The sequence below is a fragment of the Equus przewalskii genome, chromosome 25 (assembly GCF_037783145.1).
Source record: "Equus przewalskii isolate Varuska chromosome 25, EquPr2, whole genome shotgun sequence".
Taxonomy (NCBI): domain Eukaryota; kingdom Metazoa; phylum Chordata; class Mammalia; order Perissodactyla; family Equidae; genus Equus; species Equus przewalskii.
This window is the reverse complement of record NC_091855.1, coordinates 37,444,888-37,585,651: the sequence shown is the minus strand read 5'-3', so window position 1 is coordinate 37,585,651 and position 140,764 is coordinate 37,444,888. Positions and strand designations below refer to the sequence as shown.

The 140,764-nt window shown below is 51.9% G+C and overlaps 2 protein-coding genes, 4 long non-coding RNA genes and 1 other non-coding gene across 13 annotated transcripts; 4 read left to right on the top strand and 3 right to left on the bottom strand.

Annotated features, from left to right (window-relative positions):
• Window positions 1–14,013: 14,013 nt before the first annotated feature.
• On the bottom strand, window positions 14,014–23,812 carry GLRX5 (glutaredoxin 5). 2 transcript variants are annotated; one of them, XM_070594626.1, is made up of 3 exons: window positions 23,444–23,812; window positions 14,950–15,040; window positions 14,014–14,656 (listed from the first exon to the last, which is right to left on the bottom strand). In XM_070594626.1, exons 1-3 carry the CDS (start codon window positions 23,733–23,735, stop codon window positions 14,650–14,652), a joined length of 390 nt encoding a protein of 129 aa, XP_070450727.1. In that variant the 5' UTR covers window positions 23,736–23,812; the 3' UTR covers window positions 14,014–14,649. The 2 variants fall into 2 exon arrangements, with proteins under 2 accessions (XP_070450727.1, XP_070450726.1); XM_070594625.1 differs by lacking the exon at window positions 14,950–15,040 and having other exon boundaries at window positions 23,444–23,806.
• Window positions 23,813–24,046: 234 nt separating this feature from the next.
• LOC139079457 (uncharacterized) lies at window positions 24,047–26,505 on the top strand. 2 transcript variants are annotated; one of them, XR_011533151.1, is made up of 4 exons: window positions 24,047–24,292; window positions 25,563–25,735; window positions 25,880–25,996; window positions 26,109–26,505. It is a non-coding gene; the product is annotated as an uncharacterized lncRNA (long non-coding RNA). The 2 variants fall into 2 exon arrangements; XR_011533152.1 differs by having other exon boundaries at window positions 24,166–24,757.
• LOC139079483 (small Cajal body-specific RNA 13) lies at window positions 24,982–25,256 on the top strand. The gene has a single exon (XR_011533177.1). It is a non-coding gene; the product is annotated as a small Cajal body-specific RNA 13 (non-coding RNA).
• A 2,242-nt stretch (window positions 26,506–28,747) lies between the features above and the next one.
• Window positions 28,748–32,341, bottom strand: LOC139079459 (uncharacterized). The gene is made up of 2 exons (XR_011533154.1): window positions 32,216–32,341; window positions 28,748–31,955 (listed from the first exon to the last, which is right to left on the bottom strand). It is a non-coding gene; the product is annotated as an uncharacterized lncRNA (long non-coding RNA).
• On the top strand, window positions 31,474–35,641 carry LOC139079458 (uncharacterized). The gene is made up of 2 exons (XR_011533153.1): window positions 31,474–31,672; window positions 31,997–35,641. It is a non-coding gene; the product is annotated as an uncharacterized lncRNA (long non-coding RNA).
• A 3,411-nt stretch (window positions 35,642–39,052) lies between these two features.
• Window positions 39,053–139,186, top strand: SYNE3 (spectrin repeat containing nuclear envelope family member 3). Of its 5 annotated transcripts, none has more exons than XM_070594169.1 (18): window positions 39,053–39,070; window positions 76,482–76,637; window positions 84,354–84,526; window positions 85,830–86,139; window positions 94,166–94,327; window positions 96,362–96,709; window positions 100,529–100,665; window positions 102,918–103,092; window positions 107,520–107,702; window positions 108,696–108,839; window positions 109,706–109,840; window positions 112,935–113,096; window positions 113,237–113,409; window positions 113,875–114,004; window positions 115,476–115,637; window positions 118,537–118,686; window positions 119,720–119,758; window positions 131,306–139,186. In XM_070594169.1, the coding sequence occupies exons 2-18, from the start codon at window positions 76,494–76,496 to the stop codon at window positions 131,504–131,506; spliced, it is 2,928 nt and encodes a 975-aa protein (XP_070450270.1). In that variant the 5' UTR covers window positions 39,053–39,070; window positions 76,482–76,493; the 3' UTR covers window positions 131,507–139,186. The 5 variants fall into 5 exon arrangements, with proteins under 5 accessions (XP_070450270.1, XP_070450267.1, XP_070450271.1 ...); XM_070594166.1 differs by lacking the exon at window positions 39,053–39,070 and adding an exon at window positions 39,854–39,976; XM_070594170.1 differs by lacking the exons at window positions 39,053–39,070; window positions 131,306–139,186 and adding exons at window positions 39,854–39,976; window positions 122,631–123,139.
• LOC139079396 (uncharacterized) lies at window positions 60,735–72,760 on the bottom strand. Its single transcript, XR_011533006.1, has 4 exons — window positions 72,329–72,760; window positions 71,041–71,170; window positions 65,232–65,439; window positions 60,735–63,468 (listed from the first exon to the last, which is right to left on the bottom strand). It is a non-coding gene; the product is annotated as an uncharacterized lncRNA (long non-coding RNA).
• Window positions 139,187–140,764: the final 1,578 nt, after the last annotated feature.

Below are 140,764 nucleotides of genomic sequence, written 5' to 3'. Positions count from 1 at the left end.
GCTAACTCAGTGAACACCTGAGTAACGTTTTCAGATGTAACCAATTGATTAGCGCATAGATGAACATCAGGTGACTTTGGACAAGGAGCAGCTTGCCCAAGGTCATTCTACACAACGATCCCCCCGCAGCGCCCCTACTGTGTGTGGGTGATGGTTAGTGCTACTACAAGGCACGGAGGTCAGAGGTCATTCCCAGGGACACTGGTACAGGAAGGAGGCTGGAACCCAGGCAGGAAACCCCAGCTCAGAGACTGGCTCCAGGTAGATGAAAGAGAGGGCTTAGAACAGTTTCTCTCTTGGCGTGGACCTCGAAAAGTACAGCGAGCCAGGCGGGAGCTTTTAGGGGCGGGGTTGATGAGGGGTCCGAGCTGTGCAGTGAGCAGGTCCACACAGCACGTCGGCTGTGTCCTGTGAGCCGGTTTCTCTGTGTGTGTTTGTTTCCCTGTGGTCACTCCTGAGTCTCTAGAGAAGCCTTTGCCTAAATGCTCCAGTCTTGACCCAGCCACGGTAACGGCACCCCAGGAAGGGCCATGGGGCCATGGGTCGTGAGGCCGGCCTGGTAACAGTGGAGGAGGGCTGTCAGGGGTTGACAAGAAATGGTCACTCGGAGAAGAGGGTTGGGGCTCCGAGCCCAGACACCTGGAGATCCTCCTCTGTGTCAGAAGTCCCCAAGACCACCTGAGAAGGACTTGCAGGACTCAGAAAAGCTGTCACGAGGTTTATGACAGTCAAGGGATACAGATGTCTTTAAAAGCAGAGTCCAGGAGAGACCAGGCAGGAGCTCCCAGCTGCCCTCCCAGTGCAGTAGCACAGATGGCGCTTAATTCTCCCAGTGACGATGTGACAACATGTGCCCAGTCACCCAGGGAAGCTCACAGTGTCCAGGGTTTTGATTGGAAGCCAGTGTGTGATGTTTACTACTTAGCTACTCAGTCTCCAGCCCCCAGAGGCCAAACTGATACAGCATGGCCCGGGGCAGGAATACAAAGACACTCCTGTGAGGCAGGGTACTCCTGTCCTAGGAGTCCAGTCCCTTCTGTGAACTGTGCAGGGTCGTGAACACTCCAGGGCTTTGCCGCACACTCTCACACGCCAAGCTCACAGGCTCCTGTTTCACGGCATGAAGGAAGATGGCAGATTACTGCACACAGGCCCACGCCGGGCTGGTCTGTGGGAGGCAGGAGAAGAGACTGGTTAGTGTGATGGACACCAAACCACTGCTCCAGCCCCCGGGTCGGCCTGCGGAACCCGGCAGGTCCACGTGCTGGAGACGGACCCGCCTACACGCAGTCCAGGGGCCAGTCCGGCACCATCTGTGCCCCTCCTGGAGCTCCCGGCACCACCCGCGCCCCTCCTGGAGCTCCCGGGCCGCCCTCGTGGTGAGCCTTGCTCATGACACAGGACCACTGGAACGCACGCCTGGAGACAGAGCAAAAAGGAAGCCCACAGTTCAACCCAGAATACTCCACACCAGCGATTCCCGGTCGTCTGTGGCACCTTCCAGCTGGTCTTAAACCCAAATGGAGCCAAGTTCCTCCAAGCACTCTCCCCAGAAACAGTGAGAGGAGTCCCAGGCAGGGAGCAAAAACAAAGGTGTGAAGTGGACAAGAGACACCCCAGGTCCCATCCCCACAGGTGTGGGGTGAGCACACCTGTGTCCTCAAGGAAAACAGGAGCCACATGATGCTGTGCTTGGAACCACGGGGGCCACAGAAGTCTGAGACAGGAAACCCACAGCAGGTCCCCGGAGGCCCTGAGGTCTGCAGACACCTGGAGGAACCCAGGTGGATCCCTGGGAGGATACTGGATGAGGTCCGGGGTTCCAGCAGCCCGGAGGGCCGGCGGGTGGCGGGGCCCAGCCCTGCCCAGCCAGACAGCTCCCATCGGTGCTGTCCATCACACACAACTTTCTAGGCTCCCCCTGAAATGTCCTTGGTCTATAGAACGTCTCTGCTGGCTCCCAGGAGAGCTGTCCCAGCTCAGATTGGAGCTTCTCCCTGGGATTCCCCACTGCTCCCCTCTGTTCTCAGTGAGAAGTCGACAGCCAAGCATAGCACGAAGTCTGCTCCCATGACCCCTCCAGGCTCATGTCCCTCTACTCCCCGCTTCATCCCTGCTCCACCCATGCCCCTCGATCTTCACATCCTACTCACCAATCTCCAACAGGACCCCTCCTTCCGCGGCCTTGCTGCAGGCTGCTTTCTGTGCCTGAAGTGCCCTCCCCTGCCTAGGGCAGCCCTGGTGGGGACTGATGAAGCCCAGGCAGCCGCTATCATTAATGATCACCCTGCCTTGCGCAGAGCCTAACTGGAAGGTCCTGGATGAGCTGGAGACAAGCCCCATGTAGCAGGAAGTTGCTGGCTAAACCTAGAACCCTCAAATGGCCTGTTAAACGTTGATGTGCACGGGGCAATGGGGGCCACCTCTAACACGTGTGGGTGGGGACAAAGGACAGGCCAGCCCATGGCCTTCCCCTCCCCTATCCAGCACCCGGAGGGGCCTGAGTGCTGACACTGAGCTCCGTGTTCAGACTCCGTCCATGACTGCCCCCAACCCTTCAGAAGGGTCCATTCCCCCGGTGTGATGGCACCATCCTCCGTTGGGAGCATAGACTGGGTTAGAAGCTTGCAGGCACTGGAAGCAGATCCTGGGCACTGGGGCAGGGAATTCCCAGGTCCCAGTTACCTGTAGGACAGGCTAAGGATGGAGAGAGCAGAGGCTCCAGGTGGGCACAGCCCTTTGTCCCCACCGACTCATTGTCTGCCCAGCAGGGGAGCAACTGGAAGGGGCCAGAGTGGGCTCCTACCCTGGATGCAGGGTCTAAGGGTGGCTGCAACTCAGTGGAGCCTCTGACTTGTAAGGAACACTGACTGTGCAAGCCACACGTGTGCGCACACACACATGTGCAGTGTGACACAGCAGGGCCTGCCACACACTCAGAGCCAAAGTTCAGATCCTGCTGTACAATCACCGCTGGGCACAACTAAAGACCCCAGGGGACGCTGGCCACTCAGATGAGCCACCTCCATCACCTCAAACCAGCATCATCAGGGTCTGGCCTTGATGGGACTCAGGTGCAGAAAAGATGATGAACCAAGGAGCGCTGTCTGATGCTGCCCGGTGCTGCCAGGGTCATTGTCCTCCAAGGCTCAGAGCGAGTACCACCCCCTCAATGACACCAGCCCCAGGAGACCCCCCTGCTTGTGCCTCCCTGGCACGCTAGCAGGATCTGCTCTCGCTTTAGAATTTTCTGTGTACTCGACCGTGGCCCTCACTAGAAAAAGAGGAGCTGTGTCTTACTCAGAATTGTCCCGTCACCTATCCATCCACTCAGTAAGTAATACTGAGCATCTCCCACACGTCACGCATGAGTCTAAGCAGTTGGAATGTATCAGGACACAGAGCCGAGACCCTGGGCCTCGTGAAGCTTCCATTGCTGTGATGCAGTGGACACTCATCAAAGGTGATTCAATGACAGGATGTGAGAAATAGACCAAAACGAAAATGAGTGTGTGAGGCTGGTAGTGGGGGTGTGAACTGCTTTCTGACTGAATTTGACAACCTGTAAATATTCATTTCTCTGACACACGCTGTCTCTTAGAATCTACTGGTATTAGTTTCCTGGGGCCACGATGACAAAGTACCACAAACTCAATTGCTTAAAACAACAGAAATTTATCCTCTTACAGTTCTAGAGGCTGGAAATCTGAAATCAAGGGGTCGGCAGGGCTGTGCTCCCCCTGGAGGCTCCAGGGGAAGAACCCTTCTTGGCCTCTTCCAGCCTTTGGTATTTGCTCACATTCTTTGGCTTGTGGCCACATCATTCCCATCTCTGCCTCTATCTTCTCATCACCTTCTCCTCTGTGTCTACGTCTCCTTTTCTGTCTCTTATAAGGACACTTGACATTGGATTTAGGGCCCGCCCAGATAATCCAGGATAATCTTCCCATCTCAAGGTCCTTAACTGAATCGTATCTGCAAAGTCCCTTCTTCCAAATAAGGTCACATTCATAGGTTCCAGGGACCAGGATGTGGGTATAGCTTTTGGGGACCACCATTCAACCTACTACATTACCTTATGGCAAAACCTCTCCTATTTAAAAATTTTTAAATAAAATAAACTTTTTGCACAAAAATCTTCAGTAGAGCATTAAGCTTCTAATTGAAAACAGCCCAGCAGTTAAACAATAGGAGGATAATTACACAAACTGTGGTACAACACAAGATCAATTATTGTCACAGCCATTAAAAACATTTCTAAAAGTTTCATTCATAACATGAGAAATGTTTATACTGTAATATTGTAAGTAGAAAAAGCAGAACATAAAATTGTTTTTACAGCCCGATTTCAAATCTGTAAAATTATTCGAAGGATGATAAGCAGAAGATGCCTTATGAAAAGTATTTATCATCAGTGAGTGGGATTATTGGCCCATTTTTTCCTTCCTTCTACTTCTGTGTTTTCTAAATGAATGCAAATTATTTTTATAATTGAGCACATTTCGAGAAAATTTTGTTTAAAAAAATATATATGCAATTAAACATGGTGATTGACTACCCACATTTATTTTGCCTTCCTCTCTAAACTGAAAGGAAAGTAAAGCAATAAGAAAAGACTCAAAATAGATATGTGATAAATGATATGAAGCCAAAAAGACAAGAAGAAAGAGCGCGGAGACCAGAGATGTCAGCAAATCTTGAGGGGACGGAAAGCGTGGGTGGAGAGGCTGCACCCCTGGAACCACAGAGGAGAAGGGGCAGCCTGGAGCTGAAGGCAGAGCATGAGGTTGAAGTAGGGACGTGAAGCCAGAGACCCACAGGACCCCTCCCACTCCTCCACCTCACCCAGTGGGTCCACCTCCCACCCTGGGGACTGGGAGACAATGGATCCAGTGTAGGGGTGGGAGGCCCGGAGCTGAAAACCAGACAGGCCAGTGAGAATTGGCTCTCTCATTAAAGAGATTGCAGCCTTCTATTCCAGCTTCTAGAAGACAGACAGGCTCACACCCCCTGGGTGGGACGGAAGATTCCTCTCTGGAGAAATTAAATGGCGTTAGAGAAGACATGTTCAAGTGTTGATGTTTGAGATATGAGAGTTCACCAATCGAAGGCCAGCTCAGCATCCAGTTCAGGGAAACCCACCAGGCAGCCAGCCCCTCCGACCTTACACCTCCTCAGACGCACATGCACACACACCCACACACATGCATGCACACACAGGCACAGGCACACGCACGCATACCATCTCCAAGACCCTATTCAATCCCCAGCCTCTAACCATCCCTTAATTCTCAAATGTGAGCTGAGAGCTGAAGGTCTCCAGCTCAGAAGAGAGACCCAAATAGACCAACAAAGCAGAAACCTGGAGGCCCAGGGAGAATGCAGACACTTTGAAAAAGAGTGGCTTAAAAAAAAAAAGCTGTAAGTAATATCCTCAGAGTTAAGTTATTGCATCCTTGAAGGATACAGGTAGAACAAGTGGCTATGAAAAGGGTTAGTTCACACTCACCAGGATGGCTACTATCAAAAACAAAAACAGAAAATAGCAAGTGTTGGCAAGGGTGTGGAGGAATTGGAACCCCTGTGCACCATTGGCGGGATTGTAAAATGGTGCAGCTGCTGTGGAAATGGTCTGGCAATTCCTCAAAAAAATTAAACAGTTACCATATATTCCAGCAATTCCACTTTTGGTTACATACCCCAAAGAATTGAAAGCAGAGTCTCAAAGAGTTATTTTGTACACCCACGTCCATAGCAGCATTATTCACAAGAGCCAAAAGATGGAAGCAACCCAAGTGTCCATGCACCAAAGAATGGATAAACAAAATGTAGTGTGTGCCTACAAGGAAATATTATTCAGCCTCAAGAAAGAATGACACAGGCTACAACACGGATGAGCCTTGAGGCCATTATGCCATGTGAAATAAACCAGTCACAGAAAGACAAATACTGTATGGTTCCACTTAGACAAGATACCTAGAGTAGTCAAATTCACAGAGACAGAAAGTAGAATGGTGGGTGTCAGGGCTGAGCTGAGGGAGGATGGGGAGTTGCCTGATGGGTTTAGAGTTTCAGTTTTACAAGATGAAAAGAATTCTGGAGATGGGTAGTGGTGATGGTTGCACAACAATGTGAGTGTGCTTAATGCCACAGAATGATACACTTAAGAACACTTAAGATTTTATCATATTGCAAATTATTGGAAATAATTATTTTAAACAGCTGGCAGAATTAAAAGAATGGAAGATCCATGCCCTAGTATCAGCCAGTAGAGAGGTCTTCCCCAACGACCCAATCAGAAAACGTTTGTCTCTTTCTATCTCCTTAACCTGAGTTTTTCCTTCTTAGCTCTTAACCCACCTAACCAGTTATTGATCCACTTACAGCTGTTTTCTCTCTCTCGCCAACTGGAATATGAGCCCTGTGAGAGCCTGTTCTGCATTGTTCACTGCTCTATCCCCACACCTGGGACCGTGCCCAAACCAGGAGAGGCACACGGAAATATTTATGGACAAGAGGGAAAAAGGAAGGTCAGAAAAATCTCCCAAAGAGCAGAACAAAAAGATAAGGATTTCAAAAATAGGCAAGAAAAAATAAGAAAACTATGTGGTCCCTCTAGGAGAGCCCACATCTGACAAATGTCACTCAGAAGGAGAAAGAATAGGAAAAACTAAGTATAGGAATTCCCAAAGAAGTCACGGGAAATTTTCTCAGAACTGAAAGACAAGACTCTCTAGCTTGAAAGCCAGTGAAAGGGGAAAAACAAAAAGATTAACATCAAGGCACACAAGCCAGGATAAAGAAAAGATCCTAAAGAGGATCTTTCCTAAAAAGGAAAAAATAAAGCATCAAAGGTCAGGAATCAGGAAACCATCAGACTTCCCAGCAGCACACTGGAAGCTAGAAGGCAATGAACCAATGTCATCAAAATTTGGAGGGAAAATATCTTCTGGCCCAGCCAAACTACCAAATCTGGCACACAGGCATAATAAAACCTTTTCAGACAAGCCGGTCTCAGAAATTGGACCTCCTGTGCATCTTCCGTAGGAAGCTTTTGCAGGATGTGCTCCAGCAAAGCAAAGGAATAAACTAAAAAAGATAAAGACACAGGACATGGGGAACAGAGAACCCAACCCAGGGAAGACATGAACGGAGTCCAAGAATGATGATAAGGCAACCAGAGGGCAGCTGGGGTGTTCAGGACTCTAGGAGGGTAGGAGGTGGGGTGGAGGGATCGGGGAGAGGGGCTACCATTTGTCTGATGCTTCTGTTTAGAAACTGTATTGATGACCATTTGGTCAATCTCAGAGCACTGAGTAAAAACAAAATATGAAATCAAACACAAAATAATCTTAAAAGACAATCATTAATCAAGGGAAGGAAAAGTTACATAAGAAAGGAATATAATATTTGGCTTATCAGTGAAAAAATATAGTCGTAATAATGATGAAAACACTGACTATCGATTTAGCCAAAAATTGTTATAACTGTATGGGGACTAAGGGAGAAGTGGGGTGGGGGGATGCTGGTGATGATGCAAGAGCACTGAATCCTTTCCTAGGAAAATGGCACAGAGGGGAGAGAATGTCTGAAATTGATTAGCAAAGAAATAGCAATGGAAGCATACTATTAAGTAATACGGATGTAAATGGTGGAAGAAATAGCTCAAGAATGGAAATTGGTTGCCTCCAGGGAGCAGGACTGTGTGTCAGAAGGTAAAAGGCAGGAATTTCTAGTTCTCATGATCAGTTTTTTAGTACCATTTGACTTTAACTGTATGCATGGATTGTCTTATTAAAGTAGAAATTAACTCATTGTTTAAAAATTCAGGGGCAGGCCCCGGGGCCAAGTGGTTAAAGTTCGCACGCTCCACTTCGGCAGCCCAGGGTTTCCTGGTTCAGATCCTGGGTGCAGACATGGCACCGCTCATCAGGCCATGCTGAGGAGGCATCCCACATGCCACAACTAGAAGGACCCACAACTAAAACATATACAACTGTGTACTGGGGGGCTTTGGGGAGAAAAAAGGAAAAATAAAATCTAAAAAAAAAAAATTCAAATGACTGGGGCCTAAAAATGTATACCTTATGGGACCATGTTGCCAACAAACAGAGGGGAGAGAGGGTGAACTGTGACAAAGAAAAGGCCCAGGGGTTGACAGAGGAGGGAGGGGGAGGTGAGGGCTGGACAGAGGACATGCCCAGGAAGTGAGAACTCGAAGCCTGTCCCTTAGGAAGGACAACAGGCGGCTCTGAGTCTGTGCAGAAATAGGTGACGGGGCCCAGGGCGGTGTCTGAGGTCGGAGGGGAAAGCCCAGCAGATGCTGGCGAACCCTTTGTAGACTGCTTTGCACCAGGGCAAAAACGTCCACTTCCTGCCGTTTGGAATTTCACCCAGTGAAGCCCAGCGGGACCTCTGGCCTGGCCGCATGTCCACACAGCACACAGGGCCCAGGGGTGCTTCTCCCTGGGCTTTGTTCGCGCTGACCATCTGATCGCCTCTGCCCAGCTAGGCCTGCACCGCTGTCGCCCATCTCAGAAGGAGGACTTTCACCTTCTTACGTACTTACCTGTGGATGGCCAGGGGGACTTCAAAGGCCCCGGCCCCCTGGCTGTGGGTTTCAATGGGACATGAAGGTCAAATTCGGTGGCAAGAGCAGTCCTTACTCTCAGGGCTGCACTCCCAGAGCCAGTCGCCAGGGCTCCACCGTGGTGCCCTGCTGAGGATGCTCTTATTTGGTGGGCCTCTGAAGTGTGATGCATGAGGACCACGGCTCAAGCGCCAGCCCTACTACTCACTAGGTGGTGACCTTGGACAAGTGACCTGACCTCTCTGAGTCCATTTTACCATCTGAAAGGGAGAGAGAATACCCCACATTCGCAGACCTTTTGTGATGAGTAAAGAAGGGACCTAAATTTCTAGCACAGGGCAGGGACTCAACAGAACTTTGTCCCTGAGCCCTGTCCACTCACACCAAGTGGCACCTACCATGACCCTCCAGGGAGACAGGTGCGTGAGTTTCCTGTTGCTACTGTAACAACCAGAGACTTGGCAGCTTAAACAAGATGAAGTTTTTATCTGACGGCTCTGGAGGTCAGAGGTCTGAAATCACTCACTGGGCTGAGATCAAGTCCTGTGCTCCTGCTGGAGGCTCCGGGGAGAATCTGTTTCCCTGCCTTTCCCAGGTTCTCAAGGCCGCCTGTTTTCCTTGGCTCACGGCCCCTGCTCCATCTTCAGAGCTCATTGCTCCAACCTCTGCTTCCGGCGCCACATTCCTTCTCTGACTCTGATCCTGCCTCCCTCCTATAAGGACACTTGTGATTACATGGGGCCCCCCGAGACAATCCAGGATCATCTCCCATCTCGAGGTCCTTAATTACACCTGCAAAGCCCCAGGTTCTGGGGACTATGACATGGACATCTTTGGGGGCCATGTATTCAACCTACCACATCAGGTCCTTTGAAAGTTCGCTAAAACTGTAGTGGGTTGGACAGGTGGAAGGGAGAACATCCTTTGCTCTCACCTCTGGAACAGTGCTCTGCTCTCCCAAGAATCACTCTAAGGAAACTTCACTAAGGAATCATGGGGAAAAGATAAAAAAGAAACAAAGCCAGAATAATGGGAACATGCTGCTGGGGTCCCGGGATTACAGCTCACTGGTAAAATTATTGAACTGCTGAAGTTCTCCTCCAGATTCCATGGATTTTGACACCTGTGCCAGACCCTCCCCCCCACCTCAGGGCAGGAGATTGGGGGTGCTGGCCCCCGGCTGAAGGCTCCCCCAGGCCAGCCTGGGTTTAGAGCAGGAAGAGGTCCTATCGCACAGTCTGGGACTCAGCGTGCACCCCCCGGAGCTGGTTCATCTGTGGTTGCTGATTATCAAAGCTCACAGCCGCTCAGGACCAGTGACAGACACACTGATAATCTGGAAATACTGTCTACATTCATCACCTAACTTCCTATGAACCGGGGGACATTTCTACTTCTTTTGTTCTGGCTAAACGTATCCCTGTTAAGATTGGCAATTAGGCACAGTGGAACCCAGTGCCACAACGCTTGCTACTGATAAATTAGAATTAGCTCAAGGTTAAACTGTCTTCTTTGAATCTTAACTCCACACCACGGAAGCCAAAGCTATCAGCTCAGGAAAGACTTCCCACCGTATGAGATGGAAGTAATATTTAATAAAAAATAAAACTCAGTGGCAGAAAGTCAAACCATAATCTTAGGCAAGTAATTTACTGGGAATTCTTTCTGTCTGAGGCCCTCCTGTCCCCAGGAGCAGCTGGGTAATGGTACTCTCCACTGAGAAGACCATCTCAAGTATTAAACCTTGTCATTTACCTTCAGAGATGATTCTCCACGCTCCGGGAGCAAGCAAACATCAACAATGGTCTGTCAGTAAATACGGACTTCTCTCTACCCTCTTAGCCTTCAAATGACAGTGAATAACGTACACAATACCCACCAAGTCCAGATGTAGCCCAAGGTAACTGGAGAGGTTGACTCATCCTGAGAGCTCATCCAGGCCAGGCTCTTGATGGGGATTCTCACATCTAAGCCCCATGACAAACCTCACGTAGGTGACATTCACTACTTTCCTGTTCAAACGAGCAGGAAAAGGAAGTCAACAGGTCGAAGGTCAGGTTCACACCCGGGAAGAGTCGAGATGAAAATCCTGGAAGTTCAATCCAATCAAGCTCTTAGCTACTGCCCTCGTCCTGCTAGACTGGTAAACTGAAATAACGTGACACTTCTTGTGACTTATCCGAAAGGAATAAGAAAGGGAGTTCTTCACTCGTTTTTTATTTATTTTTCTGAGCCCTATGTATGCTAGCCATAGGCTGGTCCCTGAGTGAAGCCAAGAGAAAGGCAATGACATCCTGGTGTGACGCACAGAGAAAGGGGCTGTGGGAGCCACACGGGGTCAGGGAAGGCTCTCAGGGGAGGCGACCCCAGGAGGTCTGTGAGCAGGGGCATGAAATGGCCAGTGCGGTGTCTGTGGAAGGCCCTTCTGGCTGCTGTTGGGAAAGACCTTTGAAGCAAGGCACCCTTTCTGCAGCACCTTGTGCCGTAGACCCAGGCCCACAGCTGCCAGCACGAATGCCCACACGGCTGCAAGACCCACAGTGACGCTGCTCTCGGGGAACACGACGGGGCTGTGACTTCCTGTAAGTCCCCAGGGTCCCTGTGTGTGTCTCGGCACCTCCTCCCTCCTGCCATTCCTCCACTCTCCCTCAAACCCGCTGTCACAGAGTTCTTACGTATAACTTGAAGCTATTTTTTAGATTTACTAAACAACTCCTAAGTGGAATAGGAAATCTAGTTTTTTTTTAACCTATCACTTCTGCTACTTTTTGTGTAACCATCCACCAACATCTATTTTTTCCCGTCAGCGACTCTCGGGAACAAACTTGGAAGCCTCCTCACCTCTGGTTTAAATTTACTTCAACAGAACTTTGCCAACACAAAGGTCATTGCTCTGAACTCAGCACAAGCTCTCCTGTCACAAATAACGAGGGACCCATCTCTCAAGACACTTCTCTCTAAACATCAAAGTAAGCCATTTAATAAATTTATAAGGATTCTCTCAAGCTGGTCGCTGTGGCTTTAATAATTACAGGAAAGCTTGATGTCCCACATTCTACACAAGTAAATTCAAGAGGGCTGATAACAATAAACCCAAGAAACTTCTTAAAAGTTACCTTCTGTCCTAAAATATAAAACTTACAGCTTAGGGGCTGGCCCCGTGGCCGAGTGGTTAAGTTCGCGTGCTCCGCTGCAGGCGGCCCAGTGTTTCGTTGGTTCGAATCCTGGGCGCGGACATGGCACTGCTCATCAAACCACGCTGAGGCAGCGCCCCACATGCCACAAGTAGAAGGACCCACAACGAAGAATACACAACTATGTACCGGGGGGCCTTGGAGAGAAAAAGGAAAAAATAAAATCTTTTAAAAAAATAAAATAAATAAAACTTACAGCTTAAATGAAGGGTTATGACATTTATGTAACTACTAACTTAGGGAACAAAAACTACCAGAAATCGTACAGATGTTTAGTCTCCTAAAATAACTTCATTTACCCCTAGAGGGTCTAATAACACAGTACTATGAAGTTGGGACAAAAATCCAATAAATCACAATGGGACAAGCCAAATGTACTGGCCTGGAGAGCTGTGAAGCAGACCTTGCATTTCTAAACAGATGATGTGTGATATTGCTGTTTGTACAAGGAACTTGGTGTCACTGTTCTAATTATCACAGTGGATTCTAATTATGCAGATCATTAAAATTATTCAGACTGACTTTAGATAGCATCTTCAATTTTCCACTAGGTAAAGATTTGCTAAGCATATAGAAAAAAAGGATTAATTGACTTCCAGAAAGAACATTGCCCTTTCTCGTAGAGCTCAGTGATTCCTGAAACTTTTAAGCTCTCTGCTGCCTGATATGATCTCACCACGATTCATTAGCATCTGAGTCAAAGTCTTCACTGGGCAGTTCTCCCCGAATCCCAATATTCTGCGAGTTTCCTACACTGTTTCCCTCCTAAGAAGTTTCTCACCATTTCATTTTTCAGATGAACCTTAAGGGTATACAGGCAGATCTAAGGAAAAGCCAGAAGGAACGAAGTGAGGCAGAAGGCCCTCACGGCACACCACACATGAAGGCGAGGCACAATTCTGCCGAGTCATGTGTGTGCCCCACGGCCTGGGCTTCATCCAGGGACAGGATAAAGTGATTTGTTAATGGTATTCTTTCCAAAGGACAAGGTCACAACCTTGGCTCGGCCGTGCGTGGCAACAACACAAGAGAAACCTTGCGCACATGGCCTGCCTTCCGGGGCCCTATCATTTCTAAAGCAAAATGGTTCAGGTGGGTGAGTTCAAACCTCAAGATTCTACGTCAGCTCTTGGCTTAGAGCCGACACAGGTACTGACGGGATGTAATGTACAATCCATGTCTAAAAAGCCTTTTTGGGACAATAACCTGCCTTTCTTTTCCCTGAAGCCCTGAGCTCCGTGATTAGCAGGGGCTCACCTCTAATCAGCCAGGGCAGCCCCAGCAAAGTGGGGGTGGGGCTGCAACTTTCCCTCCTTTGTTCTGGGAATCCCAAAACCTCTGGAGGGGAGGGCGGCAGGAGAGCAAGCTACAAGAGGGCCCCTAGGTCAATGTTTACCCTACACAGTGAGCATTCTCAGTAGACTAACAACAACACAGAACAAGCCTCTAGAAAGGCTCTGGGGAAATGAGCCATCCTTCTTTCCTTGTCATTTTTGCCCTTTTCATTAAAAAATGCATCCTTCTTCCTACTTCTGCCACTGTAAAGATGCAATTCCAAATAGACGCTCTGTTTGAGCCCCCAGAGATGAATGAGGGTGTCTGGGGATCCAACGGCACATGTGACGGGATGGGCTTTCTCCCCATGAAGCACTGTAAAGCTCTCCTCCAGCTCCATCACCACGGTCTCGGGATGGAGAAACACTGAGTCTTATAAAAAGATACCGTCTACCGGAAGAAATCAGAACACAGCTTGATGGCAAATCTTAGAGAAGAACATGAGAATCCTAATCCACTCAATTCCTAAAAACAAAAGGTCACAGGTACCAAAAGCCCTTATAGACTGATATAGACTGAATGTCTGTCTCCTCAAAATTCCTATATTATAGACACCTAACCGGCAAAGTGCTGGTGTTAGGACACGGGGCCTCTGGGAGGCGGTCAGGTCAGGAGGGAAGGGCCCCCATGAATGGAATCAGTGCCCTTATTAAAGGGACCCCAGAGAGCTTCCTAGTGAAGACACAGTGAGAAGATGCTGTCTAGGAACCAGGAGCAGGCCCTCACCAGACACCGAATGTGCTGGAGCCTTGAATTTGGACTTCCAGCCTCCAGAACCGTGAGAAATAAACGTCTGTTGTTTATAAGCCACCCGGGCTACGGTATTTTGTTACAGCGGCCTGAACGGACTAGGACAGAGACTTGCTATTCAGAATTAACAATTCACACACGGTATCCCTGGGTTGGCAGTTTATTTTAAAAAACAATACCCAGTTATCACATTTTCTTCTTTGTCCATCATTTTTCTTAACAGAACAAGTTATAAAAAACTTGGGTGGATATATCATCTTTGCAGACCGACACATTCGCAGAGGACTCGTGAATAATGATGATTCAAAAGCTCCTAGTTTTACTCCTGAATCAGGCAAAGAGCAAAGGACACTATAAGAACAAATTTTGTTTATAGCAAGATCATGATACAACATTGAGTTACTACAGCGCAGTGCTTATAATTCAGTTCACAATGGAATATTCTCAGCCCGACAGCAGACACACTGAGATCGCCGACCGCTCACGCCGCAGGCATCGGCGCAGGCAGCCGTCGGGACAGTGAAACCCAAATCGCTAAGGCTTCTCTGGCAGTGAGTCTCTGAGCCCAGGGCTCCCGAGCGTCGAGCTCAGGGCGACCCGCGCCGCCCTCACTTGGAGTCTTGGTCTTTCTTCTCATCTAAAAGGGCGGAGCGGATGCCCAGCTTTCTCAGTTCTTCCACCAGGTCCCCGTTCTGGTGCATCTGCAGAAGGATGTCACAGCCCCCCACGAACTCGCCGTTGAGGTACACCTGCGGGATGGTGGGCCAGTTGGAATAGTCTTTAATGCCTGCGGGGAAAGAACACTCAAGCGTCACTTAAATGGTCAAAGCCGAACTTTTCACAGCAAAATACGTTTTCTACCCACTCCTGGCAGAACACCAGGCGTCCCTCCCTCGCTTCCGCCATCCTTGGGGAACAACATGTTTGCTACAAAGAGAACAAATGGACGGCTGCTTAAACCCTAACTCTTCCAGCGACAAACTGCAAGACCCCAGACAAGTGACTCAACCTCTCACCCCGTTTCCACCCTCATCTCACAAGGTTTTGATGAGAATCAGGGATGTAAGGCTCGTGAATCACCTGGCACGCACTCGACACTGGGTTAACGGCAGAGAACTTGACTGGTGGACGTAAGTCTCACAGGATACACAAAGCCGTATTCTCCACGCATCTGCCAGTCACGTTTCCAGTAAAAGAAACAAAGAAACGCCACAACTTCATTTCCAAACGGACCACTTAGCATGGATCCACCATGTCCCTCTAGGGTGGTAAATGCCACCAGTTATTCACGCTCAAGACGCTGAGTCACTGGTTTTTATCTCTAATAATTCTTTCACCCAGAGAACAATCCCTTTGCCCTGGCCACAGACGGCAGCCCTCGTCCTAGGTAGCCCCTCGGATGGGCCATGCACGGGGCAGGCAGTTTGGCTCAGCACAGAACTCGCAGTGAGTGAAGTGAAGGAGAGGCCCAAAGCTCATTACGGCCCAGGTCCAGGGCCAGGCGCAGGGCCCCAGGGTGAGTGAGACCCTCTCCCTGCTTGCAAGCTCAGAGCACACAAGACACCAAGTGGCACGCATGTGGTCGGTCCCATGTGCGAACGGCTTTGAGGACACCCAGAGATGAGGGACATTCTGTGACACAGCAGCCATGAGATTATTCTGTTCAGTCTGGGCCACGAGGATGACGGTTACAACAAAATCACAGGAAAGAAATGTGCTTTCAATCTTAAGACACAAAAGATTACTCTTTTCTAGCATTCCTCTGCACCATTCTACCTCCTTTTCTACTCGTATGTTGAGAGGAAACATACTTTTTAAAAGATATCTAGCCAATAAAACGTCTGTGCTGGTTATGTCAAAAACAGAGGATGGTCAAAAGCATGACATGTCATAATTAATCACTATAGATTATATATGATATTTTATATGTATATAGATAGGCAGATATTTTTAAACGGCCAAAACGAGCATATAAACAAAACAGAAAAGTCAACAGATTCCTCAAAAAAAACACAATATTACACAAATTAACAAGTTGATCAGGGGCTGGCCCCATAGCCTAGTGGTTAAGCTCAGTGTGCTCTGCTTCAGTGGCCCAGGTTCGGTTCCTGGGCACGGACCTATACCACTCGTCGGTGGCCACGCTGTGGGGACAGCTCACATACAAAAGAGAGGAAGATTGGCACAGATGTTAGCCCAGGGCCAATCTTCCTCAGGAAAAAAAATAATAAAATGGTCAGGGCCAGCCTGGTGGTGCAGCAGTTAAGTTTGCACATTCCACTTCAGCAGCCCAGGCTTTGCCAGTTTGGATCCCAGGTGTGGATCTATGTGCAGCTTGTCAAGCCATGCTGTGGTAGATGTCCCACATATAAGATAGAGGAAGATGGGCACGGATGTTAGCTCAGGGCCAGTCTTCCTCAGCAAAAAGAGGAAGATTGGCAGCAGATGTTAGCTCAGGGCTAATCTTCCTCAAAAAAGACAACAATCAAATGGTACTTTCTGTGTAAACAAACTAAAAATGCAAAAACTGGTTCTTGATATCCCATCATTTACTATCAAACATTTATTTTCCAGATAAAATTACAATCCGAGTTACATCACAAATAATCGTACCAAGATACAATGTGCTTTTCTCTTTTAAAAAGTCACTGCCTTCTAAAAACCCGTGACTTTGTTCTAAATTACAGCATTACAGAAGGCTCCCCAAGCCAACCACTTTATCTTTCTTCTCCAGACTTCACATGTGAAGAAATGGTTACAATGTTATAGGTCCTGAAAAGTACACTTCTTTCCTTTTTTTGAACTTTTTTTCCATTGTTGAGGTACAAGTGACATATGACATTATATTAGTTCCAGGTGTACAACATAATGATTCGATATCTGTATACGCTGCAAAATGATCAGCACAACAAGCCTAGTTAACATCTGTCACTATACACAGTTAAAAAATTTTTTTTCTTGTGATGAGAACTTTAAGATCTACTCTTTTAGCAATTTTCAAATATACAATACAGCATTGTTAACTGTAGTCACCATGTGGTACATCACATTTCTAAGCCACTCTGGGTGTCTTTAAAAAAGTCAGCTAGAGGGATGGGAGTTCCCAATAAAGGGCAAACCCCATTACCCAAATAATACGAAATATCTAGAAACACTAGAATACCCTAATGAAGTCAGGTTTTTCATCATTCTGATGTTTAGCGCTACATACTGACTTAGCACGTAAGTTGTGTATTTGGGTTTTTTTTTTTAACTCTATCCTCAAATACAAACAGTCTACCAGAACTTATTTTATAATGATGCCAGTTAGAAATCTTTTCTGACTTTTTATGATGCCTGAGGGTTGCTGTGGGAATTAAGAAACGTTTAAAGTAAATATAAACTTTTAATTCTTCTAAACTTTCTTACATATCTTTTACATTTATGTACATGAACTGTTTACACACATATATTATATCTGGGGGTTTCCGCAATAAATAATATATTGTGTTAAGCTTTTCATGACTATAAATATCTACTGATTTCTTTTGATGAGTGTCTACAATTTTTGAAACATATCAAAAATGAAAATAAATTTGTGGTCTGAAGGCCACCCAAAACCACATGTTTAATCCTAAAAAGTACAATTTTTTTAAAATAAAACCTTTGCTGAGTAAAAGAATGAACTGCTGTCATCAATCATTTTTATGGTACCACAATCAAAGCACTAGGCTTGTCTCATTCATTAGACTGTATGTTGTCACAGACCATTCGTCCTGACTATAAGGGAAGAGAAGGGTATGTCACCAGAATCAGTCCTTACCCCCAAAACTACCAAAACAAGTGGGCTTTCCGACCAGCCTAAACATCCCACACACAGAGTCACGCGCGAGGGAGAGTAACTCCTTCCAAACCCCGGCACGTGGCCGTCTTGCCCAATAACTTACATTCCAAGAACTTAGAACAACCCCACCTTAGAGCACATGACGGCATGTGACGTTACTCAAGGTGCCTACTACCTGGTAATTGATCAAAATTAAACTCAACTGCTTCTTTAATTTTTAGATTAACAAGCGTCACAAGCAGCTGGTGTCAAGGCAAAGCTTTGGCATCTGTCTTAAAAATTATGCTATTTTTCATTTTTAAAAAGTATGAGTTTAAATATTTACGAAAATATCCAATTGATTCCTATAGAGTGAAGGGAGACATTTTCAATAATAAAAGACTACTGTTCATAAGTTGAAAACTAAAATGAATCCCATTGATTCACAATTAATTGTTTAAAGATGGCTAATTTCCCTCACATCTTAATTTTCAAAAACTGTTACTTACAGTGATAATTCTCATAAATATCACTTGGAATAACTCCGAATCAGAGAGAAACTCGGAAATGTGAGAAAATCATACCCGAGAAGGGATTTTAATGACAATCACATTATATAGATGATAGTGATTAGTGATTCGATTTGGAACAGAAAATGCTGACTGCAAAGTTTGCGTAACAGGCTAACAGGGGAACTGGGAGCTTGGCGGCTGTCTTCCGAAATCAGTTCCACGTACATCTACTGCTCCACCAAAACACATGACGTCAGGCCTGCAGGAGACAATCTGAGCTGAAGGATGGAAAACAGCAGACCCTCAAGAGAGGAAAAACGGAGCCCGGTGACAGACAGAACAAAGTGTTGGCTTACGGCTCAGGGCACTATGGCCCGCTATCTTGTCAACGTAGCAAAACATCTGCTACTCTCTTAGCCTCAGTTTCCTTACCTGCAAAATGGCAGTAACTCCATGCCTCACAGACATATTATGAAGATGAGGTGAGATATACTTGGTGAAATGAATTAAGCTCCCACAATGCCAGGTACATGTGGATACTCTCTCCATGACCACGTCTTCTGCCTCACCCTTCACAGTGATGCTTTTCGGAGAAATATATGCAACAGAGAAAGCACAGGGAAAGAATGCAGGATCCTACAACTAGAATATACAGCTACACACTCGGGGGCTTTGGGGAGAAGAAGAAGAAAAAAGAGAGAGTGCAGGAAAAATACCAATTAAGTATGCCATGCAGTATAAAAATACCCCCTTTCTGAGCTAAGGGTGAGTGAGTTTCATATTCTTTATGTGTTTTACATACATAATCTCATTTAATCTTTACAAAAATCCTTCAAGATACAAATAATTATCCCTGTTTTACCAGCATGCAGTGGAGCCAGGATTCACATCCAGGTTTCTGGGGTCCAAAGGCCCAGGTCCTGACCCCCAGAGGCAGCCCCTGGTCTGCAGCTGGCACCTGCCATCCCGCCCATCAGCTCCACTTGCACTACACGTGGATCTGCAGTATTTGGCAGCATTTCACACTTTAACATTTATATACACAAATGGCACTGTGCCACAGTTACCATTTTACAAATTGTTTTTTGACTAAACACTGCATTTTTTGAGAATTAGTTGTATTCAACACATCGAGATCTAGTTGATTTTATCCACAATCTAGTTTTCCACCATATGACCATGGTTTGTTGATCCAGTCTGCTACTAGTATTCCAAGATCCTTTCTGGCCAATTTTTCCTCATTACACGCAACACTGCAATGAACATCCTTACGTGTCTTCTAACTCAAGTGCGGGCGTCTCTCTCTCTAGACAAAGGGATGGCAAACTATGGCCTTTGGGCCAAATGTGCTCCACTTCCTGTTTTTGTAAATAAAGTTTTATTGGAACTTAGCCATGCTCATTCATTTACGTATTGTCCCTGACCGCTTTCACTCTGCAACAGCAGAGTTAAATAGTCCTGTGTCACTTAATGACGGGCCATGTTCTGAGAACACATCCTTAGGCGATTCCATTGCTGTGCAAACATCATAGAGTGTACTTACATAAACCGAGATGGTTTAGCCCACTACACGCCTAGGCCAAAGGGTACTAATCTTATGGGACCACCATCGCATAGGCGGTCCATTGTTGACTGAAAGGTCGTTATTTGGTGCATGACTGTAGGTAAAAACAGAAACCATGCAATCCACAAAAACGAAAGTATTTACTCTCTGGCCCTTCACAAAGGACGCCTGTCAAGCCCTGCTCTAGCTCTAACCCAGGAGAGAAGCAGCTGGGTCTTCAGCTATGCTCACCTTCACTCCTCCAAAGTGTTGGTACAATTTTACACTCCCACCTGCAGCGTATGACACATCCACCACACACACACATAACTTATTATCCAACTTCTAACATTTACCTATGACATTGGTTTTTCACTATTGCCTTAAATTCCCTGACACTGGAAAGGCTGAGCATATTTTCAAATGCTTAATAAACACTCAACAGATACTGCTCCCGATGCAAGGAATATAATGGTGATCTCAACACGCAGAAATTTATGAGTGTTTATAATGTTCTCAAGAGCATGGAAGAGAATTTATGATATGATTTTAAAAAAGAAGCATTTCCTTATTCATTAAAGTGCTCACAGAAAGCTTGCTCTGCACAAGCAATATACACAGCACCCACGCAGTGGCTTAAGCCACGTTCCCTGCTCCCAGGAGGGCACAATACCATGTACAGACATGCATGATCTCAATTGCGCTTTAAAGAAACTGTTAGAAACTAGGTCCAAATGTTAATATTGGTTTTATACGGAATTAGAGGTGATCTTCGTTTTCTTTATGTTTTCAGTGTTTCCGAGTGTCTTTAACGAATACATGTTACTTTTATAACTGAAAATAAACGATATTCCTTGTTAAGACCAGGATTAGGATATGGTGACACCTGTCTACTGAGACCCGATCGCTTTGTGGCTGTCTCCCGTGTGTACTCCAGATGAAAAGGAGACGGGAAAGACCCTGAGAAAGGCCAGAACCCAACGCTGCCTCAGGGTCGCCTCTGTTTTGGGTCACAGGCTGAGACCTCTCTGCCATCACATTCTCTGGACGCAGCGCCCGGAACAGGGAGACAGTGTCTGAGGTCTTCCTCCAGCTTAGGCCCTTTGTAAAGCACAGCCTTCTTTGGCCCGAGAAAAAAGGAAAAGCCAATTGTGCAGGAGCCCCTCTCCTGTTACTAGAAATGACTGGGAGTCTGGGAAGCTGCAGACATCTCTGGCTGGCAAAAGCGAGCAGCAGCCAGCCTGTCAATCTCTCTTGGTAAACTTAAAGGGGTAGGGAGCAAAGAGGTAACAAGTCTTCATGTTTTAAAGTCTTAGCCCGGCTAAGCTAATCCCCACCAGGGGAACATGCTTACACCACATCAGCCCAGTCTGAAGGCCGATATCTCACCAATGTTTACTTTTCTAAGAAATGAAAGAGGTGTGTTATGTTCAATAAACATACGCATTTATTAACCAGAATAACAATCTGATGAAACTCAATGGTCAAGAAATCGAAGGGTTAAAGTCCTGTTCTGTTGTTTGAACACTTAAGAACCTAGGCTGGGAAGCCAGACATACAAGATGGAAGACGGAAACATAAGTGCTGGGAGGAAACATTCTTATTTCTGCTCCGACTTTCAGCTGATTAGCTATATTCCAGAACAGCCCACCTCCACTTACATTGAACAGGAGCCAGAAATTCATAAACCAGAGACCCTCAAAACTTGTTTGCAACTTTTTTTATAGTGTTTTTTTAATTGAGGTCACAGGGGTTTATAACATGAGGTTCAGGTGCGCATGATTATATTTCAGCTTCTGTACAGACCGTGCCACCTTGGTGGTGCTCACCACTAGAGGTCTAGTTGCCATCCATCACCGTACACCTGTGCCCCTGCTGCCCTCCCCCACTTCCCCTCTGGTAACTACCAATCTCCTCTCCCTGTTTGTTTGTTTGTTTATCGTCTACATATAAGTGAAGTCATATGGCAACAGAAATTCCATATGATCCAACTATTCCACTTCCGGGTCTTTACCCAGAGACACAACTTTTTACTAACCGCCATGCTGGCAATCTGCAGGGGCCCTGTGGCAAAGTTCCAGCTGGAAGATTGCAGAGTAGTGTCTTATCTCTTAAGCAGGGAAGCTGCTACTAGATAAAGACTGCAGATCCCCCTGTAGTGAGAAAACCCCAGAGCCTAGCAACTGGTGGCATTCCAGCAGGCCAGGAAGACAAGCGATCATGCGCCTAATATACAGGAACATTCTATGGACCTGCTGATGTCAACCTGCCTCCTCCACTCCCCCTTGTTTCTACCTACCAGAACTAAGAGTTTTGTAAGGATTAGATAATGTGGGAAAAAATACTTTGAAAACCATAAAGTGCTAACAACAAAATAGCTTCCACTTAGAAAGTGCCTCCCATGTGCCAGATGAGATGACAGGCACTTTCTTTCCTCACAAAAACTCTGCCAAGTTTGGTTTCCTTATCCTCACGTTAAGAAAAGGAAAATGCAGTTATGTGACTTGCTTAAGGTTGCACAGCCAACAGGCCGCAGGCCTCCAGCCCAAAGCCTTCCAAGACACCAGCCTCTCTCATCAACGGAGGAATGACTATGATTGATGATTTCAAACGTACAGCAGTAGTTCTGAATGTAGAACAACAAAATGCAGAATTCTAAAAGTCGAACAACATGGAACTTGGTGTCTTAAAAGACTCCTTTTAGAACACTGTAACTAAACATGAGCACTAGGCTCAGGGAGACGCAGGGACTCCATCACTGAAAGTCTCTAACTGGAATGCAGGGCCCTAAGGCACCCTCCAGGAGGTACAGCACAGCCTCCCCATTTCTCCACCAGCTCTGACCAACGCTAGGCAAGCAGACCCAAAGGCTCTTCTGGCCTCTTCCTCCTCCCCCACTGAGATAAAACGGGAGACTGCAGTAAGATTAAAGGAGAACGCAAGGGGTGTCAAACAGAAAAGATGCTAATTAGCTGTCAGGGCCCTCCCTCCTCTCCCCGGACCAATGAAAACCAGCAGGCCCTAGACCCTGACTGGCCCCATGCTCCTTGAGTTCCAAGCTCGAGTTAGCTAGGGCCCATTCCTCCTCCCTCTCCCCACAAGCCTCTCCAAGCTCTAGCCCCCACAAATTCTCCCTGTCCTTGAGTACCTAAAATCAAACTTCATGCCTTTTTCTCCCACGCCACCAGATCCTAAGACGAATCCGACGGCTGTGCCAACCCCCCACTTTAGCAACAACAGAGGCTGGTCCCTGACACCCTGAGCCTTGAACCATGAGATGTCAAGCCTCTGACGTCATGAGCCTTAGACAAGAGCAACCTCTGCCCTTCCCCGACTAGCGAAGGCCCCGCCCCCACCCCAAAGTGTCCCCGAAGTGCCTACCTCCTAGTGATTCTTACTGTATCCCTCTTTGCCGGGCGGGGAGTCAGGCTGCTCCCCCTCCTCGGACTCAGCCAGTGAACTCGCCCCAAAACGCCTCATTCAGCTCAGCTTGCGGACCGGGGACTCGCTACGACTTACCAACTGCCCAGGGTGGCGACAGTACCAGACCTCCGGATCCTCAAGACCCAGATCAAGTGGATCACGCTCCGACCCCAGACCCATAACGCCCTATGGGGAGCACCCCGTGCCCTAATCCCGCTCGAGCCCATAAACGGACCCTCGCGAAGACCCCCGCCCGGCAGAGCAGCCCCGTCCCCGCCCCCCGCAGGCCCTGACCTTGCCGGAGCTGGGGGTCGTCCAGCACGTTGTAGGCCGCGTAGTCGCGGACGCCGTGCAGCCGCAGGATCTGCACCACGGCGTTGCTGAAGCCGCACTGGGGCTGCTCCGGCGTCCCCTTGAGGAAGACCACCACCTTGTCCTTCTTTACCATCGCGTCCAGCTGCTCCGCCGAGCCGCCACCGCCGCCCGAGCCCGCCGCCCGCACGCCCGGGCCCCGCAGGCCGCCGCCTCCCGCGCCGCGCCCCCAGCGGAGCAGAGCCGCCGCTGCCCGGCCCACGGACCCGCTCATTCCCGCGCGCTCGCCGGAGCCCTCGACAGCCCGGGATCTCCGCTCGCCTCCCGGAGCCTTCCCCGGCCCGCCCCCCGGGGGTCCTCATTGGGTGGCTCCGAACTGCGCTCCGTGATTGGAGGACACTGGCCCGCAATTACTCTCTTCTACCAATCACGTTCCTCATCCCGCCCACACAGGTTAGAGGCGGCCCTTACGCCCGACCGCATCTTTCAGCCTTACTATTGGCCGTCGGCAAACACGGCTTCAGTTGATTGGAGAGAGTGGGTGTCCGTCAGGGTCACGCTCCGAGGCAAGGAGAGGCGAAACGAGGGGTAAGACGACTTCCCTCCGGCGGGTAGACGGGCCTGCTGGGATACTCCAGGATGACTGGGAAAGGCACGGGGCGGGGTCTCGCCGTCCGCAGAACGCCGGAAACGGAGTCCTTCCAGACGACTTCCGGTTCCGGTGTAGGCGGTGGTTGAGTTGCCATGGCAGCGCGGTTGGCAGGAGCCTGGTTGTTGCATCAGGGCGGTGGCCGGCCTGGAGCAGGCCTGGGCCTGGCTTTCCCAGCTTAGGTGAGCGACCCGGGTGCCTCCGTAAGGCCGCGGCCGAATGCGGCTGCTCGTGGCGGGAGCGGGGGCCGGGCCGGGCACTGGCGGCCAGGCCTGCCCGGGGCTCCGGCGTCCGGGCCGGGACCACGAGTCCCGCCCGCCCACGTGGGAACACAGGCACGATCGATCCCCGTGGCTCCCGCCTCTGGCGCGCGACGATTTCTCTAACACTTTCATTTTAAAAGTTTGTCAAGCGCTCTCGTTTGTGTGATCCGCGCTGGGTTTGGGGCTTCGCTGACTTTCCAGCTCACCTAAGCCCTTAGGCCTAGGCCCAGGGAAGATTTGTTGAGTGGAGGACTAAGAAGGGAGTTGGTTTATGGGACAGATGTTCCTTGAGCAGCTGCTGCGTGCTGGACATGGCGCCAGCGCGGGATCTTCAGGGCGACCTGGGGCCCGAAGCTTGGAGTCAGCGTGAGAAAGGAGAAGCAGGTACAAAGCAATGTGGGGGTACAGAGGAGAGAAAGAAAGCCTCGCTAGGCCCATTGCTGTCTCTTTTCTCCATTGTACTTATTGCTCCTTGCCATGCATTTATTAGGTTGTGTATTGACTTCCCTCCCAGGCACTCGACTTAATTCACTGCTATACGAGCGTGGCAGGTGCACGAATGGGTGGCATGAGTGATTCCGGAAGAGCAGGACTCAGTGAAACCACCAGATCTGTAGTCTTGGAGCTGCGCTGGGTTGGTGGTACCCTAGAGCACACCAGACTTGCAGAAAAAGCATACTGCAGAGGAAGCTGAGGCATGACTGCTCAAGAGCCAGCAGTGCCATGTGCAATTTTCCTCTGATAGTCACTGGGTACTGTTGCCACGGTGATGATGACTGTGCCGTGTCCTTATCTATCCGCCAACAGTAAGAGAAACCTTGCAGTCGAGATATTGTTTAACAGATGGAGTGGTTTCTGTTGGACACTAAGTACTGCTACAAATGACTTTTTAAAAAACCCTATGTATTTTAGAAATGGTTTTAGAGGTGACCTGTTTATGTTTTGGAGGTGCTCAGAAAATTAAAATCAGAAAACTAGTGCATGTGCTGTCAGCAAATGAGTGTTCCAAATAATCAGTCATTCGGCCCGAAGCTTGAGGCTAGGAAACTGAAGATAAACTCCAGATGTTGCTCAGAAGTGCTCCTCGTGCGTATTTATTTCATCCCCGTCAGCGTTATTGATGTTTGGTAGATTTCTAATGTGGGACCCAAAATGGATCAGCTTCCTAAAGAATCCTTTTTTTCCCCAGGTTCCTTGATTCCAGATAAATCAGAGGAACAAGCTTCATGAACAAAAATATATTGGGAATGCTGTGGCACTGCAGCGTGACTGTTGTTTCGGAAGTCTAACATCTGGCACGCTTAACAGCTGAGAATATATTATTTCCGAAAGCACCTAGCTTTTACTCATGCTTATAGTATAGTAAGTTCTTTTTTTGTTTGTTTGAGGAAGATTAGCCCTGATCTAACATCTGCTGCCAATCCTGCTCTTTTTGCTGAGGAAGCCTGGCCCTGAGCTAACATATGTGCCCATCTTCCTCTACTTTATATGCGGATGCCGCCACAGCATGGCTTGCCAAGCAGTGCCATCTCCGCACCTGGGATCCGAACTGACGAACCCCGGGCCACTGAAGCGGAATGTGCGCACTTAACCGCTGTGCTGTGCCACTGGGCCGGCCCCCTAGTAAGTTCTTTTTTTTTTTTTTTTTAATAAATATTGGTGATTCGTTCCCAAAAACCTAATTGTTTATTGCCTCCTTTAAACTGTCTAATTCTGCTTTCGTGTTGACTGGAAGAGGGAGAGGAATTCGCAGACTTGTGTCGTGAGGACCCGGAGCGATCCTGAGGAGTTGCAGAGCTCCTCCCTAGTGTGTAGTCCTGGCTTCGGAGGCATAGTTGTCAACTGTTATTGTTAATAAGTTGAGAGTACAGCTGTCATCAGAGATTAAGGGTAATCCTCGAGCAGGAAGAGTACAAAGCGTGTGTTTTTCAAAATTCTGGGAGAGTGCTGCCTACCACGGAGCGTGGCGAGAACATGCATGAAGTGTCAGGATGTGGGAAAGCATGTCGGCTCTCTTCCAGGGACCTCAGTGATGGTTCGAGCAAAGGCAGGAAGACCAATCATGTATCTGAACCGAAGAAACTGAAACAGTACATCAAAATTCAGGTGTTTAATAAAAATATAAAACGTGATCTCTGTTGAACATATTCCTTTGTCTTTGATTTAGAACTATTCTTGCAGTATTGCGTCAGACATCAGTGATTTGAAGCAGCAAAGAAAATAGTATTTGAAATATTTCTTCCAAACCACATGATTCGGGCATTTTATATGATTTGGCCTTTTAGTTTTGAGGTTTCTCTTTAGAAATTCTGTAATGAAAACATGACAAAAATATACTTCTTAAATAAACAATTGTCAAAAACTATACTTATGCTCAAATGTATTTGGGTGTTTAGAACACGTACGTAGATAATCTATGTCAGTGTGTGATCTCTCCCTTGTGGACATTACTGAGGGGGTGCGGGTGGGAAGTACACAGAAACTTATGAGAAGCCTGGGATTTTGGTCACAAAATGTAATTAGACCCCAAACTAAATAATCAGGCCATGTAAACATGCTGACTCGGGCATCCTAAAAATGTTTTTCTTTCCTGTGCTTATTGACAGATAAAGCTTTATTGATTTGATAAAATTTCTCTTCCACCCACTCCTCCAAAAGCAAATTCACGCTTGAATCCATAGTTACGAACCTCACACATTGGAGATCGTTTCTTCCTATGTCTCAGCCCTAAACGAAGAGGCGGGGTCGCTGAAGCTAAGAGGGCGCTTTCCTTCCTGACTTCAGTCTCCAAGTCTGTGCTGCGTTCTGACAAAAGGTGTGTTTCTGTGCGTAGGACATGCCCTACAGAAACGTCTCGGTCCAAGCTGGCCAGAGCTTCTCTAAGTGTCATTTTCAGGGGAAAGTGGCTACTTGGGTTGCACAAGGGGTTGAGCCACCAAACCTCCCTGAACTAAAATACCATTTGGGACCCAGAGTTCCGTAGACTCCAGCTGGAACCTGAACCTTCTCTCTGCTGTGACCGAGCTCTATCCGGTAATTTTAAAGCACCACTGCACCCTGGAATTAACTTGATCCCCCAGCGACCCTAAAAATAATGTCATGTGAGAAACCAAGGCAATGCCCAGCCCTCTAAGAGAATGTTCGATAGTCTCTAATGCAAAGAGAGAAATGCCCTCTGGATGTTTACTGCGTCTATCTGACGAGACAGCTGGCTTTATAAATACTTCTCTAGCCATGGGAGCGGCCTCAGTTTTGCTATCTCTGTTTCCCACATCGTGTAGAGACGGGAAGCAAGGCCCCCTTAGGCCCTGCTTGCGCTGTATCACATAGGTCCTGCTCTCCTCGTCTGGGTAAAATGAAGAGACATGCTGTGCTGTGCACTGGGTTCATTCAGTCTAAAACAGACCCTGGGAGATGCCGATGAAATCAGATTCTCTGAAGAAGCATTTGTGAAAGTCCTGGATGCCACAGCAGAACCTGGATTCTGGTCTCCACACATCTTAGATTTGGAATATAGAGGTGTGAGGCCTGGTTCCAGTCCTAAGCATCACTAAATACTTAGGAGTTCTTTCTGATTCTCCTTAGAATTTTCCACCCCTGCTCTCTTCCTCTGCCTGGATTTGTGAAAAATGGATTTGTGATGTCTGCAAAAGGTTATGCTGATTTCACGATGTCTTTACGTAAGGGCTGCAGGGTTTTAAGGAATCTATTCCGCTGCTCCTGAACATTTACCCCCAAATAATGCCATCTTCCATGTGTGGAATACTATCTTGTTCTTCAAACAGGTTTTGTGTACATGAGTTACATCAACCCTAGGATGATGGTTCTCAGCTATTTTGGTCCCCAAATTATGTTCTCTGTCCAGTGTTTGTTTATAACATCTTTTGGCAGACTTGAGCAGTTGGGGTTCCTCTGTAAGTTTTGTTCCCCTCAAGCGCTTTTTAGCATTTTACTGCTGAATCCTAGCATCCCCAGGAAGTCCCGCATAAAATTAAATATTCCTGAATTACCTTCGCTGGCCCTGCATGTGTGTTTATTGGATGCAGATGTGATCTTTGTGCTTTGTGAAACTAAAATGACACCATTTCAAGCCAAAACTCCAATGGAAGAAATAGAAACCATGGCTTTTTCACTTCCGAGAGTTCAGTTCTCTTATCTCCGTGCTTCTTTTTCACATTGAGGACTGAACTCCTTGGCTCTGGCCCTTTAAAACCAGACATCTGCTGGACTTCGCTCTATTGAGAACATTATTTTATTCTGAAAGAAAGAGCCCAAATCCTGTCCCTCTAAGGTAACATTAAGAATTAAGTGGTAATCATAAAACACGTGAAGGCTTGATTAAAGGTAGTAAAAGAACTGTTGACTTTCCTCAACTGTCTGTTTAATGAAAGACTTTAATGTTTTGCATCGTGTGTTTCTCTTTTTATCAGCACATACTTTCTATAACGCAAACTGTTATTACACTCCAGCAACTTCTGAGAAGGTGCCCAGACCACAGAAGATGAAAAGCTGGGAGCCAGTGCTGTTGTGTGTCAGACCTGTTATGAAGATTTATCTGTTACCAGAAGTTTCTGTCCCCCTCTGATAATCACTGAGTTCGCGGCCAGATGAACATTTAGACCGTTTTATTGTTTTCTTTTCAATGATTGCTAAGATGTATTGCCAAGGCCGTAAATACTCTTTATGATGAGTCAGGATTTCACTTCGTACTTCAAACTTTGAGCCTTAATAACTTCATGCCTTCAAAATTAAATCTTGCTGTCATGGGAACCCGTCACTCCAGGCTTCTTCAACAATTCATCTAGCCAAGGAAGAAAAATTCACCCCAGTTTCACAGAGGTGGTGAGGGGGCAGGTTGGAAATGGGATAAAACATTAACTGTTCGTCTTGTTTTGCGGGAAAAGATCGGAGGATTTTAAATATATTTTTTCTGCATTCATGTCCAGAAAAAAATCCCATTTGTTAATTCTAAACTTTACGCTTTCTGTAAGTGTAACCTACTAATTAACTGATATCAAATTTATGTGAGCCAGAGTTTCAGTTAAAGACTATATTATAAATCAATTATATTCTGGGGAAAAAAAAAAGGAAGAGGGCAGCTTTTTTCATAAAGCCCACTTGCAAACTTGAGTGTCTGTGAGAATTTTGTATGAAACGCCTTGAGGAGAAGGTGACCCTTGCAGGCCCTCTCCCCTCTCCAGACAGACAGTGATCTGGCATCTTCTTTTCCTGTCCTAGCCCGTCCTGGGGCAGTCTGAGTGCACGTCAGTCCCCTTGGTGTGATAGTCCCATCGGTTCATCTTCCTTCTTGCCAGGCAGCAGCACCTCCGAGAGGTCACACATACTGCTGGCCGCCTGGGGACAGGGCCGGTAACGTCCTCCTACTTGAAGGGATTTTTGCTTATGTTCAAAAATAACACAGCACGTCCTCTTTCAAAATCATTCTGTCTTTGGAGAAACTTGGAGCATGCCATGAGTCTCTGCCTCACCCTGCGGGGCCGATAGGGGGCACTAGTCCATTTTACTTGGGATGTAGGGCCTGTCGTTACACACAAGCTCTGGGAGTTAATCAATTTGCCCAGTTCTAGGCAGAGTCTCAGTTCTCCTCCAAGGCCTGTTCTTATTTAGGGAATGGCTAACTTCCTTAGTTTTTTAATATTACAGCCACAACAGATTGGAAGCAGTAAATTTAAAAGGCTGACACTAAAAGCAAGAAGATGCAATGATCTATAGGTTAACGGGAGATTTAAAAAATTAAGAAGCAGACATTCTGGGGCTTTTTTTCTTTGAACAGCAGCATTCCGGGAGCATTTGCTGTCAGCGGGGCACACAGCCCCGACACATCGCTGCTCCTTGAGCTTCAGAGACGTGTATCCTCATTCCAAGTCTCTACCAAAAGGAAATTATAGTCCACGGGCTTTGGTTAAGAAGTCAAGGAAACGTAGTATATATTAGATTGCCAACAAAAATTACGCACACACACGTGGCTTAAAGGAGTTACGTTAAAAAATAAACTTCAGGGGCCAGCCGGAAGTGTAGTGGTTATTAAGTTCGTGCACTCCACTTCGCTGGCCCAGGGTTCACAGGTTCAGATCCTGGGTGCAGACCTACACATCACTCATCAAGCCATGCTGAAGTGGCATCCCACACACAAAATAGAGGAAGATTGGCACAGATGTCAGCCCAGGGCCAGTCTTCCTCACCAAAAAGAATAAATAGACTTCAGAGGAATACTTTCTTCCCTCATTATGCCAGATAAACACTTTTATTCCGGTTCTGTTGTATACCTCATATTAGTCCACGGAAGCACCTTAAAAATACTAAATTGGTGGTGAGGGACTGAATGATACTGGCATAAAGTTGAGTTTTTCTAAATTGTGTGAACCAAATGTTGGTCTTGAGAGAGCTCAGCCAGCATTAGGTCTGGAGACAGACATCCATCAGGCAGTTTTGTGCACGCTGTTGTATTGTTCAATCCAGGATGCACAGTTAGAGACATCGCAGACTATAACCACTGTGCAATCCTACCCCCCAGCCCTATTTCACTGCTGCTAGGGCCCAAAACTCTTCAGGGAGTGTGTGTCTCATAGAGGCAATCTACTGAAGGGGAGATTTTTGCAAATGATATATCTGATAAACAGTTAATATCCAAAATGCATAAAAAACACATACAATTCAATATCAAAAAAACAAACTATTTTTTTATGCCTCTCTCCTCTACCACTGACCATTAGCTTCATTTTTTTGCTCGTGGTCCTTAGCACTTTACCTGGTACTTAGGATATACTCAATGCATAATTCTTGATTGAGGAACATGTAACATGGTGAACAACACAGGACAGTATTTCAGAAATCCCAAATTGCACGAAACTCATAGTATTGGCCACAGATGCCATAGGAGGTGAAGAAACATTCGACCAGGGAGCACCCTCAAGCTCTGTGCCGAGCAGTAAACAGAGTGGAGTAGGACACTCCCACAACCAAGGACAGAAACAAGAATATCACTAAGTACTTGGGGGGGAGGCTGTTTAAGGGGAGTAAGTCAGGCCTCAGAACTCAGGGAAAGCTTAGTAGAGGGGGTGGCGCTTGAACTGAGTGTTGAAAGAATTTGCAGGGGAAGGACATTCCAGAAAAAGGAAACAACCAGGGTAAAGACACAGAGGCCCACGCACAGGAATGCTGAGTCGTTTCTTTACAAATGCGGACGTGGACATAGCTGAGGGCCTTTGGATTCCATCCTTGGCATGAGAGAAGGTCACGGAAAGAGTGGACGCTGCAGATTCTTGAGAGATGATCCTGGTAGGAGTGGCGAGGGGGCATCGGAGGTGGCTGAGACGCACGGAGGGAGGCTCGGTGCTTTGAAGGCGGGGTTGATGGCATTCAGCGACTGGCTGGATGTGGGGAGGGGGCTGGGAAGAAGGTGGGGGCTGAGGCTTACCCCCAGGTTCCTGGCTCTGGCTGGTGCTCCTGTTTGCGGAGGCTGGGAAGACAGGGGAGGAGGAAGGAAGGGGTGAGTCATCATTACTCCTGGACATTCGGAGTTTCGAGGAATTGGAGGGACATCTAAATCACCAGGTTACATCTGAAATACAGGGGAGATGATTCAGATTATTGCCTCTACAGATGGGTCCTAACGATAAAAGAGATTTGGGCAGGGCGCTGGAGAAAGAGAAGAGAGCAGAGAAGAACCCCGGAGAAGGTATGCGGTTAGGGAAGGACAGGCGGTGAAGAAGCCTGGAAAGGAGGCAGGAGGAGAGACGGGAGCAAGCGCTTCCAGGAAACATGGCCTCATCAAGGGTGTCAGAGGCCACAGAGCCGGGCCACTAAGGACCCAAGCGTCACCTGGATTTGGCAATGGAGGTAAACCTGGCTGTGGGCTGGAGCAATCGAGGCATTCCCTGACCCTCTCAGGGTCTCTGCACCGTGAAGGAGCCGGTCCGGGGCACGGTAGTGTCTTCTGGCTGTGACTTGTGTGTGCGCATGCATCTCTGTCGTAGGCCATCCCAGAGTTTGTAAACTGAGCCGACATGAGCCGGTCATTTTGCCCAGATTTTGCCAGTGACACAGCAAACACACATTTCATTTGGGGTGATGAAACAGGCTTGATTACCGAAGCGAGTGAACTAATCCCACAGCAGAGTGTCAGCAAAGACCCTTTAAAGACCGAAGGGCACCAGGTATGTGCACTGCCTTTTCTCCAGCCTATTTAGGGGGCTGCTCCTGTCTGCTGAATGTGGCTTTTTAATTAGCCAGGAGGTACATTTCGGGGCACTTGCCATTTTCCTCTGCCTACCAACGTTACAACAGCAAAGAAGAAATTCAGGATTAAAGTTCTTTAAACTCTTAGACCTCGTGCTGCAACTGTTGCTCTTGCAAGGACTTGAGGCAGTCAGTGCGGAAGACATCTGTTCTGCGTGTGTTTGGGGCCAGTGCTTTGCAGCAAGATTCTAAGGTTTTGTGGAATGAGCTTCCTGCAGTGTAGCGGCCTCCTGTGCTCGGGGAGCTTCTTGGACCATCAAGAATTGTCATCAAGAGCAACAGGTTTTATGCAGACACGTGGACCTATCTGACACAAGCCCTGCCACTCCAGGAAAGGGATCGGCTGCACCCCTACTGTGGGTTTCCCCAAAGCATAGAGCCCCGCCGGCCCTCATGGTGATGGGGGCGGGGGTGGGGGGGCGGGGCGCGTGTCACAAATGCCCTGCACGGGTTCTGCTGCCCTAACTCGGGTGCCAAGGCGGCACCTCTGCATGTCAGCCAGGCAGGGCTCAGAGGCCTCCCCAGCTTCCTGGGCGCGCTGCCTATCACACAGCGCTTCTGATATTATCACATGCTCAGAACGGCCAAGCCTGCCAAGAGAAGGAGAGAGCACTCCATCAGATCTCAAAAGCCATGTCTCCAGGGAGCAAAACAATGAAAGGTTTCTCTTGCTCCTTAGCGAAGAAGGTTTCCTTACTCATGGCCTCTTCCTGAGTTGGTTTCTGTCGCGAAGATTTGTTTGCACCCATCATAATTGGAGGGTTTCATTTCCCATAATAGCACACACGTGCACAGAACTTCAAGTGTGCAGCACATTCTCATCGTCCTTATTTTCTGTGATTTTCATGACAGTTCCTACAGGGAAGACAGGGCAAGAACTGGCCCCATTTTCTGGATGTTGAGACATGGGGAGGGGAGATGGTGCACCCCGGCTCAGCCAGCTGGGGAATGGGGAGCTAGAACGAGAGGCACCACGCAGGAGATTTTCACCCCATGAGCTTTTCACGCCGCCAGCCCACCCCAGGGTTGGCACCACTGACGTTATGAAGGCTGCATTTAAGTTTCAAAACAAAAACAAACAAATAAGCCGGACTCCCAGTGTGCGGTAGTTCAAACCAAAATGATGACGCTGGAAGGGCAAGTGGCAGTCAGCGCTGTGGCTGAAGAGCAGGTCACAGCTCACATGTTCAGCAGCCAAGGAAATAGCTGAGCCTGGATGTGACTTCCCCCACATAGAGCAATTCAGAGAATACGAAACCAAGCTCATTATGAGAAATGGGCTCCGCCAGCCCTGCCTGTTTTATGGTATATATAAAGCCAGGACTCTGACATTTCTCTTGCTGCATATGAGGGTAATCAGCATAACTGGAGGGTTCTGCCCTGCTGTTTACACACACACACACACACACACACACACACACACACACACAGAGCCTCGCAGGCTGGTGCTCTCCCTCTCACAGCAGACTTCCCACCTGTTACTAAAGCTGCTGCTGTTCTTCGCAAAGTACTTTAATTTCTCCCCACTAACCTTACCCCATAAGGAACTCATCTCGTTAATGAAGTCAGAGCCGAGCATTCTGAGTTCAGTGTAGCTCTATGCAAAAGCATAACCTAAGAAACAGATTAGAATTTAATCATGACCAGCAAATGGTCCTCCACGATTGCTGCCAGACAGACAGAATGCTTAGTGATTAAGAGTGTGGGCCGAGGCCAGACTGCCTGGGTTTGGACTCTAGATCAGTCACGTGACAGCTGTGTGACGATGCAAAAGATACTACCCTGTCTGTTCCCTCGTTTGTAAGGTTAGATAACAATAGTAGCTACCCTGAAAGGTAGTGATGAGGATTAAATGGGTTGATATGAATGAAGGCTTAGGACAGTGCTCGGCACATGGTAAGCCCTTGAGAAATGTTAAATATCATTATTATTCTCCATCGTTCAACACAGAGCTCGCATCTCACCTTATCCAGAAGGCCTTCCCCCGAACGCCTGAACCGTTGCACTCCTCTCTCTCCTATTTCTGGATTCTTCTGAGTCACTTCTGTCCTGTGCAGTCTAACGTTTGATGACGTGCAGTGCTGTCCTGTTATTTCAGTGTTTCACTCTTAATGTTGCTTCTCCAGTAGATTGTAAATTCCTGATGGTAGAAATGATGTAGTTTGTATTGTTGGACTTGCAAAGCTCATGGCCCGGTCCTGAGCAGTTGCTGGACATGTAAACATCCTTGGAGTATGTGCATCACTATGAGTAAGTAGGAAAAAAATCTGTTGATGTGGTATTGTATATGGGTACCATAACTAGCAGTTACAAGGTAGAGTGTGAAGAGTTATGTTGACACAAAAACCTACACAAAATGTTTATAGCAGCTTTATTCATAATAACCCCAAACTGGAAACAACCCAGATGTCCTTCAGCAAGTGGATGGTTAAGCAAACTGTGATATGTCCATATCATGGAATACTTCTCAGCAATAAAGAGGCACGAACTGATACACACAGCAACCTGGGTGAATCTCCAGGGAATTACGCTGGGTGAAAACAGCCAGTCCCCAAAGTTTACATACTTTATGATTCCATTTATGTAATATTCTTGAAATGGCAAAACTGTAGAAATGAGAACAGATTACTGGTTTCCCAGAGTTAAGGAGGGGATGAGGGCAGGAGAGAGGACCAGAATGAGGGATCCTGTGGTGATGCAAATGCCCTGTATCTTGATGGTATCAGTGTCAATATCCTAGTCATGATATTGTACTATATAGTTTTGCAAGATGTTACCATTGGAGGAAACTGCATACAGGGTACGTGGACTCTCTGTATGATTTCTTACAACTGCATGTGAATCTACAGTTATCTCTAAATCAAATATTTAATTTAAAAAGACACTTAAGGCGTTCCCAACAGAAACAGGAAGAGTAGATTGAGTTGCCCATTGATGGGAGAAATATGGCAAGACCCTTTTAGAAGGATTTTATTTTTCTAGGAATAAAGGTTGTTGATTGCACTTTAATATTTTTGTGTCTATTAGTCCTTATTCCTTGGAGTACAACAATAGAAGTGTTTAGTTATGTTAATTGATGTTGTTGTCGAATACAATCAAAATTCACATCGATTTTTAAATTGTGAGGAGTAACTTAGAGATGATTTTCCAATTCTCTCATTTCACAGCCTCGGAAACTCAGAAGTGACCCAGTGTTACACAGCTAATTAGTGGCCTTGACAAGGACCAGAACCCAGTCATCCCAGGATCGAGTCCTGTGCATCTGATGCACTTTTTATATTTTTATTTTATAAAAGCAGCACAATTAAGTGTACCTAGAGGAACATCCTGAAGTATTCCAGTTCCTGCGCTTAGTGCTTGAGACGACTCATTGCCACCCAGCAGGGTGCTCCGTTCCTGGGTGGCAGCTGCCGGTGGGGGAGGCGATGGACCCAGAGAACTGAACAAACCAGGCTGGTATGGATCTGCTCATCCTACGAGCACATAGTAGGACCCAGCGGGAAAGGGCACACTAACACTTGGCGAACTGGCAAAAAAGAAAACAAAGAAGAAGCTGAGAGCAGAGCCAGGATGAGAACCAGCTCCCCATGCCCAGATCAGGACTTCCCTCACGGGGCACGCCAGAAATGGCCCCCAAAGCGTGAGATTTTCATCTATGTTTAGCCGGTAGCACTGAAGTCATCACTAAGGGGGAAGCCAGGCTAGGGAAGGAGAAATGGGAGCATAAATTTCCAGAACACCAATTACCACCCTGGGACGCTGTGCAGGGCTCCTCCTTCCTGCCCTCTTGCCTCAGTTTACCCACTTGTACAATGAGGGGTATTGTACAACAAGGGGTTGGATTAGCCAGAAGAGGCATTCCAGCTTCTGTTCTTTTTTTTTTTTTTTAAAGATAGGCACCTGAGCGAACATCTGTTGCCAATCCTCCTTTTTTTCCTCTTCATCCCCCCTAAGCCCCCCAGTACATAGTTGTATGTTCTAGTTGCAGGTCCTTCTGGTTGTGCTATGTGGGATGCTACCTCAGCATGGCCTGATGAGTGGTGCCATGTCTGTGCCCAGGATCCGAACTGGTGAAACCCTGGGCCGCTGAAGCGGAGCGTGTGAACTTAACCACTCGGCCACGGGCCCGGCCCCTCCAGCTTCTGTTCTAATCTTCCTGTGACGACTGAACACACAAACAACTAAAAATCATGCTCACACAATAAGACTTGTACGGGGTGGCCACTGACACTAGCTAACCAACAGCAAATGCGAGACAGACCTGAATACTTTCCCCAGACTTATTCAGCTGGCCCTGCTTCCCCATGAGCGGTGGTAGAGATGCTGGCTCCAGGGGAAGAGACATGGGGAAGCCGCAGTACAAATTTTGCTTTCTGAGAGACATTTTGTACGATACACAAACAGCCCCCACTGCCAAATGAGTCAGAATTTCCGAATGGCATAATTTTAGAGCATTCTTGCGGTTCCTTTTCTGGGCCACTTCTGAAAGGGAGGCCTGGGGGCGGGATTTCCTGTGCTCCATTCCAGACATGACAGAGGGGCGCTCCCTCCATCCTTTCCCCGAATTTTCTTTCGAGATAAATTTTCATTCCCACTCCTTTGTGTAGCAGTGACTGATGCTGAAGGCAAGTCGATGTTTTTATAGCCTTCCTGGTTGGAAACTCCCTCCAATTCTCCCGCATTGCTTATTCAACTTTCTCCCCTTCTGCGTGGACCGCTCTGGAGTGGCAAAAGACTGCCACAGAATTAACAAAAAATAAGGTCCTCTTTCTATGTCAGGCTTTAGAAAAGCAATGGGAGAGTGTTCTGAAAAGCACCAAGCCCTGTAAAGCTAAAGATAATAATAATAATCACAACGAACTAATATCTGCCTGGTATTTTGCAGTTGATAAAATATTTTCATCACACATTTCTCATCTATGAAATATTATTGTTATCCCCATTTAACAGATGAGAAAACCAAGGTTCTAGGGGGTTCCATGGCTTGCTAAGGTTCGCTCAGTTAAGTAGGGAGAGCTGGGCCTGGAATTTGGGTCGCTCAGGTCTGAACTGGTGTTCTGGGCCACATGAACCGTGAGAGACTGTTCATCGCTGTGATGCACCCGGAAGCATTGCGCAGTGACCACCTTGGGGGTAGTAGTCTATGCCTCATTCTTCTCCATATTCCCAGGGACTAGCACATAGTAGGTGCTCAGGAAATGTTTGATGAAAGACTAACTAGCCTTATGCCAGAAACCGTACTGATCATGCTATACCCAGAACAGCTCACCTGAGCTGGGTGCTCACAATGCCAGGCACAAATCCATCAAGATAGGTTCCTATGATTAGACCCATTAACGGAAGAGGAAACCAAGGATGAGTAAGAAGCTGAAAGTTGCAAACTTGGGCAGTTGGGCACCAGATCTTGAGCTCTTTACGCCCAGCTGCACCGAACCATCTCTTACTGCAGCAAATTGACTTCCCACGGCTGGCCGGCCGCTCCACCCTCCCAGCAGCATGGCGGGGCCTTCCAATCCTTGTGCAAATCACCTGACCTGTTTGTGTCTTTGCTTCTGTCATAAGACAGAACTAATTAAACTTTTGCTAACCACCCGGAGGATCTTTCAGAGATTTAATGAGGAGATACATGTGAGAGCATTTGGAAAAGCAAAGAGTATTACTCAAATTGCAAGCATTATAATAATTATTTATCGCTGTCCACACCTGCAGCTTGACTGTTGTGACCACAACACCTGAGGCAGCATCTCAGATGGTGTCAGGATGAAAAGGAGAAATATAATAGGACAACAAGGACCAGTCAAGGGCGAGGACGGGAGAGGCCCTTTGTGTGTATCGCCTCTGATCCTGTGAATAATTATAGCTTCATAAATGGGTCCTAAGTTAGGAGGTGTGGCCGACCCTCTGGCATTCCAACTCACACTAGGCATACTCCAGTGTTAATTCTGGGTTTTGGCATCCTTCTTCCTTACCCTCATTTTGGAAAAGACACACGCGCATACACACACACACACTCACACACTACTATCTGATTTAGAATTTAATCGTTCTCTTAGGACATGGATTTCTACACTGATTTATTCAACAAACAGTGATGGAGGGCCTGCCACCTCACTAAGAAACAAGAGGAAAACACCTTCCGGGAAGCATTCCACTTGGGCCGGTTACTTAACTCCTCAAGCGCAGCCTGTTTTTCCTCATGTGCAAAACGGCCCAGCCGCACAAATTGTGAAGACTGGAGTCCACACGGTCAGTAGTTCTGTAAATCGTATCCTTCTTTAGCGGCTCGCATCCCCATCCAAAGGAGGCGGAACCAATCATGCAAACATGTAGTTAGTAAGACAAAGATCAGGGCTGGGGCAGAGGACAGTTCAAAGGGCCTGAATACCCCAGGAGCTCAAAGGCACCGAGGCAGATAAGATTGCGACATTCTGCTGCAAGGTTAAAGAGGCGGCGGAGTCGCAGGAGCGGGGGGGCTGGGGGGGGGGGCGGCGGACGCGTGGGAGGATGTGTCTGTTGGGAGGGGCGCGCAGGAAGAGGGAGGGTAGGCACATTCTCGGACCCTGGATTTGTGGGAGGTTCAGACTACAGTTGGGATTCACATTCCTTGTGGCTCCCCCCGCCCCATCGCCTCTGCTCTGCACCCTGCGGGTCTCCCATCCGAGCCTGGGGCCCAGAGATCCCGCGCGTGGTGGCTCCGGGGACTGTGGGGCGGGAGGGGCCGGATGGAGCGTCCCAGTGTCAAGCTGGCTGATAGGTGTCACTTCCTTCTTGGATTTCGCGCCTCCGGGAGAGGTGCCCCTGCCTTTGCCCCCACCTCAGCTCTGAGAGGGCGAGACCTGCCAGCCCCCCCCCCCCCCCCCCCCCCGCCAGCCTCCTCCCTAAGTCTGGACGCGCAGAGGAACCCCCTCCTCAGATGCAACTTCCCCCGGCGGACAGGCAGCTCCGGGCCATCCCAAGGATGACACCGGGCGGAGGCAGAAGTGGGGCCGGGGCTCGGGGCGGCTCCAGGGCCGGAGAGGGCAGCCCTGGGCGCGAGGATGGGGAGCCCCTAGGACGGCGCTCCCTGCCCCCGGGGGGTCTGCGATAGGGCGCCGGCCAGGCTGGGGCTGGGCACCGGGGGCCTCTGCCGCGCGCGCGGGGCCGGGCGCGTCCCTCTCCCGCCGGGCCGGGTGGCGCGGCCCCGGGGCGGCTCCCGCGGCGGGTCCCCGAGGGGCTGGGCGGGGGCGGGGGCGAGTGTCCGGGCCCCGCCCCGGCCCCGCCCCGCTCCGGAGCCGCCAGGGACGCAGCGAGGAGGGCGGCTCGTCCGATCGGCCCGCGGCGCCGCGCTCCTGCACGCTCCGGCCGGTAAGTGGCGCGGGGCGGGGGGCCGGGCGGGTAGGGGCCTCAGCTCCCCCTAGCCGTGCCGCGTCCCCCAGGGATCGGGGTCGCGGAAAGTCGCGGGGACCTGGGGAGGCGCGCCCGGCGCGGGGGCGGGGGCCCTGGCGTGACAGCTGCGGGCGGGCGGGTATTTTTAGTTTAAACCCGGCGGGTCCCTGCCGCCTGCGAAATGCCGAGTCTTTCCGCTCCCCAATCCCGGAGATTTGGCCCTCGAGAAGAAGCCGCGAAGCCCTGGGCAGCGCGTCCTCGCGGGCGGGGCGCCGCCTCCAGTCTTCGCTCTGCTTCCCCTTGGGGCGAGCGGACCTGTCACCGCGGGCTCGTGGCAGGCAGTAAGGCGGGCAGGGATACGCGCTCTTGGCGACCACGAGCTCGCTCCGTAGTGGCTGAGAGAGCCCAGAGCCGGCAGTAGGGAGGGGAAGTCGCACCTGGCAGGCTCGGTTTCGTTCAGACATCTCCTGGCTGTGCAGCCTTGTGCAAGCCTCTCAGCCTCTCTGAGCCTCATCCCACATCTCTAAAGGACGAGGTGATGAGGCCAAAGATCTGGTTGCAGGGCCAGAGGGAGCCCCAAAGGGACGCTGACTCCCCTTAGGGTCGTCAGACCTTAACTCCAAACAGTGGACCTGGTGGAAGGGGCCCGGTGGTCAACCCAGGAGCGGCGCCCACTCAGCCTAGCTGACTTCTGCTTCAAAGCTCTAAGGCAGGGACTCCTGCTGGGGTGGGGTGATAATGAATATTATTATTTTGTCACTTCGGCCCTGAAGCTCTGGCCCAAAGCTCCCGGGTCCCTGGTCTCTTTCACCCTAAAAGGGTTAACTTCCTCTTGGCCCAGTGAGGGGCCTTCCACAGGAGTGAGGGCAGGAGGAGAGAGGTGGGCAGGGACTGTCCTCCCAGAGCATGTCACAAAATCACCACCCTTCGGAACTTAGCGGAACAGCTTTCTTCATCCACCAAGAGGAGAGGAAACAGGCCCAGAGAAGGGGAGTGATTTACCCAAAGCCACACAGCCAAGAATGGAACCTGGTGTCCTCAAGTGGCTGGCCCTGCCTCCTGCACAGCTGGGGCAGCCAACAGCTACCAGGGGTCAGGAGCTGGGAGGCCGGAGGGGTGTGCCGTGCCAACGGGCTGTTTTGCTCCGTTTCCTGTAACCGTGCCCCAGTGGGGCTCTCTGACACGTGTGGGTCTGCACATTCCTCAGGCAGGACTGCACTGGGCCGGCTGACAACCACAGCTGTGCCAAGCCTGCTGGCCCCAGGGGCATCATTTTCAGCCGAGAGGCCCCTCTGAGGGCAGCTGGAGGGGGGAGTGGGCTGGGAAGACATTTCTGGAACTCGTGTCTTTTGGGGGGGGGGTGGTCTTGAGGAGAAGGCTTCGGGATTGCTGGTGGCCCAGAGGGGAGTGATGAGAATCTGGGTTCAGGTTTCTGCCTCAGGCCTCCTGCAGGCACCCTTCAGGGTGAGTCTGAGCTCCTTCTGTCTCCATGGGAACAACCCTCTAGCCAAGTACTTTGCATGTTCTCCAGTGGCCTTGGACCTGACCAGGCCTGGGTGGTCCCTCTGTCTGGTGATGCAGAAACCTGGGGCTGGGCTGTTAAAGGATTCTGGCCTGGCTGCCCCGTGACCTCTGCGCTGGGGAGGCAAGACTGGGCAGGTCCCGCACAACCTGCAAAGCACCCTGGAGCCCCTGGGAGTCCAGAGAGCAGCGGGGGCCCCCATGTTGCCCAGCTGTTAGGAATGGGGTGGTCCAGTCCTCCCTTGGCTGAGGGAAAGTTGCTTCAACTTTCAGATCTTCAGTTTCCTTCCCCAAGAGGGGATTAACCCTGGCGCCTGCATCATAGGTGCCCTGAGAATTCCTTGAGACATTCCGTGAATAGTGCTTTGTATGCTGTCAGACACAGCACATGCAAGCAGTTGTCACAGTTTGGGGTGATGGGACCTGGTTGGGACACCTGAGTTCCCTCTCCCTTAGCTCTGTCCTTTCTCTCTGTCTTAAGGTCCCCATGTCTGTCAAATGGTGAGCGGCCTTGGATCATCTCCCTTGGAGCCCTTCCAGCACTGAAAGCTGGTCCTTGACCCAGGCAGAGAGATATGACAGGGGGGCCTGCAGGGGGTTCAATGTGTCTGTGGGCTCTTCCGAAGCATTTCCTGTCTCCCACCTCTTTGATTCTGACAGCCAGCAAGTCTGCTATTGCTGGCCCGTTTATAGATGGGAAGACAGATTCAGAGACCAGGAGTGGTAGAGCCAGGATTTGAACTCAGGGCTTTTGCCTTGTTGCTCTTCATTGCACCACATAGCCTATCTCAGACAATGGACAAGGACAATGTTCTACATTAATCATCGCAAGAACAGTACTCAGGAGGCAGCATCCCCATCATCATTAAGACATTGGTATTTCCTGGAAAAAAACGGGTTCTGAACTTTTTTTTCCCTATAACATCTAAACGTAGTCCAATGGGGCCACCAAGAGAGGAGCCTGGGAGGAGCAGATGGAAGTTAGCGAAGTGTCTGCTGACGCTCTCCACCCCCCAGGGAATCCCTGCTTCAGGATTGAGGGATGTTATTCCTGGGATGAGCAGCTAGGGAGTAGATGGGGACAGTCCTGGCAGCTGAAGCCTGAATTTTGTCATCTTTGAAATAGACAGGAGAGGCCCCCACACCTCCCTGGGGGCATTGCTGTGAGGATAAATGAAACAATGGGCGACAATGCTCCGCAGAGTGCCCAGCAGGGCTGGGATACACCAGAAAGAGACCTTATCATGGTTTTTATTACTAATCCTCCTAATGTAATTGTAACAATGTAACGCGGCCTTGTACCTCTCGCCTGGATTTCTAGGCTGCAGATTCTGCGTAGGGAATCCCAGAATGTCCAAAATGCTTTGAAAGACTGGGCAGGGAGCTGCTGAGGGAATTAGGAGTCTCAGAACACAAGCAGGCTGACAACCAGTTGTTCAGGGGTACACACGTGAGAAGTAAAATGCGGCAAAAAGCAAGCAGATGGTTACCTTAAGTGAAAGTCAAATATCACCACGGGGCGGGGCGAGAGGAACTGGGATTGGGAGGGTCATGGGGGGCAGTCACTAAGGGATTCGCCTGTAATTATTCGTAAGTACACGTATGTTTTACGCCCTCCTCTAGACATAGATCCTGTTTCACAAATTTAAGCAGGTTAAAATAAAAGACAGGGAATGATAATGCAAAATCAGGGTGGTTATCTTTGTTACAAGAACAGGGAGGGGCCTGCTCCACTCTTAGCCGAGTCCATTATGTTCTGTATCTTCTGTAGAGTGGTGGGCTTATGGGAATTTTAAAATATTTTTTGCTTCATCATTTACAAATAGGAAATATGTATACATTATATACAATGTACAATGCATTATATACAATAACTTTATATACATTGCATGTATTGTATATATATTATGTATAATAGTTGTGTATATACATTGTATATATTATATACAATAATTGTGTGTATATACCTTGTATATGTTTTGTATACATTAGATACAATAGATGTGTATATACATTGTATATATTATATATATACAATAATTGTGTGTATATACATTGTACATGTTGTGTATATATTATATATAATAGTTGTGTATATACATTGTATACATATTATGTATATTCCATTGTATGTATCAAATCTTACATGCAAATACAATTAAAAGATAATATGCAACATTTTCACAAAGCTCTCTTAGAAAATCAGACTCTTCCCACAGATTCAAATGTTAATCTGGCTGGATTTGAAAAATAAAACAAACACAAATCCTGTGGCATAACAGACACATGATTTCTCATTCGGGAGAAGTAATCTCCCTCTTCTGAAGTCACACAACCGGAAGATGACATTCACACTTTATGATCTCAGATTATCAACAGGATTTTAAGTCCTGCCCTAATGATTTACGCTTCTGAATCAGAAAATCCTGACCTGTTGGAGCTGGGCGGGACCTCAGGTCACCTGGGCCAGTCTGCAGGGAAGTGCCCTGGCCAAAGTCAATATCGGGGAGACAGGTCCGGAAGACAGTCGCTCTCGGCTGCCACACCTGGGTGACTGTCATCAGGACACCACCCGCCATACCCATGCTACTACTGTGACGAGGTCCACAGCCTCCTTGGGCCAGGCAGGAAATGGGTGGTATACCTGAGACTAAACTGATGTGATCATTTTAATTTGCAAAAGTCAGATGAGAGCTACGACATGTGATGAGTGCACGCTTCTAGAGCTTCCATGAACAGAAACTTCGCCAGAGGAAATAGACAGGTAGTGCTTAGCATCTCCTTTCCTCCACAAAGCCCTCCCAGGAGAGCTTCTCGGACCCCTGCTCTTTGCGGGGCATGCTTGATGTTAAGTTATCAGAACAACGTAGTGCCGGGGGTATGGTTATTTCTGTTTTTCGGTTGGGGAAACAGGCTCAGAGAGGTTAAATGCCTTGCCCCGAATCACATGGCAGGAAAGTGATGTAGCAAGATTTTCACCCAGAGGGAGAACTGAAAAGATGAGAAGCTTTTGTAAGAGTGCTGTCTTGTGAACGCATCCCTCACCCTGAGAAGCTGGAACTCCAGTGACCCAGCCCAGCCGGAGGGTGACTGGGTGTTGTCCTCCCAGCTGTCAGATCGCAGAAGGCTCTGGAGGCTGAGGGCTCTGACTGCCATGCTTCCCTCTTAGTGACCGAGCTGCTCTGTTTTTGAGAAGGGCAGCAGTGCACTGAGCACTGGGGGACTCCATGCCCTTTGTGGCCCTGCTGCTTTCAGGGCTCGTTTTCATTCCTGGCTGCCTTCTCTCTGCCCAATTCAAAGGTGTTTTCCAGGCCTTCCCTCTGCAGCGGGGCCTGGCACGGCCAACGGGGCTCAAAGGGCCGGTGTGCCAGGACCGCTGCTTCAGGTGGTGGTTTTCCCGATGCGCAGTGGGCACGGAGGCCACCACTGTGTCTCGGCACGTGTGGCAGTGGAGACCTGGGGCCAGGTCCCAGCCCTGCTCTGTGTCCTGGGGCCAGTCGCAGCTCTGAACCCATTTCTCATCTGTCTGACGGGGCTGGTGTTACCTCCCTGTAGGGCAGGGCTTACGTGAGAACCTGATGGCAGAGAACTCTAGACGAGTGAGGTAGCTTTCAGAGGCTAGGAAACAAACCCTTCCTGTATGCGCCCAGAGAGACGGTGTGTGCCATGTTCTAGAAGTATTTCGAAGTGACAGCTGCAAGGGAGAATAAGAGAATGCCAGAACCAGCCAGAGCCTTAGAGATGATCTCGTCTGAGTTTATAATTTTACCTATGGGGAAACTGAGTCTCCACGAGCAGAAATGACTGGCCCAAGTTTCTCAGGTGCCTTGGGGCCCACCTGGGAACTGAGATGTGTCTTCTGGCCCCTGGGCCACTCTTTCCCTTACAACCACCTTTCCTAAAAGCCCGCATAACACCACTAGGGATGGCGGCACGATGACACGAGGAGGCTGATCTGTCTTCAGGGTTAGGTCCACCTGGTCATCACCAAGATGTGGGTGGAATAGGGTGGGCCACCGTCGATGGTTGAGCTCTCATTAAGCCAAGAGTTTTATTTGAGATGTGAAAAGGGCTGAGCCCCTCCCAAGTGACATTTGCTGAGATCATACAGCAGGCTGACTCACTGGGGTAGCCTCGTTGTTTCAAAGAGCTTGGCCCCTCTGTAATGATGGGAGGAGCCTGCAGTTCGTCAACGCATTTGACCTGCATCTGGGCCAGTCTTGGTTTCTGGCCCTTTAAAATGGGAGGTTGGAGTCAGGAGATCTCTAAGGTGCCTCGAAGTCTGGATGTTCTCTCATCTCAGAACCACAGCCTCGCAGTGACTGTCCGAGGACCTTGCATCTGGCCGCTGCAGTCTGCCCCCACCCCCCAGGAGGGGCCAGGTCACCTAAGCAGGTGACCCCTTGCCTGTCTGCCTCCAGTGGCTCCTTCTTGCTCTGAGGATTAAGCCCCAAGGCCCTGCCTACCCGGCTGGCATTCCCTGCTTTCTACCACCTCGGCTACTCCCAGTCCCACGAGGCCCCAAACGCATCCTGATCTTTCCTGGCTCCAGACCTGGGCTCCAGCTGTTACCTCTCCCCAACCCTCCTCCTCTCTGCTCCTCCCACCAACACCTGGCTAGACATCACCTCCTCCTGGAAGCCTTCTTCAGCCACCCGCCGACCCCCCAACAGGGCTAGTGGTTACTGTTTTCATGTCCCATTGCATTTTGCACGTGATATTTAATTTTCGGCTTTTGCATCTCATTCCCCACTAGACTGTGACCTCTTGGAAGCAAGGTACAGGATTATCCATTCTCACATCCCAGCTGGAAAGATGTCATTGCTATCATTTAATGCAAAGGTTGAAAATGCACTTTAAAACTCACAACCCCCCAAATGAAGTAGACAGGGCAGATCCTGGTGATTCCCAGGACACGAAGGAGGAAGGCAAGCTCCCGAGTCGTGAGCCGAGGCTGAGGAGAGAAGCCAGGGCTCAAGTCATCTCCCCTGTGGCCCTCTTCAGAGGCCCATCCTCTTGAGAACTGTCCGTTTTCCTGGGCTCTTCGGGGCCGGTCCTGGAGCTCTGCACATGCCTCTTGGCCTCTCAGGGACTCAGACCTGACGTTCGGTCTCTCTCCTGAGCACGCCACGTTCTCCCACTCGGGACCCTCTTGGCTCTTCCCTCTGCTGGAGTGCCTCCCCAGGCCTTTCTGCGCCCGCAACTTCTCTTCATTGAGCTCTTAGCTCACAGTGTCGGCCTCCAGGGGACCCTCCTGCCCACACAGTAGCCCCCGTCCCCTCTGCCACCAAGCTCTGACCCGTCACCCTGTCTTGTTGTCTCTCTAGCACTGATCACTTCCGGAAACTAGCTTAGTTGTTTATTTGCAATCGAGTTTCTCTTCTGTCTCCTCTACTAGAATGTAAACTCCACGAGGGCAGGGAATTATTTCTGTCCCCAGAGCCTAGCCATAGTAGCTGTTCAATAAATGTTTGTGGAATGAAAGAATGAATGAATGAATGAATGGATAAATTGATGGAGTGGACTGGGCGCCATCTAAGATTCCTGGTTTATCATAACAGCCAGCACCTACTGGATGCCAGCGTTGTTCTCTGTGCTCACTGCATTTCCTCTCTTTGCCCTCACAACTCAATGAGGTTTGCTCTGATATTCCCATTTTACAGAGGGTTAGAGAGGGTTAATAACTGTCCTCGGCTACGTGGCAGTGGAGCTGGGAACTGAGCTCAGATTGTCTGATCCCAGAACTCCTGCAGGTGACTGTCAGCCTGCCCTGGCCCCTGCATGCTGGGAGTGCAGTGGCAGAACTGGTGAGTCAGACCCAGAACTCGGGCCTCCTCACCAGGCATCTCGTTCTCTCTCTATAGTCCCTAATGGCTCCCACACTGCCAGGCCATTCCTCAAAGGAAATCCTTTCTGTGTGGCCAGCGTCACATGGGCCCAGCAATGCCACAGGTTTTCCAGAGCCGGGGCCAACCCTGGCGCACCCCGCCCTGTGCACCTGACCACACCCTTTTCTCACTGGGTCCCAAGGAACTCCCTCTGCCGCTTGCTCACTAGTGGTCAAGGACTTGGTGACCACAAGCCAGCCATTGTAGTTTGGATGTGAGCCAGCTGGCGTTGCCAGGTTAAATTCCTTTCTTCAGGGCCAGGCAGCGATGGAGCCTGGCTTACGTGATTTGCCTATTTATCTGTTTGCTGATTTTGAACTCAGCTTGGCTCAGAAGTAATTTTAGAAAATGGATTTTTAAAAAATTCCGTCTTGCGGTGTCTCTTCTCCCCACTTCCTTCTGGGTAAAACCACCTGCATGTGGGCGGGGCGGGGGAATCGGGGGGCATGCCAGGTGCCCCCGGCGCAGTCCTTGCTTGTCGATGTACTCCTTTGCGGAGGTGAGCGGACGGCCCCCTGAGTTCCTGTATTTGCCCCTACAGGAAGCAGCGGGGTTAGACACGCAGCTCTTAGACTGAGCCGACTTTGGTTTGGGAGCCAGAGAGGCAGGTGTTTTCAGCTGGGATCTGGGCCCCTCCACTCTGGAAGCTGTGTGCCTTGGGCAACCGCATTCCTTCCATGTGCTGACACTGACTGAGATGGACACAGAAGGAGGACCCTGTGGGTGGGAGGAGTCTGGTGGATGAATGGGTGCTTTAAACAGACTGTCCCATCCTGGGGTTCGATGGCTTGGAGAGAGGGAAGCTCAGGGGGCTGGGAGGGGCCCCAGAAAAGACCCTTTAATTTTATAGGAGGGCACAGCCTTTCTGGGCCTCAACTTCCTTCTCTGTAAAGGAGGGACACATGCCCCACTCCTCACCATGCTGGGTGTGTGTGAGCATGCATTGCAAACTGCAGCCGCCCCCTCCCTCCCCCCGGAGCTAAGGGGTCGTTAGTGTGGTTAGTTTAGCCCACACAGCAAGGTGTCCTCTGTCTTCCTACACAAAGGACAATTAGACCTTCCACTTTGGCTGAGTTCCTCTCTGCTCCTGGGCCTGAGTTTGGGGCCAGCAGCCTGGAATGATGGAATCAGACAGACCTGGGCTGGCACCCAGGTTCTGCCGCCTGCGGTGCAATCTTGGCAAGTCACATCACCTCCATGGGCCCGGCATACTCCCCGGTCCCACGGGGCTGGCCCCCCTTCCCTGCAGAAGCTGCTGTGGGGAGCAGATGCACTCACAGATGTAGAGGAATTCCCAGCTCCAGGGAGGGGCTTGGTCCCCGCCATGCTGGCTCTTCCATTTCCAGCTTCTCTGAGCACTCGCCATTTTTCCGACGTGCTCCCTAGCCGGGCAGTTATCTTTGGTGACAATGTGGGTCACTTGGAAGGGAGCTCGGTGCTTCCATCAGCCTGTGCCGTCAGCACTCGCAGGAGCTGAATTGGCACAGCTGCTGGGGAGTCAGCCCTTGGCTCCGGTGTTCTTGGCTGAGGCCTGTGCTCCGGCAGGTCCAGGGCTGTGATGGGCTAGCGTCAGCCCAGCCAAGCCTGTCCCCTTTGGGGGGCTCTTATTGTGGTGTACAGGGTGCAGACCACGTATCTTGATCACTTCCCTCCCAGCGTCCCAGCCATCCCTAATGACCATTGCGACTTTCTTCTTTTACAGACTTGATTTATGGAAAAAAGTCAGTGTCACCACACTAGGCCCTTTTGTCTCCCTCCCAGTCCTGGGCTTGGGGTCCTCCTCCTTAAACTAGGACAGATCTCTGCGTATGGACCGGGGGCTACTAGTAACTGCCAGGATGAACTTGGTGCACAAGCTCAGAGCATCAAGTGACAGGGACTCCCTTCTCCATCTTCCTGTCGACTTATCTCTTCATCCTTCTGCTTATACGATGTTCTCATAATCTCCTGGCCTCCCCCTTATGATAAGGGGTGAATCTCTGGACCTGGGGCTCCTTATCTGTATTTTTGAAAAGCTCACAGCTGATTCTGATGCACAGGGATGGTTGAGAACCGCTGGACTTTGTCAAAAGTCAGGAGAGCGTCTCTGAGTGATGCTAATCTGCTTCTAACAGCTCCCTAACTAACACTTGCCCCTCTCTCTAACTGTGGGCAGTCTGCAACAGCACCGGGCAGAGTTAGATAAGCTGTGTATATTCATGGTATTTATTCCTTATGATGTGCTATGCGTGCCAATTGAGCCTCACCCTGGTTTTCTAATTAAGGTAAAGATAAAGTCTCCTTTTAAAATACATTTAAGTTTAAATGGGTTGAAGTTAAAAAAATTAACGAGAAAAAATAGTAGTGCAGGCGTCCCTGGATGTGGCCAGAATCATGGGTGTGATGCCCTGGTGGCCAAAGTGTGTGAGAACACAGAACTAGGTGACTTCAAAGGGCCCCTCCAGGCCCGACATCCTGTTAGATCCCAGGGGCACTCACCCTGGGCTGCCTCACAAGATGGACAGATAACCAGGACTGTTCACGCCAGCCACCTGGACCCAGGGGAGCCAGGGTTAGCAGATTTGAGGGTGACTGCGCAACAAAAGGGCTTCTCAGTTTTGCTTTACTCAGCGACCTGCCCCCCGCCGTGAGACGGTCCGGCTGGTTCCCTCTGTTGCCTGTGTCTGCCCCGTCTCCACCTCCCCTGGCTCGTAGCGACAACCTCAGAAGCTCCCTGTCCAGCACTCAGGGTTACTTCCCTGGAGACATTGCTACATAAACTTGGCAAATGCAACATCAGGACCTCAGCGTCCGCAGGGCCCTGGCAGCCCCATTGGCACATGGGCGAACCGAGCCATGGAGGAGCCCGCTGTCCCAGGGCAGCACCCAGCAGTGCTGGTCCCAGGCCTGACTTCTCAGATGGAGAAGGGCCCCCGCTCCCTGCCCCCAGACCTTAAAGTCTCCAGAAGGGAGGGAAACAGAACCAGAACTTCAGGGAACAGACCCTGCCTGGCCCTGGCTGGCTTTTTCTGCTCGCGTCCAGTGGCACGGACCTGTTTCACTGGAGAGTTGGCAGGTGCGTCTTCTTTCTGAGTGGTGCTTGAGGCTCCTGTTGTCTTTTAACTGGACATGTCTTTTAACTAAGGAATCATATTGTGGCCCCCTGGCAAGGGTGGAACCCGATCCAGGGTCCAGCCGTGATTCAGATGCTGTCTCAGAGGGCATGGGTGGGTGGCTCCGACAGAGCATCCTTCACCTTAACAGCAAGCATATCACCTAAATGTCTATAAGTCAGGGAAACTAAAGAAGGAGAACCTTCATGAAGGCACAACTCTCAGCATTTGGAAAACTTTGATCAGTCCCCATTCTGGATATCAGGGGTGGCATACTATTTGCTGAAAGGAATAGTATGGAATCTTCTAGATTCCCAGACCTGGAGGAATGCTGGGCTGACAGGCAGGTTTGGAATGAGGTATTTTTCCTAAGCCGATTAATAGCCTCAGTCTCTGGAGCCTCTAGAACAGAGGTTGGCAAACTTTTTCTGTAAAGGGACAGAGAATAAATTTTTCGGGCTTTATGGGCCACACAGTCTCTGTTGCAATTATTCAGTTCTTTCATTGTATCTAGAAAGCAGCCATAGACACTATGTAAATGAATGGGTGTGGCTGTGTTCCAAGAAAACTTTATTTATGAACACTGGAATTTGAATTTCATGTAATTTTCACCGGTCACGAAATATCACTCTTCATTTGATTTTTTTTCCAACCATTTAAAAATGTAAAACTCATTGTTACCTGGAGAGCTGTGCCAAAACAAGCAGTGGGCCACGGTCTGCAGCCCCCTGTTCTAGAAGCCCCCTCCGCAGTGGAGGGTGGGCCACCTTAGAGACTTGAGTAACTCACTGTTCTAATAATTTCAGCTCTTGAACACGTCTTTCTGAAACAGGTCTGAATCTTGTGTCTTCTGGTCAAAATAGAACCTAGCGTTAATTAATTAGTTGATTCATTCAGCAAATATTAATAGTCTAGTGGTGAAGAGGGAAGGAAATTGGAGGGAGAAAACTTGTCTTATGCTGGCTGTGGCACCCTGGGCAGGTGGCTTAGCCTCTCTGAGCCTCAATTCTTTCATCTGTGGAGGCAAGGGTAGTGGATCTACCACATCAGTGAAAAAATCAGCGTGAGGCTTAGCACAGACCTGGTACACAGCGCGCTCTGCTCTCTGGGAAGGTTAGCTGTTTCCTCTCCCCTCTATGAAGCGTTCAAGAGCTAAGATGGATGGAAATGCATTCTCCCTTTACTCAGCAACTCTGCATAGTAGATCTGACTTGGCACTTTAGAGAGAAGGAGGCCCAGAGAAGTTACAGAGCTTGTCCAAGATCACCAGCTAATAATAAACGGTGGAGCCAGAAGACTGGGGGAGTCGAAAGACCCAGCTCTTTCCGTGCGATGCCTTTGCAGGAGACCCGAGGGGAGATCAAACCTGGTGTATCCAGGTGCTTGCCGAGGGGATTAATTCAATCGTCAGGATCTTTCCTGTTAGAGTCAGCTCTTGCAACACCTCCATGCCGGGCCTCAAATTCCTGGGGGGCCAGCGTTGTTTGGGGGCCTCACAGACCTCCAGCAGCTTGGAGAGGGGCCCGGCTGAGGGTTTGCTGTGAGTGTCTTAGGGGGAGCCCTATTTCTCTGCATGGGGCTCTGGTTTAGAAGCCCCAGCCTGGAAACAGGCATCTGGGGAAGACTTTAAGTCTTTCTGAGTCCCCTAGGGAGAGAGCCTCTTTGGTGTGTGAGTCCCTGCAGGGCTAGTGGGGAAGGCTCTAGAAGGTTCTAGAAGACAGGATTCAGGGTGGCTGCTTTTGACAAATGGAATAATCAGGGTCTTGGGAACCAAATACCAGAGGTGAGCTCCTGACCGATTCTATGCCTTGGTTTTCCCTTCTGTGAAATGGAGACATCAGTGTCAGAATTGGTTGCCTGTGGCCTGAGCACCTACAATGGGCCTTTCTCTGAATGCACAAAGGAGGCTGGGGAGGAAGCTGGCCTCAGAGGCCTCAGGAGATAAAGCTCAGACCAGGGGAACAGGGACAGGATCAGAGAGCCTGAGCAGCTGCGATTCCCAGCGCAGCCGGGGAAGGGCGCCTGGCCAGTGCCTCCTGCAGCCCTGGCGCCTGGCTGAAGGCTGGAGCAGAGGAGCGAGGACACACAGGTGTTACTCACCATCTGCTGCCCTGTCTGCAAGCTGGAGCATCTCCCTCCGGGTTACCTGAGGAAAAGCTGCTCTGGACCCAGGCTGCTGGAAGCCCAGCGCCCCCGTGAGTGGCTGAGAGGGCGAGTGGGGTGGGGCCCTGGGAGGGGACATGAAGGTGGAAGTAGGTGTGACCAGCTGTTGACGATTTGTCTGAGACTGAGGGGTTTCCTGAGACATGGGACTTTCAGGGCTAAAACTGGGAAAGTCCCGGGCAAACTAGGTCAGTCAGAGTCATGCCACCCTGACAGTGGCATTGAGCCCTCTGGGTCATGGGTGGACAGTGTAAGAGGGGTTGTCTCTGCCCCGAGCCTCAGTGCCTCTCAGACTTGACTGCCCTTCCTCCGTGCTCCCAGAGCCCTGTGCACGAGGAATCACTGACTCTTGCCGTCCCCAGGTCTGTGAGCACAGAAGGCAGAACCCACACTGTCCTCGGGCCACCCCTGCCTGTCCCCGAGCACAGAGTGTTTGGTAAACCTGTGGGATGAGTGAACGAGGGGCTGAGGGTCTCCACCTTCATCTCCTCCACACTGGAGACGAATCGCTCTGATGCTAACTCACGTTTTGCCAGTTTGCACATGCTGTTCCCTCTCCCCATGCCCTTCCCTCCCGTGGTCACCTCCTCTTGGCTCCTCTCCCCACCATCCCTCTCCACAGGCGGTGTGTCCCCCACCCCCGGCGTGTCCCCTCTGAACTGAACTCAGTTCCCTAGCTGGGCGTCTTGGTTGGTGCATCTTTCCCCCCACACGGAGCTCCTCAAGAGAAGGTCCCCAGCTTAGTATTTTCTCCTCTCTACGCGGCGCCTAGAGACCCTGTAAAGTTTTCTTCAGGGAATGAATGGTACTGAACACACAGAGCAGAGATTCATTCATTCATTCCCTCACCAGCTCCCTGCTGAGGGCCAACTGTGTGCCAGGCACTGTCCGGGCCGGTGGGATAGGAGTAGTGAAAATAACTGGCAAAGTCTTTGTTCCAATGGAACTTACATTCTAGAAGGATCTAGAACCATCTAGATTCAACTAGCAAGCAATAAGTAAACAAGACTACATCAGAAGGTCCCGTATGCTCTGAAGAAAATGTGAAGGAGAAGATGCGTCCCCACCCCTGCCGTTGCTGCAGGCCGGGGCGGAGGCTGTAGCTCCCTGAGGGGAAATGACCTCGGCCCAGTACATTGGCGCCCTTCTGATGGAGGCAGAGAGAATGTGCCTCCCCTGGGTGGGGGCAGCCCCCTGGTCAACTCCCGGATGCTGGCCTTTGCCTTTCATGCAAAGCCTGGGGCCATCAGTCCCTTCAAGGCCATCCATTCACACCAGCATTGTGCGAGAGGAGGGAGAAAACGCATTTCAGAAAGTCAGATGGCGTTTTGTGCCTGGCGGGGACGCCAAGTATGTGTCTGCCCCCCACTGGCTGGGGAGCTCTCCTGCTGACCGCCCCCTCCCCTAGCCGGGTGGGTGACCGCGCCGGGGCAGCAGCAGACAGGGCCGTGGGCTCTGTCAGGGACGTTTGGGGAGAACCCAGGAGCCCAGGTTCCCAAGGGGGAAAGGGATTAAACTGCATCCCAGTCCTGGTTGGGGGGCGTCAGGGAGAGAGGATACTGAGGGGGACAGGCTTAGTCAGCTTCCAAGCACTGCCCACACTCTGAGGTATTGTCCACTGCGACTGACAGAGAGCTCAGCCCCAGACACTGGCCCCCCTGGGAGGGAGGACACGGCCAAGTCTGCCAGGGCCAAGCGCCCCGTGCTCAGGACGCCTGCTCCCCAGAGCCCGGGGGCGGCTTCTCCCTGCTGCCTCCTGCGGGCAGCCCCTGGCGCTGGAGCCTGGGGGGTTCAGGCTGCACCTCTGGGTCCACAGGGGAGTCGCTCACCCCTGCTGGTAACACCCTCATGCTGCGACCCCAGAGAGCAGAGGAACAAAAGAGAGTCCCCAGGCCGGGTGCCCTTGGCTCCACAGGGACACATGGTAAGCCTGGCGCCCCGAAGCCCTGGCAGGAACAGGCATGTGCTAATTATATCCTCAGGGCCTGCCACCCATCGACCTTGGACGCCAGGGAAATGAAGGTTGCCAGGGGGAGGTCTCAGGGGTGCTCAGGAGTCCAGATATAAGGCAGGGGGTAGCAGGACAGAGGACGGACTCCTTAAAGCTCGGTGGACATCACCTTGCAGCTCCAGCAGAATGGGGATGACTTTAAACCTCTTGGGCTCGCTAAGGGACTGTTGGGGAGAACGAGGCAGCAGAATTACTTGCTGTGTGACCTTGGGCAGGTTACTTAACCACTCTGACCCTTGATTTCTTTGCCTAAAAAAAGAAGACAATCATTCCTACTTAACAGTGTGTAGGAGACCGCAATGAGCTGATGCATGTGAACAACTAACACAGTGCCTGACACCTGGTAGGTTCTTAGCAATGTTAGTTCCCAGCCCTCTAACCCCTGAAAAATTCTGGAGGGCTTCCTGGATTCAGTGATGCCAGAGCTCATGGGTGAATGTAGCCAGGCAAAGAAGAGCATGGAGGGGAAAAGCCCCTGGGAGCTTGTGCTGCAGGGAGAGGGGGTGGGAGGTGGTGGGAGGTGAGGCTGCAGAGATGGATGAAAAGGGCTTCACCCGTCTCCATCATGGGCTTTCTCAGGGGGCTGTGGAGCACCGGAGGTTTAAGTCAGAGAGGCCCGTGACCCCGAGCCCTTCAGTGCCCCTCTCTGCCGGAAGGATGGTCTCTGGTCCTCTGCCTCCAGCCGCACTGGCAGATGTCCTGGGGAAGGAGTCGAAGTACCCTGGCCCCAAGCCTGCGGAGCCGGGCGTGGGGTGGCTCCACGGGGCATGAGTCTCCCAGGAGTTCAGCGGGCACAGCCCCGGGAACTCCCGCCCTCCCGGAACTCCCTGTGGCATGCCCCCGCCTTCCGGGCTGTCCTTCCCGCCGCAGGAGTGCCTGAGTAATTGAGGAGTGAGGTTCGAGCTGTTCTGTCATTTTACAAACCAACCCTGAAACCCCGCGAGGGCAGTTTTCTTAGCTGGAAAGCAAAGCGTGCTGGCCTCCAGGTCGGCCTTGTTCCTGGTGACAGCATGGGCCCGAGGTCAGCAGGATCTGGCCTGTGTGGGTCCGTGTGGGGCTGAGGTGGCTTCTTTGCATTGAGTGCCTACCGGGCCCCAGGCTCATTGCTAAGCCTTTGTATGCCTCTTGGTGCCATTGTTATCCTCACTTTACAAACAAGGAAACAGAGGAACAGAGAGGTTAATAAACTTGCCCAAGGTCACACAGCTAGTAGGTGGAGAAGCCAGGTTCAGTCCCAGATTGGCCATGCTTCAAAGTCTCCACCTTTTCTGTACAGCATAATATGAATGCTGGGCTGAATACTCATTTGCACTTATTTTGAACATCTAATAGAATCGTGAAATCTCTTAATTTGTTATTAGAATGTATGTAACTTAAGTCCTTTAATTTTTAAAAAACTGTGACTACGCCCTTAACGAAATGGAAATTTTGAAAATGTACCTATGATTCCAGTGCTCTGAAAGAACTCTTTACTTTTTTCCACATTCCTTTCAATCTTCATCTTTTTTGACACAGTTTTTGCATAATTTGCACAGCAGGGTTGGCAAACTGCAGCCCACCAGCCAAATGTTTGTGTAAACAAAGTCCCTGGAACGCAGCCACGCGCGTCATTTACACGTTGTCTGTGACTGTTTTCACACTCTGGCTGCAGATCTGAGTAGTTGTGACAGAGACCATATGGCTTGCGAAACTCCAATTCCTTACTCTCCGATCCTTTCCAGGAGAAGTCCGCCGGCCCCTGGTCCAGAGCACAGAGCTGTGCCGCCTGCTCCTTCTCTTTGGCCGCAGCATCCTTCTGTGGTGTCAACCGTCACACTTCTCATTGTCAACGGCCCAGAATATTCCACGGAATGGATATCACAAACTTTTCTTAACCCTTTCCTTTTTTGCTGGACTGTTACATTGCATTTTTCCTTCCTCCATACAACTGTCGCAATGCAAATTTATGATGTCTTTAAAACACTTATCTAAGGCCTACTGCTTACCGGCGCTGTTCTGAGGACTTTACCAATATAACTCACTTAATCCTCAGATCAGCGACGAGGTCACATTATTATTACCCCCATTTTACAGATGGGAAAGTGAAGTCAGAGGAGTTAAGTCCCCTCGGCTGAGGCCGTATAGTGTTTCTGCAGCGAAGTTCGGTCTGAATCTCCGAGGGAGGCTGGCTCCGGAGTCTCGGCAGCTGTTAGGAGGCGTCCCAGAAGAGGCAGGGTTTGTGCCTGTGTGTGAGGGCGGGGGGTCCAGGGCAGTGACTCAGCAGGAGGGAGCCCCACCCTGCCCGGCCCCACCTAGCCACCCATGTCACCCTGGTTTGGTTTTTCTCTGGTCTTCCTTGTTACAAGCCAGGCATCTAGGGCCACATGACCACAGACTTTGTTTCTTTATGGAAGATGGCCCTGAAAAGAAGGCCACCGCTGATGCTGAAGAGAGCAATGATGTGTCCTGGTCAGAAAAATGCCGTTTGGGTGTAATAATACCAGAGGAGATCGGGGCTTCGCTTTGTGGCCAGAGGGGTCAGGGCTTGCTCAACTGTTAAATAAATGATCAATTAGCAAATGTTCTAGTTGCACTGAGAAAAACAACAATAAAACATGCAACATAACTGTCCAGCAAAATGGAAATGATTAAGGAAGTTTGTGACATCCGCCCCATGGATGGATATTCTGAGTCATTCTCGATGACACATGTTAATGATTACCACCAGCGCCTGCATGTGGCAAGCTTGTTTTCAGTCCTCCCGGAGTCAGGGGGCCTTCGGGAAGCTGATGGGACCTGTACAGCTCAGCGGGAGAACAAGCACTGCCTAAGATTTCAGGGGGCTCATGGGGCCCTCTCAGCCCATCCAGGGGCCCCCGCACTGTGTCGGAGGAGGCTCTGGTCCACAGCCATTTTGAAAAGTGGATTTAGTGAGCGCTTCCCGCAGGGCATCTGTGAGCTGGTGGATTCTGGAAGGTCTCAGGTCGAGAAATGCTGTGTCTCAGAGACTCGGGGCTGGGAGGCAGCCCGTGAGTGTTGAGAGGACTCTGACCGCTGTGCCCATCTTCCAGAGGGGAAGAGGGAGACTGAGCCGTCAGGCCACCCAGGAGTGCGCCACCTGGTCAGTTTGTTCCTCTCCATGATCTTCGGCAGCGACCGCAGCGTCTGCTGCAGGGTGGGTGTTGAGACAAGATTCATCATTAAAGGATGGTCAAGCGTCCCCCAAGCTTGGACCAGAGGGAAGTCAGGCCTGGGGTGATTCTGCATTAGAGGATGAGACGAGCCCAGCCCAGCTCTGCCTGCTCACTCGGGGTCCTTTGAGGACACGCCCTTCATCTTTACCGGCCTCACTGGGTGGACTGAGAAGGCCCAAGGGGGAGTAGGAGGAGGGAGTGGGTTTGTCTTAGCTGTCAGTTCCCGGGATCCCCAGCCTAAGGCCCCCGCAGCTGGGATTGGTATCCCTGTCTGGCCTGATTCATTTCGAGCCGTGTCCCCGAGAGGCCTCCTGGGGAGGCATCGCCAGGCCCATCAGCAGTAACCCCAAGCCCTGCAGGCCCCTTGGGCTTGTCCCCACCTCCAGCTCGCTTTCTACGGAGGGGCTGGCTTGGGCTGGGCACCTTGTCAGTCTAGGCCGCTGGGGTTCACGCCCCTCCCCGCCTGCCTCTGCAGGTGTGTGATGGGAAATCCTGTTCTGACTCAAAAAGGAACCCACCCCCCCTTCTTTTGCCTTCCTGACTCACTTCCTCCTTCTGCTGACCATTTTGCAGCATGGCACAGGCGCTGCAGCCAGACGGGCCTGGGCCTGCTCCCGGCTCTGCGCCCCAGTAGCTGTCTGACCTGGCCAGGCAAGATGGCCCCTCTGAGCCTCAGTTTCCCCATCTGCAAGGTGGCGCCGTCAGCCCTGCCTCGGTGCTTGGTGGGTAATGGGTGTACAGCATCTGCCCTGCGCCTGTGCACAGCAGGTGGCCTCACATGTAGGAACTTTTGGTGACATTTTCCCCAACCCACAGGAACCTTCTTTGGCATCCAAAGATCAAGACCCATGGTGACCTTGACACCCATCCAGGGCAATCACAGGGTCACAGATGAGCCCAGGACGGGGACAGAGTAGCAGCAGGCAGGACCCATGTCACCCACCGGATAACTCTGGCTATGGTATGCGGCCGGTGCTTTGCCGGGAGAGGACCGTGAGGACGAGCTTTGAGCGCAGACACCGCGGGGAGGCTGGAGGCTGCTCTGGACAGCACATCAGATGCCTGCGCGTCACTCAGTTGTTGAGAAAGAATCCTGTGACTTGAACACTTGGCTCTTTTTTTGAAGAGCAGGTTTCCAAACGAAGGATGCCTTAGGGTTAAATGGAGATTTGCAAGGTGTTTCCTAGCTTGCGACCTAAGGTGACGTGTTGCAAGGAGCCTGCTTGGTGCAGGGTTGTTTCCAGATGGTTGGTCAGATGCTGCCCCGGCTGCTTGTGCGTCTGTCACTGACCAGAGCATGTCTTTCCCTTGCTCACAGACCCTCACTGGCTCCCTATTGCCCACAGACTAAAGCCGGTGGCCCCTTTGAATCCGGTGCTGTGCAGGTCCCCCAGCCTGCCTCTCTCCAACCCTGCTTCCTTCCGTCTCCCGTTAGTTCCCAAGCCCACCCTGCCACCGGAACTTGGCCTCCCGTTTTCCCACCTCCCAGCTTTTGCTCATGTGGGTCCATCCACTTGGCATGCCCTTTCTCACTTCTCATCTTATCCAGACCCTGCTCCTCCTCCACATCTCAGCCAGGGTGTCCCCTCCTCCGTGAGCCCCCCCTGGGGTCCCCTCATCAGCATCCTCACTCCCCTCTCCAGGCTCCAGAGCTGCTTGCGTTCCTCTCCATCGAGCGGCCATAACAGCCTCACTGAGCGCTCATGGTGACGCAGACTGGGAGCTGTGAGGCCCTCAGGCCCCCGCCTGGCCCTACTTTGGGCACATCTGCGTGATGAAGTCAAATGGTCTGAGATTTGACCCCTTGTCTCCCAACTGCCTGCTCTGGGACCTTGGGCAGCCATGACACTGGTCTGAGTGTCCTCATCTGTAGAATGGAAGTGAATATTAAGACCTGCCTCTCACGTAGAGAAGATATTTTTATTGTTAACTCAGCCAACGCTGTTGCACTGAATCGAGTAGCTTCTCACGGGAGAGGGTCTGTTCCTCACAGGAATTTCAGATGCCAGACGATGCCTCCTTGAGTTGAGACCCTGCTGCCCAAGGCCGTGTGAACGCTTCTGAGGGCCTCCCTCAGCCTAGCTTCCTCTGAGGCTGCCCAGGGTCGGCCTGCTTCCCACAGTGATGCCATCCCTGAGGCCATGCCTCCTGCTCCCAGGCCGGCGCTGCCCCCATCCCATCGCGCTACTTGCAGCCCCTCTTTTGGGAGACAGAGTTTGCTTTCTGTTGGTTTCATTGTTTGATTTGAAAATTTCATGCCGTTTGTTCATATAATGCCAGTGAGACCCATTTGGACGCTGTGAGGGTGTGGGGCTCTCAGAAGCAGCCTGGTTGAAGGGGCTGGGTCAGCCACAGCTCTGGAGTCCAAGAGACCCGGGTTCAAACCCCAGCTCTGCCTACTGGGCAATAACAGTGACCGGTTCTGAGATTTTAAAGTCAAGTTATTTCCCCTCTCTGAGCCTCAGTTTCCATATCTCTGCAGTGGGGACGGTGATGACAACCTTCAAAGTTGCCTTAAGGATCGAGTGAAGTAATGACGCCCGGAGAGGGAGGAGCACAGGGACCGGCACCTAATGCCTAATGCTCAGTGACTGGAAGGTACTCTGCCATTTTCAAGAAGACCTCAGGCAGTCCCTTAGCTCCATGTACATCAGTACACCGTTGACAAGGTCCAGGGTTTGGCTCCATGGAAGGAAGAATTTCCTTCTTACCTGAGCTCTGTGACAACAGAGTAGGCTGCCTAGGGTAGGTAGTGAGCCACCCATCACTGGAGGTGTGCAAGAGTCTTGGAAGCCTTTTGGTAGGTATATTTTTAAGGAAATTCAAGCACAGATGGTTGGTTAAACTAGGTCAATTTGAATGGCCCTCTTAGTTTTGGGATTCTGATTGTTTCTCTTTTTAAAAACAGCTTTATTGAGATACAATTCACCCATTTAAAGTGTACAACTCCATGCCTTTTCATGTATTCACAGAGTTGTGCAACCATCACTACAATCATTTTTAGAACATTTTTATTACCCCCAAAAGAAACCCATACAGCCCCCAATCTTCCCACCCGCCCAGCCCTAGGCAACACTAATCTACTTTCTGTCGCTATAGATTTGCCTGTTCTGTGCTTTTCATATAAGTGGAATCACAGTATGTGGTCATTTGTGATTGCCTTCTTTCCCTGAGCATGTTTTCAAGGTTCCTTTTGTTGTAGCGTTCATCATTACTTCATTCCTTTTTATTGCTAAATAATATTCCACGATATCCATACAATACGTTTTATTTATCTATTTGTAAGTTGATGGGCATTTGGGTTGTTTCAACTTTTTTGGCTCTTATGTACACGTGTGTACGAGTTTTTGCGTGGACACATGTATTCATTTCTCTTGCGTATATACCTAGACGTGGAATTGCTGGGTCGTGTGGTAACTCTGTGTTTAATCATTTGAGGACGTGCCAGGCTGTTTTCCAAAGAGGCTGCACCATTTTATATTGTCACCAGCAGCATATGAAGGTTCCACTTTCTCCACGTCTTCACCAATACTTTGTTATTGTCTGTCTTTTTGATTATAGCCATTCTAGTGGGTGTGCAGTGGTGTCTCATTTTGGTTTTAATCTGCATTTCCCTGATGACTGATGATGCTGAGCATCTTTTCATGCGCCTTTTGGCCATTTGTAGGTACATTTTCTTTGAAGAAATGCCTATTCAGATCTTTTGCCTATTTTATAATTGGTTTTTTGTCTTTCTAGACACAAGTCCCTTATCAGATAAATGATTTGCAAAATTTTTCTCCCATTCTGTGGGTTGTCTTTTTACTTTCTTTATGGTGTCCTTTGAAATACAAACGTTTGTAATTTTGATGGAGTCCAGATTATCTTTTTTTGCTTTTGCTTTTGATGTCACGTCTATGAAATCATCGCATAATCCAGGGTCAGGGAGATTTATGCCTATGTTTTCTTCTAAGAATTTTATAGTTTTGGCTCTTATGATTTGGTCTTTGCTCTATTTTGAGTTAGTTTTTGTACATGGTGAGAGGAAGGGGTGTACATTCTTTTGCGTGTGGATATCCAGTTGTCCCCAGCACCATGTGTTGAAAAGACTCTTCTTTTCCCGTTGAGTTGTCTCGGCCCCCTTGTTGAAAATTGTCTGTCAATATGAGAGCTGACTGTTCCTTTATCTCTGGGTCATTCTGAAGAAATGTGATAATCTCCCTCAGAGGCACAGGATGTTTTTAGACCAAGACGAGTCCTGGCCGTGGCTCTGCGTCTGAGCTGCGGCAAGGTCTTGGGTGGCTCTCTTTCCTTCTCTAAGCCTCCGTCTCCCCAGCTATAAAATGGCACAGCTAGATAAGAGGATTCCTGAGAAGTGGTCCAATCGTGACAAGCTGAGGCTCAGGAAGATTTCCCTAGGACCTTTCCCTGGCTCCTTGGGATGTCCCAGCATCCCGTGAGGCCTAGCCCTACAGCCTGAGATCTGGAGCTAGTTTCCAATCTGGGGGTGATGCCAAAAACTTGCTACCCTGGCCTGGCCCCTCGAGGGCCAGCCCTGCGTTTCCAAGAACGTTGGGACTGTGCTCATTAAGGAACCCTCCTCCAGACCAGCTGTGCTCCAGGCCTGGGGACACAGAGCAGGTGAGAGGTGGCCTCCGCCCTTGAAGGCGACAGTCTGATGGAAAGACAGACGCTTCAGCAATGGTCATGTTGCTGCATGCGCCATGCTGGTCGGTGCTGTGTACCAAGGGCTGCAGGTGCAAGGGGGTGGATGGCAAACCACGGCTCGGCAGATAGAGCCGCAGGCCTGGCCCCAGTGCAAACCCTTGCCCTGCTGGGTGTCTGAAGCATCAGGTTGAGCTTCACAGGACGGCACCATCCTCTTCACAGTCCTCCACCCGCCATCCTGCCGCAGCTGTTACTTCACTCACACCTTTGGCTCTCCAGCCGACCCTAACATGCTGCCGGGGGTGCTGCTGACCACTTGTCTCCAGGTAAGGTGCAGTGGTTAAGGGGAAGCCCCTGGAGCCAAGTTGTCTTGGTTTCACTCCCAGCTCTGTGTGCTCTGGGGAAAGTTACTGAACATCTCTGTGCTGTTTCCTTATCTATAATACGGAGATAATAATAGCACCTACCTTGGAGGATATTTGTTTCCAAAGCATTTGAATTGTAAACACACAAAACCTAGAACTGTAGCTTGGAACAATGTAGCATTTACTCCATCAGGCTCTGCCAGCCCACAATCATTATTCCAGCCCACGGCTATTATCCGTGGTAGCACGGTCACGTGGTACGATTAGCCTTTAGGTGGCCAGAACAGAAGATGATCATTACAGTCTTTACACTGGAGAGAGCAGGCCTTCTCGCCAGCGTGTATTTCCCTTACTGACAGTGATTCTGTTAGAAAACGTCCCGAGGACCAGCCCGGTGGCTCAGCGGTTAAGTTCGCACGTTCTGCTTCGGCAGCCCGGGATTCGCCAGTTCAGATCCCAGGTGCAGACATGGCACTGCTTGGCAAGCCATGCTGTGGCAGGCGTCCCATGTATAAAGTAGAGGAAGATGGGCATGGATGTTAGCTCAGGGCCAGTCTTCCTCAGCAAAAAGAGAAGGATTGACGGCAGATGTTAGCTCAGGGCTAATCTTCCTAAAAAAAAAAAAAAGAAAAAACAAAAAGTCACAAGATGAATCGGATGGGCCCTTTTCCTTCGTGACAACCTTCAATTTAAAGCCCATCCATCACAGAGAGGATGGAAGTCAGGCGGCAACTATTGCTCCCACTTGACCAACAAGGAGACTGATGTTTGGGAGCTGGTTGGTGGCAGAGCCTGCACCAGAACCCGTGTTCCCTGGACCCAGTCCTGGGCTCGCTCTGCCCCCAACCCCTGGCCTGAAGGAAGGCTCTGATTGTGGAGTCTCACAGTCTGTGCTTCCGCCCAACTCCCGCCTGTATCAAGTTCCCCTGAACCGGAGCTTGTGTATATCAAGGACAATAAGCCAGAGAGATGCTTGTTCTGGTTCCACATGTTTTCCTTTCCTGAACTAACAATTATCGAGTACCTACTGAGTGCCAGTGGGGGTAGGTGTTATTTATATTTTCCAGATTTATCTATGCATTCATAAATATTTATGAGCACCTGCCAACAGGCCTGCCCTGAGCACGCTGATAGCCTTAGAGGAGGAGCTTGGGAAGTGCTTAGCACAGAGTCCCGGAGCTTAGTAAGGGCGTCCTAAATTACAAATGCGAACTCAGTCAGATGGTTTGGGACCACAAATTAAAACCCCAATGAGACATTCCTACCCACCGATTAGAAAGGCTAAGGTTAAAAAAGACTGAGCAGAGAGGGTGCACGGCAACCAGCACTCTCACGCACTGCTGGTGGGAATATCAGTGGTGCCATCACTTTGGAAAACAGTTTGGCTGTTTCTTAAAATGTAAACATACACCTCCCCTGTGATACAGCCACTCCACTCCTTACGTATTTCTGCAGGAGAAAGGAAAGCGTATGTCCACACACAGGCATTCAGAGCAGCTTCCTTTGTAACGGGCAAAACTGCCTGCTAGTCAGTGGGTGATGGGGAAACGGCCCGTGCTCTGTGCATCCTATGGAATGTCACTCACAGCAGAGAGGAGTGAACCACTGATACAGACAGCAACGCGGCCGAGTCTCAGAGTCGTTATGCTGAGTGAAAGAAGCCAGACACCCCCCCTTCAAAAACCCCACATCCTGTATCATTCCATTTATGTAAGACTCCCCAGCAAAGGCAAATTAACCTCTAGTGACAGTAAGCAGATCAGCGGCTGCCTGGGACAGGGTGTGGGCAGGAGGGAGGGGTTAGAAATGGGATCAGGAGACACTGGGGGTGATAGATATGCTCTTTATCCTATTTGGGGTGACGGTTTTATGGGTGTATATGTCAAAACCCATCAAGTTGTACATTTAAATGTGTTTATTGTTTATCAATTATACCCCCAATAAAGCTGTTAAAAATAAAGGTAACCCTATCTCCAGTCAATCAATCAATAAGATGAATCTGACCCTGCCTTCTTTTAGGGAGCTCCTGTGGTTTGGGCTAACAGTAAAATACAAACAGCCTGGTCCGACTGCTGGTCCCGTCCTGGGTCCAGCCTTGCTAACCTTGCTGGGCCCAAACCCTGGTTTTCTCACTGTAAGATGGGACGGATAATAGTACCTACTTCCTAGGGTTGTTGGGAGGAGAACACAGGAAAATCTGTGCAATGAATGGTAGCATGCAGAGGTCCCCGGGGGGGAGGGGGCAAGGAAAGGAGGGGTTGTTCCTACAGGGGAGAGGACGCTGGTGTCCCCTCTGAGTGGCTGTGAGCTGAATCTTGAAAGAACAGGGACAAGTTTGCTGGAAGGAGCTGTGGAGGAATCGGGGAGGACTTACCCGGCAGAACTAAGCCCGGGAGGCAGCACCCAGACTCTCAGCTTCTGGAAACACGGGTGGTGTGGTGCCGCTGGTGTGCAGGGACCAGGAGCACCGTGGGGAGTCAGGACTGTAGGATCACGTGGGAGCTCCATCCTTGAGGGTTCCGAGCTGCGCTGGCTTCATCCTCCAGGCCAGGGTTTCTCAAAAGGGGATCTGCGGAAGATTTCTGCAGAGACCACCAGTTCCATGAGAAGTTTTGAAATTTTTTTCTAATTAAAACAAACAAAAACTTGAAAACCCTCTATTTTGGTGCAATGGTTTTGAATTGAAAGACATTTTCATCTAGTAGGAAGCTCTCATTTCTAAAGTCTGCATTGATAAGAGTAGGTTCTGAGTATTTGTTATTGTACAGCCATAATTTTCTTTGAAAAAGATCTGTCTGTGCCTTATTCAGGTTCGAGGGCAGCAGGAGGTAGGTGGCAAGGTGTGTATGGTCATTGTGATCAGACCTGCACCCCTGGACTGTGGTGCAGACGGTCCAGGGAGGGGGCTCTGGTTCGTAAGAGATGCTGAGGAAGCTGGGCCAGGTGGCCAGGCAGGTGCGGTGGGTTCAGGGATGACTGTGGGATCGCCCCTCTGTGGGGAAGATTCCTGCCTGAGAGAAGGTGTGAGGCTCTGGGGGCCTGCCATGTGCCTCTGATTCCCAGGGCTAATGAGAGAGAGGCCTGGGGTGGGGGGAGACGTAATGGGGATGTCTGTCACTGCCAAGCGGTCATGGATGCTGGTGTGGGTCACTTGGGGAGGAAGGTGAGGGCAGATGAGGGACAAGGAGCTGACATCCCATCCTGGCAGCTCCACCCCACCGGTCCAGATCTTCTCAAGGAGGGGCCTTGGGGGCTGGAGCAGCACCTGGGGTGGCCTTGCCACGGGCCAGATGGGCTCATCTACAGGGTACTTGGGAGTGCTGGTGGTGTTTTCCCTGCAGAGGCATGGGGTTGGGTCACAGCCCACAGTGTGAAAATCCAACACCCACCTACGGCTCCCTTTCTCAATCAGGGGCCGGCCAGGCGGCCTTGATTGGTCTGCCCAGCCTCACGCCTGTGGTCCGAGGCACTCAGTGTCCCAGCCAGGTCTGACCGGTCCCCTGACGCCCTGCCCAGCGCTTTTCGACCTGCAGCTGAGGCCTGTTCCTGCCTCTCCGATCCCTGACCGTCCCGCCCACACTGCCAGCAGCCGGCTGTGACCCTGGGGCCAGGGCGCCCTTCTGGACTCCCCTTATAACCCCCCTCAGGGAGCCCTCCCCTTCGCGGCCTCTGATTGGCTGCCCTCCAGCAGCCTGAGCCAATCACACCTGGGCCCGAGGAGCTAAGGCCCCACCCCTTGGAGCCACCTCCCGGGCCCCTGGATGCCTGTCTGGCGGCCCAGCCTTATGCCCCCGCTTCTCGCTGAGGGGCTGTGTGCCATCTCTGTCCTCCCAGAGGTTTATATCTGACCGAGCGTTGCCAGTAGAAATCGTGGCGTCCTCCACTCTCTGCCTTTTGATGGGGAGCTTGGGTTTAGTTAATTTCAGAGTGATTGGAAATGCTGATATAAAGTCAGTGGATCTCTGGAAGGAGCCGGGCCACAGAGCAGACCGTTTTCACCACCAAACACCGTTTATCAGTGATGGCAGAGCTGCTTGAAAATAGCTGTCCGAGCGCTGGTCTTGGAAGCAGTGGCTGGCCCACCCACTTTGTGGCTGGCTTGTAAAGTGGACCCCACAACCCTGTTACTAAGCAAGGTGTCTTGCATAAATATTTACAAGCCGATGGACAGAGGGTGGGTTGTGGCGCCTTTTGGCCTGTGTGGCTTTGGTGCAATGCCTTAGCCTCTCCAAGCCTGTGGTTACCTCTCGGATGGGATAAAGCCCAGGAATTGTTCCCAACTCTAATTCAGCTGTCTTGGAGGGTTGTTGTAAGAGTGTATAAGATGGTGTGAGAGTTCCTGGTCCAAAGACCCTTTTAGATGCTGCCGAGAGTTCCTGTCCCTCCTTTTTACACACTTTGCTCTCAGAATCGCCTTCTGCAAATTCCACATAAGAGCGTATTGCCAGGACCATTCCGGTGCTCTGAACGATACTCTGAGTGATGGCCTCTCTGCTATATTGTAAACACAAGAGAGCGTTCCCAGAATCCACTTGGAATAAGCTTTGGGATTAAAACCAGCTGCCCGCTCAGTTCCTGAAATCCCATCGGTGTGTGTCAGACTAAGGGTGGAAACTGTGTGTGGCAGGGCAGGACTGAGTCACCGGGAAGCCAAGCGAGTCACAGGAAGGGGAGCGCACCCATGCCAGGGCTCTGGGTCAGCTGGTGGTGGGGGCCCCTGGCCCGGTTGGCGGAGCAGGCACACCAGGCTGTAACTGCCTGTGGGGCCTGCCATGGGAGCTGGGCTTTACTCGAGTCTGAATCCTGAGGGCTTCTGGGGTCCAGAGCAAAATGCCAGTGGGCAGCCGGGTTGGCACAGGACCAGAGTGACTGGGTACCCTATGATGAGGCTGCCTGGCAGCTGGGGCCTTAGCTTATTGTCTCCAATGCTAGGTCCTTGAGCTGAGGCCCAGATTTATGCCCTGGAGTCACCTTCCTGGAACTTAGATGCTCATCGAGGGTGACCCACAGGGGGCTGGCTGCCCCAGGCTCCCTCCACTGCATGGGCAGCAATCACTGGGGTTCCAGGGTCGGGAGTCAGGTCGGGGTGTGGAAGCCGGGTAGCACCGCGCTGTTTCAGAGCAAAGGCTCTGGACTCAGGCTGTCCTGGGTTCAAGTCCCGCCTCTGCCACTTAACATCCCTCTGACTTTGAGCAGTGTTGTGAGTATCCGCCATCCTCAGTTTTCTCAGCTGTGAAGAAGAGATAAGTGTCTCGCTGGGTCTTTGTAAGGTAAATGAATTAATAGCTATAAGTCCTTTATCTTAGAGTTGGGCACACAGAGAATGCCAATCCGTGTGGGCTATGATGACTGTTATCGTTAATCCTGCATCTGCCACTTTTTGGCAGGCTGTTCACTTTGCTGAGTCTGTTTCCATCTTTGTAAAATTGTACTAATAATGCCTGCCACGTGACAGCCACTCCGTGAACCTGACTTTGCCCCTCTCTGTGCTTGGGAGGAGTTTGTTGTCCTGTGTTGAGGGTGGTCCCTGATGGGATTAGGTTAGGTCCTAAGCAGGATTCTTGGAGCTTGGGGCTCACGGAATGGCGAGTGGAGTTACAGTATCTGCACATTCCCAGAGACGTTTTAGAATTGCTGCCATGGTGTCAGAGGGGTTGAGGCAGGGGCTGTCCCAACCTGGTCCTTATGGGGTGTCTGCCCCTCACCGGTGGCAATGCAGAGCCAAGTAGGGGCCTCCACTCTGCAGCCTTGGCCTCACAGGGCCCAGGAAGAGGAAGAGAGAGGAAGGAAGGGCTAAGCCGACCAGCCCCCAGGAGACAGGGTTCTGAGCCCCGGTCAGCAATCCATGGACTCCCCATCGAGGCTGACCTGGCGAGCAGTCAGTGTCAGGCACTTTTGTTGGTGCCAGTACCCTGTCCTTTTTCCTGCAAGGCTGGTTTCCCTGGAGACCAAATTGCAGCCCAGCCAGTTGCTCCGAGGCCGAGAATCAGGGCAAAGGGAGCTGGTGTCCTTTGCAGTCTCCAAATGGACGGCCTCTGCAGTCCTGGCCTGGGAGCCTCGCATCCATTCCTCCTGTCCCCTGCTCTGCCCTGGGTCACAGGAGGGCTGATGTCTGTGGGCTGCAACGCACAGGCTCCCCTGTGCTGGTCCAGGGATTTCTCCTGCAGCCAACAGGCTCTCCGCCCTGGCTGGGGGTGTGTTTCTTTTGAGGCTCCAGCTCCTGTTGCTCAGGGGCTCCCACCTGGTCTGCTAGCATCACCTCCCTGCTTCGTCCCTCTGGCCTAGTGATGGAAGAGACCAGTCTCTGGGTTCCCCTTTGTCTCCTGGCAGTTTCTCAGCTCCTTCACCCCCGTGTAGCCAGGCCTTTCTGGTTTGCTGCTGGACTCGGAGTGGATTTCCTCAGCCTGGTTGGACCCTGTCCGATACAGGGTTGCTGTCCTCCCCAGGACAGTTCTGCCTGATGCCCCGATGGGCGGTGGAGTTGAACTTGGTTTTGGAGGCAGTGTGGTCGGTGAGACAAGCCCAGGCTTTGGAATCCAGCAGAACAGGGTTCAAATTTTAGTGCTGCCCTGATGGGTGGCTCTGTGTACTGGACCAGTTCCTCCAGTCCCAGTGTTCTGGTCTGCAATTGAGGGAGGTGATGGCAGCCCTACCTACTGAACACCTGTTCCTGAGCAGGTGCCAGGTGAGACCCCACAGCATTCTAACAGGAAGGTGCTCTTGCCATCTCCGTGGTGGGGAGAAAGAAGCTCCGCCCACCGAGGCCTCCAGCCAATCAGCCGCGGCGCTGAGCCCCAGGGGAAGCCCCACTGCTCCACCTCTGCTGCCTCCTGTTTGCCCTGCCTCCCAGGCCAGGGATGCTCTGAGGACTAACGGGGGCCTTTTACACAGTGCCTAGAATGATATAGGGTTTCCACCATCTCAGAAATGTTAGCAGCCTCCTCTGCCCTGTGAAGTCTACATTGCGTTTTCCAGCGCCCTTCTGTCCACCGCACTCTTCTGCCTCCTCACTTCACTCTGAGCCTTTTCAATGACTCTAAGTTCTCCCTTTTTGAGGAGATGGCTCAGGCCTGCAGCTCAGATTCTGGAAGCTTCTCAGCCTTCCCCAAAGTACATCCTCATAGTCCATTCCTGGAGAAACTGTGTCCCCAGCCGTGCCAGCGGGTCCTGCCTGCTTGCTGTGGACATGTCAGTTCTCACAGACTGATGGCTTTTGACTCAGATTCCGCCTGAGCACAGGCTCTGTCTTAACTCTGCTCCATCGTCTGCACTGACTCGGCTTGTCTGTCGTCAAGGCAAAAAAGTCATTTCCCTTCCGGCTGCCATTTGTGATAACCACGTGGGATGCTGAAAACCAAGGCTGTTTCCTCTCTAACCGCCTCCTCTGGCAGACAGCGCTTGCTAGAACCAGAAAGAACCACGTCCTCCTGCCCAGCCCTCTCTCGCCAGTTCCTCAGGGACGACCCAGAGACACACCCAGCGCCCCAGTCTCCTGCTGCTAGCAGCCACACCCCAGGGCTGCTTCTTGGACTTGGAAATGAAAACGGTATTTTTTCCTTTTTTTTCACCCTTGAGCACTTTTTTTTTTTCTTTTGCCAAAGTGTGTGGAAAATACTTAGTGCCTTTTTTTATACTGTATCCGTTCAGCTGGTCCAAGAAGGACAGACACACTTGTCAAAGATGAGAATCCTCCCCTCCCTCCCAGAGAGGCACGCGTGCCGTGCCCCCTCCCACAGAGTCCTTGGTCTCTGCACTGACCCCAGCCTCCACCCACTCCTTTGTGAGTGCTTCACCTTTCTACCCACTCTGGCCAGGGTGACCTTTCTGAAGCTCAGAAATAGTTGTGTCACCCCCACCTGAACCCTTGCTGGCTCCCTATTGCCCCCAGGGAGCAGCTCAGCCTCCTGGATGTGGCTCCTCAGGCTCTGATCTGGCCCTTACCACCCCCCCCCCCAGCTTCCTCCTTTGGCTCGCCTTGTTCCTATGCTCCAGCCTCACCATCCCCCAGGGTACCACCAGCCTCCTCCCAGCCCTCGGCATGCAACACCTCCCACTTAGCCCACCCGCCCCGGGCCAGGTGACAACCCCTCCTTGGTGGCCCTGTGGCCGCTGTGCTCCCCTCTCTTAAAGCTCACATTGGTCCTTCTCGTGGGACATGGAGCACCATGGGGCCAGAGCTTTACCTGGTTCCTCTCTGAATCCTCAGCATCAGCACTCTCTGGCTGTTGAGACGCACAATGTGTTAGTCCGCAGCCACCCCTGTCCTGCCGCACACCCTGATTGGTTTGAGAGCCGCCATCTGGATGCAGGTTCCTAAGGAAGGAAACGGTCCACCTGACACAGGAGGCACTTAGGGTAAAAAAGGACCCGCCTCCAAGTCTGGAGTGTGTCCCAGGCGCTGGGGAAGAGGTGTTTCATCAACCACATCTAGGTGTTATCACCGGGATGTTTGTGTCCCCCCAGAATTCACATGTTGAAATCCTAACCCCCAAAAGTGATGGTGTGAGGAGGTGGGGCCTTGGGAGTTGATTAGGTCATGAGAGTGGAGCCTCACGAGTGGGATTAGTGTTCTTATGAAAGAGCCCCCACAGAGTGCCCTAGCCTCTTCCACCATGTGACGATAGAACATAAAGTCTGTGACCCAGAAGAGGGCCCTCGCTGGACCGTGCTGGCACCCTGAGCTTAGACTTCCAGCTTCCAGACCGCTGAGAAACATGTTTCTGTTGTGTATAAGCCATCCAGTCTGTGGCATTTTGTGACAGCAGTCCAGAGGGACCAAGACAACTCATCTTCCAGATAAGGAGATGGAGACCCAGAGAGGTTAAGCAAATTGTCAGATGTCACACAGCTAGGGCATAGTGGGGCTAGGACCCCCAGGACCAATTCTAGGTCCTTCTCGTACCTGCCCTATCCCAGGATACGTGCCTGTGGTCACTTAGTCAGCTAGCTTTGCCTGCTGGCCACTGGGGCTTCCTGCAGCTGCTGGTTGTAGCCTTGGGCCATCTAAAACAGGGCTACAAGCTACAGCCCATAGACCACATTCTGCCAGTGGTCTGTTTTGGTACAGCCCATGAATGTAGAATGGTTCTTCCATTTTTAGAGGGTTGTAAAATCAAAGAAGAGTTTGCAACAGAGGCAGTATGTGGCCTGCAAAGTCTAAAAATATTTACTACCTGACCATTTAAAACAAGAGTGTGCCCCGCTGCTGATGTTAAAGGTCCCCTGGACCAGCTCCCTTGGGAGTGGCGTGGGGAGTAATTGCATGTGGCCTCACCCTGACCTGCCTTAGAAGGGCCACGATGCTGGAAGTGGCACTCTGAGCTGGCTGAGGGGCTCCATAGGGACACGGGGGCCAGAGCCCAGGCCAGGCGGACGGTCTGAGGGTGGAGGCTGGCTCAGAGATCTCAGCAATGTGGACCCGCTCAATCCACAACCTCGGAGTCCCTCAGAGATGCTCTGTTCAACACTCACAGTGTCCAGATGGGGAAACCGAGGCCCGGCGAGCAAAGGCACTTGCTCAGGGTAAACGTGCAGAATCCCAGTCCAGGGCTCCTTCTGCTTTCCAGCCTCAGGAGGGAAGGCCCCTCGTCTGCTCCGCCCAGTACCGGGCTGGCCATTTCCTCTGCTCCTTCCTTCCTGCAGTCGGCATTCATCATTCATGACGGGCGGGTGATTCTCCTCGCTAGCTCAGGGCCTCAGGGTAGTAGGGCACCGCCCTGCTCCCAGGCCAGAGGGGAGACGGGCCTGCCCAGAAGAGGGTGCTCGGTGGTCACAGGCACTCTGGGTTCCTCAGCAGGTGACGATGCTTTGGGGAGGCGCAGGCTTCTAGCAGAGGGGTCTGATCCAGGCCTGGCCGTGTCCGAGAGGACACTGTGTGCTAACAACTGCTCGCCTGCCTGGGCTGGGTTGTGAGGAGGGATGTGGCTTTGAAGAAGCGAGGCTGGAGACACTTGGGGGCCAATCAGAAGACCCGGCTGCAACAGATCTTTTAAGTAGGGCAACAGCCAGCTGCGTCTGTGTTTTAGAAGCCCCTCCAGCTGCCGCCTGGAGCAGGGATGGGGAGAGGGCCAGAAGCTGATTTGAGTTCTCTGAGGACCGAGCGCCTCTATTCATCAGAGGAGGTGCTGGGGGCCGCCTCTTTGAGGCAGGGTCTGCACTGCCTTGCCCACCTGGCCATGTGGTGATCTGTCTCTCTGAGGCCTCCACCTCCCGCCCTGGCTTCTGCAAAGGGAAATCCATGAGGTTTTGTAGTGAGCTTTTGGCGAGGGACGCTTAGGGGGAGCATCTTCCTGGGCCTTAAACCAATTGTGGTTGTCTTTCTAGAGCTGCTCATTTGCTTTTTTTTGAGGAAGATTAGCCTTGAGCTAACATCTGCTGCGAATCCTCCTCTTTTTGCTGAGAAAGACTGTCCCTGAGCTAACATCCATGCCCATCTTCCTCTACTTTCTATGTGGGACGCCTGCCACAGCATGGCTTGCCAAGCGGTGCCGTGTCCGCACCCAGGATCGCAACCAGCGAACCCCGGGCCGCTGAAGCAGAATGTGTGAACTTAACTGTTGCGCCATCGGGCCAGCCCCAGGCTCATTTGGTTTTTAACTTCAGACTTTTAAACTTGTGTAAGGAAACAGGCTGTCCTTTGCATTGGCTGTTAGAAGCTCAGGGCAGGAGCCTTACTCGGGGTCCGTGGACCGACAGGGAGCTACGGAAAGAATTTAGGGGCCCAGAACTTGGATAGGAAACTAACGCCGTTCTTATTGCTACTAATCTCTAGCCAATAGCAATTCCTTCAGTTACACATGAGGCAAAACAAAAACAAAGCCGCTCTTGTCTCAGCGGTGCCCGGGGCTTTGTCACATGTATTTTTATGTTGCATTGCAGCTGTTGTAGATTTCTTGAAATGTCATTTGCGCCCATCACTATTTCAAAATTACGGTGGTTATTGGACTCATTGTTAGATCTTGTGACTTAATGTGTTAATAAAGTGTGTGCACGCATATCTCATGAATTCGATTTTTAATATTTTCATAACTATATTTTAATATGATTGGTTTCCTTCGTAGTTCTGTGCACTTTATTCTCAGCATTTAAAGCCTTTATTCTGAGAAGGGGTCCGCAGAAAAAGTTAAGAGCCCGTCTACTCTCCTCGACACCCCCACCCCGGCTTGCAGCTCGTTCACCTGCAGCCCGTACTGCGTTCTAGGTGCAGCCTCTCTCCTGGGAGATTCTCGAGGCCGGGGTGGGGCCTGCTCATTGGCTGCTGTGGCGTCCCTGGAGCCTGAGCTTAGTTCCTGTGCGTTCCATTGAATTGGAACGAAATGATTGAGCGGAACAGGCCCAGAGACCCCAGTCTCTTGAACTCTGCCTGTAACCTCGCCAAGCCTACAGTTAGTTAGGTCCTTCAGCTGATCTGTGGGTCTGAGGCCCACCCGAGCCACCCCCCACCACCCGCTGGACACCTTGTGTTCCATCCTGTGTACCTCAGGGTCTCCAAACCCCAGCCTCACAGGCTCCGGGCCTTTCCAGCTGGAAGGGTCTCCAAGCCCTCGCTGTCTTTGGGTGATGAGAGCTGTGCTTTGTCACATCATCTGAAACTCTGGGAGACGAGTTTCTGCCTCTCTCCTTCCTTGCTTTGTAAAAATAAAAGCTGAGCTTTTGGAAGCCAGTCAAGTCACACACTAGACAGGAGATTAAAGCCACAATGAACCAATTTAAACGCCTGCACATTCTAATGTGTTTCCAAACAGAGCATTCAAAGATGGGGAGTGGCTGCAGGGAACATATTAACTGGCTAGAAAAAATCAAAACAGCTCTGAAAGAAAACAGCGTTGGGAGACTGATCTCCAAACCACGGGCCCACGTCCCGGAGCAAAGCCCACTCTGCGTCGCCCGCTCCCTTCCCCTCGCTGACGCGTCCTTCCCCCCAGCGCGCATCTGGTGGCGGGTCTCCTGCAGTCCGATGGCAGAGCCCGCCCAGTGCAGGGACCCGGAGGGGGCCCAGGTTCCCAGTCCACACTTACGGAACAACCAGCTGATGCTGGAGAACTGAGGGCCCGTGAACAATTCAGCCAATGTTAAGAAACTGTTTGTTTATTTTATTTAAAAGTAACGATTTCCTTTCTGGAAAATTCACAAAGTGCCTAAGAGGAAGAATAAGGAAACAGGTAAACTTCCAACTGTGGTTCCACAGACCACGGACAAATCGTCCTTAACCAAGTGGCCTCCGAGGACACCAGGCCGGGAAAGGAGAGGCCTGAGCTCACAGGGGGCGGCTGCAGCCACTTCTGCCAGTTCAGTCACACGGACCCTGTAATGGCAAGACTTCCCAACCTTTCTCTACGAGTCTAGTTTTTTTGTGGTTGTTTTGTTGCATTTTTATTAATCATAGAGTTGTGACTACTAAATATACGACTTGGTCTCGTTTTTTGGTATTATCGTTATATCCTAAGAATTCTCCATCACAAATTCATTTTAAGCGTACTTTTTGTTGGCTGAATAATATTCTGAAATGCAAGTCTACCTTGCTTTAGCTAACTCATCCCCTGTTATTGGCATTTGGGTTGTTTCTAGTTTTATTTTGTTATGCCTTTTTAACTAATGCTGTGATCAATTTTTGGGGCACTGAGCTTTATACTGATTCTGGGCTATTTCAACCTTTGTGGAGGGCTTACTCTGTGCAAGGCATTATGGGAGATTGGAGGTTAAGCTGGACCCAATCCCTTCACCTCAGATGCAGATATAAATACCTTTAATCCACTGTAGGTTCTAGTGTCCATAAGCTGACAATTAGAACTGGAATACAGAAGAATTTTGCTGGGTTTATGGGACTTTAAGAAAGTTACGTGAGAAAATCAAAGACTCTGCATCCACTGCTAAAAGGTGAGAGGAAGAGAGGAAGGAGGCGTGTAGCCTGGGGCGCTGGCTTGGCTGGGAGGCCTGGGCCAGCAGGCAGGCGTCACCTGTGACAGGCAGAGCAAGTGGGCGTCATCTCGGGTGCTGAGCCAGTTGATTGTCAGTGGCTGCCAGGAGGCAGGAGGTCCCTGGCTCGGTGGAAACACGAGCAACGTCTGCCGTGGATCCCAGCTGGTGGAGAAGGGGCCGCAAGACCCCTGGCTGACGTGGCCGGCCCCAGCCTGAGAGGTTAATTCCAGGTGAGGTTCGGAGACTGCCATCAGCTTGGCCGATGCCAAAAATTGTGTTTCTTAGGTGGGGGATTCTCGATCCATTCAGATGAAGATTCATTATCTGTCACCGTCATCTCAGACTGTATGTGTTTTAGGAGGGGCTTCAACCCAAAGAGACAGAAGAGAGCGGCCCCCGAGTCCCAAGGTGGGATCAGCGGGGAGCAGAGAAGCCAAGAGGCGCAGAGAGTCTCTGCTAACCCAGTGCCCAGGGCCGCTCTCCCTGCTCCGGGACAGGAGAGCCCAGACCCATCCTCCTGCCGGGCCACTTTCCAGTCCCCGGGCCCCTTGACAAACACAATCGCCGCTGGCTGTGTCGCCCGAGTTGCAGCACCAGGAGGGGTGTTGGTGGGTCTGGCCCCAGTGTCCGTCTCCCACCCCCTCGCCGCCCTGTCGCAGACCCTGCGTCTGGCCGTCTGCCCCATCTCACGTGGTCCTGTCTCCAGCCCGCAGGTGCAATGACGCAGCAGCCACAGGAGGGTTTTGACAGGAGCGTGGAGGACGCGCGGCAGTGGATGAAGGCTGTGCAGGAGCGGCTGCAGATCAGCGACAACACCCAGGGACCACGTGCGGCCCTGGAGGCCAGGCTGCGGGAGACCGAGGTAGGCAGCAGCTGCCGAGGCCACCACAGCCCTGTGGCCTGGGCTGCATCCCTTCCTCTCTGCCCTCAGGTTTCCCGACGTGTCAGCGGCAGCGGTGGACTAGACTAGTGTTTCTCAAACTCTGGTACATCTGAGTCTCCCGGGGATTTTGGCTTAAGTGCAGGTTCTGACCCAGGAGGTCGAGGTGGGCCCGAGATGTGGCATTTCTGACATGCTCCAGGTGGCGATTTTGCTGCCGATTCCAGGTCCATACTTTCATAGTAAGGGTCTGGAGCCCGCCTTCTGGCCCTCCTGTCCTGACAGGGGGCACCGTGCAGCCAGGTGGCCCCCACCTCAGCTGGCCCAGCCTGGCTTCCTCCCCGTCCCTGCTTCCCTGTGGCTGAGGTCCCTGCGGGTCTGGTGGGCCCAGGTCAGCCTTCAGGGGAATGGGGAGGGGGCTCTGCCCAGTGAGGAGGGACCCCCTCAGCTCCTCCAGGGCCAGGGACTGGCTCTACCCCCAACCTGGCACAAGGCAGGGCTCAGTGCATGGGGTGCTGCACTGACCAGAAGTGTGGATGCCCAGTGCCTGGCCTGGCATTGAGGTGCCCCCATCTGAGGGCATGTGCTCCAGGCCAGGGGGCAAGGGGGACGAGCACTGGACTCAGAGTCAGAGACCTGGGTTATAGATCTCCTTGCTGATGCTAGAGTGCTGTGTGACCTCAGCCAAGTCCCTGTCCCTCTCTGGGCCTCAGTTTTCCATCTGGAAGCAAAGCGGTTGACTTACATGTCTCTCGAGTCACCTCCGTTGAGATATTCCACAATTCTAATTTATCACCTGTCAATGGTTGCTTTTAAGGGGGCGCTTACCTTCTCCTTCACAAGCTGATCCCCCGACTCGGAGCTAACCCCACACCCAGATCCCTGTGTGCTTTCTTTTTTTGTGCTCTCCTATTGATTTTGTGCATTTTACTGAAAATAGCGAATACTCTTTTGCAAGTGGACAGTGAAAGTGAAGACTTTACACCACCTTTCAGGGTAATGATTTAAGCTTCACCACGTTATGAGGGAGGGGCCATTGTCCATTGTCTGCCTTTACCGTGGGGAAACTGAGTCTTGGGGCGGTCGTGTGGCTTGTCCGAGTTGCAGAGGTCTCTGGAAGGACGTCCGCCATGGAATTCGGGGCTCCTGCCTCCTCGTCAGGTGAGCGTCCTGCTGCTGTAAGCATCACGTGCTTGTCAGGAGCCAGGTCTTCACAGCAAACTCGTGCCTGGCTGGGTCAGGGAGCGGGGGCCCCGGTTTCGCAAACATTCTGTCTGATAAAAACGCTCGCTGGACTAGAGAGAGGACAGACTGTGGGGTCTGCACGGCCTGGGTTCAAATCCCAGCTCCGATTCTTGCTGGTGATTCCCTGCCAGTCACTTGACCCTGCTGGGTCTCAGTTTACCTCCCTTCTGGAATGGTGTGGTGCTGATTCTCAGAATGCTGACCTGAGGCAAGCGGGGGACACCAAAGGGGCTCAGTAAGGGGTGGCGTTGTTGCCAAATGAATGACTGTTCGCTTAGGAGAAAGCACTGTGCTACCTGCGAAGCTCGATGCCAGTGCCCGGAGCTGGCGGTGACCGTGACGCCCTCTGCCACCCCTTCCCCGCCCCGGTCCCCCACCAATGCTTTTCTCCCCAGTCACCTGCCGTCCAATTTGCCCTCAGAATAGTCCTTCTCTGTCCTCCTTGGCTGACCCCATGGGCCTGAGACCCTCCCCTTTGGTCCCGATCCCCCCCAGGCCTCCAACCAGGGCCTCGGGACCCAGGTGAGCGTCCCTGGTCCCAACACAGCCCCTTGCCACATACCTTGATTAATACAGCCCTGCACCTCTGAGGCCAGCACAGCGAGGCCCGCGTCTCCCAGGGGGAAAGGTCGCCATCCCCGTGTGACCGTCACCGCCGAAAGGAGGGGGTGACCGCTCCTGAGCGATCCGGTCAGAGGCTTCCCGGTTGGATGTGAAGTGAGTGCAGAACCTGGGGCACTTGGGGCGCCCCCAGGAGGTCACGTCCCCCGGCCTGGGGCGTCAAGAGAGGCCTCTGAGGACCTTTACTGCCAAGGCTTAAGTGAGGAGCAGTTAGCCAGATTGGAGATGCAGGGGGGACGGAGGGGAGGAGGGGCTCCAGGTGGAGGGACAGCGTGGGAGGGGCACTGGAGGTGGGCACGGCAGGGGGCACGTGCGGGAGCCCCGACAGGGTTGGTGTTGGGGCAGCGTCGACCGTCAGGCAGAAGCGGGAGACAGGGCCAGAGAGCAGGGCAGGGGTCAGAGGGTGACAGCCTCGAACGCCGAGCCAAGGAGGATTCTGAGCCAGGGCGGATTGGAAACTGGAAGGTCAGGCGTTGAAGGGATGGGGCAAGCCTGGAGGTGGGAGAGGAGGTGGCAGCCCAAAGCCCCCTCCCTGGTCAGACTTGGCCTTTGTCATCACCATCATTGTTAGTGTCACCGATAGATTTATCGAATGATTACTCCGCCCCGTCTTGGGAGAGGGGGACTGACATCCATGCACCGCCTATTATGTGCCCAAGGCTGTTCAATTTCACAAAAGCCCCGTGCATGTGGTTTTACTGTCCTCACTTTTCGATAATGACATGGACTCCTAGACACAGTGACAGGCCAAAATTCAAGGAATTGATCTGGTCAAGGGCTTGAACCCAGAGCTGAGTCCAGAGTGTCACCGGCCATCCCCACATGGAGGCCTGGGTGGTGGAGGCAGATAAGGCACACCCTGCTCTTGGGTTCATGGCATAGCAGGGGACAGGGATGCACATAATCCAGGAAGCCACACAAGTATGTGTAAGGAGCATCCCTAACATGTTATTCTCCTCCTCTAAAACCTTCCATGGCTCCCTATTGCCCACCAAAGTAAAACCAAACTTCCCTTGGTATCCAAAGTCCTCCACTATCTATATGACCCTGTCTTCTAGTCTTGGCTCCTGTCGCCATCCCACCTCCCAGGCACACATCCTCTCCTGTTGGCAGAAAACCTCCCAGATTTCCTATTACTAAGCCTTTGTTTGTGCCGTTGCCTCTACTTGGAACGCCCTTTTGTTTGGCTGTGGGTGTGCGTCTGAAATGAAATGTTCCTTTGTCCGAGAGTCTTCCCACACCCCCTCCCAGTCCCAGCTCCTGACGTCCCCTGTCTGGCAACACCAGCGTGTCCTCGCTGCCTCTTGGTGCTCAGCCCTTCGGACTTTGTGGCCTTAGCCGGCAGGTCATGACCCCCTGGCGGTGGGTCTGGCTTAAGCGAAGGCAGGGGTGGTCCTTAGGAAGGGTCGTTGGCGAGGCCAGAGTGGAGGGGCCCTGGAAGCCGGGGGGCACTTCCATCAGGTGAGCCCCCGGGGACTTGATCTGGAGCCCAGGCAGAGGGAGTCCCGTCCTGGGAGCCCCCCACCGTGCTCTCCCCTGGGCTCAGGCACACACGTTTTCTGTGCCCTTTGACATTCCAACCCAATTTCACAACAAGAAGGAAAACATTTCACTCCTGCCATCTGGTGCAAGGGCAGAGCTAGTGCCTTCTCCACTCTCCCCCCCGCCCATGGGACCTCCCCTCGGGGTCTGGGCCATCCCTTGTGATCCCTCCGCCAGCTCAGTGACACATGTCCCCTGCCTGTTTGCTAGGGGGACCGGAATGTGAGTTCTGATCCAGCTCTGATGCTTAGTGGCTGTGTGTCTGGGGGCAAGTCCCATGTCCCCCGCAACCTCATTTTCCCAGCCATAAAGTGCGAGAAGAACCCCTCGCCCCTTGTGCCCAGGGGCTGCGGGAGGCTCAGGGACCCTCACGGAGGTGGATGCCTTCTGTGAGGGGAGAGTGGAGAGAGAGATGGGAGGCAGGACGCACAGAGGTTGGGAGCTTGGGCTCTGGGGCCGGCGGGCCTGGGTTCGATCCCCGCTATGGCCGTGGCATCGTGGGAGAGTTTCCGGAGCTCCCTGAGCTTCAGCTTACTCGGGGTGGAGGGAAAGTGGTAGTTGTCCCTTCAGGAGGGACGGAGGATTGAGGAGAGTAACTTACTGGCTGCTTGGCCAAGTGCAGGTGGCGCTGGCAGAGCCGGCCCGATAGAGAGGGTCCTTTCCTGTGGTTTCCATGCAGGGGTGCACCTGTGCCCACTGTCCCACCCCCCCCCCCCACCCCGTCCCAGCCCCCAGGAGCTGGTCCCCTGGATCCCAGCGTCTTGTCCCTTGGCCCTCTGGTTCTAGCCTCCTTGGCCCTGCCCTTGGGGCCTGGCCTTAGCCAAGCTGCTCCCTAGCTGGCTGCAGGCCCCTTCGTGGTCAGGGACGTGCTGCATTTCCTAGGACTTCCAAAAGCCAACGCACCAGCCCTAAACACTCAGCTTCTCTACCTTTGCTCAAGCTCCCATCTCAAATGTCTGCACGTCACAAGGCTTGGTGCCAGCGCCACCTACTCACAAAACCGTCTTGGATTTCCCCACATCCCGCCTTGGAGCTCCAATAATCCTTTGTGGTCTCTTGTCTGCCGACCACACCATAGCCTGCAAGCACCGGGCCATATTTGTTTATCCTGGACTCCAGTGCCAGCACAGTACCTAGAATAGTACCTAGCACAGTGCCCAACACAGTACCCAGCATAGTGCCCAGCATGGTACTCAGCACAGTACCCAGCAGAGTACTTAGCACAGTGCCAGCATAATACCTAGCACAGTACCCAGCACAGTGCCCAAAATTGTACCCAGCATAGTGTCCAACATAGTACCTGGCACAGTGCCAAACTCAGTACCCAGCACAGTACCCAACTCAGTACCTAGTATAGTGCCATCCTGGTCTTGGCTGTGTTGAAGGAAAGCCCTGACTAACCTCATTCCTTCAGCTTTCCTGGTCTCCTGGTTCTTCTCCCTGCTGGAGTTTTCCCTCCATCCAACCCTCAGCTGACTGTTGCCCTCATTGGCTCCTTCAAATCGGAATTGTTTTGTGGCTGCAGTACAAGTACCCTTCCCAGCTGGCTTGTGTCCCTTGCCCAGCATTCCTGGACCAGCTCCTTTCTCGTGATGGCTGTAAAACCTCACAGCAGCCAAACCTCACCTAATCCTCAGGGCAGTGAAGAAGGGTGGAATCTACTTCTCGAAAGTTGGCTTTGCCAGCTCAGCCACAGCCTCTGACCCCTGGCCTCCTGGGCCCAGGCCCACAGCCAACATCCCCCTAGTTGATATGCAGGCTTCTGCTTCAGGCCGGGTGGGGCTTGGTGTTCTACCTGCCTTTGGGACTGGCCAGCTCCTCTCTCTGGCAGGGAAGCAACAGGCTCATTCCCCTGAAAGGGCAGCAGGTCTCAGGTCTCCCTTGTTCCCGAGTCCAGCCCGTGCCTACCTGACCAGGAATCAGGAGGACACAGGTCCAGGGGCCTGGATGAGGTCGCACAATCAGGACACTAGGCATTGTCCTATGCGGGCTTTCCAGGCCTCCTGGCCCCTTCTGGGTGTGGCAGAGAGAGCCTGAACTGAGTTTCTGCCCCAAAGCTGTTGGCTCTCTTCATTTAAGGAGCTGGATTCCGACGGAGCTTAATCGGGCAGCAGGAAGAAGGCAGCCTCCCTGCCCGCGGCGGAGTTGTTCTGCGGGGCTCGACGTCTCTGTGGGTCCCCAGCGCCCTTGTTTGTGAAACTGGAATTACTGTGGTGCCCTCGTCTTCGCTTGGGGAGTGGGCACGCCGTCTGCCCCACGACTCTGGGTGTCAGAAATATCAGATCCTTAATATTCTTATTCCTAATCAAATTACATCTCACTGGATGGCAGGAAGTTCGTCCTCAGCCGCGTCATGGGACCCCTGCTCCTGAGCGGTGTGAAGTGTTCTGGGCAGGGGGTGGGTAATCTTACTCTGCCCAGAACCTCCCACAGGCGCCCCCAGACCTTTAGTCCACACCGATGGCTGTGGTACCCTTGCTTCCGTGTTGCTGCTTGCTGCGCAGCGGGACTCGGGTCCCCGCTAGGTGCTTGCGGCAGCCATTGCCCACTGGCCCTGCCACGTCCTGCTGCTTGGCCCGCCCCCGAAACCCAAACAAAACCTCCTCCCCTGTGTTGGGACATCTGCCCGCTCTTCCCTCCCCCAGCTCCCGCACCCACTCAGCCTGCGGAAGGGGCCCGCTGAGTCCCACTCTGGGATCACGCAGGAGGGGCAGACTCTCTGTGCTGTCCTCATCGTCCTCATCTTCCTTGTTGACCATTCTCAGAGAAAGCAACAAAAGCGCTGGCACCAGTGCCCATGTGCACATGTTGGGGGAGGGTCTCCGTAATGGTTCAATGGTTTACAAAGTCTACTCATGTATCAATGGTGTAATTAATAGTACTTTTTACATTAATATTATAACCCTAGGAGGCAGAAAAAGCAGTCATTGTTATTGCTATCTCAGGGTTGAGAGAGGGAGGCCCAGAGTGGTCAAGTGACCTACCCAGGGTCACACAGCTATCAATGGGGTAGCTTTTGACACAGCAGGGACCCCTCCCCCACCCCAACCACAAAGAAGGATCAGACGGCCAGCCCACTGGGACATCAGTCAGAGAAAACACTGACACCCCCCGGGGAGGAGCCTGAGCTTTAGGCAAATGTCATGCTGCCAGTGAATACAGCTCAGAAGGTAAGCAAAGCCACCACTAACAGTGGACAGTCAGCGATTGAGAATGAATGATGGGCCGGGCAGTATGCTAATGGTTCTCGCTGTGTCACACAACGCTCACTGTCATCCTTGGTGGCATAACCATTGTCTTCCCTATTCCACAGGCCTAGAGAATTTAAGCAGGGGGTCGTGCAGGTGGTAGGGAGTGGCCCTGGAATTGGAATCCAGGCATTTTTTTACTACAAGGACCAAGCTTTAGTTGCTGAAGATCTGGAATAATAATTAATAATGACAATAACTAATGTTAAACAGAGACATCCTATTTGCTAGACGTTGTGTTTTAGTCTTGGGGCTCCAAGAAGCCAACACCAAGAGGAGATGAAATGTGCACAATGTTTCATAGGGAGAAGCCTGAGGGGAAATATTGGGAGGGAGCACAGAGAGGCTGGGAGGATGGAGCCCTGAGCCCCGGAGACCAGGAGCATCTCGGACTGCCCTTCGGTTCTAAGGAGTTTGGCAAGAGCGTGGGGCATCCTGGACCACCTCCATCAGAGGAGCCCAGTATCTCCCAGGAACCAGCCTGCCTTCGTGTTCCTGCTCCATCACTGGTGGGAGCAGCTGAGGGAGCAGGGTCTTGGTGCAAACTGCAAACTCCTAGAGAATTTTGGAGCCTCAGCCGGGGCCCTGTGTCAAGCCCACGCCCTTTGGTAGACCTGAGGCAGATTCCCACGGCCCCACCCTCTGTGACCTGCACTTTACATGCATTTTCTCATTTCATCCTGAAAACCTCTGAGAACTAGATACTATGAAAACCCCCAGTTTACAGATGAGAAAACTAAGTCCAAAGAGACAATGGAACTTTTCGAGTTCACACGGCTGGAAATGGGCCAGTGCGGAAGGAGAGGCCCTCCTCACCCCAGACAGCCGGGCAGTTCTGTGCTCATTACCCTGCTCCCTGCTCGCCCTCAGAGCCGTCAGCAGGCTGCCCAAGGTCACAGGAGACGATGCAGGGGCTGCCATTCAAACCCCGGCTCCTCTGGTCCCCACCGCCTGGCTCTTTCCATCGCGCACTGTCTTCCCAAGGCTCTGCCTGTTTGCATTTTGTCTAATCCCCGGAAACTGGCTTTTGTGTCCCCGACAGAAAATATGCCAGCTGGAGCCCGAGGGGCGCGTGAAGCTGGACCTGGCGCTGCGGGCGGCCGAAGCCCTCCTGGCATGCTGCCCCGAGGACCAGAAGCCAGAGATCCTGGCCCGGCTGAGGGACATCAAGGCCCAGTGGGAGGAGACCGTCACCTACATGACTCACTGTCACAGGTGGGGCAGCCAGGGACCTGCCAGGCCTTCGTGTGCAGCTGTCGCTGACCTCCTTGCCACCACCACGCTGGCCTGGGGCCTCTGCCAGAGGGACATTTCTCCAGGCCTGGGAACAGGAGGTTCTCTTGGGATTTGAGCCAGCCCTGCCTGCCTCTGTCTAATTAAAATCAAGCTTAATGATGATAATAGACGGTGGGAGCCCACTGTGTTTTGCCAGCAATGAATTCCTGGTAGACTTGCCACGCGTGCATCCTCAGCAGAAGGGCAGCTGCCCTGGAGTGACAGGGCCTGCTGTCTTGCTAGCACTTTAGCCCAGATTCTCTGCCCAAACCAGGGAGCCAAATGGGGGTGGAGGGCTTCGACAGACCTGGGTTTGTCTGCTGCTCTGCTGGTTACTTGCTGTGTGGCCTTGAGAAAGTTACTTGACCTCTCTGAGCCTCAGGCTCCTCCTCTGGACAATGGCTGTAACCAAGTGTTCCTTTGAAGGTTGTTAGGAAGACAGAAGGGGATAGCAAATGTCCAGAGTGAGGCACAGTGCTTGGCACACAGTAGGCCCTCAGTCAACCAGAGCTGCTTGCCTCCTCTCCATCTTTATAAAACCAGAACGTGAGTGGACTGGGGCACTTTGCACAGTGATTTCAAATCCTTTCACTTGGAATTCCAATCAAAGTGACTTGATATTGGCTGGACAGACAGGGCCAGCTCCATGTTACGGATGGGGAAACTGAGGCGGGTGAGGCGGCAGGGTTATGCAGTGAGTTCACGGCACCCCTGGGACCCACACACAGATCCCCAGCCTTCCGTCCCCACTTAGCAGTGACGAGCCCACAGATGCTATTGTGCTCTGCAGGCTGTTAGACACTCTCCCGGTGGCAGTGTTCTAGTGACTATTGGTGGGCACGCATGTGGTCAGAGCATGTGGCTTGTGCTACATCCCGACACCAGAGCGAGACAAGTGGCTGGGGATGTCGTGCATCAGTAATGGGAGTTTAGAGCTGGAATATGGGTGCCGGAGGCTGACAGCTCCCCAGGCTGCATCAGCAAGGCCGGCGGTTCTCAGAGCCAGTCTGGAATCTGAGCCCCATTGACCCATGGAGCTTATTTACCGTCTAGTAGGAGTGAGGTGGGGCCCAGAACCTGGAGTGCCAACAAGCTGCCCAGGTGACCCTGAAGCCCAGAGAAGGCGTCATTGTTCCTCCCTCCCACAGCCCCCTAGTGCTGGGGTGGGCGCCGTGGCCTGTCCTCTCTGCCCGGGAGCCAGGAAGGCAGGTGGGTCACAGCCCCCTGGTCTCTGTGCCCACAGCCGCATCGAGTGGGTGTGGCTGCACTGGAGCGAATACCTGCTGGCCCGGGATGACTTCTACCGCTGGTTCCAGAAGATGGTGGTGGCGCTGGAGCCGCCCGTGGAGCTGCAGCTGGGCCTGAAGGAGAAGCAGTGGCAGCTGAGCCACGCCCAGGTGCTGCTGCACAACGTGGACAACCAGGCCGTGCTCCTGGACCGGCTGCTGGAGGAGGCGGGCTCCCTGTTCAACAGGATTGGGGACCCCAGCGTGGACGAGGACGCCCAGAAGAGGATGAAGGCAGAGTACGATGCAGTGAAGGCCAAAGCCCAGGTGGGTAAGGTGTGGTGGGCTCTGTCTTCACCCGTCCATCCGTTTATCCACCCCTGTCTGCCCATCCGGCCACTCATTTGCCCACTAACCATCTACCCATCCATCTACTCACCATCCACTACCACCAGCCCAACACCTTGCCACCCACCTACCCACCCACCACCATCCGTCCATCTCCCCCCCTCCTATCCACTCACCCATCTTTCTCCCCAACAAACTGCCAAATCTCCCAGTCACGATCCATTCACTCACCACCCCATCCACTTACCTACCCAACCATCTATCCGTCTACCAACCTCCTATCCATTTGTTTATTCACTCATCCATCTACCTCCCCACCACTAACCAATCTCCTATTCGTCTATACAACCACTTAATCACCCACCCATCCATCTATCTACTCGTTCACCTACTCATTAACCTGCCTCTTCACCCACCCATTCATTCATCCATCTCTCCACTGTCGGCTACCCACCCACTGTCTACCCCTTCACCCGCCTACCTACTCACTCACTATCTGCCTGTCACCCATCTTCATCAGCTCACCCACCCACCACCTAACTACCCACCCAGCAATCTTCCATCCACCCATGCACCCACCCTTCCGCCATCCACTCATCCATCAACCCATTGTTTCCATCCACGTGCCCAGTGTCACTCTGTGGTTTATACACATGTGGGCGCTTGATACGTGTGTGTTGACTGACAGATGGACCGTGAGGTTGGCTTTTACCTGGTTCCCCTCCTGTCCTCCCGTCCCTCCTCCTGCCCTTTAGCCTTTCCTCCTCATCTCTGACTTGCTCTCCCCCCATCCCTCTGCCCATCCTTGTCCCCATTCCCTCATCTCATCCTTATCTTCATTTTCAAACAGTCCATTGAGTTATGAAGTTCAATTACTATTATTTTTAAAGAAATTCTATTTGAGCAGTTATTACATCTGCCGTTCTTTTTTTCATTGTGTCTCTTTTTCCCTTAAATTTGGCACCCCTTCCAGATATGGATGATATCTGTAATCATTCTAAGTGCACAAATTTTGCAATCTCCATCAGCTTGCTCCAGCAGCTGAAGGTCTGGGGCCTGACACTGCCGTCTGCTGGGTGTCCTGACGTGGTGGGTCGTTTCCTCGAGGGCTGTGTGATTTTGAGCTGTGAGCATCCTAAGCAGGGCTTTATCTGAGGACCCCATGGCCGGGGCCTGGCCTCAGAGGAGCTCCACAGAGCCAGGCTTCCCAGGGAATTGACCTTCCTAATTCCCATTTTTATGTCAGAATATTGGCTTGGGTTCCTGAATCAGGTGAGAGCTCTGAACTTGAATCCTTAGCCAAAATTATCCACGAGGTCCCTGGCTCCGTGCTCTGAAAGGTGACTGCTGTTTTCATTTGTTTTTGTTTTTTTATCCCAGAGCCTGAGTTGAAACACAAGCTTCCTTCTCCTATTGTGCTTATGGGGAGATTTTTTTTTCTAGTTCTAGAGATTTCTGTGCCTTCACAGAGGGACAGCTCCTTGAGGCATCTGCCTTTTTGCAGTGGTCTCTCCCCCTCTGCGCCCAAAGTCTGCTTTCCTCCTCCAGCCTGAGCATTAAACCTGAGAAGACCCCAAGTAGACGTGTGAGCTGAGCAGTCTGGTTTCTGTAACTCCTTTGCTGCTGCTCCACGGGTCTCTCTTACCTTGGTGTGCATGCAGGTCTGCATTTGAACAAGCTTGTTCTACTTTATGCAGCGTTTCTGGCTGCTGTGGTGGATGGTATGCAGGCTCACTAGTCCTCCGCCGTGCTGGACCTGGAAGTCTCCTGGGCCCTTCGTGTTTACAGGCTAAGAGAAATAGTTCCATCATAAGCAGAGACCTGGGAATCTGTTATCAGGACAGGATCTGGCCCCTGACTGCCTGGGAAGGGGCCCTGCTTCAGGACAGGCTCTGCTGCTTCCCGGGTGTGTGGCCTCAGGGCAGCTCTCCCTACCTGTAACCAGGTGCTGAGGACGGAATGAGTTCATGTGCGAGCTCTGTGAAAACTGGCGAGCATCTTCCCAGCATAAGGGCTTCACTCTCAGTAGCAATGAAAATAAATAGCAACGACCATGGTGTTGGACTCACAGCCGGTGCTGGGAGCTATTATTGAATGAGAGAGAACCCCACCCCTGCCACTTGAAGGCACACAGCGCCCAGGGCCCCAGAGGGGCGTGGCAGGAGGGTCCCGGTGCTGCGCAGGTGAGGCAGCGATGACTTCCGGCTCTTGCAGGTGTGGCCAGTTGGCCCTCACCAAGGGCCGGGGCAGGTGTACCTGCGATTCTCTCTCCAGGTCTGCCCCTCGGGCCCCGCAGGGAAGGTGCCTGGTGCCATGGCCTCCTTGGGGTGACTCCACAGGAAACAGGTGCTTCTGCCCACCAGCAGAGAGCCCCTCGCGCAGCGGGCGGAGGAGAGGAAGCAGAAAGCGGTTGGGCGTGTGTACATGTGCATGCGTGCGTGCATGTGTGTGTGCGTGTGTGTGTATGGAGGTGACGCCAGGTGGGCACCACTTCTGGCCACGTGCAGAAATGATCATCTCAGAGCTCCTCATGGTCACTCCAGGGGACTCTCCCCTCAGTGGATCCAAAAAATCCTAGAAATCACGGCTCGTATCAGCAGCTGCCATCTTTTCTAAGTCTCATGTCTTTGACTTCTTTTGGTCCTCCAACCTTCTTACGTCGTAGATAGAGAAGATGTGACGGGGCCTGTGTTTTAGACTTAAAAAGAAAATCTAAGTGTCAGGTACACTGGCCCACTGGAAAGAACCAGAAGTGTTCTAGGTGGCTCCCAACATGGCCTCTACCTCTGTTTGTACCTGCGGTCCTGTGCCCATCAGGACAGAGCTGGGGCCGCGGGTGCTTCTGTGCGTCAGGCTGAGCACGCAGAGGCAGGAGTAAGTGGGAGGTCAGAGCTCCTGGAGGAGGGAGCGCGTGGCTTCCAAGGGTTTTCACGAGGCAGAGGTGAGCAAGCAGCGTCCTGGGGGCCGGAGCGTGGGGGCCTCTGCCCCAAGAGGATGGTGTTGGGGAGGGAGCTGCCTCCCTGGGGGGAGCTCTCAGAGTTGCCGGACCAGCTGGTCCGTGCCGACCCCAATGTGGAAATGGGGTGCTGGGGTTTGCAGAGTGACTGGATCCTGTGTAGAGAAGTAAATTCAGTTTGGTCTTCCAGCTGTGGGCTGAAGCTCCCAGACTTGGTTTTCCCCTCCTGGCCATCAGAGGTTTGGCAGCTCTGTGCTCACGCCCAGGAAACCGCATTTGCTCTTGGATGGGGAGGGGTATGTGAACCACGGAGCTGTTTCTCCTCTCTCCCAGAGCTGGCTGTAGGGTGCGGAGTGCCCCTTCGGGCCCTTTGAGGTTATATTCCACCTGTTGCATGTGTGCAACCCTGCTGCAGAGAGGAGCCATGGCTGCCCTCAGATTCCCGGGGTGCTGTGAGCTTCAGAAGACTGAGGGGCTGCGGAGAGGGGCGAACTTTTACATCGCCTTTAGCAAGAGGTTTAACTCCCCTCCCCAAGGTCCTCATTAGGAAATGGGCTGTTGTAGCCCCAGGCAGCAACCTCGTGGCCTCCCCTGGCCTGCCAGCCCTAGATGGAAGGATAACCCTCTGGCTCCATGCTAAGCAGGATGGGGGCACTGCACGTCCAATAGCCCCCAGATGCCTCCTGGTTGCCTGCTCTGTACGTCTGATGAAGGCCTCCCCTTGCATCCAAGGCTGTCTCGATGATGAGAAGCCATTTGGAGGCGGGCAGCCGAAATCCTCCTCTCCCGGTGACAGGACTAGAGCCGTGTGGCGATTCTGCGAGGTCCAGGCCTTTTCTCAGAGTGGCGAGGGTCCCTGGGGTATTGTCTTCGTCTGCTCAGGCTGCGGTAACAGAATACAGACTGGGCGGCTTAAACAGCAGGAATGTAATTCTCATAGTTCTGGAGGCTGGAAGCTTGAGAGCCAGGTGCCGGCAGATTCGGTTCTGGGTTAGGGCCCTCTTCGTGGCTTGCAGACAGCTCTCTGATATCTCTTCTTCTAAGGGCACCAATCCCATCATGAGGGCCCCACCCTCACAACCTCATCTGATCCCGGTTATCTCCCACAGGCCCCAGCTCCCCACCCTGAGGGTTAGGGGGGCCTTCCGTATATGAATCTGGGGAGGGCAGAATTCAGTCCGCAGCAGATACCGTGTGTATTAATACCTTGACTTTCACCGATGGGAGCCCATTTCAACATTTCTCATGCTAGTTAACAGGCCATTATTTTCACCTCCGAAAATCCATTTTTGATTTCCAATTTGTTAATTAGCAAAGCTTCTGGTGTTGATGGGAACAGGACCACAGAAGCGCTGTGAGGGCCACCTCTGGACTGGGGCCTTGGTGGCCAACCCCTAGAGAGAGATTCTTGACCAGGACGGCTGGCCAAGTCCAGGGTGAGCAACAGCACGCTGTCAGCCCAAAGCGTTTGAAAGTCCACAATGGACAGAGCAGGCTGGTTGCCAGGAGGGTCCTGCTTGTTTATTTTGTCTGAGTGTTTTAATCCATGGATCTGTTTTCCGAAGGGCCAGGCCAATAGCAGCGTCTTCCTCCTCCCTCCTTCCCGGGCAGCCCTCAGAGGAGGCGTGTTCGGCTGGCATCTGGGACGTGAATCAAAGCTGTTCGTGCACCCCCTTGCAGAGGCATAAATCCACGCCGCCCTTGTTAATTGGTTGGGTTTTGACATTCCTGACAACCCTGCCCGGCCACAGATGGTTTAATTGTTTGGTCTAACGAGAGAGGGTTGAGCACTCTCCCATTTGTCACCCCTGTCATCCTCCCGACGCGGCCAGCCCGGCAGCCGCTGAATCGCGCTCTGTGATCTCATTATGCCTGGCACCGAGCTCGTCTGGACGCCTGCCCTGCTCGGCCGCAGTCCCCTCCGAGCGCCTGCTCAGCATCACGGAGACCTTCATTTACTCTGGATTTCCCCAAGTGCCAGCACCTCATCGCTCACACGCACACACGCACACACACACACAGATGACTTTCACTGGAGAGTTTGTTTTGCTATAACATTTATCACCATCAGCGTCAACCGGGGACCCAGCATTTATTCTCTGCTTATTATTCCTGACCCACTTTGTTTCATAAATGAGCCCTTCCTGTGGATGGAGGAAGGTCTGTGAGGGTTTTGATGGATGCAAATCCCTCGGGAAGGCGGAGCCAGCAAGGGAAACACGAAGGAGCCATTCGCCGTCCCTTGGTCCACTTTGGGAATTTAAGCAGCTGCATGTGTTTCCACCCACCATGTGCTGCTGTTGAAGCTCTGAGCCTCGCTCCCGTAGGCGAGAGGCTTCTCTGCTCATCTCTGACGGATTTGGTCCTGTGCCTTGCTTGCCCCATCTCTAAAATGGGGATATTTTCTTCTACTTGCAATGGTTGTAGCAGAGTTTTAAATGAATTAGTTAGTATTTCTTTCTTTCTTTCTTTTTTTTGAGGAAGATTAGCCCTGAACTAACATCTGCCACCAGTCCTCCTCTTTTTTGCTGAGGAAGATTGGCCCTGAGCTAACATCCGTGCCCATCTTCCTCTTCTTTGTATGTGGGACACTTGCCACAGCGTGGCTTGATAAGCAGTGCATAGGTCCCCACCCAGGATCTAAACTGGGGAACCCCAGGTCGCCAAAGTGGAGTGTGCAAACTTAACCGCTGCGCCACCAGGCCGACCCAGTTAGTATTCCTAGATTTGGTGAGGAGCCTTTCAAAGGGAGGGCAAGGCCAATGCAAATAACCAGGGAAGGTTTTCAAATCCGTGTGTTTCCACACTTCCCGGGCGAGAGCTTTTGCGTAGCTTCCGTGGTGGTCAGGGCCCTTTTGGACGTGGCCTGGCTCCCTGGCTGAGAGCTGAAGTCAGCAAACTACGGCCCCCGGGCCAGATCAGCCCACCTCCCGGCTTTGGATGACCTGTGAGCTAAGAATGCCTTATATGTTTTTATAAGAATGCTTAATACATTAAGGTAAATGAATCGTTTTACACCTTTTTAATGATCGAGGGGAAAATAAAAAGCAGACTATTTCACAACATGTGAAAATGGCATGAAATTCACATTTCAGCATCCATAATTCAAGTCTTATTGGAATCCGACCATTCCTTATGGGTTTGCCCCTCACTGCTTGTGTGCTATGACATGGTCGCACGTACGTGGTTGAGTAGCTGCAACAGGAACCATCCCTGGGCAGAGCCAAAACCATCCACTGTCTGACAGAAGCGTCGGCCACCCGCCGTCTAGAGCGGTGGTTTTGGAGTCCGACACCTGCCTTGTACGTCACGTCTGCAGGGCCCTGCGAGGTCCTGAGACCTCTCAGCTCCAGTTTGCGGTTTGCAAATGGGAGGGTTTTGAGATTGTTGTGAAGGTTAAATAAGATAATGCCTGTCAAGTTCCAGGCGCATCGTAGGTGCCTATTAAATGGGAAGCCCCTCTTTCCCTTTTCTTTCTTTTTTTTTTTAAAGATTTTATTTTTTCCTTTTTCTCCCCAAAGCCCCCCGGTACATAGTTGTGTATTCTTCGTTGTGGGTTCCTCTAGTTGTGGCATGTGGGACGCTGCCTCAGCGTGGTCTGACGAGCAGTGCCATGTCCGCGCCGAGGATTCGAACCGACGAAACACTGGGCCGCCTGCAGCGGAGCGCGCGAACTTAACCACTCGGCCACGGGGCCAGCCCCCCCTTTCCCTTTTCTTAACTCTCCTTGAAAACCTTCCCCTGGCCGACCCTCCATGTTTATTCTTACAGCCGTTCAGGAAGCTTCACAGCTGCCCGGAGCCGAACCTGGGAGACGAAACCAACAAGGGGCAGCTCTGCCGTAGGGAGCGCTTGGTCCCCGCGGTGGGTGACAGTGCAGTAGACATGCTGTGAGAGAGCCACAGTGCAGAGGGCAGGCCATTAATCCAGCCCGCGGCGGTGGGCAAACCTCAGAGAAGGAAGGTGCTGCCTGGAGGTTGGGTGTGACAATGAATGACGGCTCACAGTTCCTAAGCACTTACTAGCTGCCCGGGCTGTTTGCGTTGCTCGAGCTCTGGCTCATTTAATCCCACTGCACCCCAAGGTGGCAGAACTGTTGTTAATCACACAGAGGAGGGGACTGGGCATGGAGGGGTTAATTACGTGCCCCAGGCAGGCCAAGGTTCAAGTCACAGGCCATGGGCTCCCAAGCCCAGGGTCTCCACCACCGGGCCACAGCCGCATCATGGGGTCCTGCCCTTGACTGCCAGGCTGAGGAGGGGAGGAGCTGAAAGAGATGGTGCTGTGTTCTGTGTGTTTTGAAAAACAGAGTCTCTAGGCACATAGTAGGTCTTATAGCAGGGACACCGTTATTTCCTCAGATTCAGCCACCCTCAGGACAACATCCTGCCCCTGTGTGATTAGAACTTCAGTGGGATTGTCTGAAAGTGGAGACGATTCCAACCCACGCAGACATCGCTGCACTCGCGAGAAGAGGCAGCAGCTGGCTGGTTGCATTCCCCGCAGACACCGTTGTGATGGGGCGGAAACGCGCCCACCAGCCTCGCCTCCCCGGTTCGGATCTTGGTGCTTCCCTAGCCAGGGGACCTTGGCCGAGTCATTTCACTGCTGTGCCTCAGTTTTCTCATCTGTCATGCTGGGAGAATAATGGTGCCACCTGGTGGGCTGGTCAGGCGAGTTCAATGAGCTGAGCATGTGCGCAATCTCTCAGAGCAGTGCTGGCACCCTGGGGAACGCTCGGATGATCATAAATACGTAGCAATAGTTGTTACCACACTTCTGTCTTGAGTGCCGTTCTTAGGACATGGCAGGAAAGAAGGCCATGGATAGTGGACAGGCCCAGTGCTGACATGCTTTGGTCTCCAAAGCCAAGCATCCTTGGCTTATTACTAAGAAGGTAGAGAAGAGTGTCTGGGATCTCTTTGTCTCCAGCAAAAGAGCTGAGGGTTGGTTGCATTCCCACCCCCGCCACACCCAGGCAGACCCTGAAGGCCAGGGCAGCCCAGGCTGGGGAGCCTCGTTGTTACTGACTTTCCTCCCCTCCCACAGGACAGGGTGGACCTGCTGGAGCAGGTGGCCCGGGAGCATGAGCATTTCCAGGCAAGTGTGGATGAGTTCCAGCTGTGGCTGAAGGCCGTAGTGGAGAAGGTGGCCGGCTGCCTGGGGCAGAACTGCAAGCTGACCACCCAGCACCGTCTCTCTGCGTTGCAGGTAACCCCAGCCCGGTCTCCACCACGGGGTCCACTGAGGGAGCGCTCGCGTTTGGCGGGGTCTGTGTTGTACTTTATTTAACGGGGTAGTGCTGGGGCCGCAGGAGATACCAACATCCATGCACGCGGACCCCACGTGAGGAGAAGCATGGAATTGAGCGCCACATGTTTGCTTCCTGGAAATCTCTGGCCCAGCAGGGCATTTGGAAACCCAAGGCCACAGCAGCATGGTCAAGACCAGAGGGCCTCAAATAGGGGATATTTGGCCATGTCTGGGGACATTTTTGGTTGTCCCAACTCGGAGTGGGGATGCTACTGGTATCTAGTGGGTGGAGGCCGGAGATGCTGCTGACCACCCTGTGATGCCCAGGACAGCCCCCCAAAGAAGAATGAGCTGTCCTCAAAGGTCAGTCGTGCTGAGAGTAAGGAAGCCTGGGGCAGGCACCAGGCCTGTGGTCAGAGGAAGCTGGGTCCGCTCTGACCTTCCGAACTCGCCGTGACCCTGAACGAGCTTCTGACTCTCTGTAAAGTCTGTGGGTAGAACATCTTCAATAATTCAAGGACTATTTTATAATTTTTGCCACAGCTGTACAGAACCTGTACCATTTATTTAATATTTGTATTTAAATTGACTCACCTTTAAAAAAACCGGTGAATGATGACCAAAAAATATCTTATATGACTTGTATGAGAATGTTCACAGTGGGGCTGGCCTCGTGGCTGAGTGCGTAACTTCACGTGCTCCACTTCGATGGCCAGGGGTTCGCTGGTTTGGATCCTGGGGGTGGACCTACACACCGCTCATCAGGCCATGCTGAGGCAGCATCCCACGTAGAAGAGCCAGAATGACCTATGGCTAGGATATACAACTATGTATTGGGGCTTGGGGAGGAAAAAAAAAAGGAAAAATTGGCAACAGCTGTTAGCTCAGGGCCAATCTTCCTCACTAAAAAAAAAAGAAAGACTTGGGAGTCAATCCAGCTGGATCTGCAGGTTCTCATCTTGGCTCTGTGTGGATGGCCTCTGTCCTCTTTGGACCCAAGGCCGATCACCTGCACAAAGGGTGATTGGACTGCAGCTTTAAAAAAAAAAGAATGTTCACAGTGACCTTGTTCATAATAGTTCCAAACTGAATACGACTCTGATTTTTATCAACAGATCATTGGATGAACACATTGCAGAAGAGAATATACATAGGAAGGAATATTACTCGCAATAAAAAGGAATGAAGTACTGGTATACACGACAGCATGGAAGAATCTAGAAAACATGCTGAGTGAAGGAAGCCAGTTTCAAAAGAGACTACATTCTACGATTTCAAATATATGAAGTTCTAGAATCTTCTGGGGTGTTAGAAATGCCCTTTATTTTGATAACAGGGTGGACTACCTGGGCATGCATATTTCTCAAAACTCTTTGAATTGTAACACTTAAGATCTAGATATTTTACTCTGTATAAATAACACTTCTGCAAAAAAGTAAAAAAAATATGTTGAAGGCATTTTCACATAAAACAGATTTAAAGGTGTTTATATAAAACATTTTAAAAATTAAAAAGCTGATGGATGTTTATTTAAAAAGAAAATTTATGTCATTGTCATAAGTGGAAAACCAGTCCCCATTCATAGTTTACAGTAGATAATCACAAAAATAAATATAGCAAGACCAAATGGGTTCCTGAGGTTCTATTTGGCTCCATACTTTTGCCAGCTGAAGGCTCCTCTCTCTTTGTTAAAAAGGCAGGTTCACCAATGTCGTAGAGAGTTAAGACAGAGAAGCACCCAACAGGGGCTTTCTCCTTGACGTAATCAGACGGCTTGAAAAAGACAAGACGGAGAAAGGGAATTACTTTCTCACGTTGGGAGTCAGTGTCATTAAGGCAGAAGGTCCACCCCTCGGAAAGGCACCTCTGGCTCTCACCAGGAATCTGGGAATTAGTGGTTGGCACGACCTTCCCAGGGGTTCTGGAAAATGCAGCAAATGTTTTCTTTTTCCCCTCAAGCTTTTTTTTCCATCCGCCCCCTCTCCCCTTTAGGACATTGCCAAAGATTTTCCCAGGGGCGACGAGTCTTTGAAGAGGCTGGAGGAACAGGCCGTGGGGGTCATCCAGAATACCTCTCCTTTGGGTGCAGAGAAGATCACTGAGGAACTGGAGGAGATGCGGAAAGTTCTGGAGAAGCTGCGGCTCCTCTGGGAGGAGGAGGAGGGGCGGCTGCAGGGCCTGCTCAAGTCCAAGGGGGCCTGTGAGCAGCAGAGGAGGCAGCTGGAGGCCGAGCTGGGAGAGTTCAGGAAGGGCCTCCAGAGGCTGGCGGAGGAGGGCCTGGAGCCCCAGGCGAAGGCGGGGACTGAGGACGAGCTGGTGGCCCGCTGGAGACTCTACTCGGTAAGCACAGTTTGGCTGAGCCATGGGCCAGTGCAGGCGCCGTGTGTGCCTCAGGGTGTCACCCCTCGGAGCTCCTCCACATGGTGGGAGAATCACGCTAAGCCTTAAGCACACTCTGGTTTTCCTGGTAATTATAGTTGGTAATCTAAGTTGGGTATTTGTATCCATTTTCTGGATGAGGAAACTGAGGCTGGAGAGATTTTTTTTCCGACATCCCCAGGATGGCCTGATATGTCAGTGGGTAAATAAGACCAGAGGTGGATTGGCTCTGGGTTTGCCATTCCCTTGCCCAATGATGAGATGTGGGGTGGCCTTCCCCAACACAGAGCAGGGAGGGAAAGCCCTTAGTGTAAAGATGGTGAGGAACAAACACAGTGGGTGTTCTGGGGAGGCCAAGCAGACGATGCCCACCCTGGGGAGGAGAGGGTGGGTTCCAACCCAGACACGATGTCTGGTCAGACCTCCTCCCCCTCCCCCCACCGTGTGCACACTGCAGGAGGTTTGACTTGAGGACAGAGAGAGTGTTGGAATAAGGATTAACACCTTCCTCCCCCCACCATCCTTATTTATTAACTCAATGGGTTAGCTCATTGTCAGCTCCATTAGGGAAAATTTCTGAAAGATAAGCCGTCCCAGATCCCACCTCCACTCCGCACTGTGGTTCTGTTTTTTCTCTTCCTTCTAATGTTTGCCCGTATGCAAAAATATTTTTGTGTGGGTAGAAAAACCACATCATACTCTTTAGGGCTCACTCAGCCTCGTGGGGACCGGATTCCCCTGCAGTGACCAAGTTCATACAAAGGGGATCATCTCCCTTTAGGGCTGGCTGCCTCAGCAGAGGCTGGTGTGGTGCAGAGGTTAAGGCGGGGGCTTTCCAATCAGACTGCCCAGCTTCAAGTCCTGCTTTGCCTCCTTGCTGAGCGGATGGCTTGAGAATTACTCTAAGCTCAGTTACATGTGAGATGGGGAGCAGGATGCTAGGACCTGGCCCACACATTCCTCATGAACATGTGAGAACAGAATGTGCTCAGAATAGCGCCCGCCGAGGAGCCAGCACTCAGAGGATTGGCTTTGACCCTGTGTTCCGGATGAGGGATGAGGTCGAAGGTACAAACTTGGGAGGGTCAGGCCTGGAAAGCCCAGCCCCGGCTGTCTGTCTTGGCAGCCACTTGGCTGTGCCCAGCTCGGTTTCAGGATGCCTTCCCTGAGGCAGGAGGCTGACCACATCCTTACAGAGGCTCCCTGCCCCACCCGATTCCGGTGTCACTTCAATTATCATCGTCATGACTAACCAGAAATCAATGAAAGGGACTTTCAGAATTTATTACTCGAGACTTTCATTCTTAAACTAGCATTCACGTAGTTACGTTTGCACTTCTTATTATGTGTCCTCCAGCAAGAAGCAGACTTTCCTGACCTGCTCCAGCCCAGCCCTCTGGAGTGACTGCATGCCCAGGGACAAGGCCAGGCGTGTGGCTGTGAGGCAGCTGGCCTGGCTTGGGCTGGGGGCACCCTTGGCCCAGCAGAGCAGGGGAAGGTTGACTGCAGTCACCCTGGCTTGCACCAAAAAAGAAAGTTGGACTGTTTGCCCTCTTTTGAGAAACAGGCAGACTTAGGGAAGCAGGTTGTGTCAGGGCCTCAGCTGAAAGAACAATTTGTAAAGAAAGTCTCTGTGAGGCACGTGTTCACCTTCCGCATTGTCACGGTGAGGTCGTTATTTACCCGGTGGATGCTGTTCTGAGTGCTGCACAGCCCTACGCAAAGGGTGCTGTCACGAACCCTCTTTTAGACAGGGAAACTGAGGCACTGGGAGGCTTGAGGCCTTCCCAGTGGTTGTGCAGCCTACAGGTGGATGCAGGGTCTGGACTTGAACCCAGGCCGTCTGACTCAAGAGTGCGCGCTTCTGGCTGCTGGGCCAGCTCAGGTCCCCAGTTTCAGAAAATGAGCATAACAGAGGAGCAGACCAGCAGGAAGGACGTGGGTGCTCGTCCGGCTGTGATCACTGGCTGATCTCTCCACCTGCGGTCCCAAGACCCTCCCTCACAGAGAGCTGGGGGACAGGAGTGATTTGTGACCTCCCTGTGCTGACCAGGGCAGGACCATTTGTCCATTTCAGGGGGCCTTTTAGCACCTAAGGTTGAAATCAGAGCAGTTTTGTGACTAAACGCGCGAGATGGTCAGGAAACGGAGCTGCCTAGCAGGGCCCATCCTCCCAGGCATCCAAGGCCGCCTACAAACTAAAGATGACAGCGTCATGGGTGCAGATTCAGCATGGCAGGGCTGGCAGGGCCCCTCTTATTTCACAAGGAAGGAAACCGCGTCCAGAGAGGGCCGGAGCTTAGCCAGGCCAGGGCTGTGGGGCAGCGTCCTTCCTGCTCTGGCTCCCTGGTCACTCGCTGCGTCTCCAGCACCCAGGGCCTTTGGCATTTTTGCAACCTGCCTGGCCTCCAATTGGCTCTTGACCTCCCTGTGGTCTGGACAGGCCTTTCTCCCGAGGCGGCCCATGGTCCCGCTCCCCCTGCAGACCCCGGCTCTGCCCGGCTGCGTCTCCGCTTGCCTGCAGTCCGGCCAGCCCTCCTGGGGGCTGAAGTGCCAGCTTCTGCATGGATGGTTTGGAAACTGCCAGTTTACACAAGCCAATTGTGTTTTCATCGTCTATGGAAACTTGTATAGATTTCATTACATTGGCTTCATAATTGAACGTGGACAGGAATGTTTGTGAGGATACACAGGCCTGGCTGGGCAGGTTCTTCATCCTGCTGCCTGCACAGCGCCCCCTCTGGCCTCCAGCCGCTGCCTACATTCCCTCTATTTGAGCTTGCTCCCTCGGATTTAAAACTCTGCTCCCTGTTCACCTGTGGCTCACTAGGGACTGAGCCAGATGGGAGCTGCCCCTGGTCCCTGGGCATGGAGGATCTGGGTGGAACCCGAGGCTGCCCCCTGGGAGAGTGGAGGCGGGCCCCTGCTCTGTACTCAGCGCCTCGTCACCTTGTCAAGCTGTGGGGGAAAGGCCTGTTTTGCTAATGAGGGGACAGCCCAAGCTTGCACAGCTAGGAAGGGGTGCAGAGGCGGGTTTCCAGGCCAGCCTGGGCTACACCAAAGCCACGCACTGTCCACTTCCCCGTTCTGCCTCCTCCCACGCATGGGCCCTTCAAGAGTCAAGGTCAAGGTGAAACTCTGCACTTCCCAGGACAGCAGGGAAAGGCCTGGTTGGAGCGTCGGAACGCAGTGAGTGGAGCGGCTCAGGAGGCTCAGTGCAAACATCCTAGCCGCCTGATCATAACGATAACCAATTCTCAGAGCACCTTCAGACCTCCACGTCCTCTGGTGCTGACGAGGCAGGTTAAGAGCCAGCAGGTCCAGCTCCGACGTCAGGTCCACCTTTTGCCAGCTCTGCAACCATCAGAAAACTCTTAGCCGGCCTTTCCTTGTGTATAAAGTGGGGACACAGAGACCTACCTCCCGGGATCCTTGCAAGGCTGAACTGAATGGGACACCAGAGCACTCAGCACAGTGTCAGTGCTCCCCAGATGTTAGTTATCTGTATTCTTAGCTGCTGGTCCTCGTCAGGACGATGCCACGGGGTCAATGGTAAGAGAGAAAAAGTGCAGCTCTGCAGGAGTGAATGCCGTGTTCGATTTCAGAGAGCAGGAGGCGTAAGAGGGGGCGCTGATTTCACGGGGGCCCCAGTCTCTGCCTCTGGTCACAGTTTTCTTCCAGGCTGGCCCACCCCCACTGGCCATGCTCATCCCCCTGCACACACACCCCTGTCCTGTCACAGAACCTCACCTGCCCCCTCGGGGGTCATTTGTGCTGCAGGCGACACGGGCGGCGCTGGCCGCGGAGGAGCCCCGGGTGGACTGGCTGCAGGCGCAGCTGAAGGAGCTCATCGCCTTCCCGCAGGACCTGCAGCCGCTCTCGGACGGCGTCGTCGCAGCCATCCAGGAGTACCAGAGGTATCTGGACAGGCTGAGGGTGGGTGGACTCACCGTGCCTGAACCCCAGGCTCAAGGGGCCCCCTTACCCCACCCAATGCATCTCCCAGAGAGGGGCTTGCTGTCTCTTGCAGCCTGCTCTTTTTTTTTTTAACTTTTTATTGAGATTATGATAGTTTACAACCTTGTGAAATTTCAGTTGTACATTATTGTCAGTCGTGTTGTAGGTGCACCACTTCACCCTTTGTGCCCTCCCCCCACACCCGTCTCCCCTGCTAACCACCAATCAGTTCTCTTTGTCTATATGTTTAACTTCCACCTATGAGTGGAGTCATACAGAATTCGTCTTTCTGTGTCTGGCTTATTTCACTTAACATAATACCTTCAAGGTCCGTCCATGTTGTTGTGAATGGGACGATTTTATCCTTTTTTATGGCTGAGTAGTATTCCATTGTGTGTGTGTGTGTGTGTGTGTGTGTGTGTATATATATATATATATATATATATATATATATATATATATATATACCATGTCTTCTTAATTCAATCATCAGTTGATGGGCACTTAGGTTGCTTCCATGTCTTGGCTATTGTAAATAATGCTGCAATGAACACAGGGGTGCATGGGACTTTTGGAATTGCTGATTTCAATTTCTTTGGATAGATACCCAGTAGTGGGATGGCTGGGTCATAAGGTATTTCTATTTTTAATTTTTTGAGAAATCTCCATACTGTTTTCCATAGTGGCTGCACCAGTTTGCATTCCCACCAATAGTGTATGAGGGTTCCTTTTTCTCCACAACCTCTCCAACATTTGTCACTTTTTGTTTTGGATATTTTTGCCATTCTAACAGGTGTAAGGTGATATCTTAGTGTAGTTTTGATTTGCATTTCCCTGATGATTAGTGATGATGAGCATCTTTTCATGTGTCTATTGGCCATCCATATATCTTCTTTGGAGAAATGTCTGTTCATGTCCCCTGCCCATTTTTTGATCGGGTTGTTGTTGAGCTGTGTGAGTTCTTTATATATTATGGAGATTAACCCTTTGTCGGATATATAACTTATAAATATTTTTTCCCAACTATAGGTTGTTTTTTTGTTTCAATCCTGTTTTCCCTTGCCTTGAAGAAGCTCTTTAGTCTGATGAAGTCCCATTGCAGCCTGCTAACTCTTAAATAATTCTTGCACCTCCCAGCGACTGGCTGTCACAGGATGTCACTCTGCTCAGCGCTATCTCCTTTGACCGTGTTTTGCATTTTGCTGCCAGAAGGAGACCTGAACCTTGCTTTTTTCCATGCTAAGTGGCTCATTCACCCATTTCCATCAAGTCTCTTTATGCAGCTTAGCACAGGGCACAGGTCCACCATGTGATGGCCCAAGGGGAGAGCTTTTCTAGACAAACCCCATTCCCCTGCCTTCTGACGGTGATGGCATAAGCATCTGAGCCTGTCCCGGACCAGCTTCTACCTCCCCTTCAGCCCATGGGCTCAGGCGAGGCAGGATATCCGGTTTCCTAGCTCAGCAAAGACCGCGGATCAAATATCCACCCTGCGTGGAACTGAGCACAGTGTCAATTTGAAATCTGTAGCTATTTTTGCTGCGGGAGCCTCAGAGGTGTTCTCAACATAGCACAGCTATCCACGTATCTGTAGAACCTCCCACTCCTCTGCCTGATGGAGGGGTTCCTCCAGAATGAGCTCAGGGAGCTCCCCCCAGCTGTGTGTCTCTCACCCCACAGTGTGCTCAGGCCCCACATCTGCAGGACCAGAGCGGGGGCCTGGATCCCCCGTGGGATGCTAAGTGGCGGTAGGGGCCTGAATTTCCTGTGCACAGAGCAGACGGTGAGACAGGGTGGCGAGCATCTCCCGTTCCCTCCAGTTGCTCTTGCTGAGGTTTCATGTGCTGCTATTTATGATTTATGACTGGGTGCTGGATATTGCATTTGAAAAATTATTTGGGCCTGGGGTGATGGTCTCCTACTCAAAAGAGGATTTCGTTTGCTTCTGGTAGGTGCCTGGGGCAGGCTGCATCAGCCCAGGGTCTCTGTAATTCCTCTGCAAGGCTTGAGGTCGCTGGCCATGGAGCTGGCCTACAAGTCTGTCTGAGGACTGGCTTACTCCCAGTGCACTTTTTTCCAGGGGACATAGACCTTTGGGATCCCACATTCCCAGCAGTGCAAGCCTGGCTCCCTGGGGGTTCAGGCAGAGGCCCCATTCCAAACTGACCCCACTCTCTCCTCCCTTGGTTTCCTCCTTCCATGGCCCCTGCAGCATGAAGGGAAAGAGCACCAGGCTGCGGAATGCCACGGGGACGGAGCTGTGGCAGCGTTTCCAGCGGCCTCTGCAGGACCTGCAGCTGTGGAAAGCCCTGGCCCAAAGGCTCCTGGATGTTACCACCAGCCTGCCAGACCTGCCCTCCATTCATACCTTCCTGCCCCAGATTGAGGTAACCGGGGTCCTGCCAGGAGGGTGCTGCTGGGGGAGGCCACCAGCCAAGCCTGGCGTATCAGCCCCTCTCACAGGGAAAGGCGTGTTCCTGGGTCCTCCAGATGTGTAGGTAGAGTTCACGGCACCATCTAGCACAGGAGTCCTGTGTGCACAGCAAGTGTCAACACTTGTTATCAGTGACAAAGGTCATCCTCAGTTCTTGGGTCGAAGGTGAAGCCTGATGCCTGTGTGACCCCAGGACTCTGCACCAACCCTCGCACGCCCCTTCTCTTTGGGACCCCATTGCAGGCAGTCCTCTGGTGGAAGCACGAGCAGTTCTGAGATAGAGAAGCTGGTCAGGTCATTACCTTTACTGTGTATCAGTTAGGATGCATGTCACAAGTGACAGAGAACCTGACCAATGGTGGCTTAAGACACAGAGACCTTCAGGTCGTCCCAGGGCTGGCTTGACATCTCAACAGTGTCATCCAGGACTCAAGTTCTTTCCAGCTCTAAGCCATGCCCCCCTTCATGGCCCCAAGATGGCTGCCACCACTGCAAGCATGCGTCCTCAGTGAACAGCAAAGTCTTGTGTAGGAAGGAATGGCATGGGGACAAAAGGGCACTCTCCATCTGCCATTTCCAACAGAGAGGCAAGTTCTTCCCAGAGGCCTCAGCTGACTCCCCTTACATCTCATTGGCTAGACCAGGTCACATGACCATCCTCGGACCAATCACTAGCTGGAGATGATGGGATCTCTGTGAGTGCCTTATACCAATTATAGTCATAACCCTGGAACTGGGCACTTTGCCACCCACACAAAATCTTGGTTGCTTGTTGAGGAAGAAGGAGGAATGGCTGTCGGGTGAGCAGCCAACAGTGTCTGTCACAAATACCTGTCAACACAGTAGCTCCCATTTGCCTGTCAACAATGCCTTATGGTATCCTGGCGCTCTGAGGCCCGTGAAACGCTTTCGGGTCTAGAGATCTTGGACACAAAGAGTGGGAGGAGACACAGGAGAGTATCAGGTGTGAGCCCATTTTATATTAATTTTCCTTCTGCTTATAAAAGTCATGCCTACGTGGAGAAGGTAAAGATTTGTGAGGAAGAGAATAAAAAGCACCCACAGTCCCATGAGCCACGGGACCGCCGTTACCATGGGGCACTTTCTCCATCTCGTTTTCGGTCCAACTTGGTATTATGGGGAGAATCATTAACCAGACTTGGCCCCTACTCACCCCTGACTGAGCACACTACCCGGCCATGGACCAGGGCCTGCGTTTTGGAGTGTCTGCTCTCTTGATTGTCCACTTGGGGCTCACGTTAGAATGAGAGCTTGTTTGCTGTCATCATAGTCAAGCCGTAGAGCACGGCCTTTCTTTTTTTTTTTTTTTTTTAAGATTTTATTTTTTCCTTTTTCTCCCCAAAGCCCCCCAGTACATAGTTGTGTATTCTTCGTTGTGGGTTCTTCTAGTTGTGGCATGTGGGACACTGCCTCAGCGTGGTCTGATGAGCAGTGCCATGTCCACGCCCAGGATTCGAACTAACGAAACACTGGGCCGCCTGCAGCGGAGCGCGCGAACTTAACCACTCGGCCACGGGGCCAGCCCCACGGCCTTTCTTTTTTATTTATTTATTTTTTGAGGAAGATCAGCCCTGAGCATCTGCTGCCAATCCTCCTCTTTTTGCTGAGGAAGACTGGCCCTGAGCTAACATCCATGTCCATCTTCCTCTACTTTATATGTGGGACGCCTGCCACAGCATGGCTTGCCAAGCGGTGCCATGTCCGCACCCACGATCCGAACCAGTGAACCGTGGGGCGCCAAAGCGAAACATGCAAACTTAACTGCTGTGCCACTGGGCTGGCCCTGTGTCATAAACCTCAATTTTAGGTCAGACAATCCTGAATATACCCTTTATCCATCTAGCCATTTCCGTGAGATATGATCACCAATAGGCAGAAGCTTTAATTAATTTATTACAATTTTTCTGTACTTGGGGGTCATGTTATGTAGTCATAAATTCTGGTATTTTCATTTGACACAAATGAGCTTTTCCTCAGCTTCATTTACGATGGTTCAAAGCAGTCATCACTTTAAATGGCTGCATAATATTCCATTCAGGGGGATGCTGTTGTTTATTTAGCGTATCTGAAATTAGATATTTGGGTTTCCAGTTTTCATCGTCATAATTAACATATGCTGAATATCTACCTACATAGATCTTTGTCTCCATTTCTACCATTCTCCTCATTTTGCTGATGAGGGACCAGGGGGAAGTTGGGGTGCTTGTTCAAGGTCACTCTGCTCCAGAGAGGCAAAGCTGGGGCCAGTGCGGTGGGTCCTAGACTCTCGTCTACTGTCCTCAGCCCTGTTTTCATGTTGGCTCGGGAAGCAGCTTTGTGAGGCTGGCAGAACAACTTTATTATTGTCATTTGACTTCTGAGGAAGCCAAGTCTCAGAGAGGGGAAGCCGCTTGCTCAAGGTCACACAGCATTAAGTGGCAGGGCTGGCTTTGACCCAGACCTGTCTGACTTCACAGCAAGTGCTCCCCCTAACAGTTTGCAATTACATTTCCTCCTTATCCTTCCCACTCGGATAGAAAGCAAACTGGGACCCCCTTGAGGCAGGAAGGAGAGGTGCTGTCTTTCTAGAGTGGGACCGAGGACTCGGCGCAGAATTTCATGGAGCCGTGGGTTGGAACAAGTCGGGCCAGGCCTGTGGTTTGTTCCTATTTGTCTGCTGTTTGCTGGTGGGGAGCAGGGCTTGTTTCTCTCTCACGGCCTGCCCGGGTGGGATGGACTCTACGGGCCAGGGCTCAAGCTGCCAGCCTTCTTTCCTTGACTCAGCTCCAGCATCGAGCCCCAGAGTGACTATGGATCCACGAAGTTCCTCTGGAACGGAAGCCTCGAGCCCCCGAGCAGGGCATGGCTGAGGTCGTAGTTTCTTAGGGCGACGGTCACAGAGTATCCAAAGCTGGGGGGTGTAAAGCAACAGGAATTCCTCCTCTCACGGTTCTGGAGGCTGGAAGTCCAAAATCAAGGGCCAGGAGGGCCTTGCTCTCTCTGCTGGCTCTGGGGGGAATCTCCCTGGCCTCTTCCCGCGTCTGCTGTTGGCTGGCAGTCATGGGGGTTCCATGGCTTGTGGCTCCATCACTCCACTCTCTGCTCTGCCGTCACGTGGACATCTTCTCCCCATGTGTCTTCACATTGTCTTCCCTCTGTGCCTGTGTGTCTGGGTCCGAGTTTCCCCATTTAGTAAGGGCACCAGTCATTGGATTAGGGCCCACCCTCAAGACCTCATTCTGTCTCTGTCACCTCTGGAAAGACCCTGTCTCCAAATAAGGTCGGAGGTTAAGACTTCATTATATCTTTTCCTGGGGCACAATTCAACCACAACAGCGGGTTAGGTGATCACAGCTGAGAAGAGCTGTTTCGCTCTGCCTTCACTGCGTCATGCACCATGTTAAATGCTCTGTAGGCATTATCTCGTTTAGGCCTCAGGACAAGCCCATGAGCTGGGGCGTGACTACCCCTATATTGCAGAGGAGGAAACTGAGGCCCAGAATGCTGTGATGCACTGCCCAAGGCCTCCCAGCTAGTGTGTAGCCTCCCAAACTCATGATCGCGACTCCCCAGCCTGAATTCTTAACCTCCGTGATATCGTGTCTGGGCTTGGTGAATGGTGGGGGAAGGTGACCCCTACAGAGCGAGCCTTGACCTCTGTGCGGCTGATCGCAAAGCGCAGGCTCTCATCTGCACGTTACAGTCCAGCTGGGCCGACTGTGTTTATGCTGCCCTTCCTCCAGCACGCCCTCTGCCCTTCCAGGGCTGTTGTCAGTACTGCCTCCTCTGAGCAGCCTTCTCAGATTTCCCCATCGGGGAGTGTCCACCAGGAGGCGACAGCCTCCTCTGAGGAGCCTTCCTGATTTTCCACTGATCGTGTTCCATAGGCCCTTAGCCCCCTCCAGATGTCCCAAACACCACCTGGGGCTGTCAGTGATGGGCAATTGTTGAGTAGAGGATCAAACTGATTTGGTTTAGGTTCAGCTACAGTGTGGACCATCGATTCTGGGGGCAGCTGAGGGGCAGTGGGCGGTCGGAAGCTGCGGGGATCTGGGTGAGCAAGGCTGAGGATACGCCTTGGGCAGTGGCAGTGGGAATGGAGAGGAGGCGGATTTCCGAGACCTGTAGGAGGGAGAATTCTGGCCCAGGCTTTGATAGTGGGAGGGATGTCGGGCGCGAGAGGAATCAGGTTAACCCTGAAATTCAGGACCGCCCTCCCCCCGCCACCTTCCCGCCCGCCTGGCTCTCCTGCTTCCTCAGAGCCTGCACCGAGGTGCAGCCAGCTAAGCAGTTGCAGCAGAACAGTGTGCTCCTGGCGCTGTCCCTGAGCTTGGTCCTGCCCCATTGTGCTCTGGGTTAAAGGAGGCTTGTCTCCCACAGGCGGCCCTGGCCGAAAGCTCCCGCCTGAAGGAGCCGCTGACCATGCTGCAGCTGCGGAAGGACCTGCTGAGCAGCGTCTTTGGCCAGGAGAGAGCCACGGCCCTGCTGGAGCAGGTGGCGAGTTCCATGAGGGACAGAGACCTGCTGCTCAACAGCCTTCTGCAGAGGAAAAGCAAACTGCAGGTGAGCATCTCCGGCTGTCTGCTCGGCGCTCGAGCCCGGCACTGGCGCTGGGGGCCACTCTTCCCGGGAGGCGGGCGGCCCTGCGTTCTAACCTCAGCTCCAGCCCTTGCCGCTGTGTGGCCCTGGGCACGTCCCTTTGTCGCCCACAATCTCAGGCTCCTTGTCTATAAACTGGGTAAGATTATTGTGTGATCCGTCCAGTTGGTCTCCTAGTCACCTGTCTGCCCCTGGCCCCTGCCCCCGGATCCCCTGTCTACACTGCCATCAACCTGAACTGCTCTCTGCAGAGAGCCGGGGAGCGTCAGATGAGAAAACACAGAGAAAACGCTTGTAGGCTTTAAACCACAGAGAGCTGGGAGCTCTTACTACTAGGGACCCATTTCGAAATGACTCCACTAAACCAAAGACGTGACATGGCTCCTTGTGGACAGTTTATGCTTTGGCATAACAAGCATTTGCTGAGCGTCTAATGATGTAACGGCTGTGATCTCTGGGGCTCTGACGAGGGGCCCAGCACTGGCCGAGAGCTTTACATCCGTGATCTCATCTAGTCCAAGTAGCAAACTTTTAGCAAACATTTTAGGGTTTGCAGGCCCCATGGTCTCCGCTGCAGCCACTCAGCTCTGCCACGGTCGCATGAAAGCAGCGGTAAATGAACAGGCGTGGCTGTGTTCCAATAAAACTTTATTTACAAAAACAAGCCTCTGGTGGGATTTGGGGGGTGTGGTATGAGATGTAGTTTTCCAGCCCTTGTTCTAGAAGGCGGAGCAACTGTGATGCAGGGACGTTATGGTGACTCTAAGGAGGGATGTCCAACCCCATCAAGGGCTCTGGGAAGGCTTCCTGGAGGAGGCGACGCCAACTCCTGAGTGCGTATGAGTGGGCCAGGAGAAGGCTGGAGAAGGAGCAGCTGGTTGTGAGTGTCAGGTCGTACAACAGGGTGCCTGGGAGGAAATTTCTTAATGTGTGTGCTGCCTGTTGGTGTCTCTCCAGAGCTTGCTCGCTCAGCACAAAGATTTTGGGGCTGCTTTTGAGCCCCTGCAGAGGAAGCTCTCAGACCTACAAGTCAGAGTCCGAGCCGAGAATGGGCTCCAGCGGGACCTTCCTGGGAAGCAGGCCCAGCTTTCGAGGTTGCAGGTAAGGGGTCTGTGGGGCCCGAGTCACCTCCACTCAGGTGCTCAGCTGCCCTCCTGTGGCAGGAACCTGCAGGGCAGCGGCGGCCGAGCCAGGACTTCGACTGTACTTGAGATCTCACTTATCATCTCAGTAGAACCTCTGCTGATTTATCTGATGATTCCCCGGCCTCAGCAGGGCCTTTAGCCTTCAGCCCCTCCAAACTGCTGATTCAGAGCCTAACAGAATGACAAGCTGCCCTTTTGTTTACTTCAAGGTTCCAAAGTCTAACATTGATATTTGTTTTTAAAGTTACTTGACTAAGTGTCCCTAATGAGTCTAGGAGCCTTCCGTTAAATACACTGATTTAAGGCTTAAGAGAAATGCTTTAAAACACATGTAGACCGTAAATAGGCTGATCATTGATCATTGGTTGGCTGGACCAGGAGCTTGCTGGTTTTTAACATCATGTGATACAACAATTATCTTTTTAAAACCCGAGCACAGCTCATACATGAATAGAGAGTGTTGTTTGGAAAACATTAAAAATAGTGTATTGGGGGCTTTAAAACTAAACTTGGGATGTGATTCTTTATAACGAGAGGTGTTCATCAAGTAGGAGTCCGGACAACGGTTTGTCCCCAGAGATGCCCTCTGATCTCAGCAGTTTGCTTTCATGGTGTCTCAGAATATTTGCATCTCGTTTTTAAAATTCTCACCAGCCCTGGGAGGAGGCCCATTAGGTGGCCGTATGGTACAACTGCTGGTGTGGAGGAGCCCCTCCACCCCAGGACCCTCCCATCGCTCCCACTCAGAGCCCCCCGCCCTGATCAGCATCCATGATGAGAGGAAGCCTAGACACCCCCCCATCATTCCTTCTTCCACTGCAGGGGCTGCAGGAGGACGGGCTGGACCTGGGGGTGCAGGTGGAGGCCGTGAGGCCTCTCATCCAGGGGAACTCCAACCACCAGCACAAAATGGACCAGCTCTCTGCCGACTACCAGGCCCTGCAGAGGTTTCTGGAGGTAAGGGGCCACCGGAGGGCCTGTGCTGTGACAGAGACCTCTGGAGTCCAGCACTCCTGGGGACCTCTCCCTCTTCTCTCCCTTCATTCCTTCCACCTTTCTTTTTCTTTCTCCTTTCCTTCCTTCCCCTCCTCATTCATTCAGCAGATGGCTATTGAGTGCCTTCTGTATGCCCATCAGTGTTCTGAGCCCTAAGGATGGAGGCAGCATGAGAGGACAGCCAAGACCACTTTCTAGTGAGGAGATGGATGAGTCAGCAAGCCAGCACGTAATAGACAATTCCACATGTGCCAGGAGCCAGGGACACAACAGGCTGCTCCGTCCCATCAGCAGCCGGGCAGGCAGAGGGCCCTCGCTTTTGCTGACTTATCACCAGGTTGAAACGCGCGTCCCGGCGGCTGGCCGGGAGCCTCATCGGCAGTGCCCTCTGGTGGCCACCTGGATCTTTCTCATGTCCCACGAGATGGAGTCCCCTTTGAGCAGTGGGAATGAACTGAGGCTCCTTCAAAACTGGCCTGAGGACAAGTGGAAATGCAGCTTCCAGGCCCCACCCTGACACTGATTCGGATGGAGTCCTGAGTCTACTTGGCACATGTGCCCTGGGAATGCAAAGGGGCCCTCAGGCAGCCACCTGGCAAGCACACTCAGTCTGGGGCAGGGGTCTCCACCCTACTGGACGCTGCATGCCCTATTTCAATAACACTCCTATCCTCCTCTTTGCAGTTCATAGGTCATGTAAGTTACCCACACCATTTAAAAATCTAATACAACACCTTTTCTACAATAGAAAAGAGAAATAAGAGGAAAGTAATTATTGTCAGATAATGTCTTTGAATATGTGAGTGCTCCAAGATGGCCACACTGAAGACACGAGGAGGCAATCAGAACGTACCCCCTTAACGTGACAGCCATGGGTGCCAAGTCACGTGGCATAGCCGGCTTCACCTCTAGTGATGAAACTTTCTGAAGTGTGAACAGGCCTTGGTAAAGTTTCAGTCAAACCAAAGCGCAGTCTTCCATCGGTTTACAAAATAGATGCGTTCCTGGAAAAGTCAGCCTGTTTATTAAAACTCCAGAACCTCTTGTGTTCGTACATTAACTGCAGTAAGAGTCTAAACTCGGGTCCCAATAAAGAGGTCATGAGAAAACCTGTGGGACGTGGGGTGGTTCTGCATTGTGGACTGTCCTCCCCAGAGGGAGATGAGGGCACCCATCGCTCTCACTGTGTCTGCTGGCGTCACCCCCACCCCGTCATTATCACAGCCACCAAAACCCGCCGTGAGTTTCCAGAAAACCTGGCTCCACCTATAGAGACCCATCGGTCTGAGTGAGGCGTAAAGTCTAGATGAATTCATCTCGTTCCATTTAATAAATTAGCAGCTTGCGATCTCCAGGTTGAGGGAGGGGGCGTAGAGAAATATCCTGGCCCTGCTCCTCAGGAGCCCGTAGAAGCAGCGACTGTCGGCTTCAATGCCCACCTCAGACGATGAGCCAGACGGATCGTTACAATAATTAGAAGAAGTAACAACGGAGCATCATTGGGGGCTGCAAAATGGCGATATTCCAGTTCTATCTTACTTCTTTATTTATGGTTTAAATGCTTCTTTAAAGACGTATAGCTGCTATTTTATTTTGTACTCAAGGCTTTTTCAGTCTAATAAGTTCTAATAAGTCTCCCCGCCCCCAGCCCCGGTGATCTTCCTGTTCCCCTGGGGGGCACATACCCCACCAAGCAACCAGGGCCACTGAAGCCATTGGGTCTGATGTTGACGCCCAGGGGACAGGCGGGGACGGTGGTAGTGAGAGCACAGAGAGGTGGAGTTTTAGAGAATTTTCCAGGCCCTCGTCAAATGGTTGTGGGGGACAGATGCACCGCGCCGTCTCTGTGTCCCCAGCTCCTCAGGGGCCTGGCATCGCGTGGTGTCAGCCAGTGTCTGTGCAATGCAGGAAGGCAGGGCCTGTGGTGGCCCAGCAGAGAGTCATGAGGCCCTCAGCCGAGGATCACAGCAAGAGAGGGGGCGACAGGCCCTGGGGCCTGACTGGCCCGTGGTGGGCTGAGGGGAGGGGCTCGGAGGGTCCCAGGCTGGGCGACCAGGAGGACGGAGACTGGCTGCTCTGCTGGATACAGAGCCCCCCTTTCATGGAGACAGAGGAAAACAAGACCCCAGCCTCGGAGCTGAGCAATGACTGACCCAGGGGACGGGACAAGAAGCAAGACTGCTTTTAAAAACTTTGTATTAAAGTATATTCATACACATCAAAGTGGACGTGTAAGAGTACAGCTTGGTAAATTTTTGGTAACTGGCTACATCCATGTTACCAGCACCCAGAGCATGAAACAGAATGATACCAGCCCCTCAGGCCCCTGCAGTCACTGCCCACCACCCCCCATATCTGCGGGTGACCCTGACCTTCAGCTTAGAACAACACGGGTTGGGTTTGCCTGATTTTATGCATTATTTAAATGGAATCAGACAGAGCGTATTCCTTGTGTAGGTTTCCAGCTGTGCGCGTGACAGTTATAAATTCATCTAACGGTGCATTAGATTGCTGTGTGCATTGTTCATTCTTGCTGCTGTAAAATATTCCATTGTATGAACCCACCTCACCGTGTTCCTCCATCCTCCTGTCGGTGGTCACTGGGTAGTTTCCAGCTTGGGGCTATTACAGGCAACACCACACGCATGTCTTTTGTGAAGACATGTTTGCATCTGTTGGGTACCCACCCAGGGGTGAGAAGGTTGGGTTGTAGGCATGCTTGAGTCCAGTTTTCGTAGATACCGACCCATGGTTTTCTCAAGTGGTTGTGCCGGTTTACACCCACTCTGGTGGTGGACGAGAGCTCCGACTGCCCACAGCCTCCTCCAGACCTGGTACTTTGCATAAACGTAAAGCGGAGTTGATCGTTCCGGGGTAAATTCCTTGCACTGTGGAGCAGGAAGGACCAGCCTCTCATGTTCCTACTGCTTGGGATCTCTGGTTGGGGAGCCCCGGGCCCCAGGCAGATGTGGGGGTCCTGCGGGGTGGGATGGCCCAGGGTCTCAGCCTCGGCCAGCGCTCAGGGTGCCCTGACCCCCCTGGGGCTGTGCTGCAGGACCTTGTGGACGGGTGCCAGCAGAGCGTGCGGGAGCATTGCACCTTCAGCCACAAGCTGCTGGAGCTGCGGCAGTGGATAGCAGTGGTCACTCAGAAGCTGGAGTCACACCTGGGGGACACAGGCCTGTGGGATGCTCAGGCCCAAGAGGCCGAAGTCGAGGTAAGATGGCTTTCCTCACAAAAAAGCTGATTCCCTCCCCTGCACCCCCAAAAGCAGGCTTGCGAGGCCAAAGTGCCCCACTGCAGAGCAGAGACCCCCTGCCCAGGACCTCACTGTGCATGTGCGTGTGTGTCCTTCAGAGGCTGCTGGCTGAATTCCCAGAGAAGGAGGCCCAGCTGCCCCTGATCAAAGCGCACGGCTGGCTGGTGATGGAGAAGTCTTCTCTGGAAGGGGCCGCTGTGGTCCAGGAGGAGCTGGAGGAGCTGGAGGAGGCGTGGCGGGCCCTGAGGCTGCTGGAGGAGAGCCTGCTGAGGTGAGGGGTCTCCCGGCTCTGGGCCTGGTCTCGGACAATGCCCCCTTCCCATCCAGGGGAGAGCTCGGTGGTGCTCCTAGAAGAGAAGGCTGGGGTTCTGCCATGTGCCAGACATGACTCCAGGTGCCTCTGGGCATCTCCAGTCTGGCCCAATTGGCAATCCCAGCAGGGCAGGAAGAGCAGGCAGATGTCCCATCTTGGGCGTTGGCCTCCAGCCTATTCTGGCTTGGGCCTCGGCCGCATCAGTGAGTACATGCACCTCAATGATGGTAAGGTGAGTCTCAGCTGGGACACTGGAAATGCGTGTGCCTTGGGAACGTTCTGACAAATCTGAGGACAGGCACTGACTTGTGAAGACCAGAAGCTTCCTCCCACCCGACGATGCCCCACCTCTGTTACTTCTCCCATGACATGGTGAATCCTCATCTTATCACCGCATTGACTGGGCAAAGTTTGTCTTCTCAGCCTCATCAGAAACCGGCAGCTACAGAGGACGGAAGTGGATTTGGGGAAGAAAACGATTTTCACCAACAACATCCCGAAGCCTGGGTTTCTCATCACCCCCACGGATCCTATTGCCAGGTATCGCCGCCAGGTGAGTCTGTCTAGAGGGGCTTCTGGGGAGGGACCAGGTCCTGAGTCAACTGATGGGGGTCTCCAGGAAAGCCCCCTCCCTGGCCCGGGCCACCTGCTCGGCTCAGGACTTGGCCACATCCCCGTCTCGGTTGAGCCTGTCTGAGTCTGATGAGGCCCAAGGAACCCTCGTGCCGCTGGATAGAGGGACTCAGAGACCCCAGACCCAGGCCCCCCAGGGAAGGTCATGGGCATCCCTTGGGCACACATGCCCCCACCCTCAGAAACACCGGCAGCTGTCCCCGCCCGGAGGAGAGTGTCAGGCTTGGAAGCTTCCTGCGGGCCCCAGATTGGACGCTGAAATCACACAAGATTTGTGTGCCATAAGTTGTATTTTGTTAAAAGAACTTATCTAACTGCATGTTATGATCTGTCCCGTCTCCTGACTGCCTTTAAAACACAGAAACCACACTGAAAAAAATTCATTCCTTGTCCTTCGAGGAGAACAGATCAATTCGTTCATTCTCCCATTCATTCCTTTATTTTTCCATCCAAAAAGCACGGATTGAGGTTCCTATGTTCTGAGGACTGTGCGTGGAGCTGGGCACAGCTGTGAGTAAGACAGAAACACTTCTGAGCCTCCAAGAACGCAGAATCCAGCACAGAGCTTTCCAGATTGTGATGTGCCTTCGGATCGTATTAAAATGCGGATTCTGGGGTGGGGCCTGTGATCCTGCATTTCTGCAGGCTCCTGGGCCACGCCTATGCCTGAGAGCACATTTTGAGGATCAAGGAAGTGGGGACCACAGGCCGTTAAATAAGGGTTTGCAAAAAGCCGAGGGGCCGGGTGATATGGGAGCCTGCAGGAGAGTGATCGCAACCTAGCTGTGGGGTAGCGAAGCCCCTCCAGGAGAAACGGAATGCCCCGGGAATCCCCATGGCTGATTTGGGGTGAGGAGGGGAGCAGAGGGAGATGTTCCATGCAGACGAGACAATGTGTGCAGAGACCCGGAGCGCAAGGAACCAAGACGTGTCCGTGGACTGGGGCTCAGAGAAGGGGGACGGCGGCACAAGCCACAGGGTCCACAGAGCCAGACTCTAAGGCTCTCAGGCCACAGCGAGGAGTGTGAGAAGCCACTGAGGTGTGTAAGCGAGGGCTCAGCTGAATGGACTTAAATTTTAGACAGATCATTCTGGCCACAGAGCCTGGAAGGGGACAAGAGTGGCAGAAGGGTGACCACTATTATAGCCAACCTGGTAAGGGACAATGGTGGCTGCCACAAGGAGACCAGGGAGGTGACAGTGAGGAATGTCCTTGGCCCCTGAACATGGCCACATTGAGTGGGGATGCATTGTTCATCCCCCCAGGTCCCTCTCATCACCCTTTGGGCATCCTCATCCCCACTCCTCTGCCTCAGATGGAATCCCCGGGACGCGTGGCCAGCGGCTTGTTTTCACCTCTGATGCTCAGGTCATGCTGTGCTTTCCCGCAGGCAGGTCTGCTCCAGGAAGAAGGGGGCAGCCAGGAAGATTTCTCCCAGCTCCTGAGGAACTTTGAGCAGTGGTTGCAGCTGGAAAATTCCAAGCTGGTTAGAATCATTGCCATGAGAACTGCCACAGCCAAGGACTTGAGGACCAGAGAGACGAAGCTGCAGGTTTGTCCCCAAGGAAAGGCCCCTTGCCCATAGGGTTTGCGCTGTAGATGTGATTGCCACCAGGGGAGTTTTTCCAAAAAAAAAAAAGGAGCACATGCATAGCTCATGAGCTGTTCTTGCTTGTGTATAAATAATGGCTTTTAAAATTTTTTGGTTAAATATTGTAGAAGAACTGTGGAAGAGTCATTCATTCATTCATGAATTCAGCCTACTTGTGTATTCCCCAACTTGGAAAATATCACCATGAATCATGACTCCTTTATCAGTCAGCTGTTGCTGGGTAACAAAGCACCTCAACAATTTGTGGCTTCAAAGAGCAGCTCTTTCTTTAACTCCTGATTCTGAAGGTTGGCACGTTAGGCTGAGTTCGGCTGGGCAGTCCTCTGGTCTTGGCTGGGCTCCCTTATTTGCTGTCAGCTGTCGATCAGCTGGATGGTCTACTTCTGGGGGTTGGTGGGCTGTTGGAGACGAGCATGAGATGGACCACGCATCTCCTGTCCTCCTGTGGGACAGCCCAGGCTTCTCGTAGCAGAGGCAGGGTCTAAGAGAGCAAGAGGGAGCATGCAAGGTGTTTTGAAGCCTAGACTAGGAACTGGGACAATGTTACGTCCCCTGTGTTCCGTTGGACAAAGAAAGTCACAAGGCCAGCCTGGGTTCAAGGGGAGGGAAAATAGATTCCACCTCTTGATGGGAAGAACTCTGAAGTCATATTGCAAAGGAGGTGGATGTGACAGGGAGGAGGGGGGCCAAGGGGATCACAGCCATTTCTGCAATCCATCTACCACAAATCTTTCTCTTTTGCTCCCACATCTAATTAGTCACCAAGCCCTCTTGACTCCACCTCCTGGAAATTTTTTGTTTCTGTCCCCTCACTACCGCTATCTTAGTCTAGGCGCTTACCATTCTTGACCCTGGTTATGGCAAGCTGGCCTCCCTTCTTCCTCTTGGGCCCCCATCCAGGTCATGGCTCATTCTGCAGCTAGAGTAACCTTTCAAAATTGCAAGTCTGACCTTGTCCTTCCCCTAATGAAAAGCTTTCAGTCTCGCATTCGACCCCCCAAGTTTATCACACAAGGCCTGTCTCCACATGGCTCCAGCCTACCTCTCTTTTTCCTTATTTTTCTGCAGTTTCATTATGTTATGGTAGGGTTTGGATTTTTTTAAATTTTTCTTTCTTGGGATTCATCTGGATTCTTGAATCGGTGGTCCAGGGTCTTTCTGGAAAATTCTCCAACATTACCTCTCAAAATACCACCTTTGCCTTTTTCTCTTTCTCCTCGCCTTCTGTGATGTCATTTAAACGTATGTTATTCCCTCTCACTGTGTGCTTTATATCTCTTACTCTCTCGTGTGTATTTTTCATCCTTCTGTCTTTTCATATCCTTTTCCGGATAGTTTTTTCTAACCCATCTTCCACTTTACTAATTCTCTCTTTAGCTGTGCCCCACTTGTTGTTATCCATGTCTATTATCTTCTCAACTTCTTACATGGTACTTATCAGTTCTAGAATTTCTACCTGGTTCTTTAGAGATCTGTCGCTTTTCATAGCTTCGAGATCTGCACTGAAATTTTTAAGCTTATCTTTTAATTCTTCAAACACAGTAAATATAGCTGTTTTACAGAGTGTGTCTAGTGATTTCAATATCTCAAGCCGTTTCAGGAATGTTTCTGCACATTCTTGGTTTCTTATATGTGTGTGGCTGCTTTAATTATGTGCTGGACATTGTGTTTGACAAAATAGGTGTAAGAGTGATTTGAGATTTAGGATCATCTCTTCTCCGGAGAGGACTTTGTTTGTGACTGCCAGGCAGTGGGGGCTTTAACATTCTGAAAACACTGAATCCAAGGTCAAAGCTAGAGGCTCCCTGGGTCGCTGAGATGACGTAAGCTGGGCTGCAAATCCACACACTACCCGAGATTACTTCTGAATCACCGTTTGGAGTCTCAGCTCAATGGGGAGTGGTTTATCAGAGTCTGCACCTCTGCAGGGCTGAGGCTGACCTTTGCCTCCCTGGGCCTGTGAGGCTGCCGAGAGCATAGATCTGTCTCACAACTATTTCTTCCGGATTGGCAGATGTCCTACGGGCACAAGCAGCCCGAACACTGGGCTTGCTTCTCTGGATTCTCAGCCCCAATGTGCCTCTCTCTCTCGCTAACTCTGCATGCTGTCTAAATGTTTTAATATTTTGTTCTCCGTGAGAGGTTTCGTCCAAGGACCTCACTGACCGTGACCAGGAAGTCCTTCCTGCCCACCTCCTACCTCATATTCGGCCACTCCTCTCGTTTCCTGCCACCACCACCCAACTCCGGCCTTATTAGAGACAACTTGCAGGTCCCCAGGTTAAGCCTCAGTGCTCTTATAGAGCTCACATTCCAGGGGCTCTGAGAAGCTAAGCAGTGTGCCCCGTATCACACAGCTCGTAGGATGGGGCAGAGCCAGGATCCAAAGGCAGAATTTAAACCCAGGCTCTTGGATTTGGAGCCCTGTTCATGCCCCCACATCACACTAGCGCTCAGGAGTCCTGAGGATAAAGGTGCCATCCTGCGGCGACACAATACTATGTTTTGGTAGACAAATTGGCCCAATCTCGACATCAGTCTGCCCGGCTTCGACAGGCCGGCACAAAGACATGTTTAACAATGGCGGCTTCTATCGTGATGATAACTCTTGTGTCAAGCGCTCTGGGGTCTTAGCTCTAGGATGTCAGGTTGGAGTCCATTCTGTAACATTCCGGAGAGCAGGTGCCTGGCCTTGGCTGGAATTTGCACGGGTGGGATTCTCACTTCGTGTGTTCTGTCGGCCACCTCTCAAGTACAATTTGGTTGGCTCCTCCTCACTAGCCAGGTGGGGCCATCTGGGCCATTTGGAAGGTGTATATGACACTGCCTTTTCCCTCAGGAGCTGGAGGCTCGGGTACCAGAAGGTCAGCATCTCTTTGAGAACCTCCTTCGTCTCGGGCCAGCAAGGGAGACCTCGGAGGAGCTGGAGGACCTGCGCTACCGGTGGATGCTGTACAAGTCCAAACTCAAGGACTCCAGCCACCTGCTGGTAGGTGCTAGGGATGCGCAGGTCCCAGGCCCCGGGGAGACATAGATCGGCCCACATCCACTCAGCTCCAGGCCTCCATGGACCAGGCTGAAGTGACCACTCAGAGAGAGGAGAGAGAGACACACGGGTCCTAGGCACTTGGCTTGCAAGATGTCATTTGGCCATCCTGCCACCCGATGAGGCTGGAGCCCCGGTAATGACAGCTTTGCTACCTACGAAGCTGGGATCTTTATGTGCATTCTCCCACTCGGTCCTCCAGCAGCCATCTGCCAGAGTAATGGGGTCTCCAGTCTCAAGAGGGGCAGCAGAGACTCTGAGGAGTTAAAAGCTTGCCCAAGTTCACACAGCCAGTAAGAGGCAGAGCCAGCATTAAATGCCCCCTGGTGTTGGGTGCATGATAGAGGGAATGCTGGATTGGGGACCGGGAGCCCCAGCATCTTGTACCACTCCTCCACCAACCTGCTTTGTGACTTTGGACAAACACCTTCCCTCTTTAGGCCCCCATGTCTCCTCACACAAAACAATAATAATAGCTAAACTAATAATAATAGCCTTTGTGAAATGCTATGTCATCATAACAACCCCATAAAGGAGGAACTATTATTATTCCCTGAGAATTGATGAGGAAGCTGAGGCACAGAGGTTAGCCCAAGAAGAGGGGTGTTGAGGTGGCCTCGGAGGGCCCCTTCCGGCCCTCAGACCCCAGACGCCAAGCTTTGGCGCTCCAGCTTTGCTGGCCCCGAAACAGCCATATCGGCCACTAGGTGGCAGCCCCGCGCCAGCCAGGTGGCCGCACGCCCCGCCCGCCCGGGCCCAGGCCGGCCCAGACGGAATCCCACCTGGGCTGAAGTGTGTTAAAAAGCTCATTAAATCGAATCACCTGCTGGCTCAGCCTGTCCAGATGACCAGAAGTTTTAGAGAAACACTCCCCTGACAAAATGAATATTCCATTACAGGCCCTGTTGGGACTTCAGTTTCACTCACTTAACTTCTTTTTTTCCCCCCTTTTCCTCTCGTTCCCTAAAAATAACAGACACAGAGTTCTCCAGGGGAGACGACGGGATTCCAGAAGGTACTGTGTCTGCCATTTGCTCCACGCGGCCAGAGGGCCGGGCGTCTGGGGGGTGGCGGGCCTGTGTCGCTGGGGCCGGACGCCTGGGCTTTCTGGAAGCTTCCATGAGGTCTGAGGAACATTTATGGGGAATCAGCTCTGGGCTGTGCTGTGCTGGGCCCCCGGGTCCTCGCTCTCAGGAAGCCCAGGGCCATGCAGAGTGTACTCAGCTGCGAAAGGAGCTTGATCGAGGGGGGCCCTGGAATTTTTCATCCCAAACCAGGACACTATTAATAATGATGCTGTGACAACAGGTGTAAACCAGGCCTGTGCTAAGAAACCCGGACCGTTGCAGGCAAACGGGACCACGTGGCCACCCGAGTGGTAGATGGGCATATGGGGCTCAGTGGGGGACAAAAGAGAAAGGGATGGTTGTGCCTGCATGTTCTACCAGGCAGGTGTTTCTACTTAGGCCCACTAAGAAGTGCTTAGAGACACTTCCATGGTGTTTGCGGGCCAAAGCAATAACAATAACAGCAGTAATAGAAATAATAATAATAATGAGTAATAATTACTGTTCTTCTAGATGCTATTTATTGACTGTCCACTGTGTGCCAGGACCTGTGCCAAGTGGTGGTTAGGGCATTTCACTTAACCCGTCAATACTGGAGAGGCATTATTCCCTCCGTCTTAAACCTGGATAACTGAGAAATGGCAAGGTTGGGATGACTTGTTCGGCAAGGGCATCTGGCTCCTGAGTGGTCTCTGACTTCTCACTCCAAAGCTCGTATCTGAACCTTCCACGCTGTGCCCTGGAGGGAGCATCCCGGGGCCCTAGCAGGTCTGATCACTTCTGGAGAAGCCCAGTATAAATTGATGTCCTCAGTACCACCTTTCCGAGAGAACACACCTGTTTTCCTGCCAAACCTTGGCTCGTAATGACGTGAAGCTCCAGCGTGCTCTGCCCCAAAGAGCACAGGTTCCTGGAGATCTCTCAGGCCGTGGGGTCTGCATTTCTGGGTGCTTCGCACAGCAGGGTCTCTTCTTGGTCTCCAGCTGGCGTTCACAGCTCCCATCTGTGGGAGAGTGGGTGTCCCCGGGACAGGGCGGGGCAGTCACGAGGCCAACGCTGTGCTCTGGGCCCAACGTCAGCCAGCTCTGTGGCCTCGGGCAAGTTGCCATGCCTCTTGGGGGTTCCCTTCCGCGTCCGCAGAATGGAATATCAATGCCAACTTTATTGACTTCATGGACCAACCGTGAAGATCGTGTGATCTGTTGTTTGCAGTTCTGAGAGCCGACAGCGCTGGTTTCCCCCCAAATTTAGAATAACAGAGAGCCTCCCCGGGAAATGAGGAAGAGCATCCGGAAGGGCAGGGTGCCCACACAGTCCGGCCTGGTGGCTCATCATGGGATATGGGGGCTGAGCCGGGTGTCCAGGCTGCCTCTAGCTCCCGCACTTTAAGCCCCTCACTGGTTGGGAGCCCCCATCTCTGCAGCTGCCAGGCCGGAGTCCATGGCTGTCACTTCTGGGTCCCCTGGTACCCAGCACATTGTGAGCGCTCACTAAATGTTTTGAGTAGGGGACACTGGGCTGGCTGACCCCGGCCCTCCAGCGCAGGCTCAGGTTCCTGGCAGGCTGTAATCGGGTTAATGTGGATGTTCGTTACCTGTGTCTCTATGCGGTCTCTCCTCCATTTATTCATTTCACAAATGGTTACTGAGTGCTGACTCTGTGCCAAGCACCGTTTCAGGTCCGTGGAATACGTCAGTGAACACAAGAGCAAAGACCTTCCCCGGTAGACTGCGTCCTGGCTGGGTGGAGAGGGCCACGGGGGAGTCTAGCTCCTGCTGCTCAGTGACAGTGCTCAGTCTCTGGTCCGGGAGCTCCGAAGGACAGCGGCCCTAGGGGCCTTTACAGCTGCAGGGTTTGCCTAATCTCTGGCTGGCGGATGCTGGGCAGTTTCCTGGGGTATGCAAAGCAGGCAGGCTCTGAATGGCCGAAACGTCTGCTTCTTCTCGAGATGTTTAAAACAATGGGATGTGTGAAAGTTTGAGTTCGGTGCTGGCTGTCTTTTGAGCTAACGGGTCTCAGTCTCTTGTGAAGGAGGAGACAATATGTAGAGGCCGTCCCAGGCTCCTTTGTGGGACAGCTTGTTTAGGCACAGAGTTCTGGGTCCCACCCCCGGAGTTTCTGATTCCTTAGGTCTAAAATGGGGCCCAGGGTCTGCATTTCTGGCAAGTTCCCAGGTGATGCTGATACTGCTGGCCTGGGGACACACTTTGAGAACCACTGCTTTACACTCTGGGTTCGGATCCGGGCTCCCCCGTTAGCATGTGTGACCACTGGCGAGTCATTTAACCACAGTTTTCCAGTGAATAAAATGAGGGTCCCCAGAGCTAGTTGTAGGCAAAGTTGTCCTAACAACCAGCACATAGTAGATTCTTAATTGCCTTGTAAACCAGGACCCTGGAGACTTCTGCAGACACTGCCCCTGCTTCTCTTTATGAGAATAAAGGGAGCAGCAACGTTTCCAGGAGAGGAGTCCTCCCTCTGGTTTGCTTCTGGTGTTGTCTTGCTGGTTGGGGTGTGTGCGTGTGCGTGTAGGGCTATGCACACACGTGCACGTATGCACATACACATGCAGGCCTGACAGACAGAAAATAGGTGCTGTCCTCAGAGGTTTTAATCTTGCCAACTTAAAAACATTCCATATATTATTTTTAGTCAAGGGAAGGGAAAAAAACCTGCCCCAAAGCTAATTATTTATGAGCAGTTGGTTCTCCATGCTTTTTTTCTCTCCGTGCACCAAGTCATTGCAAGCCCCAACGACGTCAATGGCTTCAGCCTGCTTGTTTGTATAAACAGAATAATTAAGATTTATTAAATTTGCAGCTGCCTACACGCTTGCCAGCTCAGTGCCACCGGATCTGTTTGCCTGCACACCCAGACACGTGAAATGTAATTGCTTTTCAAGTTGCTTTGGGCCGTGAGTTGACTCCGTTCCTGTGTTGGCCCGGGAAAGAGATGCAGTCCCACCTGAGACCACCTTCGAGTTGGGGAAGAGATTTGCAAATGCTGCTGTTTGTCTGGGTAAATGAGGGCAGGGCCCAGGTGCCAATTTGCAGGAGAGTGGAGCAAATTCCACCCGTGCACTGCATGTTGTGGCCTCGGGGGTATCGATCCAGATGTTGAGCGACCCAGGAGTGGCATTTTATTTACTTGACCATATTTCATAGGTCATAGGTTTCAAGCCTCATAATTTTTCACACTTTCCCGTCTCTGGATTTGGGGTGTCTCATTGCAATCTAGTTCTTCCTGCAAGGATTTGGGTTGGCTTCCTTTCACAGCCCAGGACACTACCCACCTGAGATTTCTTTAAATTAACATGCTGTGCTTGCGGATTGCGTTTTGTTTTGTTTTCCTTCGGACCACACTGATTGTGTAAATTCAGGCGACCCACCTCCGGGATCTCCAGCCTGTGGTTCAGATCCTGCGGGAGAGTTTTCTTTCTCACCGCTCACCCCGTGCCAAGATAAGACCTTGAATTTCCTTGCTTCTCCTTTCTGGGAGGCGGGATTATTCCTCATCTCCACGGAAGGCGCAGCCCTGTGGCACCCCAGCTTTATGTGGGGTCTCCCCTCAGACCTCCATCTTGGTTGCTGGTTCTTTTCTTTCTCAGTGGTATATAAAATGATGGTGCCCCTACAGTCAGTGTCGTAGATCAGATGAAATATTGTAATACCAAATCGCAGAAAGCGTTCGTGAGTTTCCTCGTTAGATAACTTTTGCAATAACTATGATTTTTTTTTAAAAATTCCCTACTGTGTGTTGGGCACTGGGCTAGTTCCGCTGTGTGGAACACCGTGCTGGTCTCTGATGCTCACGACCACCTTCTCCTTTCTAGTGGGAGGAGAGTGACCTTTGGCCCCTCCTCCCTAAGTGGCAACAGGCCCCAGTAGGGTGGGGGCAGAGGGAACGTAGCTTAACTCTATCTTCCTGAGATTCACTGGGCAACTTCCAGGGAAAGTCAAATCCGGCTCTTCCTGGGCAAATCTGCCTTTGACCTGGGCTCTGCTGGGGCCATGCCGTCTCTGACCTTCAGAAGGAGAGAGCTGGGGACAGGCCTCAAACTGTGTGCTACGTCATCCCTGGGGTCCTGTCTGTCCATCCATCTTCTGAACCCAGACTGACTGGCGGTCGCAGATTTGTGACAGAGTCAGTGCTAACCTTGGGACATGAAGGTTTTGAAGCTTGTCTTTGCTGAAATCCCGAGAAGAGTTATCAACATTCGTTCTTTCTATTTCTTCCTCCTGCCGTTGTCAGCTCACCTGCCTTCCACCCCCCACTTTCTTTAACATCCCTCCCAAGGAGGTAACCAGCAGCTCCCTCTTCACAGCCCAGTAGACATGTTTCTGTCGTCTTGTGCTCGGGCTGTGGGCAGCCGTGGGGCTGATGACCGCGTTCTCCGCCCACAGTGGCTCTGCCGGCCCTTCTCAGCCTCTGTCGTCGGGGCCTCTCTCTGTTTTGTTTTCTCCAGTTATCAGAATCAGTGTGGGTAAAATTCACTGTTGATGAAATACTATTATTTAATCCATAGTCCATATTAAAAAATTTAAGGCTATCTCAATAGCCTTTAAAAAAATTAATAGACTTTATTTTTTTGGAACAGTTCTAGGTTTACAGAAAAATTCAGCAGAAGATACAGAGAGTTCATGCACCCCCTCGCCTCGCCCCACGCTGCCACTGTTTCCCCTATTGTTAACATCTCGCATTAGAATGAATGTTGGTTATAACTGACGAACCGATATTGATACACTGTTATTAACTGAAGTCCATAGTATACATTAGGCTTCACTCTTGGTGTTGTACCATCTATAGGTTTTGTTGAATGTATAATGACATTATCCACCATTACAGACTCACGCAGAACAGTTTCACTGCCCTGAAGATCCTCCGTGGTGCACCTGTTCATCCTCCCTAGACACCCCGGCAGCCATGATCCTCCTACTGTCTCTGTAGTGTCGCCTTTTCCAGAATGTCATATAGCTGGACTCCCACAGTCTGTAGCCTTCTCAGATTGACTTCCTTCACTTAACAGCATGCATTTCAGTTTCTTCCGTGTCTTTTGTGGCTTGATAGCTCATTTCTTCTTATCACAGGATACTACTCCATTGTATTAATGTGCCACTCACAGTCTTTTTTATAGTTTTTCCCTCAGTCCAGGATCCATTCCAGGATCACACATTGCATTCAGTTGTCACGTCTCTTTAGTTTCCTCTAAGCTGGAACTATTGCTCATTTCTTCTTGACCTCGACCTTCTTGAGTACAGGCCAGAGATTTGACGGGATGTCCCTCCAGGTGGGTTTCCCTAATGGTCCTCGTGGTTGGAACGGGGTTTTGCCTCTTCTGGCGGGAATGTCACAGCAGTGAGGCTGTGTTCTGAGTGCGTCTTACTGGGACACACAATGGCAGTATGCCCCCAACATTGGTGGTGCTAACTCTGACCGCGTGGTTAAGGTGGTGACTGCCGGATTTCCCTGCTGTAAAGCTGCTATCGTTTCTTTTGTAATTAGTAAGTAATCGGTGAGGCATTGCTTAGAGACCCTGGAAATACACTTCCTCTTTCTTCAATGCTTGTATCCTCAGGGTTCTCTGGGGCCTCTTTCCCTCTCATGACTTACTCTGTTCCTGGCATGTTTGTTCTCCTACTCTAGACCTCTTGCTGTCTCTGGTCCAGCTCCAGTCCGGGGCTCTCCTTCTAGCTTCAGTCCCAAAGGCCCAACCACCTGCTAGGTGTCGACTTGGGAGTCCCACAGACCCCTCAGACTCCGTGTATCTAAAGCTGAGCTCATTGCCTTTCCCGCGCCCAACCAGGCTCCAGTCTCCATCTCGGTGGACAGCATCATGACCACCCAGTTTCCCAAGCTGGATGCCTCCAGGTCATCCTGGACCCTCAGCCACCTCGGTTCTAGTCCTGGGCTTGGAAGAGCTGGGTCACGGATGGATCTCAGATGAGGAAAGCTGAGAGATGCAAGGGGTGGGGGAGCAACCTTATGCCCATACATGTGCTCCTGAATGAGGCTCCGTCCTTGCTGAGTAATGACAGTCACTGCTCTCTCTGATCGTTTCATCTGGAGGGATTCCCACCCATTGACTAAGCCACCTGCAAAAGGCCAGCTCAGATTGTCTTTCTCTGTCACCTCCAAAACCAACTCAGGGTTCCGGAAAAATAGAGTCCTGTGGCCTGGCCATTGTGCGCAGAGCCCCACAGTGAGGAGGTGACACGGACCCAGCCCCGCCCCAGCCACTGCCATCCTGTCCCTGGGAGGGACTCTCCGGAGCCTCTGAGCCCTCATGGGAAGTGGATCTTGGGCTGCAACTTGGTGCTTCAGCCCCGAGAACCAAGTGGGGAAGTTGTCCAAGGCATCGTGGGCAGGGCCCAGCCCGGGGACCAGGGATGCCCTAGGACTCCCGGGAGCTGTCTGGGAAGTGCGGCAGGCCCCAGACACAGCCCCCTTCTGGGGATTCCAGAGGAAGCCCAGGAGAGGAGGCCAGCCAGCACACGGCTTGACAGTCCAGACGGACATCCAGGGGCTGAACTAATTGCTAGGTGACAGTTTAGTGAGGGGCACGGGGGCTGGTCCGTCTTGAATTGCCGGAGAAAAGCCAGCCACTGTCCATCACTCTGAGCTCTCAGTGATGGCCTGGAAGCATCTCCTGGAGGAGAATGACGCCCAAAGAGCTCCCGGGAAAGCCCCCAAAAGCCCCACGGGTGATGGGGCGTGACTTCCACACATGGGGCCCCGGGTCAGCGTGGGACCATCTCCAACCGGTCTAGGCTGAGTGACAGCAGAGGCCCAGGGTGACTTTCGTGGTTGTTGCCGTTTAGCTGTTTCTTACGAGATGCGCTGTGTGGGATGGTGGACAGAGCCTGGGCTGTGGGGCAGTGCTGGCGATTTGAGTCTGTCTGTGTGACCTTGGGCTGGTCCCTTCCCCACAGGCTCAGTTTCTTCCTCTGTGAAATGGGCACAGGGCAGCCACCTCACGTTGCTGTGCTGGAGCTCCGGAAGCCATGAGTGAGGGAGGAGAGCCAGTGCACGGCTTGGGGGTGTTCTCCGTGTGTTCATTAACGAGTGGAGCCCAGATGTTCTGGGGGAACCAGCGGTCAGCGAGCGTCTGCGTGGTCACACCACGGGCACCGAGGGAGGAGCAGACAGCCAGGTGCAGAGGAGGGAAGGAGCCTTGTATTCAGTATTTCCATCGTTCAGCAAGTATTTATTGAGCACTGCTGGGGGTAGAGCAATGAACCAAACTAATGTGGATCCTGCCTCCTAGGAGTCAGCGGGAACGTGGACTTTAATCCGTAATCCAAAGGAAAGGTGCCTTGAGAGTGTGTAACGGGGGCTTTTTGGGTCCAGAGGCAGGGAAGCTCTCCCTGAGGAAGCGACTCACAGCTGAGATTAGAACAACCAGCAGGAGCTAACCAGGTGCATTGGAGAAACACAGGAAATGAGTATTCCAGGCAGAAGGGATAGCCTATGCAAAGGCACTGTGGCAGGAGGATGTGAGGGCCTTTAAGAGGCCAAGAGATGGCATTTGAGGAGGGCAGTGCTTTTCTCTCTGATGGGGCTGGAAAGGTTGATGGTGCCTGATCCCTGGCATCTGGGTGGAGGGGGAAGCTCGAGGGGCTAGTGGGAGCTGCCCATCCTCCCCAGTATCCATCAGTTAGAGGAGGAAGGGAATGAGCATGCATTGAGCCCCAACTATGCATGGTAAGCATACACTGCCTCATTCATCCTTATAACCTTAGTGGGTAGGTATTGTTCCCCCTTTTCCTCAACAGATGAAGGAAGTGAGGCTCAGAGAGGCTGAGCAATTTGTCCTAGGTCACACAGCTAGGAAGTGACAGAGCCAGGGTTAGAACCCAAACTCCGACCCTTTTCTTTTCCCTCCCATCCCCTTTCATCAGTGGCAGAAGATCAGGTCACTGGGATAAACTCATCTTGCCTGAACCCTCAAATCTCTAGGGTCTTGGGTTTGTGTGAGATCTCAAAGGCCTCTTGGTCAGAGCCTCTCCCAAGCTTTTAATGACCCTACACAACATCCCTGTTTCCTCCCCACGACCAGGAGCTGTGGTCCCTCTGCTTTCATACCCCACAGGACAGGGGGCCTCTCACTTCCCGAGGAAGCCTTTCTCTCTTTGGATAGCTCTAACTGGGTAGAACACAGGTAGTACTTTCTCTGGGGAAACTGAGGCACAGAGAAGCTGAGACTGTCAATTTCTTTGTTGTCTTCTTAGAACCTAGTTCATGCCATTTGTGTGTGTGTGTGGGGGGGGGTGTTTTCTAAGCATTTGAGAATTATATTAGAATGCGTCTTTTATTTGAGAGAGCATTCTAGAATTCAGGGCCCTCCAAGGGAAGGTGTGAGCTGTAAGGAAACATCTCCTGGGTAATCTCAGGAGCCCTTTGAACAGGACCACCCCTTGTCAACACAGGTAAATGCAAACACACTTTGGGCCCTGGGAAGATGTTTCCCCCTGAGGACCATGGCCAAAGCACCGCTCCTCACTTCAGCAAGCAAAGGGTAGCTCTGAGAACAGCGGAGCAAACGGAAACAGGACGCTGTCAACAGATTCTCCGACGGGAACCATTAATTGCAGGGTTTTAGTTGTGGTGGAAACCCAGGCTGGGCCTACAGCGTGTTGTCTCGCCCGCTCTCTCTCCTGGGTGGGCTGGAGGTTTGGAATCAGGCAAAGTCAGCATGAAATATCAACGAGTCTGGGGAGAGCCCCAGTGGATGGAGGCAGCCCCACGTGAGCCGGGCCGTGGGCAGGAGCACGCGCCAGCCCGTCTGACCCAGCCCAGGTCTGTGGGGGAGCCGGCTCCTCTGTAGACCTATGGGCATTTGGCTGCTTAGGTGATGTCACCCCCACGCCTGACGTCACTGCTGAAAGAAACGCAGCCAGCAGGCCTGCTCCGCTGTGCGGGTGATGGGAAATCTGTTTTTACAAAATCAGTGTCTAAGGACTTTGGTGATGAGGATGTTTGAGGCTGGAGGCATCGGGTCAAGTGTTATCAACATGGGGGAGATAGCTGGGGCAGGAGAGCGGCGGGATGACTCGGGAATGGGAGGCAGAGAGACAGAAGTGGGCTGCTTAGAACCTCCCAGGAACACCTGCATTTGGCAGTGCTTCCTGCTCGCCATCACCACCACCATCATCACCATCATCACCATCGTCATCATCGTCATCCCCATACCGTCATCGTCATCCCCATACCGTCATCGTCATCCCCATACCGTCATCGTCATTCCCACTACTGTCATCATCATCCCCACTACTGTCATCGTCATCCCCATACCGTCATCATCATCCCCATACTGTCATCATCATCCCCACTACTGTCATCGTCATCCCCATACCGTCATCATCATCCCCATACTGTCATCATCATCCCCACTACTGTCATCGTCATCCCCATACTGTCATCATCATCCCCATACCGTCATCATCATCCCCATACCGTCATCATCATCCCCACTACTGTCATCATCATCCCCATACCATCATCATCATCCCCATACTGTCATCATCATCCCCACTACTGTCATCGTCATCCCCATACCGTCATCATCATCCCCATACTGTCATCATCATCCCCACTACTGTCATCGTCATCCCCATACTGTCATCATCATCCCCATACCGTCATCATCATCCCCATACCGTCATCATCATCCCCACTACTGTCATCGTCATCCCCATACCGTCATCATCATCCCCATACTGTCATCATCATCCCCACTACTGTCATCGTCATCCCCATACCGTCATCATCATCCCCACTACTGTCATCATCATCCCCACTACTGTCATCGTCATCCCCATACCGTCATCGTCATCCCCATACCGTCATCGTCATCCCCACTACTGTCATCATCATCATCCTCACTACCATCATCATCATCATCCCCACTACCACCATCATCATCATCCTCACTACCATCATCATCATCATTATTATCCCTACTACTGTCATCATCATCCCTATACCGTCATCATCATCCCCATACCGTCATCATCATCCCCATACTGTCATCGTCATCCTCATACCATCATCATCATCCCCATACCGTCATCATCATCCCCATACTGTCATCATCATCATCCCCATACCGTCATCGTCATCCCCATACCGTCATCATCATCCCCATACCGTCATCGTCATCCCCACTACCATCATCATCATCATCATTATTATCCCTACTACTGTCATCATCATCCCTATACCATCATCATCATCCCCATACCGTCATCATCATCCCCATACTGTCATCATCATCATCCTCACTACCACCATCATCATCATCCTCACTACTGTCATCATCATCCCCATGCCATCGTCATAATCCACACTAACATTATCATCCTCACTACCATCATCCAGCACCATCATCATCAGCACCATCATCACTGCCACCACCATCCTCATCATCATTACATGATTGTAACTTTCTGGTGTCCTGGAGGGGAATCTTTGGCTCTTCAGGGAGCCAGCGGATGTATTTTACAGTAATAATACTACTAATAGGAGCTAATTCACTTTTTAATTGGTGTATAAATAAACTTTGCTTTGAGTCCTCACCACAACCCCGTAAATGGGGTAGGTGTTTTATTACCATTTTGCAGAGAAGGAAACAGGTGCTCAGAGAGGTTGTTGACTTGCCCAAGGTCACGTAGCTAGAGTGTGACAGATCTGCACTGGAACCTCGTCAGCCAGGTTCCTAAGAGCCGGGCCCCTGCCCTGCCCCATTCTGCATCTTGACCGCGGGCCCCCACTTCCTGAGTGGCCAGCCCTTGGCCCTGCACTCCCGTGAAGCCACAACCCAGCCGCTCCCTCCGGAATTTGGAAAAGGTCCTGTGGCCACTCTCGTGGAGATTGTAGCAGAGTCCCTTAGGCATTTGGACTTGTGAGGCTGACTTTCAGGTGAGATTGATGGTGTTGATGATGGAGGGGGAGGAGGAGGAGACAGTGATGATGGATGACGTGTTGAACTTGGTGGTGGTGGTGATGATGAAGATAATGGTGGTGGTGAGGACCGTGATTTAGATGGTGATGATATTAATGATGCACAATCATAACAGCAGCAGCCTTGAGTACCTACTATGTGCCGGGCTCTGTCTCACTTAACCCTCACCACAGTCTGTCAGGTAGGTACCATTTTACCCCTATTTACAGATGAGAGATTTGACGTTGAGAGAAGTTGAGTGGCCTTCTCGAGATTCACACCCGGGACTCTTACACGCCAGGCAAAGATGTCTGTCATCACTGGCAGAGCCTGTAACTTTGTTTTTTCTTCCTCTCATGCCTTGAGTGGTTGGAGGAAACTACAGAGATCTTTGTTTCTGGCAGAACTCACATCAGCCCCACTTCACAGATGGGAAAACTGAGACCCGTGCGGTCAGATAGTCAGCCCAGAGCTGCTGCTGTTTCTGGCGTCCTCCTTGCCCTCCCCGCCCTCTGGGACCCCGGAGCCGGCTCACCCTCCTGCTTTGGTTCTGCAGAGCCGGCGGTGGCGAGGACTCGGTGCCCTCTTCCGGAAGGTGTGCTGCGTGGCGCTCCCGCTGCAGCTGCTGCTGCTTCTCTTCCTGCTGCTGCTCTTCCTGCTCCCGGTCGGGGAAGAGGACCGCAGCTGCACCCTGGCCAACAACTTCGCCCGCTCCTTCATGCTCATGCTCCGCTACGACGGCCCCCCGCCCACCTAGCCCACTGCGGGCAGCCACGTGACTCTCTTCTCCAACCCTCCCTCAGCCCCAGGGCTCCTCCTGAGGGCCCGGGGGAAACTGGAAGCAGGGGCTGCCCAGAGACGTGAATGCTGCATCCAGTGAATACCGCATCTGTGTGAATACTGTATCAATGTTCCCAGAACACAACTACTTTTTATACAGTGTTGTCTTTGTCTATTTATACTAAACAGCTACTGTGTCTGACCCGGGAATCATGTATAGAACTTTTCTCTGCTCTGTATGGAAATGCTTAGGATCTATAGTTTCATATATGACCTCTGTTTGTAGTTGAGAAAATTCTAGCAGTTTGCTTGTCCGTTGGGATTTCGTGGCATTTTGGCCTTGGTCTGCTGTTAGCCCTGGAAAGCAGGAGTGATAACATGTCACTTTTATGGTAACCTCTTTTCCAGAAGCCAACCCCTAAACCCGGATGTTAGTGAAACGACCTCTGAGCTGTCAACAGAGACAGGAACGTGGGCCCTCGCTCAGAGCCCGATGACTCTTGCTTTGGGCACAATGAGAACACACATGCTTGTCTGGTTTTTGAAGCGACAGCAGATTAGCTGCTTGTGTTGGGAGCAGAAATGGTGATGATCAAAGGCAGGCCCTGTGACGGCAGGGAACAGGGACACTGACAGAGTGACGTCGAGGGAGGAAAAGAAAAACTAAGAAGAGCAGAGCCAGAAAGAACTAGAAAAGCACAGCAGAATGGGGGCATCGCCCGCAGGAGCCCCTGGTAGCGCAGCTCCGTGATGAATGTCTGCGGTCGCGCCACCGAGTCCTCAGGAAACGGGGAGACTGTGCTCTGAGTTCTGTCGGGGGCGGGGGGGGGGGGGTAGGCTTTACTGTGGAGATCTCCCTGCAGAACGGAGCGGCGCCCACACCTTGTGGCAGCGCTGCCCCGACCCTGTCCGGAGGGGTGGGACCTCGTCATCCTGGGCTGAGCTTTTCATTGTCTACAACTCCAGCTGAAGGGACAGCACGGAGCAGCTGCCACATCAGGGACCAGCAAGCGAGGGTCCAAGACAGAGATGAGCCATCAGCCTTGCAGCTCTGCCCGTCTGAGGGCTCTCCCTCCTCCTCCCAGAATGGACTTTGCAGAGAGGCGGGTCCTCTGGGCCAAGAACGTCCCACACGCGCCCCCACAAGGGAGCCAGGGTCCAGACACCTGTCAGGTGGGAGCTAGACACCTGGGCTCTGTGCACCACCTGGGAGGGGGCGGGGCTGACCCTCCCCAGGGAGTTCTGGAGGGGTTCCTAAGTGCTCTATAACTGGATCATGTCTGCCCTAAATCAACACTAAGCTTTCCTTTTTAAAAAAATGCTTAGAGGGGCCGGCCCGGTGGCACAGCAGTTAAGTTCACACGTTCCACTTCTCGGCGGCCCAGGGTTCACCCGTTGGGATCCCGGGTGTGGACATGGCACCACTTGGCAAAAGCCATGCTGTGGCAGGTGTCCCACATATAAAGTAGAGGAAGATGGGCATGGATGTTAGCTCAGGGCCAGTCTTCCTCAGCAAAAAGAGGAGGATTGGCAGTAGTTAGCTCAGGGCTAATTTTCCTCAAAAAAAAAAAGCTTAGAGCCCAGTCTTTACAAATCGATTTGTCTGTTCAGCTACAAATAGGAGACCAAGAGGGGATCCTTTTTAGAATCATAAAGTGTTACAGACCCAGAAAGGCCCTTTAAACGGAGGGGACACTGAGACCCAGGCGGTCCTGACCCCGGCCCCATGGGCTCCACCTCCCTCCCACACATGTGGACCCCTCCTTCCTGGCGTCAGGCCCAGCCTCGGTGCAGCTCTCCGGGGGCACCCAGGCCTCGCTGGAACTAGGAGGAGCTGGGCATTCGCTGGGCAGGAAAACAGTTGCCGAGAAATTTCTTGGCGCTGACTCAGAAAGCACACTTTTCTCCAGAGCCACAAGGCCCTTCTCCGCAGGTGACCACTTTCCTGGAAAATCAGGGGCTGCGTCAACCAAGACCTCAAGCCCAGGCAGCCAAGCGCAGACACTCACTGGGTTGTGTTGGTCCTGCCCTAGAAGGGTAGAGCTGTGATGGGGGCCTTCGAACATCTCCATTCCCGTCCTCCCACTTCACAGGCGAGAAGGCTGAGGCCCAGAGAGGGGAAGTAACTTACCTATGGCCACACAGCAAGAAGCAGCAAAACCAGAGCCGATCCTGGTCACCCGCTGCCCCTGCTCACTATAGCGCAATCCCCCCCATGTCGGAAACCTCAAATCAAAGAGGAGAAGCTGTTCAAGGTGAACGGCGTCGTGTCACACGTACTACACTGTGGGGAGGGAGAAACCGCGGTGTGTGGGCTGGCAAGTGGGAATGTTTGTCTCTATTTTCTAAACTTTGATAATGATGCCACAGACTCTGTTTGTTTGCATAACTGTTTTTTTTAAAAAACCGATATTTTCATTACTTTCGTATAAATACAGTTGTAATATGCTATAACAACCCATTTACTGGTGCTTTTCAAGTATAATCTCTTTTGCATAAAGTGAATGCGGACAGTTTTGATTTTTCTGACTTTGTAGCTTGCTGAGCACCAACCACGAAGAGCTGTAAGGTGCCGTTTGAGAAAGGTGTTGCGGTGGGACCTACGGGTGTTTGTTTTCCTCTGTCCCCAGAGTGGAGGGGTGGAAAGATCTGTGACTATGACTGCCCTGCCCAGCTGTGTGTGTGTGTGTGTGTGTGTGTGTGAGAGAGAGAGAGAGAGAGAGAGATGGGAGAGAGAGAGAGGGAGAGAAGGAGGAAGGGGAGGGGGGGAGGAGGAGAGAAGCACCAGTGAGCACGGTGAAGCTGCTTATTACCGTCCTCGGTGCCTCCCTCCCCTGTCCTTTCTTCTCAGTCTGATCTCTAAGTGCAGAAAGGAATGTGTGGGATCCGGAGGGTGTTTATAGCGGAAAGATGGCTGTGGTGAGGTGGGCGGGTGTGGACAGCAGACGAGGCCAGGACTCCGGGAGGTCCTCGGCAGCGAGGGCAGAGGGGTGAGGACTCCAGAAATGGAGTGCCTTCCTCTTGGTGCTGGCGGCGCCTGGCCCCTCGGGGGGTACTCTGCAAGCCATATTTTATTTAATTCCCGCGACAACTCTCAGGGTGTGGCATTAACTTTACCTCTGTTTTTGACATGAGAAAGCTGAGGCTTAAAAATAGAAAGACGCCTGCCCCTGCAGAAGTGGGATTTGAACCCAGGCTTGTCTGGCCCCAAGCCCTTGCTGGGAGGAGAGGGCTTCTGGCTGGTTCTCTAGGGTGCAGCCTCTGGAGCCTCTGGGATGGGTTTCAGGGAGCAAGGAGCTCTGCCCTTCTGCTCAGCGGGCTAGGGCTAGGGCTGAGGCTCCGGGAGAGTCAGCCCCAGGAGCTCCGTCACGAGGGCCATCTGTGGTCATCTTCACCCCAGTCACTTCACGTGTTCGGGGGAGCGGGACTTTCTGCCCACCTGGGCGTCGAGCACCTCTCTGTCCTCCTATGAGGTCCCGGGGCATGGCTGGTGTCGCTGGAACCCGCTGCCCGGCACACGGTAGGAAGTTCAGCTGTGGTTTGTGAATGGCATAGAAACCGCCAGAGGGGAGTGTGTTTGTGGGCACCCAGCTCCCCTCCTGGGTGCAGAGGAACCGTGTCCTGGCTGATGGGGGCCGCTCCCATCTCTCGCTGCCTCCAGCTGGGGCAGCTGGCTGGAGCTCCCAGCAGGGACCAGGGGGTCTAAGGACACTTGTCCCTGGGCAGCTTCAGGGGAAGGAAGCTGGGACACTTTGCAGCCCAGGGGCCAAGGAGAACGACAGGCAGAGAGCAGAAAAAGGCCCGAACGTGGGCAGTCCGTGCTGACCAACGGCCCCCTGCTACATTGCTGTTCACACATGGGTTGCCAGTGGCGCTGGCCCCCTGCCTTGCAGGAGGATGGCTCAGGCTGCCCGACCGGCAGATGGTTAGGAGGGGATCTGATCTCTGCCCATGAGACGGCAGCCAGGGCCTGCCAGCACTGGGAGATGGGCACTGGGAGCTGACATGGCTAGAGAGGGCCACAGAGAGCGGCCAGGGGAGGGGAAGCACAGGACGGATGCGCATCCAAGGCCAGAGATGATGGTGGATTTGATGCCACTGAACTGGGCACTTAAAAATGGTTAAGGTGGTAAGTTGTATGTTCTGTGTGTTTTACCACAATGAGAAAGAGAAAGAATAGCAGGCTGTACCTTCATAGTTCCCAACTTCCATCTGAGGACAAGAACCTGTGGCAAAGCTTTCACTGACAAAATGAAAAAAAAAAAAAAGGACAAATGCCTTGAGGTTTACTTTCCGCAGGATTTGCTTTCATCTAAGTGACAGCTCTTTATTCTGAGACTGTACCTTTCCTATTAATCGGGTGTTCAGTGGCCTTTATGACACGAGAGTGGGGAGGGGACAGTTGTGTCTTCCTTTGTGGCTTATCTTTTGTTTTCAGAGTCCTCGGTGGACAAAATTAAAAGCTACCAACTCTATGTCGGTTTTCCCCAAATGCGGCGTGCTTTCTGGAAGCAAGTGAAATCCCAGAGTTGGGATGCCCTGCTCGAGAAGGTCGGGAGAAGGGAGTGGCTGCAGCTCGGTGAATGCTTGTGCAGGACCCTCAGTGGGAGAGAGGGAAAGAGAAGTGCGAAGAGGGAGACTATGGGGGTGCAGTGTGTGGCAGCAGGGTGGGGGAGAGGCCCGGGTCCGGCCAGCTGGGCCTTTAAAGAAAGAAACAGACAACCCATTAGCTCGGCTTTCCCGTTGGCTGACTGTGCGCCCCCGTGTCTGTGGCCTTCTCTCCCTGGCAAGTGGGCAGAAGTGCCCTCTGCCTCTTGTCTTCTGGAGCCAATGCAACAAGCCTGTGCCAGGCTTTGTGCTGGAGGATGCGGGTGAATTAACTCCAGTCCCTGCCCTCGAGGAGCTCACAGACCAGGAGAAGGGTTTGTGGCATACAGGATGCTGAACCACATTGAGTCCTTGCCCTTGATCTTGCCCGTCTGCTCTCCCAGAGGCGGCAGATCCACCGTCACGGAGGCTGGAAGGGAGAGCAGCCCCTTCTGCTCTGTCCTGGCTGTTTCGGCCCAGGGCTCAGCTTTTTACCACCTCTTTTTGGATTCAGGCCAAGAAATTCATATTCGCTTTAATTTCTTCTGGGACACAAGTTACTCCTGGGTGCAAATCCTGGAAAGAGAGGCGCTCAGAGCTGTTCCAGACCGGCTCCTCAATTTCTAGCACACCACTGAGGCCTCAAAAGGGAAAGTGAGCGAGCACGTCCACGGGTGGCTCCCATCATCCGGTGGACAGAGCCCACGGGCGCCTCCAGCAGAGGGCCAGATTCCAAGGATATAAACCAACAATTGCTTCTCCCTTCATCTAGATTACAAAAGAAATGCCTTCTGTCTGTCAAAGCAAGAAGAATGGGGAACTGGTTTTTAAAAGGAAGTTAAAAAACAAAAGCTCATGGTCTAAAAACAGATCTTACAGCACAGCACCCAGAGCCTTAGAGAGCAGTCGGCCGACTCAGCATCCCCCAGCACCTGCCTTTTGGTTGTCATAGTAACGTTATAGCTGCTCACTGGTTGGTACCCAAACACCTTATCCAGACAGGGGACAGTAATCATACTGGGGACCTCGGTTTCCCTAAAAGTCGCGGGCCTCCTTTCAGGAATGCTTGCTTCTGAGCTCAGCAGCCAAGCCACAGGCTGTCGGCCCCTGTCTCTGTTCTGATGGAAAAGGGATGGAAGGAACATAAATCGAGGGCCTGCAAGATGGCCCTGACTCCTTCCAAAAGCCCGCAGTATGGAATCATGATCTTGTTTTTAGATGCTGAAACCAGAGCACAGAGAGGGTTAGCAGCCTGCCTAAAAGCAACCAGCCAGTTGGTGGGTGGGGAATTTGGGACTTGAACTCGGTTCCATGCCGCTCCTTAGAACTTGCCTTCAGCCTCAGCTGGTTTTCGTTCCTCTGTGGGCCACGGGCTGCTGCTACTTTGGCAGCCGGTTAGCTAGTTGAGGGATAGGTTCCATGGCAGGGGCTGTGGGCTTTTCCCCCATGCCCACTTCCGCCAGCGAGTTCTTCAGCTCCCACTGGCATCGGGAGCTGGCAATACCAGGACGAAGTGCCGGGGCTGGAGGTGGGTCCCCGCCTTCCCCTGCAGAAACAGAAACAGGCCACCTCTTGCAGGGCGGAGGGAGGACAGAGTCGGCTTTCTGACCTTGATCCTGTGCAGCAGCTCTGATTCCTCCCACTGGAGAATAAAAGAAGCATTTTCTCTCCAGAGGCAGTGGCCGTGCACAGTCTAGAAGTTTTATTGGTGAGGAAAAAGTGGACAGAGGAAAGTGTGTGTGTGTGTGTGTGTGTGTGTGTGTGTGAAGGTGGTGTGCGTGTGCACGTGCATGTATGTGTGTGTGCACTATGTGCAAATCTCCACTCAGAAGCGCAGCTGGGCAGCCTTTGTTTCCAACCCCGCGCTTCTAGACATCAGACGCCACCAGCCCGTGGTCTCTGAGAGCCCCAGATGACCATGCTGGACCCAGGACATTTCCCCTCATTCCACTGTTTTATGCCTCGTAGGGGAGCAGCTGGCTTTCCCCCTGCCATTTCTCCACACGAAGGGGAAGGTCATCTGACCCCTGAGATCTGTGCCTTCTGGAAACACCCCCAGGCTGGTTTGGAAGCGGTGCCCTCTCTTTCTCTCAGGATTGCGTATAACCTTTTTGTGAAAGAGGACCTAACTCGATGGGTCCTATATTTGCCCATGTCCCTCTTGCTCCGTGTGTCTGTCTGTGTGTCCTTGTGTTTTAGAACCTTGTGATGTTCGGAGCATTTGTTGAGCACCTAAGGAGCCAGAACCAGGAAAAATAGCAAGTTTCCAGTACCAGCTTGGGAGGAGTCAGTACTTTTCCCTCCATTTCAAGTCCCAAAGACCAGCCCTCTCACTCCAAAGACCGTGAGCCTGATGGATTTGTTAGTTTGTCTTGTCTCCCCTCCCAAGGGAGGGCCCCCACCCCCTCAGAGCCCCACCTGGAGGCATCAGCCGCATTCCTGCATCCTCTCCATCCTCAGCTAAGTCCACAGGCAAACTCGCCACAGCCTCTCTGGAAGACCTCCTAACACTAACCTGACACTGACCAGCTAGCTGTTCACGTGGCTGCGCTGGGCTGGTTAACCCAGGGTGAGCCAGGCTGTGTCGTGGTGGAGTGTGTGTGTGTGTTTGTGTGTAGATACTGCATGAGTGGTTTTTGGTGTCAAAAAGCAAACCAACTTCATTGTTTAAAACGTTCTATGATATAAACAGTATGCACAGGGACCATAACCACTCCCATCCTATTCTTGTGATTATAAAACACGCCTTTGTAATAAACTCAGCTTTCTGGGAAGACAATCCGTGTGGGAGCCAAATGACCGTCTTGGAACATGTGTGTGTTATCCCGGTTCACATCAAGTCCAAAAGCGGCCGAGGCCCTCCCTGCTTGGCTGCTCCGGAGGAGGGACCGCCAGCTCCTTCTCAGCGCCGTATCTCAGTCACACTGACGTTCTCAGCCCTTCCTCCTGTTCACGTTGGAAGCAGCCGTGTTCGCAAAGATGGCTTGACATTTTTATTGTTGCTTAATATTTTTAAAAATGTATGTGCTTTTATGTTTGGAAATAAAAATCTCTATTTTGGTCTATGAAACATTGTGTGGTTCGGAAATTCTTTTTCTGAAGTTAAGAAAGGAGTTTGTTCAAAGAGGTTCTGAGAAGAAAGGGGACGTGTGGCTAAGAACAAGTGATGTTTAAATTCTGACTTCTGGGCAGAGCTAGTTCCTGGTTCGTGGAGGGGTGGAACTCAAGGCAATAGTGCCTCTCTGTCCAAAGGGAACATGAGGATCGCCAGGCGAGCATCTTCAGAAACATTGCCAGCATCTCCCCATACATCCTGAGTCACATCTCAGGGCTGTGCAGGCTGAGCGGATTTTGATCCCAAAATGCACTCTGAGTAGAGAGGGCCCCAAACAGATCCAGGCACCAGGGGGTCACTTTCCAGCACTCCGCTCCCACCCCCCTGGATCCAAGCCCCGCTATAATGGTCTGTTTAACAAACACTTCTTAGGTTTGAGGGTCTAGTTTTGCGACCCACGATGCATTGGAAGCTGGAGATGGAGGGGACACACTTAGATTCAGGAGAAGCGGGGATACGGTCCCCGTGTTGGAGGAGAGATCTAAGAACCCAGCAAGTGAACCCAGGACATCTCCTAACGACACCCCTGGCTTCCAAGAAGAGGGTAATTCATGTCCAGAGTCTTCTGCACACAAAGGCATGGAAGCGTACACTTCAGTTTAGAGCACTTTCTGCCAGAAGGATTTAAAATAGAAAGGCTTTGCCTCTGACATAATTTATGCCCCCCCCCAAATTTTAAAAATCTGCCATTATTTTCATAATGCATGTATACTTCTCCTAATCTGTATCTTTTTTTTCCTTTTTATTTTTCCTTTTTCTCCCCAAAGCCCCCCAGTACATAGTTGTATATTCTTCATTGTGGGTCCTTCTAGTTGTGGCATGTGGGACGTTGCCTCAGCATGGTTTGATGAGCAGCTCCATGTCCGCGCCCAGGATTCGAACTGATGAAACACTCAGCCGCCTGCAGTGGAGCGCGTGAACTTAACCACTCGACCACGGGGCCAGCCCCTCCTAATCTGTTTCTTAAGAAATTCTTCTCACCTTCTGGGAGGAGAGAGAGAAGGACCCCTCGGGTGAGAAGCAATGTGTCCGTAATCCCTCACCCCTGAAATGGCTGTTAAAAAGTAGATGCAAGGTTTTAGGCTCTGTGTTGATCTAAGAGGCATCCACAACTGTGAGTGAGAAAGACTTTGAACCCTCTAGATTGGGGATCTGGTTCCACGGCACATGTCCTGGAGGTCAACAGCGCTCAGACCGCTCTCTGAGTTGTTGACTTGGGGAGCGGCTCTGCAGACAAAGAGCAAAGGATGGAAGAGCCTGTTCTGTTAGGAGTGGGGCCTTGGTTTCCATGGTCTGCCTTGCTTAATGTGAGTAAATGATGAAGCCGCTGGCTACAGCTCCCACAGCCGCTGAAGAGGTGAGGCCGCCAGGCATCTGGCGACCCCGTGTCTGAAGTCTTAGAGTTGTGCCACTTGCCCCCAAAGAAACCCTCGTGAATCTCGTGGCCTGGGATAATGAGGCCCCTGCCTTCTAATTAGTTGTCCAAAATGATAAAGCGTTTGCCCACTGGGTACTCTGCCCTCTAGGTACACA

Coding starts and splice junctions, on each gene's coding strand:
- GLRX5 (XM_070594625.1), bottom strand. CDS start 23,735: ATGAGCGGGTCCGTGGGCCGGGCAGCGGCGGCTCTGCTCCGCTGGGGG. Junction 14,657..23,443: donor CGACCCCCAGCTCCGGCAAG/GTCAGGGCCTGC, acceptor CTTTCCCCGCAG/GCATTAAAGACTATTCCAAC.
- SYNE3 (XM_070594169.1), top strand. CDS start 76,494: ATGACGCAGCAGCCACAGGAGGGTTTTGACAGGAGCGTGGAGGACGCG. Junction 94,328..96,361: donor ACCGTCTCTCTGCGTTGCAG/GTAACCCCAGCC, acceptor TCTCCCCTTTAG/GACATTGCCAAAGATTTTCC. Junction 96,710..100,528: donor CCCGCTGGAGACTCTACTCG/GTAAGCACAGTT, acceptor TTTGTGCTGCAG/GCGACACGGGCGGCGCTGGC.